The sequence below is a fragment of the Sparus aurata genome, chromosome 2, assembly GCF_900880675.1.
Source record: "Sparus aurata chromosome 2, fSpaAur1.1, whole genome shotgun sequence".
Lineage (NCBI taxonomy): Eukaryota > Metazoa > Chordata > Actinopteri > Spariformes > Sparidae > Sparus > Sparus aurata.
Genome location: NC_044188.1, coordinates 15,042,960 through 15,187,138, shown reverse-complemented (window position 1 = coordinate 15,187,138; position 144,179 = coordinate 15,042,960). Strand labels below are relative to the sequence as shown.

The window sequence follows — 144,179 nt, the reverse complement described above, 5'->3', positions numbered from 1 at the left end:
GGAAATGCTTAGCTTTTGCTCGCAATAACTGTTTCGCTGAAAGCAAACGTGATGAACAGTAAAAGAAGGCAGATATTTGAAATACAAAACAGGAAGCAAGAGAGAAACTAAACTTCAAACCAGAGATTCAGTTCGAAACAAACTGTACAAAAGTTCAGAGAACTGAAAAAAAAACGCCTTTCTATTTGGTTTCATGCACAGACATGAATGTGATAAATATTAATTATAATAAATAATACACACATCCATCTGTAAGGTTTCATAGGTGACTGGTATTTACTCAAACCCAGAATGGCTGAGAACTTCTGACCTAAAGACTGATCAGATTTATAATGTGTCCTCTGAACTGCCACAGTATACTCTCTTTTTCTGAAGCCAGATAAAATCGTGAAAACTGGCAGGTTCTTTACAGCTAAAACACTGCGTTTGTGCGCTGAATGAGAATGAAGTTGCTCCGCTGAAATACTGCCAAAAATAAACAAGCCAACATCGGACATAAACATATTGAAATTTGATTTTAACATATCTGAATGTACAAACCCCGAACAAGAAAAAAGTGCTGCCAGCATTTAGAAATACTTTTTCTTTTGGATAACACTGTTTCTTTGGATAACATTCAACATGCAGGAGTGAATGTTAAAGAAATGATCAACCACATGACTGCTGTACGTTCTCATCATCTAAAGTTCAAGCAGGGCAATTTTCCCCAATCTTATTCTAACTCTTGAATAATTAAGAGATAATTCTTGATAGTCAACTGGAAACTGGAGTATTTTCAGAGCAGCAACCTCAAAAGGGAAGAACAAATAATTTCCCACATCAAAATCTAATTAGTAGTCTTGGGAAGCCACAATCAAATTGCATTATGTGATGTGTATGATCTGGTCAAGCTGCTGAATAATGAGAAGGAAACCTAACTTGATACAAATGTGTTTAAAAAATACCATTATCATCCTCATTAATAACAAATTATTAATGATATTGGTATGTAGCAGTCATTTCTGCAACACTGAACATAATTTATTTTTTATCTGGCATCTTTTTACTGACAAGAAATTAAATACTTTAGCTGTCGGTGTAGTATTTAAGACTGTAAGAACAAAACATTTTCTTCACCTTCCCCTCAGCCGTTCACACGGATGATAAGTATAAAAGGGGTGTTTAAAGATAACTGCAATAGAGCAGATAATATTCCAAATCTATCAGACAATAATTCTTTGAGGGCATGTGGCCATTAAGGAGCCATTTCGCCTTTTGTTGAGTATGCTCCTCCATATTTCATTGAGATGCATATCTGCCTTTCACACTGTCTGCCTGCTCCGCTATTCTCTATTCAACAGTGACCCATTGCTCCCTGCCATACAATCCTTCACCTTTCTGGGCTTAAAAGTAATTACCACTTTAATTTGCTGTCCGCTTTTGTGCATGCCTGAGTGTATCTGTGGCTGACTGAAGTGCTTGCTGTGTGTGTGTGTGTGTGTCTGAGTGTGCGTTTGGGGGGGTACATATATGCATACAAAAGGCATTGAGGTCGAAACAATGAGTTGATCATTGAAATTGGATAGAAAAATGAACTGACAGTTAATTTTTGATTCATTGTCGGTTATCAAGTCTGTCAAGCGGCATCTCAAATGTGAGGATTACCTCCTTTTATTACTTATATATGACTATAAATTAAATATATTTGAGTTTTTGGACTGAACAGCCTAGACGTTACCTTGCGATTGGCATTTTTAATTGGGGAATTAATTGACGAATGAGCCCAAAATGAAAATTATCATTAGTTGCAGCCCAAAAATGTGAGTTAAAGAATGTATACGCAATTAGTGTCTGCATATGTGTAGGAATTAATGGAAGGAAGGTGTGTGTGCATGTTTGTTATTCTCCTACATAACAATTTGTAATATAGATGTTTTTGTGACTGTGTGCATAGAAAAAGTGCGTGTGAGTTTTCCTATTTTTTAATGTGTGTGCAACGTTTATGTTTAGCCTCCCATTGGCCCAATTACTCCAGAACCAAACCCCCTCTGCATCCCTGCTTCCCCCTAAAATCCCTCACCCCTCTCACCTCCCAGTCCCAGCGGTGGACCCCTCAAACACCCCAACCTTCCACAGCCCCGCCCCGCAGCCCTTCACGGCCAGATTGTCCATCACAATACACCCGACCCCTCACAGGACCTCCACCACCTCCACTGTACCTTCTGCTCCCCCTCGTCCCGCTAAATTGCTCCTAATTCTGCCCCCCTCCTCCCACATCCCCCCGCCCCCCCACCCCGCCCAACATCACTCCTCCATTCATTCTTCCCCCCTCTGCCCTCCCCAGTCCCAGGTGAGCTGACGACACAAGGAGAGCAGAAACACTCGCCGAATATTAATGGTTTGATCTGAATATTAATAAACCATGCATCTTAATGATCTTTAAAAAAAAAAAAAAAACAAAGAGCCACAGTTGAGCGCTATACTGCCAGGATACACACACACACACACAGAGGCCTATGCAAACGCACACACTGAGCTGAACTATCTGTCCTGCGCCGTGCAGATTAGTTAAAACAGGGCCTTATCCTCCAACCTGCTGTTTAAATGCTGAGCATCACGTTCAAGACAAATGTGTTGTCTTTTTTTCCCCTCTCAGTAAATGAAGACACCTCTCCTTTCCCACGTCCTTCTCCTCTATCTCCTCCTGTTGCTCTCTTCATTTTCTTTTTATCTTCTTCCACTCTTTTAGTTCAGGCAGCCCCCACCCCCCCTCCTCTTCCTCTCACTGTTGCCCCATTTCACCCCGCCCCCTCCCCTTCCTCTTTACCTTCTCCCTCCCTGCCGCCCCCCCCCCCCCCACTATCTCACCCTCTCTCTCATTCTATCACTTTCTCACTAGATTACCCCATCTCTCCCTCGCTCCCTCTCCCAGCCTCACCTACTCGATATTCCAGCCTTGTTCTCCTGCAGTCTCCAGCACAACTTTCTGACCCACTTCCTCTCTCCTCCCTGGCCCCCTGATCAAAGCCTGCAGGACGGCATCGCCTTGGGCAGAGGAGAGGGAGAGCGCGAGATGGGGGGATGAAGGGATCGGAGCTTGAGAGAAGAGAGGAAGAGACAGATAGAGAGGGGATAGAGCGGCACGAGAGAGGGGGAACAGAGAGATCACAAGGACGGGAAAAGGAGCCAGGTGCCCTCTCAGCCCAAGGACAAAAGCTCTTCCTGGCTGATCACACACACACACAGCGAGTCCTGTCAGCGCCGTCATTCCTGGTCATGTACATCATGTGTAAAGATGGCGTTGACATTAATGTGGTGTGATACAAAAATATCTTTTTTTTTTGTTGTTGTTGCCGCGGCTCGAATCCCCCAAACAACTCAACTTTACAATGATGGCCATTAAAATTCAACAGGATGTTTAATAAATTACACTTTCAGATTACATGATGTCCCATCTTGTTATTCTGTTTTGCATGCAGGCGTCGCACAGGTGAGCGCACTGACAATGTGTATCTGTATCTCAGCAGGTGTCAGTCAGGGCGTAAACTCGCCTTATTATTAAGTTGTTGTTGTTGTCTTAAAGTCTTACTCTCTTCAAAAAAAAATCTGCAGGTGAAGGAGGAATTTTGAGTGTTTTCCATAATGAAGTTGCACTTTCTCCTTCCGAGATGCTCATTTCGATAAAAATGATAACAAAAATTCATTACAAAAGAATTTGCGCCAACTTGTTCTGACAAACTAAGTGCTTTAGGACTCAGTTCTACTCGATAAGATGGAGAATTTCGCAGTGCACAGCCTGTCTTCTCCGAGGAGTCGTTATAATTTTAAAGGTCTCGCGTCTGGGCTCGGGATATAAGCTCTGTCCATCCCAGTGGCCGTGTCGGTTGGGCAGTCGGGGCGGGCGGAAAAAAGGATGGAGGAACACCAGCCCATTTGTACCCAGAGCGAGGTGGCGTGTACTTTAACATTCCCCGCACATCCCGACAAAGAGCACTAATTATAAATAAATTAGGGACACGACACGGTGTGCCACAGGGGGACCAGCCAGAGCAGTCACAGAATAGAGAGACTGATAGAGAGAGAAGAGGGTGTGTAAAAGAAACAGAGAGAGGTAGGAGGGAGGGAGAGGAGAAGACAGAGAAGAGCAGACAGGAGAGATTTGGCAATGACATAGAGGAGCAAGTAGGAGAAGAAAGTAGATAAGAAAATAGAGGAATGGAGCGCGGGGAGGCCTGGGGATAGAGGGAGCGAGGGGAGGGAGTGTAAGCGAGCGGGTATACAAGGCCTGAATCCTCAAAATATAGCGTGAACATACATCTGCTGCCAAAAAACTGACAAGATTCTCTCTAGATGACAGAGGCAGTGCAATATGTTTGAAGAGAGATAGAAAAAGGTGGCAGGGAAATTAACAACCAAAATGAAACAGAGGGAGGCAGCGTCTTCACAGGAAAAGAAATACCCAATACAAGATGAACTCTGCAAAAAGAAAAGAAAAAAAAGGCAATCTGACCGGTATCTGTTAGGAATGGATTGCTGTTATTTAAGAAGTAAATAATACAAATCTGATTAAGCAAATACTACACAATAATCACAGGGTGGCGATATCTGGCAGAGAGTTCTGCACACACTAGTAGTCAACACTCCCAACCTGTCACTCAAGCTTATCTGAGATGACTTGTCAACCAAGCAAGTGCATGTCAAGAGACTGCCGTGTGTGTGTGTGTGTGTGTGTGTGTCTGTGTGTGAGGGATCTGTTTCTGTTTCTTTGCGTCCATGTGCACACAGGAGTTGTGTGTTTGCAAGCGTTTGTTCGTCACGCGCGGCGTGTGCGTTTGGCGGGAGCGTGCGCGCATGTGCGTGTGTGCGCAAGGGAGAGAACCTCGCCGCTATCTAAATGGATCACACTTCAGAGTGTGCCGCCATTTCTCAGAAGCTGCCATCTCCACGCAGACAGACACACAGACACACAGACAGGCAGACAGACTGGGTGGGTGGATGGGTGGGAGACCGGGCTCAGCCGGCTTGCTCCACTCAAGGTTATGTCCTGCCTGAAGTTGAGAACTGATGACTGTCGCCACAGCAGGAAGACGCGCCGGAGTCCGAGAGGAAAAATAACGGTGGTCTTTCACTCGCGGGCGTTTCTCCGTGTGATGTGAATGTCTTAAATGATGGAAGTTAACAACCTGCCAGGGCGATAGAGCCCGGAGACGTATATCGTCCCCAGAACAATTGCTTTGTGTCTCTCTGTTGGGGCTGGGGGTCAGAGGTCAGCCGACTGCGACACAGACAGAGAAAGGTCGACTGACTGACCTGCGATTGGCCCCCCCTGACACGGCGACCCCCCACTGACACAGCGGTAGCTATGGCTACTGAGCTGCAGACAAACATGATGTCAGTATGAGACCTGACGGGGGGGGTGAGGTGCAGGAGAGAGGTCATATAATAACTCATCTCAGATTCCCCTCGACACACACGCACACACATGCATTCACACACAAGTAATCTCCCATTAAAAATCATTATTTTTCCGATGAGACGGCAGCAGACGCTTCTGCAAAGTGCAAAACGGTACAAAAGCGGCCGGGGTCTCCATTATCAAAGTCTAAGCTTTTGTCTACCGTCTCTAAACTTTCTGCATAGAGGAGAGTTAAAGAAGAAGAAAGGTAAAGAAGGGAGGGAAGACAAGGGAGGAGCAGCTTGTTGCATTAGCATTCCACCAGCAGAGAAGCTGTCTGTTTGCCTCTGGCAGCAGCCGAGAGAGGGGGACACTCTCTGCATCCTCACACAGCTCGTCTATCTCTCCCTCTGTCACTGTCTATCTCTCGCTCTGTCTGTCTCTGCCTGTCTCTCTCTCGCCGTGTCTGTCTGTTACATTTCTGCCTCCACTCTGCCACTGCCTGTCACTGTTTTTCTCCACTCTGGACAATTTTTTTTTTCTCCGCAGTCTTCTCGCATCTCCCTATCACTCTATCTCAACGCTGTCATCTTTATGTTTATCTGGCCTCCCCACTAATTTTCTATCTCGGCCCCCCTTCCCTTCTCTCTTCACCTTATTTTTATTCGAGACCTCGCGTGCCCCCCAAACAGTCTCCCCTAGAAATCATACTCTTTGCGCCTGAGCAAAACCGAACCGCTTTGAGCCGTGATGGCCAAGAGGTGTGTCGTGAAGCCACGCGCCGTATCACGATGATGTTGGCAGCTATGTGTCTGCATCTGAAATAACCGTTTTATCCATCAGTAATGCGGCGTGAATAAATACATATGCAGACAAGCAAGACTTGTGACGCGTGTTTGCACAGACACCGTATCACAATCCATTTCACCTCATCAGATCGTCCCATTTAAATCGGTAAATATAATTGTGAGGGTTAATCTGCATTTGAATTTAAAACGCAACTCTACGCTATCGAGTCGCACGCACTTAAACACGGTCACGCGCGGGTCATGTGCTGCAGGATGGGCAGAAGGCACACTCCCTCCGTGTTGCCATGGGGATTTTAATAAACACAAGCTCTGACCACTCCACGCATGCAGATACATAAAAAGCAATCCATTAAAATAGTATCGTGTTCATTCTCAATAATTCATTGAATGTATTAAAAGGTTGCATTTTTTTGCATCAATTATTAAGTGGAATTCCTTCTGTAAATGAACACAAGATGGAAAATTGAAGGGCGCAGCCAAAACACAAGACTGTACCTTTCAGACGCTTATAAAAGAGCGCCTTATCTTTATTGGAAAATGGCAAGTGGACAAATTTACCGTGTAAGTGTGTGAATAGAAGGACGACTGTTACATTGTTTAGGTTGCCGACCTTCAGCTTTGAGCTTTCAAGGGTGTTCGCGTCCATATTAAGCGACTAGTTGAGGAATCTCCACCATTTTTATACACACAGTGCAGCATAAAGAAGGAGCTTTTTTGGGCAAATACTGGAATATTATCGACCGACTGATGACATGTTTGATTTGCTGAAGAGCCAAAAAAAAGCACTGACACAAACACAGAGTGCTGTTGGGATCATACCAAGTTTCTGCTTGGTTGTTAGTTACTGTAAAGGCTCTGACACCAATATGATGATTTCATTTGTCACGTAGTCATCAACGATGTAAAGATGGTGACAGATACAAACGTAAACACTTGAATTAAAGTTGAAAGGGGCATTAATTAGATTGTTATTTAGTTCCTGCGCAATAATCAATTTTTCAAACTCATCGGCTATAGTCGATTTAGACAACGATTTAGCCTGAGCAGAAGCCAATGTTTCGGGTCTTACAGTGAGACTAGGTGGGAAATGACATTTTAGCTAATCTCTTTAAACAGATGTATGCATTTAAATACAGATAACATTTTTTAAAAGAGCTAATAAAGAGCTAAATCATCATCACACAATAGCTGCTGGGTCCTGAGTCGAGGTATTAGGGCCCATTATCGGGCTGCTGTTTAGCAAAACTGCGATTATCAGTATCAGTGATTTTTTTGTCAGATTGCTGATAAAGAAACTCATTTAAAAATGTGCTGCTTTGGCTCTGATACAGCATCCCCTTACACTATGTGATATATGAATCTGTAAAGTAACTAGTCACTAAACTTAACAAACAAATGTAGTGGAAAGGAAGTGTAAAGTGGCAAAAAAAGGAAAAACACTTGAGTAATGTGCCTCAAAACTATGCGTAAGAACAGTACTCTTTTGCTCTCCACAGACACCGTTTACCTGCATGCACCTAAAGCCTGCTCGAATGGGAACCAGAACACTTCCAATACCAAACTCTTGTCCCTTGCGTACAGATTCTGCAATAATATGCGGATATCTGTGTGTAGGTAAAAGTGACAGACGTAGAGCCCAGACACAGCGTAAGAATGAAAATATAAACATAAAAAATAAAACAGACCCAAAACTACAAAAACGTGTCACTGTCCCACTGCTGTTTGTGCAGGTGTTTGCACCTATTTGACTTGAATTGTCAAGAGAGGAAAAAGTGCTTTTTGACCTGTCAAGATCCAGTCTGTCTTCTCTGCCATGAAAGAAGTCAAACATTTAGAGAATTCAACTTTTGTCAGCGTTTCTTTTTTTCTTTATTTCTTTTTTTCCCTCCACCTGCATGCGTGGAAGGTGGCGCCTTGTGACTATCCAGCACTGTTTCCTGTACGTCTCTTCCCGGAAAAAACAACAAACATCAGCTCTGCCATCGACCACATGCTGCAACAAAGTGAATGCGGCTTAAAACACAGGAAAAAAAAAAAAAAACCTTAATGAAAACATTCAATCACGATAGACCAGAATTACCATATCAGTACGATGAGTACTCGCCATAATACTCCGATGATTACTCTGCTTTATCATATTTAATTAGATTATAAAGGCTTAGCCGCAAAATAGCTGTGGGTAAGTAAATCATGTGCCGTTTCAGGATGCTGAGCAAAAGCCGAGCCAACTCTGTACTGTAGCCACAGAGACAAAATGCATTCAAACAAATTAATAGTCCATTAAATAAAAGCAAAACTCCACCAGCTAATAGTGCCTTAAAAGCATATTAGCATTAGAAGAGGATAGACACTCATTTGTCTGGTAGGAGAGTGTTTTAGCAGCGCAAGGCCTCGTGATTCTTTCTTTACATACATGTGACATCTGGTGGAGGTCTTTATCGCTACAGTGCTGTGAGTGATGCTTCGACCTAACCCCGACATGATCAATTCTTTCCCTTTTTTTTTTTCCTGCCGTCCCTTTCTTTCCTTTTTCCACACTGTCACTGAAACTCATCCTTCTCATTTAAAAGCTACTGTATCTCCGTTGTCTCAATTAATCTCACTCTCTCCCTATGTTTGCCCTTCCGCTTTTCCACTCCCCCGCATGCCTGCATCCATCTTGTTGCCGCCCTCTCCCCTTCCCCCCCTTGGTCACCCCCCCAATCCCGGCTACCACTCTTGTATTCCCAAAGTCATCTGCAATCAGACATCTTCAATGGATTAATTACACTGTCCTCACATGGCTTGATTGAGCATCTAACATCTGCACCCCACCTCCTCAGACCCCTGACGCTCCCTTTTCACCTCCGCCCACTTACACAGACCTCGGACGCTTTCTTCTCCACCGCTTCTCATCTCTCGTTCATGCCTCCTCGCCTCTCCTCTCCTCTCCTCTCCTCTCCTCTAAACCTCTTCCTTCAACTCCAGACCCCAAGCCCGACTTCCTGTTCTCTAAAATGACCACAGCCGCTGCCTCCCCCCCTGCCTCCCTCCCCGCTCTTCTCTTGGCTGGGGAGCCTCGCTAATTGGACATCGATTTGCAGGATCCTCTCCATGATCTCTCTGGAATATCGGGATCACGCTAATTGAAGAATTAACTTAGGTGAGACTTGAACCTGGGAAGAAGGGAAGACGGAGACGGGCAGAGACAAAATGCTTGAGCTTAAAGAAATACAATAACGTACACATGGGGGTGCATCCAGGCGCACGCACAGCGACGTCCGAGAAATCAGAGTCCTCTCAAAGATAAATGGGTATAGACATTTTGCCACATGGTCGGATTCACAAAGTGTTAAATGGATCATTATTATCTGATTTGGAGTAACTTTAATCAGAGGGAGCTCCCATTAGCGTCCTTAACAACACAGGCGAGAGAAAATTAAACAAACTTCTCCAGGGGAAGAGTTTAACTACTCCTGTTTAGCGCACGGCCTCTTTCCGCTCCTCCCTCCGACGCACACATGCACCTCAAATCAATCATGGATTCCCAGACCATAACCCCAAAAGCAGAGTGCTGCTTTGAGTCATTCTAAAATCATGATGGATGACAACTTCCCAAAGCAATCCCTCTGCGTGCCAGCATCATTTAACTAAAGGCATCAACCTGCCCCAGCCAATACCACTCCTCCATTTTCGCCGGCCTGAGAGCGCCGGACCCCGCCGTCCAAACCCCTGACATGATTGTGGAAAAACACATCCTCCCGAGGAGACATATGAAGGCTGCCACAGAAAGAATGAGCCTCACACAAGTTTCTGAACGTGAATGTGTCTTGCCCCCCCCCCCCCCCTTCTCACGAGTGGTATAGATGACGAGAGCCGAGATTGCGAGGAGGTTAAGCTGACCTCAGGCTCGCGCTTTGGAGCTGGCTCACCCTGGAGTGTGAGATGACAAAACATTTAGCCCGATCTCGCTTGCAGCTCACTGACAGGCAGAAACAAAAGAACAGCCTCGGAGGAATTTCAAAATCATTGAATGAATGTCAATTAATTTCACAGGACGGAGTTGAATTGATTAGAATATAAAACAATCTTTCTTGAAAGCAAAGGGGAATTGATGTCCAAGGCCTTCAAACAAACGCGAGTGGGGAAGACAGAAAAACGACAAAATGAAAGAAAGACGGCGGATCTTTGTGTGTGTGTCTGTGTGTGTCTGTGTGTGTGTGTGCCCAGGTGCATGTGTGAGCATGTGTGTGTGTGAGCTCAGCAGTTGTGTTACACGCTTGGCTGGCGGGGTGTGTGTAAAGTAATTAACATGATAGCCTCCCTCTCAGCCTGATAGCCTGTTCCCTGCAGCGAGGTCGTTCAACAGACACCAACAGACACCTGAGCGGCGTCTCAGACACAGCCCCGGAACGCATCTCTATGCAAACACACACAAACATGTTCGACCCGCATATGCCTGGTACCAACAAATACAGGCAACACACAGCTATCAGCAGAAATGACACGGTACATGTATGCCTGTCAGCCGCATACTGCACGATAGCTGACAAACGTTTTCTTTTTTTCTTTCGTTCTTTCAAAATAAACTCACATTCATTAATTCAACTTGACAATCATGCGGACAGAATGCAAAATACATGTTTAGGAGACGAAGTGGAAGAAGGGAATAGAGACCGACGGAAAAAGCAGAGCTCACACCTCGTGCCCGGACACGCTCTAAATAACAGAAAATGTGAAGATGTTTTTAAATCGGGTCTAAATCGGCTTTAATCTATATTTTCGTAACAATGAGACAAAGGATGTGAAAACGATGTGCCGCTCACAGTGAACAGTGAACATGCAGATCTGCAGCGCCCTTCAAGATGTACAGTGAGTTGTATCCTCATCGTTCGGCTGTTTGTCCTGCAACTTGACTATTTTGGGTTTATTCCCTGTTCGATACCTGCTCAGCACAGGTTGAACAGGTGTCCCACTGTACATGGCATTGCACAGCTTATTAATCCCTTGTCCAACATATTCAGATGAGGACCCGTATTTTGTCAAACCACTGCAGGATAGACGGATGACACGCTTCCCGAAAATCTGGCTTTCATCCCCCGTCTGCCAAGAGAACCCAGGCTGTCATCACTGGAACGTGTTTTGTTTTATGTCAATCAAACCACGCAGACATAAAGTACAGGTGGATTGATAAAAAATACAGGTTAACCTATCACTGTCTCTGCTGAGCAACGGCATTTAGGCTCAATATGAAAGAAAAAAGGACAGTTAACTGCAGCTGGAGTAACTAGTATGTAACACGCTGTGCAGCACTCCAGGTCAGAACCATGTGAGAGTAAATCAGCACTCGTGATTTTTCCACAACCAGAGATACAAAAAAACGCAAAAGATTTCATGTGGTGGCACAAAAGCAGCATACCACTGAACAAACCAAAGGGCAAAGCACCTGGTCAAAGCAAAGGTGAAAGACAGAAATGTTAATTTGAACAATATATTGATGTTTTAGACTCTTTGTCCCACATTTGTCTTGTTGGGTTTTTGTCACCATAGCTCTGCACCAAACAGCAGAAAGACACAGTTAGCAATTAGCTGGTTAACTTAACGACTAAACAGATTCCCTCTGTAAGTGTTGGGTGTGTGTATAAGCAACTCGTTGCCATCAAGTTCACAATATCGACTTAAAAAGTGAGCATATGTCAGCGTTGGCAACTTTTTTCCGCTGCTCCACAGTGACAACAAAAATTGCGTCTATTTTTGGTCATTACCCAAATCCTAAATGAGAATGATTTGGATCAGACTCACAATCAGTCATTTGAGTCCAATTACAAATATCATTTCCTGAGGAGCCACATAAAGATGATACAAAAATGTTCACATTTTTATCTGTGGTTGAGAATTACGGCAGAGAACTTAACACAAGCCATGTCTAAAAGAATTTGGATACAATTCGGCAATACAGAATAAAGAAAATGTTTTTGGCGTCATCCAAAAGTACTGATTGGATGAAATGTATAGGTATTCTGTTCAGGCAAATATGGGCGAAAAAGATTCGTCTCGAGGAATCTAGAAATTTCTTATGTTGATTAAATGGTTCTGAAGTGACGAGTAAAAAAGAGGTTTATTCTAACTTTGTACCAATGTAACTGAAATCAGTCGTACAGATTTTGATCCTAAAAAAACAAACACATGAGGGGACACAAGACATGGTGGAGGCAGCAGGACCCACATGACCACAGATTACCAGCACAATGCTAAGAATATCCTTCCCTCGCCTTGCAGTACAATCTATTGTTTCCCTCGTCTTCATCCCTCATAACCCCAGGACCTTCACTCTGGTCCTCTAATCCTAAAACTCTGTCTTGGCGCAGACCCCCAAAGACCCCCTTCAGCCCCACACAGCCCTCATTTGCTAAAGGATTAGAGTGAGGGCACCGAGGTCAAAGTGAGGCCAGTGCCAGAGCGCCCTAAAAAAGAAGAAATGCACACACACCAGGGACCGCAGTGCCACGAACACACACGCAAACACACACACACAGTAGCATTGCGTGAACTGTGCGCACATGACACTGCTTTAGAGTGCACACACACAGTCTGAGGAGCATAACTGCATTATGTATTCACATACTGTAGGTCTATAGGCAGGACCCTCATCCCCAGACGGGAACTGAAACAGAAACACAAATTTGCATGAGCATGTGCAGAACTAAATAAATTGACCTTAGCTCTCTAAGTCAAAAAAACACTAATACATATTTGTGCGACTTTAAAAAACCAGGGTCAAATAACAACTTCAGAGAGAGGAGGGCCCCGGTGATAAATCGCAGCAGCTTTAAGGCGGCATGAGACACACCTTCGAAAAGAAGTCCAAGTGAGAGAGAAAGACAGGCGGGAGAGTCAGCAAGAGAAGAAAAGTGATTGTCAGGGAGAGAAGAAACATCACTCTGAAAACTTCTAAAGAAGGCCCTGCTCTGGGTTTTAAATGCTCTCCTCCCTCTATCACTCCCTCTCTCTTCCCACTTTCCTCTCATCCCTTTCATGAATTAAAAGCACGGCCGGTCTGTGGGGAGAAGCATAGTTAATTCCGATCAGATCTCCTCCTCCCCCCTCTCCGCCTTCCCCCACCCTCCCCCTCTCCTCCCTGGGCGATGGTTGCCGTGCAGTCTGACAGACGGAGATGGGATCTGACAGTAAACAGGCGTGTGGATGCCCGGCGCGTGATTGACACGTAGGCAGGTCGGCGGGGGCCCGCCCCCCTCCTAATCCTGCCCTGTCAGCTCTAATTGGGGAGGTGGGGCTCTATGTCACCAAGGTGACTGATTGACAGGACCTCAGCTTTGCATAGATATGAGGGAAAGGTGGGGAGGTTCACGCATGGCATAACACTGTTAACACTACTATACTGCTAATAGAGATGTGTGTGCGTGCGCGTGTGGTGTGCGTGTGTGCGCGTGCTTGTGTTTGCACTCATGCACATTCAGAGACACTCCGATGCAGGTGAACACACTCAAGAACATGGCTGAGCGCACAAATAAACCCACAACAATAACTATGAACAAAATCGACACGCATAGAGAATGTCTGAACGCAGAGTGCATCTACAAATATACACACACACGCTCACTCACTCACACACACTCACACACACACCAAATCTCTTGACATGCTGTGATGAAGAGCAGAGGTTGTAAATGCTACAAGTGCTGAGATAGGGGACGCAGGGAGGAGTGATCCTCAGGTCTTCACCATGTCGAGGCCAATGAGCAACATGGCAGGGGTTAGACACTTTGCTATAACACTTCAAGCTGTGGACGCGGAAAGGCATATGTTAATGTGCTAAATGAAAGATTGTCTGGCGCGTTTATTGTGTGTGTGTATGCGTGTTGGGGTGATGCCTCTCGCACACATTAGATGTTCTCTATGGCAGTGGTTCCCATCTTGGGAGTCAGGAAGCACTAAAGGGTCTTAATATGATTGACAAGACCAAGAAAACATTACTAAGGAGTTTAAGAAACACTGTTTTAGCACTTAAGCATGTGAGCATGCTCACAACTGCTAATTAACACCAAACGCTAGAGCTGGGACGATACGCGTATGTGTTGGTGCGATACGATCAAGATACTTGAGGGGCGATTTGATGCGTACTGCGGTATTTACATCCAGTGATCCAATTTAATGCGATGTCTTTTCTAAAGACATATTCTAGTAAGTCTTTCTGACTTTTATTTCAGTTTTGACCCTCTGAGGTTCCTGTAGCTGCTCAGGCTTGAAGCAGCAGAGTAACAGACCAAGTTCAGAGTGTAAAATCAGCAGTTCATATGAAATACTGTATATTCCTGCAAATATGAGCAGACATGTTGTTTTATGTAGTATGAAAAGATAGTTTATCGCAATGGTTACTTTTGTAAGCATGAAAATGGGAGTTCCCATTATGTGTTAGCATCGAGCTTACAGATTTGACTTAGGATAGATACCTAAGTAAATACAAAAAAATCCCCTATCCCTACTTAATACAAAGTACAGCTGAGCCTATTGGGAATGTCAGTTTTGCGGGTAGGTAAAACCAAATTATTGGGCATATTGAAATATCAAAACTTCTTGGTGGCACTTTAGGAAAGGTCAGGGGACCACTAAAGTCTGCAATATTCATTCTCTGTGCACCGTGACGGTCTGTGCAAAACACACCAACATTACGTAACACCCTCAGTTACCATTTCACAAAAAAAAACCAGTCCAACACAACGGCTCTGCGATAAATCCTACATTCGTGAAGGGTCTGATGTTTCAGCAATGTGTTGATGCAACTTCCTGCCCATTTTTAAATGCTGCACTTTGTGGTGTTGTTGAACAGTACAGTAAATATATGGCTCGTTCTATGTGTTATAGCATGCCATGCTGTCTCACTGTCCACCCTATATACGTACACACCAAAGAGAGTAAATAAAGGCAATTCTTAATTTATTTCCTCCACTCAAATAGCTTTTTGTTTAACTTTTCTCTAATCTTTGCTTTTTTGCTTGTGAGATTCTGGACAATTTTACACCCTTTAAAAATCCAACGGGGAAAAGTCGCCGTGGTTAAGCTGCTCACAATCTCACAGACATGCAAAAGCTATTATGGGGGTCAGACGTTACCACCGCATGCTTCATTACAAGAAAAAAGGTTGGGAGCCACCGCTTTCAGTGTGCCCCGAAGCATCTGAATTGGTGCGGCTAATTATAACTTGTTAATTGTAATACAAAATAGCTCACATCATTGTGTGTGAAATCCTTTTTGTGGTACAGTGGTGAGTGTGGGTGCATGTGTGTACGTGTTCGTGTGTGTGTGTGTTTTGATTGACAGCTGCCACTGACCTGTGCCAGTCAGAGTGCCATGCTGCGGGGCGGTGGGGTCGATCGCTACGGAGACGACCTTCGCCCTCATCTGCATCCTGCCTTCATTAGCAGAGCCAGGCAAGGAGAATAACAACCCAATAAATTAATAAAGAGAAAGAGGGAGGGAGGGAGGGAAGGAGGGAGGGAGGGAGGGAGCGGACAAGAGGAGAGCAGGCAGAGCAAGGGTAAAATGGGAAGAGAGAGCGAGGGGAGGAAGGAAGCAGGCGTGAGGTAAGGGCAGGGAAGGGGAGGTATGAGAGGAGAGAGCGACGCACTGAAGTATGGAGAGCTGGGAGGGAGGAGATGGAGGGAAAAGCTGCAAAAATGGAGTGTGTACGTGTGTGTGTGTATGTGTGTGTGTGTGTGTGTGTGTGCGTGTGTGCGTGTGTGTGTGAAGGCTAAGGGTGTGTGGTCAGCTCAGGTAGAAAAAAAAGCTAATGAATGAGAAGTATAGAGAGGCTGAAGAAGATGGGCCGAGAGAGTAAAAGGTGCATGAGTATTGAATTCATCCGTAGCAGTAAAATCCAAATGCATATAAAAAATGCATCCCACAGTATATCGTGATGATACAACAAGCCACAAGTCAAGCAAATTTGTAAAATTCACCCGATGAAGGATTGGAAACAGATTTTGCCAGAAATATCTCTGGGGCTGATTTAGAAATGTGGCTCCGAGCCCTGTTTAAACAGAGAGTATTGATACATTACCATCTGTACTGGCTCTTAAAATGCCAGTATAGACAGAGACGCTCTAACTGGTCCACAGAGCAGCATTCTGACAGGGCCAAATGTTCCCAGTCTCATTCATGACTAGGGTGAACTTAGCATGCCAACCACACAGCCAATGTGTTAATAAAGTATGAGGTTTAATCATCTACCATTGTACTGGATACAGAGCTTTGCTGGTCTTGTTCGAAAGCAGACAGAGATCGAGGAAAATACCTCTCGAATACCTCCACACTCGCAGTAAAACACACAGCCGAGTCCAGGGGACGCTTGCCGCGTTAATAAATTATGAACAAGTATGTTACACGGGATAGACTGTTGGTCGGGAGCTTTCCCAGGAGGACTCTAGTAATGATGCTTTCTCATCCTCCAGCAGAGCTGTATAGCATACACCACCTTCCATTAATCCGTCTTCATCAGTATGATGGATGAAAATGTAGCCCATCCTCATACCAGCAGATCTGTGTTTTAGATCTCTCAGAGGGTGGCTGTTTTCAACAATGAACTGTATATTTCAAACTTATCTGGTGTTCTAAACAGTAGATCATGGGGTACCCAATCTTTTTTGTCTGATACACAACAACCCTGCTAGATAAGCCGAAGTGCCCCTTTAATGACCCCACCAGTTTGAACTGACATAATAGATGTTATTTAACTGTATTGATTATATAAAAGTGGATAATGTAACAGTTCTTCCTGCAACAGAACCGTCAGTGTTTAGGCTACATTCCTCAAGTTTAAATCTTAAATGGCAGAAGCCAGGATATTCAACCTTGATCCATCACTTAAAGCTAACTTTTTTAAACATGTATCCATTACTTTCACAGATTTATAGCAGAGATGGATCCTAGACACAAAGATGGCGTCTATTTGGTTTAATTAAAATTGCTTGTCTAGCACGTATACTAACAAAGTTTCCAGCTTGGCCCGCAGACTTTACATCATGACGACATCACAGAATTGTACACCGCTTTTCTCTTTAAGCCTTTATTAAACATTTATTTTCAACCATTTAGGCTAGCCATCCTTTTAGCTGACTCTTTTAAATGTTTACTTTACATTTAGCACCATATACATTACATTTAGCTAACTATTTAAACCATTTCTATATTACCTTTAGCTTTTATTTTTCACTTCTATTATCCACCACTTCCCGATAATGTTTAAAGGTACTTTTAGCTAACTACAAAGCTTTTCATTAATTTTAGCTAACGATATGAATTATCCATTACTTTAAGAAATTTCAGCCACTTTTTCATTACTTCTTGCTAACTATTTCAAACATTTATCTTTACTTTTTGCTTTTATTTCTAGCTAACTATTTCAGCCATTTGAATCACTTATCAATGGCTAACTATTCAAACCATTTATCCGTTACCTTTACCTTAAGTGTTTAGACTTCCCAGCTTGCTTGCTAACGATTTAACCCACACTCTTAATTACAACCCAACAATTAGTCGCGCTGCTCCCACCGCCTTTCCAAGTGGCAGTTGCATAAGTACATCCCAGGATAAGTACAGCTTGTTTGTGGAGGAATACAATGGCAAACTGATCTAGACCGGTTTTCTGACCGCAGCTTACGTTAAGAAAAAGGCTGAACAGATAGCTCAGTTTGAAACATTGAGAGACGTTCATCGAGCCCATCGCGGCCCAGCCTGACTGAATTTGGCGAGGCAACAGCACCGACACTCTCAGGAGCAACACGCCGCCTGCTATGACCACATAATAACACACATCACATCAACTGGACCCATCTGTTGAGATGACACAGGTAATGTGCCTGACCCTGTTTTTTCTCTGTCTCTCTAACTGAGAAGTGCTGGCTGTTCAGGGTTGAGGAGTGTGAGCGCCGAGCGGGACCTGCTGTGCTGGGGAGGAAATTCTCAGGGCGATCGATGCGGAGGATTAGGGCCGGCTTTGGGGCTCAGAGGCCTGGATCTGAGCAGTATTCTCAGTGGGGGCCCCTGGGAGAGCTGGAGAGGAAAGCTGGAGGAGAGAGAAGAGTAGGGCCAGGGGAGAGAGGAGAGAAGGCTAACCTGGAACTGTCAGGAGGCTGAGAGAGGGCTGGCCGGGCTGGGAATAGCAGAGCAGTCATGGTCCCACTTGACATTATGAATGGCGCTGAAACTCTGCCACCCACTCGGATAAACACACACTGGCCAGTCTGATTGGATAATCTGCAGGGCAAAGAGGAGGGAAGAGGAGGTTTAATGTAACTAGAAAGAGAAAAAACAGATAAACACAGATGAAGTTGGTTATTTTGTCTCCTTATACTCCATCTTTTCATTTTTTCCTCAGGCCAAATCGGTAGTTGTCTCCTAACTTGATGAGTGCAGCGCACAACAAAAGGCTCCCTCCGTCTGTGTGTCTGCCTCCGATGCTCATGATTGGTCAGCCCATTCGCCAGCTCGCCGCTCTCCCCCGGGTACAGACGGTTGGATCCATGATTCATTTTGCAATGAGGAAGAGAAAAAAAAAAGGAGAGAGCGCATGTGAGAGAAGAAACAGCCAAGACCACTGGGAAATTATACGGTGGAGCGGCGTGGTGGATCTGGAATTAAACGGCATAATTAATCAAGCAAAAAAACAAGCACGTTGCTCATACATTTATTATTTGCATGTTTTCCACTTCAGGAGATGTAATCAGCAGATATACGTTTGGGCCCCTGATCCCTGTCGCTGGGACCTGGAGGCCAAGAGCCCATTTCGACCACTGACCCTAAAAGTGTAAAGTGGGATCAGTTCCGCTCGACGCTTTTTTTTTTTTCCTCCCCGACTATCATCTCCACACAATGCCCTCTGCCTCCAAAGTAATCTCCACAACAAGCAGAACAAGTCCCACAGAATCATGTTGTTGTCTCCCTGTCCTTTAAATTAGGGTGTCTGCAAAATTGGGTTCACAACTCCGGGCTCTCTGTGGAGTTGTTCTGCATTATGCAGCGTGTGCACTTGACCCGACGAGGGGGGAAAAAAAAAAACAGCCACGTTCAGAGAGACGGCGTGGAAGTAACACAGCAATATGATCGCATAGTTGTAAGGAGCTGAGAAAAAAAAAACATACAAACACATCATAAAATCAGTGTTACAAACACAGCTACAAAGGTTATAAGTCATTTTGTGTAACCCTGAGCACTGAAATATCATCATACTGCATCTTTAGGAAAGCGAGTCCTCTTTTTGTTTTTCTGGTTTTGCAATGGTTTTCAGGACTGGTAGTTATTAAACATGTTCTTTATTAATGCACCTGCAAGTCGAGCACACACGACTTGGCTCATTTGTAGCTATGTTAGGGGTGTTACATTGCTTTAAAGCTCATATATATATCAGTTTTGTGCAGTCTTGTTCTGTAGCTGTGAAAATTATGATTTGGTCACTTTCCTCTCACGTGGGGTTTGTGTGATCCTGAAGGCCCTTGTGGCCATTCTCATTTATATTTTCAAGGTATTTATTTTACAAAAACCTCACAAGGTTGGCAAACTGAACACTGGTTGCCAAATCTTTTGGCTTGTGATCCTTTGAACCCCTTTTGTAGACGATGATATGATGAGAAGTTCAACAGAAGATTAATGTTTCTCCTCTCCGGCTGGTTTCTATTAGCTGCTTTTTGAAGTCCTGCAGGTGAAATTTAAACTTACTTAAAGATATTGTGTTAAAATATTACTTCGGTGAAAGTGAAAGTCATGCAGACCAATAGTATTTGACTAAATGTGCTTGACAGTAAATGTACTTAAATATAAAACGTTAAAGTAAATTATATCCATATTTGGCTCTGATGCAGCATGTAATCTGCAAAGTAAATAGTAACTAAAGTAATCAAATAATATTAAAGCAGCAGGAAATGAAAAAAAAACCTGTAAGCAAGTAAATTAATTGAATAAATGTACATTTCATCAGTGGAAATAGCGCAAGATCTTTGTGTAACTGAGATAATTACCCTGTATTCTATTTTTCTTCCTTCACTACATCATCATCATTAATCAGTGTTTTTCAACTACAAAGTAACTAAGTACATGACTAACAATTAAGTACAAATTCAAGGTGCTTTGCTTTATGGAATGTTATACTTCTACTCCACTACATTATTCTGACAGCTTTAGTTACTAGTTACTTCTCAGATTACCTTCCTGGCCGGTGAAACGTGTACGTATCTCTCCAGATGTTGAATGTTTGTGATAAACTGACAGTGTTGTAAAAAAAGAAAAATCCCAAAAGTCAAACTCAAGTAAAAGACTTAAATTATCTGATGTTAAATGTAATTGAGTATCAAAAGTACAAGACAAAGTAAATGACACATATATGTATATGTAAGTCTATACTGCATACTGTGGCTCGACTGATAATCAAAAATAGTTTATTTTAACCTGATTGTTGATAAAATACAATCATTCAAAATGTTCTTCGTTGGCTCTGATGCAGCATGTAATCTGCAAAGTAACTAGTAACTACAGTTATCAAATACATGTCGTGTAAATGTACAATATTTGCCCCCAACATGTACTGGCTGCTACTCCACTACATGTTGGAGGCAAATATTACTTTTACCTGAGTAAAAATCTTAAAGTATCCGATGTTAAATGTAATTAAGTATCAAAAGTGTGAGTAAAAGTAAATGATCCATATATTTACATGACTGATTATCAGAATTAGGTTTCACCAATAAATTCATTTACAAATTCTCTACTTGATGCATCATTTCATCTACAAAGTAACTAGTAAGTAGTGGAGTGATAAGTACAATATTTGCCTCTATCATGTAGTGGGAGTGGAAGAATAAAGCAGCAGGAGATGGAAATACTAAATTACAATTAAGCGCATTTGAGTACATTTACTTAGTTACATTCCATCGCTGCTTTTTAAAACCGTATTTTCCCTCCGGATGATCAATAAATATGTCAATAAATGTAATCTCATCTCCTAATAATCACACTATATGTTGTTAATACACACCATCAGTAGTAATAGTAGCTTTAATAACAGGTTGTTGTTGTTGTTGTCCCTGTAGGATGATTGATACTCCGTCTCTCACCTCCACCACCTCCTCCTCCACCTGCCTGCCTGCCTGCCTCCACGTGTATCTATAACCCTCATTATGCCCATTATGCGTAAATACATCCGCCCAACACTTTGAAACGTATCACTTTCCTGAGCCGGTCAATACAGCTGTTCCTGGGGCGCCGTCATCAATCGAGGTATCAATATGGAAATACCGGTGTGACCCAGACATTAATCAATGGGGCTCCTCGGGGAGGAGAGAGGAGGGCAGGGGCACCTAAAATCATCAATGAGACGGATCGGGCCGCGGTCAGGCTCGGACAGTGCGTATTGATAAGAGCATCTCCACCTGTAGCGGCCCCGGAGCGCGCAGACAGGGCCCGCATCTGAATTCAATACCCGCCGCCGCAGCTGCGAGCTCGAAGCCCAGAAAGACACGGTTGAGTGGAGATACGTGCCTCGACTCATCATAAGACCGGTCTCTTCTTCTACATACATGTCCCCTCCTCCTCCTCCTCCTCCTCCTCTGTCTACCTCCAACTTTTTTTTTTCTTCCCGGTCATGCCTCTCAGTAAAGAAGCACCTCTAACACGCAGCAGCAATGACTTCAAATTAACTTCTTTGTCTTTATTCCGCGGTTTATGCTTCCTCCTCCTCCACCTCCTCCTCCTCCTCCATCCCCCCTCCCTCCGCACCATCTCTGGAGTTTAGTCAAACCTATTTCCTCCTTCAACTTCAAACTGTGAGAGGGGAAGTGCAGCTCCCACATCAATGAGAAGAGTCTTCAGATGCTCGTCTCAGGCATTCATCTCGCTGTGAGCGCCGGATTAAAACGTCGTCTCGCTGTTGACATCCCAAACCTTGACCCAATCAATTAGGTCCGTGCTCTGCGTTCGCCTCCTTTACCCGGATACAGCAGAGCGGTGCTTCGCGGGTAGTGTGCGGGGCTAGTGCGGGGCAAGTCGGCCTCCTAGTGGCGCGTTCGCGTACGCACACGCAGCGAAGTGCCCTGTGGAGAAAAAACGTTTCATTTAAGACAGAAATCGGAATATTAGATGGTATGGGTGTGTTTAAAAAAGGCTCACTGCAGCTGCAGTCATTTGTTTCACTTTGCAAAATGTGCAAAAATCGCTCATCCTCGCGCTCATCTCCATATTCGGTCGAGCGATGTTGACGCTGCTCATATTTGACTTCCAATCAAACCCCACGCCGCTCTCTCCCTCCTGACACTCATTAAAGGTTAGAGTTCAAGGGTCGTGTGTCCTGTGTGCACACAGTCCTGCCCTTTTCATTCCCAATAAGCCGCCCCTCTCTCCTCCCTCTCACTTTTTCTTCTTCCTGTGCCAGAGTGGAGAGATGCACCACAAAGGTCATGGACATGGATTTCCTTTGGTTTGACTCCATGAAAAGGTCAGATGAGGGCACCATGAAATGGCAGTGAGGCCTTCACATCGCCTCACAGGGACCGAAGTCCTTGCATCACCCTGAAAATGGCACAGGCCGAGCCCCTCTGGGGCCGCCCTCACCAGAACCACGAGGGTCCCCTGAGCCCCCATGACCTGGTTTGGTCCCCCTGTGGCTTCACAGCCCCTCAGCAGCGTGCAGAAAAGAACAGAGGAACAATCTGCGCTGCAAAGTCTGTCATATGTTGTGTGGAACAAAACTTTTTTTAGAGCACTGTGGAGGAAATTCATGTGCGCTTGTCCCCCTATTTCATTGGAAATTGCTGTTTCCCATTTTTTCTTATAGTATGTGTTTGAAGAGTGTGTGTTGTAGTGTTGCTCTCTGTGAAAATAGATCAGGATTGCTGTGGCGTTTTGCTCCTCCACCCAGAATCTGCATGTAGGCCAGCTGTGTCTCTGCTGGTAGAGCAGATTGGCGATCAATCGTGAGGTTTGTAAGGATCCCAGCTTCCTCCTACACATGTCCAAGTGTCCTTGAGCAAGACATAGAGCCCCAAATATCTGCAAAATTAATGTAATATACCTTACAAGGTGAGTCAACGAGTTCAGGTGAATATGCGATGAAAAACTGGTCTGTGGTCTCTGAAGGGTTGACTCAAAATCCACCAAATACCATGCGTGTTATATTCACATCTATTTTATGTCATTTTGCGCCTACTTTTACACATAAAATTCCCTCATGTTCAGCTTCATTTTTCCTATTGTACAAACACCAGTGGTTCTTAAATCTGGGGGAGTCGGTACCCAGTAAGGTGTTGCAGGGGCAAGGGATAGACAGGAAATTTAATTGGTAATCATCCAACAAATTTTTATCACATCTTTAATTTCTAGCAACCGGTTAAACTGATCTCTTTAAGCATCTAAAATATATATATATATATTTTTTTTTAAAAGGCAAAACAAGGATGTACTCTGTTGATGAGTGGTTCAAATAGACATCTCTTCATTTTCTGGTGCCACATGTTTAAAGGGTTTGGAAACACCGATATAGACCTGCATTACCTGTCTGGATGTATTATCGAACAGGTCGACTGGGCACAGGGCCCAGATGTGTCCGGGGGCACTTGGGCCAGAGTGTCCGATTGAAGTTTCTTTATAGTCAATCATATGACTAATAGAGACTCAAAATGAACACAAAGACACAGAAAACAACAACCGAGACACAAAACTACTGTAAGATTATATATATTAAAAAAAACTGTTCTGAGATACACAACAACTAAAAAGGGACGTTGATGAAGGTTCAATCATCCAGGTCAAGGCAACTTCTAAGTGCTGTATCGTAGGCACCTGGACTCATTTCAGTTTCTTTTCAAGACATTTCATCTGATAGGCCTCTTCAGTTGAAAGTAACGAGAGGGGGAGTTGGAGGGGGACTAAGAAGCGACACACACCTGCCACAAAGACATGAAACAACTACAAAAAAAGACACAGCTATTACGAAGAGAGATAAAATTACTACAAACAGACCCTGTGTCTTTCAATTTTGGTGCGCTCCTATAAAGGAGAAGTGAAGCCGTTTATGAATGTTCCCAGCGGCATGTTGTCACATAATCTGTCCATGATTTTTCGATTTTAAAAATGTGTTTTGTTAATCTGGATAAGGGCTTGCTCGTACTTAATGTCCTTTTTTTATGTGGTGCTGATAAACAGCTATGTATGAGTTACTTCTTGATAGCAGCAGATTGACTTATAAGCCTTCCCAGAGCTTTATGTGACTGTGAAGTTGAAGTCTGAAGTTGATGAAGGATTCGTTACACTGACTGCAGACCGTGTCCCAGGACGTTCACCTCGCTCCTCCGACTCAATGAGGATTTCCTTTATCCGTTCCACGTGTCGCTGCTTACTCATGTGTAACAAAGAGACTCGAAGCAGATGTTTTACAAGATTTGATTTATTAACTATGATACAGATCACATAAGGCCTTGCTGTATACACCATTCCCATTGAGACAAATTACCATACTCAGCAAATAATGACAGGTTTTTTGTTTGATGTTATCTTTTCTCTTTACAGTACTTCATTTCTTTTTTTCTTTTTTTATCATTTTCTTTTCCCCCCATTATTTCTTAATATTTTTTTTATCATCTCTTAAATAGTGAGAGTGGTGGAGCCCTCTTCCTTGGTTTGGAAGAAATCATGCACTATACTGGGCTGGTCTCTCAATCGTTCACAAAGAAATTGTTAAAAAAAAATCCTTTGTATTTTTTTTTAATTATTAAAATAAAACATAAAAAGAAACTTTATTTTTTTTCTATCACCACTGACTAAAGGGCAAAGTGTTAGACCCCCTAACATACCAATAAACAACCATTTGAATATAGTTTTGCTTGTTTCTCATTTTAACTTAACAGACATCTGTCACCATTGTTGCAAAAATAAAACAAAAAAGAAAAAAGAAAAAGAAAAGCAATGCAGCCACATGTTATCGCTGAACCAAAGTCACATTTTTTTTTTTTTATTCAATTGTTCTTCTAAACTGTCGCTTTGCTTCCCATCTCTCCCTCGACCCTTTTTTCCACAGTCTTTGGCTGCCTCACAGTCAGTTCAGTATTAACACATTGATATACACAGGGAACGCCACTGGCCGGCGTTCACACACAAGTACCAGTGGTCACCCCTCCTTCCTCCCTCCGTATCCCAAATAATGATCCCATTCACCAGCTCGCTGTCCGTCTTCCCTCCCCTCTCGCTCTCCCCGATCTCTCCCCCATCTCTCTCACACTTTCTCTGAGGATCAGTGTGTGTAATCTGGACGAGCTAACAGGGTTACACAGCAGGGTAATGACCGCGAGGAGAACTGCATTCCTCTCCTTCACGTTTGTTTGGATCACGCTGGTGTCTGGCCGTATGCCAAGCACAGCGTGCTAGCATGTTAGCTCAAACCCACCCACCCAAACACACACTTAATTCCTCCATCACACACACAGACACACACATACATCCACGCACAAGGTAAATAGGTAGTGTAGACTGATAAAAGCTCCTGTAAGAGTTCAGTGATTGGTTAAAAGGCTTGGGTTGTTTTTTTTGTTTGTTTTTTTACTCCTTTTGGGGGGAGAGGACAGTCTGGGGAGACATGCAGAGATGCAATTCAGTGTCAAACAGAATAAGTGACCTTGCTGAGCATCTGCTTAACATTAACACACGTAAGTTCACATCCGCACACTCTTTGTCGAGACACACATGTGCACACACACACACACACACACACACTGCAAAAAGCTGCTTCGATCAGGGCTCAGCAGTTACTCTCGAGCCCCATCTCGCCGGTTTCTACGGTAACAGCAGACTGGGCCGAGGAATTCTGGGATGCTCCACTCCAGTCATGCAGACGGATGAATGGACTGTCTGTTCCGTCTCTCCCGGACCCAAATGTCTCTCATGGACAGGGGATGACTCGGGGATGTGGTGGCATGACAGTGACAGCAGGGGGAATCTGGTGCAGTGGTTACACTCTCGCAAATCATATTTCGAGTCCAGAGAGAGCAGGTTTGGGTCGTCTTTCCAGAGAAAATGACGCTGTGCCGTTCGAGGACAGCGTGCTGAGGCCCGGAGCAGTGGTTACCAATTATTTCTAACGATAAAAAGCCTCCCACCTATCTAAGCTCTTACTCTCTGGCCTGTGATGCTACATTGTGCCTCAATCTCCTAAATCTCCATTTCCTTCCACTTAAATATGGCGTCTGGGAGGTGGCACGCACTCCTCTACAAAGGGCTGAGTGCTCTGGTGAAGTGGAAACTAACAGAAGACAGCGAGGCAATTTTATTCACTGCATGTCTAATCAACTGCAACATAGCCGCTTGCTTTTTTGGCCACAGAGCCCGAATCTGAATAATCTCAATTGATTTGTACCAGAGTGAAAACTGTCGTTGTAACTTTATTTGTCCTCTGACACTTCATGAGCTCCACAGTTAAATTCACCTGACATACAATGATGAAAAAAAATCATAACAATTGCACCTATAAGAGAATCTGACACACACAAAAAAAAAAAAACAGTAGGAAAATGGTGCTACGCCCATGCAGTAGTGGAGGCGAGGTTATGGCTGCAACACCCAGTTTTTCCTCTAGATGTCAGTGGTGTGCTCCCAGAGAAAAGAGAGGAGAGGGTGGACTGACAATAAAGTGAAAAGGTGGCTGTCATGTCACAGCAGCTCCAATTTAAAATGTGCCTTCAAAGTGCTCAGAAAAGTGCTTTTTTGAACGAGGTCCTCACTGTGGAAACTGCAGCGTTGACTCGCTCGTAAAACCACCGGAGCGTGAAAAGAAGCAACATGACAGGTGAAGGTCCAACCCCGGAATTATTCCCACTATCTGCCTAATACAGGGAAATTCAGGTTACACAAAATGGCATGGATACATGCGCACACAGTCACACGGACACTTGCACACGAGGCCACTCATTGAGCAATCGGCCAGGAGATCTCTGTGTGTTTTTGTGAGAAGAAAAACAGAATTAAAAAAGGAAGTGGGATTGTGACCGTAGAATCAAGATTTGGACCAATTTAAAATAGCCACTTTTTAAGCTATTGTCTTCACCTGTTTACAAAGGCGAGGTCGAAGTTCAAACCGAGAGAGAGTGAGAGAGCGCGAGAGAGAGAGAGCAAACAGGAGACTGGGAGGAGGAGCCTTCCCAGAATACCAAGGGTGCGAGAGCCCCCATAATCCTTTGCTCCAATTTGCTGCCTAGCTAGATCCGGTTGGTTGAGATTGTTTTGTTTTTCTCTGTGCTTGGCATACTGCCTCGACTGAAACAGATTTTTTTTGAGTGTGCGTGCGTGTGTGTGTGGGGGGGGGGGTTGACTGATAGGAATACGTAAGTCGTGGAGGACAGAACATTCTGTCGGGTGAACAGTAAGACATGTTTCTTGCTCCAGTCCTCTGCACAGTGGTGAAATAAACAAATGTTCAGGACTTTGCTCTCTGCTCTCCAGGTAGGTACAGCGGTTGGGCCGCTTTGCAAAAAGCCGGCCACCATAAATTCCCAGCACAGTTAGAAGCTACTACGGGATCAAGGAGGATGGTTGTCGGAGGCACACTGGCCACTGGGTGTTTGTGTCAAGCGTGTGGCTGTTTGTGTGCTTGTGTGGTGAAGCAATCCCAACATAACAGATCATAATCGCCCTTGCGCTTTACTTTCCGAGGCCCTTCCCTGAGTCCCTTTAACAGTTACTGGCAACATCTCACTCTTCTTCATTAGTGTGTTTGTGTCTAGGTTCTCTATAAGGCGGAGGGCAGGGCAGGTCTAGATGAAGCGAGACTGAGAGACAAGTGGCGAGGAGGGAGAAAGATCATACTGCCAGTTCAGAGGCTCTTCAGTGTTCCCCTTTTTCTGCGTTGCGTGTGTGTCCATTTTTTCTAAAAAAGCAAACGGAGGCTCAAGCGCCCCCTTCTTCTCCCAAACATGTAGGTTTCTCCCTGTACATACTGCATCTCACTCAATCTCTCCCAACTTCTCTTCCTACCTCCTGTTCTCAATTTATCTTCTTTAATTCCTTCCCAAAACTTCAAAATCTCTTATTCTGAACCCTTAAATCTCTCTGAATCTTGTTATCCGTCTTTTTTTCTCCTTCTTTCCCTTGATCCCTGGTTCACAGCGTGTGTTGTTCCGTAGGGGGGTGATGGGGGTGCAGGGAGGGCGGCAGCAGGGCTGGGATCGGGGATTGAGGGGTGGCAGGAGGGGAGTGGGGCGGGGACTGATGTTGATGTTGATGGTGGAGATGGTGATGGTGGTGGTGGTGATGGTGGTGGATAGGGGGGCCGTAGTGGGGGATGACAGGTGGGGTGGCGGGAAGGACGTAGGGAGCCGGGGACGGAGTCGGCGAGGATGAGTAGCCTCCAGCCATGCAGGAGTAAGCCGAGGTTCCTCCCCCAGAGGAGAGCGTGGAGTTGGGGGAGCCGGGCAGGCCGTCAGCCAGTGGCTGATTGTAGAAGAAGTACGAGCACTGGTGGATGAAGCTCTCGATGATTGTCTGGTAGGTGCGGGTGGCAGTCAGGGCGTCCATGGTGGTGAAGTCTGGTCTCATCAGTGTGGGCCAGAAACAGATGGACAGGTTCTCACTGGTCATCAGGTTCAGCTTGTTGTTCTGGCTCACCCTGGGATACACAGAGATTCTCATTTTAACAGAAACTTTCACAAAAGGGATGCTTCACATGATCTGAGGCTGATCAAAACCTCATGGTGTCCTCTACATATCCTGATCACACAAGCTAATGCCATTATGGAAGGCTTTTGCTCATAACATGGCATGAAATAGGCTAGTGAAACAATGACAGTCATTTTCCCAGAGTTCTAGATTATGTCACCAAATGTCATCTTTTGTTGGGCAAACAGTCCAAAACTTAAAGATTATCAGTTTATGGTGATATCCCTGCTGGAAAAAACAGCATATGTTGTGCTTTGGTGCTGGTCTATGCTGGTTTTTCCATCAGTGATATAGCAGAGAAGAACAGAGAATCAAAGACTAGAGAAACTGGAACCAGGAAGTGTTTAAGATTATTGCTTGAAATTGCTTTCAGTAACAATTGATTATCAGTATAGCCAGTGATTAATTTCCTGGTAGTCGATATTTACAACTTATCTAATATTTTGTATTTTTTATTAATTTTGGAGATCTATGCCACCAACTCTGAGAGGTACAGTGGAGTTGTAAGCTCAATGCTAATGCTAACATACTCACAATATCCGCACGCTGATGTTTATGTGGAATGCCAATCATGATCATTGTATCATCTTCAGCTTAGTGTGTTAGCATGCTGACATTTGCAACTTGGCACTAAACAAGGTCAGGATGATGACAAAGAAGTTGTGCAGCTATTTGGTAACTCACAAAGTCAGGAGGCTGCATCATCTGGGGGCAACTAGTTGAAACCAATACAACTAGTCCTCAAAAAAAGTACTAGTGAGGCTGAACATTTGCACTGCTTAAGATACCAAGCGCTAGTTGAACTTGGTGTCCACACAGGCCTAGTTCAAACTTCTGTCCAGAAGATGAAACTATATTATAGTTCACCTGTAGCAGTGGTTCACTGACTTTTTTAACCAGAGAGTGAGTGATACTTCTTTGATGGTTTCATTTGAAGGTGGTAAAAGTCTGATTTTAAAAAAATGCTGAAAATAACCCTACATTTGTGTGGCTGTTCTTATTTTTTCAATAAAGTCACTCACTCTACCAATTTTACACAATAAAGTGTGTTTGCAGTGTTTTACATGTGAAGATAGTAATATAAAGCCCTTTTGTGGCTCCAGAGAAAGCTGCATTCAATCTGATAATTTGTCTCCAGTGGTTCACTCCATGGACAAGTTGCATTGTGGGTAATGTAAGTGGCAGGTTGTAAAAACGAAGACAAATGCGTGGAATAAGAAGGACGATATCTGTGGTTCTAGGCAATTTGTTTGTAAGATGCCCCTAATGACTTCATGGGAGTGCAGTGCTGCAGAAATGCACAAGTATTCCCCAACACCTTTATCACACACTTTAATGTGTAAAATTGGTGGAGTTACCCTTTAATCATCTTGTGACCCTTTCAGATTTATCATAGCGCCTCTCTGGTGTCCTGACACAGAGGCTGGGACCCATCTGATCCCATATTTATAATACAATTTGGATTTAGACTACAAACTCTTCCTGGCATTTTTGGAGCATATGCAGGAATAAATTTGTCTTACCTAAGCTGACAGAGCAACTAATACATAAATAAACTACAACATCTATTACCTTCCACACACAAATAGAGATTAAATAAACTCAGCGTTAGCACAGATCATGACTCAACCTGAGTAAAACCTCTATTCTGTCAGTTTAGGTGATGTCACCGTGAGGTCACTTGACTGGCAGTGTAGTCAGCACGGCTGTCAGAGGCCATCTATGACCCCGTCACTCACTCACTTGTTCAAGTGGCTGATGACATATTTGAAGACCTCATAATTCTCCTTGGGGAAGCGGCGCAGAATGTCCTTCATCGTCTGGAAGCGCTGCTCCCTATCGTTGATCTCTGAACGGTGGCAGAGAGAGAGAGAAGAAAGGTTAGAGGAGGGAGGAAAGTGGCTGAAAGAAAAGATTAGGGGAATCTGAGGAAAAGATGTCAGGGTAGTGTGAGAGTACAGAAAGATGAGGAGGGACAGGAGAGGGGGGGGTGTATAATAGAGGAGAGGAGAGCTTGAAGAGCACAGTGAAAGCAATTGGATTCAGCTCTCAAAGAATCCGTGCAGGACACAGTGATTTCATCCTACAACAGCACGAGTTTCACACATCCAAGTGACGAAAACACACACGCACGCGATTCAAAAGGACTCCAGAACTACACTTCACCAGACAAAGACCACACACATTCCAGAGGAGAAACATACTGCGCATACACCCATCACATCGTCTATAAACATACACACACACACACACACACACACACACACACACACACACACACACACACACACACACGTACACTGGGTGTGTTGAGCCTGATGGCAGCAAAGGAGTGAGTCAGAAAAAGCTGACGTCACCGGCTAACACAGTCCATCCTGTGTGAATGTGAGCGAGGCGAGGGAGCAGCAGATGTTCTCATCCACATCACAAATGTGATTTACAATCAGAGAATCTGAGTTTGTATTCCCTCAATGAGGTCAGCGTGGATCAAAAACAGATTCTGAGGCATAGTGGCCTCACACAGCCTCGGTGCACATCCATCGCCGGCAGTCAAAACTTAACAAGAACTTCCTACAGCTTATTTAAGGCAAACGTCACCATGACAATATCCACCAGCATCCATCTGCCGCTGCTTTTTCTACGTCTCTCTTCTCCTCCGCCTCTCTGCAAAAGAGTTCTGAAAATGCCAAGCATAATTTGCTGTTTTCTTTCCTCTCCACCTCACTTTTTCTCTTTCACTCGCTCCCTCTCTCCTCTTCTTTCCTCTATTGTGGCACAGACTGCAGGAGCTTTATCAGGTCTCTGTCACGGCTGAAGGGTCTCGCTGGGGCCGTTAAAACACACACACACACACGCACGCACGCACGCACGCACACACACAGAGCCCAGTGAGTGACAGCAGCCTCGCGGCCCTGGGGTAAATCTCTCCGCGCGATGCAAGACTAAGCTACGCCTTAAATCTCCATTCCGACAGATTACAGGACACAAAGAGAAAAAGAGGGGCTGCGGAGAGCGCAGGAGAACCCTCGTTTATCTAACATATGACTGTTTTCTCATGACTTCATCCGGACCCTGTTATCCACAGCGCTCCTGCATCCCTCCATCATGTGCAATCATCCCCACATCCTCCCTCCCCCCGAAGCTTTAAATATTCTCTCCTCCATCCATTTTTCCTCCGCTGCCCGGCTCCTCACCGAGGAGGCAAATCCAATTCTCCCCATGGATGGATTTGGATTGCAAGAGTTTTGCTTGTTAGGTTAAAGAAAAGTTACAATGACGGGGAAGGATTTAAGGCAAAATCCAATACACTCCGGAATTTTTTTTTTGTGGAGAAGTCGCCCGACATCCCTCTGCCCCCCACGTGTCCCCTCACACCCAGACCCGCCCCGGGACTTACTGAAGGCCTCCACCAGCTCTCCCTGCATGCTGTAGGGCACCAGCGGCTCAGGCAGCTCAGAGAAGAAGGCCTTCATGGCTCCGGCTACTGTGTTGATGGTGAAGTCTTTCTCAACCAGGTCCAGGTTGTGGTCTGGAAAAGGGTGAAATGGAAAGAGGACATTTTGAGCAAAAAACACACATCACGTACATACAGTAAATAAGGGATGTGGGCAATATGAACAGATGATAAACTCAGTTCTGAAATGCCCTGTAGACTGTCACCTCGCTGGCTTAGCCTATGAATTTATACGTTTGCACCATTAAGACACAATGTTACATTACTCCTCATCGGCCATGTTGCCAGCTATAACTTATTTACAATACTCCACCCAAGGAAGAGCCATGTGATGTAATCTGTCCAATCAGCAGAGCCATCTGGTTGCTGACATCACTCTCCTGGTGTGTTATCGTAGTGCTCATCAGCTCGTCAGTGACGTTTGAGTTTGGACTCATATAAGGACATTAAATACTGCAATCTCTACAGTCTACCTGAAGACTAGTCTGCAGATCCCTTTGAGATCAATCATGATCAAATTTCACCAGATCACCCATCCCCTCACGGTGCCTTGACGAATGAATGAACAGGAGGGTTTTGTGGAAATGATGGACTTGTATATGAGTTTTCTATTAATGTGACAAAGTGCCTTTATTTGTCAAGTTTTACATTTTCTGGATCAAAAACGGACATTCCTGTCAAATGATTGATTTTACACAAAAATGTATTAAATCATAAAAAATATAATAAATAGTGTCCCTGACTTCTCAATTTCTCCCAGCCTCTAGTGATGTAACACAACATTGTTTTGGTTTATAAACACACTTTAATAAAAGCAGAATTAACTGTAGACAATTATAAAGTCGATTTGAGCAGAGCGAGACAGCTCAGACAGTAAAACCACCAGAGTGGTGCTCTAGTGCTCTAGGGAGAGCGTGTGTGTGTGAGAGGCTTAATTAAAAAAAAAGCCATTTTCTGATAACTTTTCTACTTACTACAAAAGGGTAGCATGTGTGGAAGTGAGAGTGGCAAGAAAAAAAGGAACACAGATACGCTGAGCGGCTTCTTGAAACAGTCTCCCATTTTGAGGGTTTTTCAGCACGTGGCGTTTCTGATGCGGTAATGAGTTATCTGAATCTTCAGGGAGCTGATGAAGTGCCATCTTCAGTACGGCTGCGAGACACCTTCGCCATAGTTTTCGGCTGTAATTGTCTCTGTCGGCTCCGAGGCTCCGAATAATTCAACGCAGGGGCTTCAACTCCGATTACCTGTGTTGGATTTTTAACCTCGACCAGGCGTGGACGCTCCGCGTACACACATGCGTGCACAGGCCATCCTGCTCTGCTATCTATCTCGGCAGCGACACGCTTCATTAACCAAACCAATCTGGAGGTAATTAACTGCTTGCGCCAGATAGACACACACGTGGAAAGACACACGTTGAGAGCACTTGTACAGTACACACACGCAGGAGCAGGTAGGAGATTGAGGAGGCAGCTCCGCAGTCTAAGGAGGAAGCCAAGGCCAATTCCCCTCAGTAGAATTAATACTCCTTGGTTAATTAAGGGGATCCAGGCTTGTTATAGATAGAGGCGCGTGCACACACACACACACGCGCACGCACACACACAAACACACACACACACACACCTTCATGGCCTTTTCTTCAAACGAAGCAAGTGTACAGCTGAATGTAGAATTAAGCACGTGTGAGTCAGAACAAGCACTGTACCTTGGTCGAACTGCCGCTGCATGCTCTCCATCTCCGCCTTGTTCCCGCTCACCCTGTAGATGCCCTCCGTGCTCAACCCTGTTGGAGAGGGAGAGAGAGAAAGAGGAGTTTTATTAGCCCAGCGTTGGTTTCATGTGTTTAATTTGCACCGAGTTTTTACAGCAGCTGATCAATCACCTCCTCAGATATATATCACTACTATGGCCGGGTACAGATGCACTCCGAAGGGCTGGGAAAAAAAAGGCAGAGCTAATGCAGGCGTCTCTAATGGCCTCGCCCCGTGTCCTGTTCCATCTAAACACACTATTAGCACTATTTATTAAACCCATAAAGAACTCCTGCAGGCCTGCTCAGAGCCCACTTGTGCCCTGTGACAAGCCGCGGTTACTTCAGTACCACACGCTTTTCAAAAGACTTGAGGGACTGCAGACGCCATGTGCTTCGTGTCTCACATCCAACGTCCCACTTAGGAAGATGTTTACTGAGGATTTGCGGCATTTTGTTTGACACTTAACAGTCGCATTGTGTGACTTAAAGTGGCAACAGACAACTTTTTGCTTCTTTATCATGCTGAAGTAAATACTTAATGCACAGTGTTAACAGATGCAGAACAAGGCCGCCATCTGCTTATAGTTTGGTTCCCTAAAAAAACGTCTCTTTCACTTTGTCATCAAGCCTGCCCACCGGGAAGGCCCATCTCTGTCCCGCAAAGTTAAAGGCAGCAGGTTTGGGCCGATGTTAGATATAATCGAATATCGCAGTAGATGCCGTCAGATGATATATTTTTCACAATATCGAATAGATATATTTGCTGTATTTCGCAATAATTGTCCAGGTGGGGAACCAGTGACGGACTAGCTTCACTTAATATTGTTCACAGGTAGCTTGTTAGCCTTAGCTAGCTCGGTGCCCTTCAGACAGGTGGGCCTGTTTAACTATGCTCACTTCAGCTCCACCCACACTCCGCCTATTTCTGATCAGCCGAGAGTTGGCCAGGGCCAATACCACCTACTTTGAGCTTCGCTCTGGCCCTACAGAAACCTATGGGTGTCGTCACGTTGGCTCTGTCCACCATTTTATACATTCAATGGTTCCCCCTCACCAACGGGGCTTGAGTTTGTTCACACCAGCATTTTTTTCCTACTACATTAGGAACAAGAGCTTCCTACTTACTAATACAAACCAGGTGTTTTAATCTGCCTTTTCATAGCACTGAGATCAGGGTTTCTAGGTCACATTGGGATCTTGCGGTAGTTTTTTGCTTTGGACATTAGCCAGGCTGCCAGTGATGCAGCCATGTTGCAAACACTGCGACAGTTGAAGCACTAGGACAGGGGGAAGAGTTGAAAAGTTGTCCACTTCTCCTTTAATATCTGGAAGAATCCCTGTTACGTTGAACACACGTCGAGAAGGTTTTATATAGCATATACTTTGGTGCATTTGATAATTCAGTCGACTGAAGTGGCAGCAATGTAGAACACTGCAGGTGAATACATTAGGTGCCTTCACAAGAGCGCTCCATTCATTATTTCAACAATACAAAACAAAACTAAACAGCGGGGATGCAATTTTTCACACAATTCTGCCTGTCTGTGTTTTTTTTTTCCCTCAACTTCTGCTTGAATATGTACTTTCCCAGACTTTTAATGGCTCACAGCAGGTGCAGTCTGAAGAGGCCAATTGAATACTCATTAAGGAGGCCTGTTTGGATTTTTTTAAAGCCATTTACAGCAATAATCCTTTAAAATCTAATCAAGTCTTCTATAAGTTTTAAGACACAAAATTCTGACTGATTTGTGCGTAACTCTGCCAGGCCTTTTTAATTAAATCACTGATCTTTCTCATCGAGCTGACAACTGCCGACTAAATAAGCAAATATTTCCTCACATGCTGTCTAACTTTCGTCCTGGGGGAAACTGTCAGCCTTTCAAAATATTTTAAGTTCAGAGAGAGAGAGAGAGAGAGAGAGAGAGAGAGAGAGAGAGAGAGAGAGAGAGAGAGAGAGAGAGAGAGAGAGAGAGAGAGAGAGAGAGAGAGAGAGAGAGAGAGAGAGAGAGAGAGAGAGCGAGAGAGAGAGAGAGAGAGAGAGAGAGAGAGAGAGAGCTTGTGCTTAGCTCGGCTGCTTTGCAGGCATGCTCAAAGCATGTCCTCAGCAGCTCAGCGTCAGTTCTTAATTAGCATATCACATCAGGCGTATGTACTCTGAGTAAATACCGCCTGAAATTGGGGGAATTCATTATTTATTATATTTATTACAGTATTTTAGAAATGAATCCACCTCAAAAAGAGGACACTTACAGAAAGCTCATTAATATTTTTTTTCCCTATCCTAACAAGATAAGGGTTCCACCTCCCACCCTTGAAATTCTGTGTTCATCGACACTTTCGAGGCAATACAGGGAGACAAAGAGCAATCCAGAGGGAGTGAGGGAGATAGGGAGTGGCAGAAAAAGAAGGCGAGATAGAGAGAGGCAGGGAGGAAATGAGAGAGCTCTCAGTCAAGGCATACAGCATCGATCTCCTCCTTCTACCAATCAATTATCCACAAAAGCTTTTCTAGCCAGACACTAGGAAAACAGGGATGGGAGGACAGATAGGGAGAGGGGGGGAGAGGTGCATCAGCGGTGGGGAGAGAGAGAGCGAGAGATAGGGGCAAAATAGGACGAGCACCCATGTATGGGAGAGATAGCGGGGGAGTGTGAGGACATCTAGGAGTGAGGGTCAGACTGATGAGAGAGAGAGAGAGACGGAGGAAAAATAAAGGGATTAAGATAAGGAGGGATATATAGAGGGATAGGAAACGTGTTAGAAACAACAAAACACATAAAAGATGGAGGCTACAGGAGAATGAACACCACAAGGCAGAGGGGAGAGGAAGAAGAGTCAGTGGATGAAGAAGAGTCTGCACAAGAGTTTTACAGTGTTCGCTCTGAAAGGTGAGCGCTCCAGAACAGACGGCAGCATCCTCTTCCTCCGTGGTCAAACAAAGCACCAGCACTTCCTGGGGTCAACGTAAATACGAGCTCTTCCTGCGGCAAACCGCATCCCGAAACAATGTGTGCTTCCAGCCCTATAGAAAGTCTAACGTCTTCTTTTAAAAAGGGACAGTTCACCCCGAATGAAAAAATACATCTTTGTCTCACCTGCAGCACTATTAATCCATGTAGGTTGTTTTGGTGTGAGTTTTTGAGACGTCTGCCTTCTCTCGAATGAAATGGAGCGATATCAGATTTCCACTCTACAATTATTCATTAAAAACATACTTCAGCGCACTCATGCATAGAGCAGGAGCAAAAACAAAATTCCTTTCATCAACTAAAAAAAACTAACAGAAATTTGTTCGCCAAGTTTAAGAGATGTTTGCTGATCTTTTGTCCTCCCATTTTGTATACTGACGACAGACCTTCAAGGTCGAAATCAGTCATTGTTTCATTGTTCTGTGAGTAGCAACGCTCTGAATAAAGGCTTTTAAACATCATTCAAGTTGTTTTGTTCCTGCTCCACTTGCGAGTGCCTGGTGTTTGTTTTTTTCCTCTCATTTGCTGAACCTTTTCTTTCAGAGCATCTACGTTTTTCTTGAAGTTAGCTAGTTAGCTATCCTCTCGTCCATGAGTGGATGCAAAACTTCCTGCGCAGTGATACAGCTAGCTGGTGTAGTTTGGTAGAAAGAAAAGCAGCTCCTCCATGAAAACTGCTCATAACAAGGTGTGTGGATTATCTTGAGTAACCAGGTCATGATTTCTGCAAAGAGACATATCTGTTAAGGTTTTCAAATGTATTTTTGTTGCACTTTGAGCACCACAAGCCGAGTGCAAACTAGTTCCTTTGTGTTTGAGAGAAGGCAGACATATCTACAGCTGATATATCCAGGATAAATAGAACTACAGTTAAGAGGAAAAAAACGTATTTTAGATTGTGGGGTGAACTGTCCCTTTAAGCGATTGTCAATCCATACTACAGCGCATATAGCACGGACAAATCAATACTTTTATTAGCTGCCTCTGACCTCGTGCAATGCACACAACATCAACAACAGAAAACCTCTACGGTGACTTTGCAGCTTCTATCAGCACTGAAGTGGCCAAAATCCCCCTGTGAGCCTCCAATCACTCAAACTCTGAGAGCACGATGAGTGCTCCTGCAGCATGCGACTGTCTGACAACGCTCAAGCTGATCCCACATCAGCCCCGGACCGAAGAGTCTCTCCGGGTTCAGCAGCCCAGAGGCCGATTTCATAGTTCACCACGGAAAAAAACACAGCCTGTCGCTGGGTGCTGCCCTTTACGTCGCTATGGAGGCTCCCACGGCCAGCAGATATGCCCGCGAACGCTAACACACATTCATCACCTCGGCACCCGTGAGCCGACCACACTGCGGCTACACCACGCTGGGAGAAAAGGCAGCACCGAGGAGAGATAACAGCAGACCCTCCGGATTGATTTTTATATAGCTGCTTTTCTACAAGAATGCACAAAAAAAAAAAAAAAAACCCACAATAACACATCTGCCCAAATTATTCTGGGGGACAAAGGGAGAGAGGTATGAAGCACAATTAAAAAGCAACAAAGAAATGAGACTTTTGAATACAAAATGTACACAGAGGTTTGGTTCAGTGTATTGCCAAAAAGTATTAATTCAAAATGTGAAACAATAAAAAAAATGTTTTATTTTCTCACCTGTAAATCATATTTTCTACCTTTTATCACATAGACTGAGGTCAGTTTTTTCCAGATTCACACTATAAGATGATTATCGATGACATTTTAACAGATTAGTTGGGTTTAGGTTTAACTTAGCTGGGACTATTTTTGTCAGAAGAAAGAGGGAAAAGGGAAGGATGTAGGTCAAAGCTGCAGGTCCGAGGTCAGCCTCACAACGTCACTCATTATCAGCTTACTCTATAGTGACAAACACAGTGTCAGCACTGTGTGGCAATTTCCTGCGAGCGCCATTATACCCACAGATTGTGGAGGGCGATACGGGATAAGTGAAGTCAGACTTACAGCGGCTACAATCACAACCAAGTAGCACATTGTAACTCATTTCCCCTACAGCGGCAGTCGTTCTGTGTGGGTGTGCGCCACTCTGTGCTGCATGTGTTAGTGTGTAAACAAACTATTCTTATTGGTTGTGATGGCGAAGTGTGTGGAACAACCAGTGATGGAATGTAACTAAGTACATTTATTAGTACTTACACGTTTTGCTGTTATTCTTCCACTCCACTACATTTTGAAGGCAAATATTGTACTTCTGAATCCAATACATTTATTTAATTACTTTAGTTACTAGTTACTTTGCAGATTACATGCTGCATCAGAGCCAAAGTATAACATTTTCAAATCATTTCAATCTTATTAACAATTAGATAACAAAATACTAACTCTGATAATCAGTAGAGCCATGGTATGCACATATATATGTATATGTATCGTTTACTTTTACTTGTACTTTTGATACTTGGGTGCATTAAACATCAGGCACTTTATGACCTTTAGTCAAGTTTGACTTTTGGGAACCTTTTGCAGCACTGTCGGTTTATCACAACAACATTTAACATAACCACATCTGGAGATACGTGGTTTTCACTGGGCAGCAATGTAATCTGAAAAGTAACTAGTGACTAAAGATGTCAGACAAATGTAATGGCATAAAGAGTACAATATTTACCTCTGAGATGTAGTGGAGCAGAAGAATAACGTTCCATAAAATGGAAATACTCAGCTAAAGTACCTGTACAGTATTTATGTAAATGTACTTAGTTACTTTTCTGGTTAGAAAACGCTGATAAATAATGATAATGTAGTGGAGAAGGAAAAAATACGGGTGAAGTGTTTTGTAATCATGTCAGTTGAGAACTTGTTTGCTGAGTTTTTTGTTGCTCATGAAATGTAACCGGGTACATTTATTCAAGTAATGAACAATTAGTACAATTTTGAAGTAGTTTTACTTTCCCTCTCTCTGCTGCTTTATATATACTTCATTTAACATTTAACAGAATATCTTTACTCAAGTATGATTTTTGCGTCGTCTTTACAACTCTGCAAATAACACAGGAGGTAACTAAACATTTACTGAAAAGAGCTGAGCCCAAACCTTCGTCCAATTTCCTACCCCGCGTTATTGATCGGACAGAGGGAGCGATGGGGCAGAACATTACCTGGTAACCCCCCTGGCTAAAACACACACACACACACACACACACACACACACACACTCTGACAAGAGGAAGGAGAGAAAAGCAGCGAAGGAGGGAAAAAAGGAGACGGAGGTACAAAATGTGGTGAATTGAGAGAGGTGACGGTACGACGGGGAGAAATAGAAATATGGGTTAGCAGGAAGATGAAACAAATCAAATGTGACAAGTGAAGGTACAGCGGGAGGAAGATGACTGGATCAGAATAAAGAAGTCGGGAAACAAGGGCACGGGAGGAGAGGAGGAAACAGAGGATTGGGCGAAATACTAAAGGAGTGAGTGAGAGGGCGAGAGGTGGAAAACACCTCGGGAGGAGCGCTACATGCACACAACCAGTCTGCACATATATTCAACCAGTTCCTCTCCTTCATCCAGAAGTAAATGCTGTGACTGCTCCAGTTAACACGTGAACGGGGAGAGGTGATATCTAATGTGAAGCTTTGTTATCTAGAGCTTTTTTGCGCCTGTACTCCTGCACGGAGGAGGGCGGTGGATGTTTGGCGAGGCCGCAGTAATCCAGGCTTTAATCAGGACAAAGATTACACTGGAATGATTTGTGTTCGTAAGCAACAGACAAAAAACTCACTCGGACAAATGCAACTTAACCTATGCGAGGTAACGTTCAACCTGCATGAGTGTGGACATTTTAATCCTAAATTTATGACAATGCTGTGTAAATAATACACATCTCTTCAAACCACATTCATTTCTTTGCATTCGAGGTTCTGTCAAAGTAGGTGGCGATAATGCACCTTAGATGATAAGCAGATGGTAAGTCAGGTTGAAGTTTCAGTGGAGCTTCACAGCAGGACAGTGTTGTAACCAAAGTCTCTGGAAGCCATGGAGTCCCAAATTGTTTTGCAGAGACGTTATTGACATCTTATTTAATGCCGTTTAAATCTTCACTGTAGCTGCTGAGCTAGAAGTGTTAGCATGAACGCCATCTGAAGTGGGTCCGTGAGCTCAACTGCGCATCGAGGTTGTGAATAAAACCTATTCATGTCAGTTTTTTAAACAAGTCCCCAGCTTCTCCAGGTTTTTACGCAAATGCTGCAATGCTGTGTTCTGTCAATTTTACTACTCCACAACTTCAATACTGTATAACTGGCAGCATGGAGAGAGCTTTGGAACAGCATTTAGAGCGTTTTACTGAAAAATATAACTATCACTCTTCATTTTATTAATCCAATTCCCTGATAATTCTGAGGGGAAATGTCCTTGTTAAATATAAAAGGTGTCTTTGGAAGTACTTTTAGCTACATATTAGTTAGTCCAGTTGACTTAACTGAATGATAATATGCAAAAAAAAGCTAAATAATCTAAAATGTTAGACGTTTTGAGGAGACTGATGACTTCCGTATCTAAAATCCTGGTTGCTGCCCAGCCAAGAATAGAGACGCGTGCCAGTATCTATACATCGACCCTGCACTAATCTGCCCTCGGTTTACTGTAACAGCTGGTGTCAGACTGAAAGGCAGGCTGGCGGTCCTACAGGCCAGTGGGGCACCAGATCAGCCTGGCAGGGGGTCTGACATCTGGGCACCAGTGTAGCAAGGTTAGAGGAGGCTATCCAATCACATCTGTGCTCCCAGTACTCCCAGAAAGGAGACACGAGGAGAACCTTTGCTTTCTCTGAGGCTCTGGTGACTCATTTTATATAAGATAAGCAACCTGCTTCCCCCATGGATGTTATCACACTTCATTCAACTTTAATTTTTACGAGACAGCTATCTAGGTTATCAAAAAAGTGCGTTTACATCCCCTCTCGGTTCACATCCCTGGAGGCGCCCGCGTATAAAGCCTACAGCTCAGCCAAACACCACCATTTATCAAACAAAGAATAAGGGAGACACAATAGACAGCACCATTGCACACGCACACAGACACAAAGGCTGCGTGTGATTTAAGGAGGACGACAGAATCACAGCCTGAGAGGCGAAGACCACAGTACGCAACAATCCCAGCGGGGAGGAGGATTAAGATAAGGGAAGAAATGCAGGGAAAAGGGAGAGATCAAAGGAGGCAGGTATAGCATTCGCAGAGGCAGAATGGAGCCTTTGAAATCATTTTAAAAAGAGTTAATACTTAAATGACTGGAAACAACAGCCTGCGCTGCTCCTATTGAGCATCTGTACTCATTATTATGTAAATCAAAGCAGAGTCTTACCTGTTGTTTCAATGAAGCGGATGCACTTCTCAATGAAGACTGGGATCGGCCTCTCGGGACTGACCACCGTGGACAGTGGCATACCAAAGTAGTTGCTTTCGATGGGTTTGGAAATGGAATGCCGGGGTTTGGGTCGTGGTTTCTAGGGATAAATATGGAGAAGGAAGACGAGATTGGTGAGAGAGATGGTTTGACATAGGACAACATTTCAAAACTGACACTGGGCCTAGTGGCATTGTTCCTGTGATGACTTGATTTCAGTAGAAAAGAAGATGACCTGTTTCAAAGTGTTTTGTGTTTGTGTCGGCTGGAGCAAAAAGGTGAACACACCCATCCCGCACATTCCTTCAAACCTCAAACTGATAAGTAATCAGACATTCTTGTCTTGAACCCTGTCCTGTGCAAAGTCAGATATACATCAGCTCCTTCATCGCTCTGGTCCCATCATCCTCGACCTCCTTTCTTTCGCATTCAGTATTTCTCGCCACTGCACTGCAGCTCTCAGATAATCAAACTAACTTATTCATTGTTTAATTACTTTCTAACTCCCGTTATTCTCTGTTAAGAGACCTCTAATACACTCTAATGCAACATCCTCCGCCTGGCTCCGTATGGACGAGGCATCAGCAGTAATTGTACTGCGCTTTAATGGTGTTCGGTGGGAATGTTTTGAAGGCCCCTGAGGCCTGGATCTCTAGTAAGTCTGTCAGCCCCCCGAGGCTCTGCCCTGGCAGGCAGGGTGGTGAGGCAGGGATGCATGGTTGGCTGGGCACATACAGACTGTGGGAGCAGTGCAGGCCTGACAGATAGACACAGGGAAGGAAGGAGTGCTCATTAGAGAGAGGGAGCCCAGCGCGCCCTCTGCTACAGATAACGGCCTCGCTGCACTCCACCAAACATTTTCGATACCATGTATATACACGCTCACTCACAGCGGTGGGCTGAAACACTAATTAAGACTGAGCAGATCAACAAAGGGTCACCTGGACTTCGTCTGCACTGCCTCTTGTTTGAACATGATGTGAATTTATTCAGTTGTTAGGCTGTCGTTTTCGGCTCAATAGTGCTGCAAAGTTAATCTAATACTGAAGTCTGTAAATCTCCTACACAAGCAAACAAGGCCATCAGCAAGAAAATGACTGTTTCTTCATAGTTATTATAGTTATTCTTAATAATTTATTCAGGTTAGATGTATCAAACTAGAACATACTTCAGCCAAGGCCAAACAGTCCCCTTTAACTGCATACAACTCAGATACCAGCCACCTAAATATGCCAAAATATATTTCTTTTCATTACGATCGATGCATTACTCCCTGGGAAATTACCAAAGATGTTGAATAATTCCCTGTCTCACAATGTTAAAGAAAGTGAGAAAAATTCTTAGATGTTTCATTTCAAATGTGCACCAAAAGTTTATGGGGTCTACCCTGGGCTGTGACTCATCCTCCATCAAACTTTCATCGAAATGTCTCCCGTAGTTTTTGACTTATCCTGCTGAAAAACCAACAGCCAACCTAGAAACAGACACAGGTGAAAATATAATCTCCTTGGCAGTGCCGAGGATGAGCTGAAGGGTCTCACAGCGTAAGGAAAGAAGTTTGGTACGGCATTAAAATGAACTTCGTTTCACCATTGTCACATTACAGTTATTGACCTTACATGGCCGCAAATAGATGGATCACCTAATAGCTGTGCATCCTGCAAACAGCAGTGTTTAAAAAAAAAGGGAAAATTGTAATAAAAATACATTGCTTCTTGCTTTCCTCAATCTGTTTCATAACAAACACACACTAGCCAGATCAAGATCTTTACAACAGGAAGTGGTACTGCTCATACGGCTTTTGCCTGCAGGGGCCGCCAGGAAACAACAACACCAAATGAAAGTTCCTTGCAGCAGCTGTAATGTGTCTTTCTTTATAGTTAAAAATTCAAAACAGTTGCAATGAGCCTCGTGTCAGATCTCATTCTTCAACTGCAATATATTTTCACTCATGTCTTTTCTCTGAAAGTGTTTATGTAAAAAAATACTGATCAGTACTGGCTTCAAAGCTCCGGCACCATTCAGGCTCTTCTATCTCGGGTGTTCTTATATGATAAATTGTAGAAAAAGGGCACTGTCGCCACGTCATCTGTCAACTGGGTGCTCAAGTGTCAGGAAAACAAAATGTCAAAGATAACTCTGCGGTACTGACTGCCTTTACTGGAAGAGTCGGCACTTTATTCAGTAAAGCCCCCCCCCCCCTCCCCGAGATGCTGATGCCAGCTCTGTGCTGACACACAACTGCAGACTTTTACCAGCAAGACAGTAACTTCTGCCCAGTTATCTTTCAATCTTTCAAACTGGAATTCCCTCACTTATCACTCCAGCTACCTCCCACGCTGCCCTTCTTGATCCTAATCCCTCTGTGACACTCAACATAGAGTCATCCTTATACTTGTGGCTATGTCACATATGAATACATCTACACGAAACACCCACATGAGGCTCTAACTGAACTAAAAGGATAAGTAATAACAGACGTGACGCGACAGGACAACAGTCTAGGTGGCAGCGGAGAGCTCGGCTGTCATAACTCACTGCCAGCTTGAGTTTTGTAGCTCCAAGTAGCAGCTCATAATTTATTTGTGTCCTATCACACTGACTGTGTTGTATATCTGTGCCCTATCTCAGTTTAGCAGACTGTCTCCATGCTCTCTCCCTCCTCTCTTCCACCCACTTTTTCTCTCTCACTGTCTTCTCCCCCTGCAGTTTTGCCTTCTGGCCACTCCTTTTAGTTGCTGACTGAGACAGGATATGTTGCCAGCGCTGAGAAGACAAAACAGACCTCTACCACAAAAGACAAACAAAACACATCCTTAATAATAACATACAGACATCATGGCGAGCGTTTACATACACAGCACGCTGACACACACAAAGCCGCAACGCAAAAAAAAAAAAGTGCAATCATAAATCCCTTTTCTCTCTGACTTGGTTTCATTTTCTTTCTGAGGTTGTGTTTGCTCCTGTTCTTTGATTGTCTCCCTGCCTCTTGTTTCTTGTGAGAGGACACTAGACTGGAACTAGGTGACTGAGGAATTTGAAGCATTCCTCTTGCTGGCTGAGGAGGTTTGAAAAAAAAAAAAAAGCTGCAGGAGAGAGAGAGAGAGAGAGAGAGTGAGAGAGAGAGAGAGGGGGGAAACGTTTCCGGCCACTTGCTGAGGGAGGGCGGGCGGGACAGAGACACAGTTGGTCATTGCCTGAGGTAGAGGGGGTTTTAAAATGGGCTAAGACTGTACTTTCAATTATTTGTTCCTACCCGTCATGACTCAGAGTGGTAGACAATACCCCTAAGGCCATGACCAGGAAAGTGTTTACACTGCATAAACCCAAAATTGGACTTTGTGTTAACCCTGACAAGCCACTAACAGGAACGGCTGCTTCTGTACCAACTCTGAGTCGCTGCTTTACAATACATCTCGCTGAAATGACCAAATAACTCGATAATGCGTCTGTTATCCAGAGGTGAATTTCAGGCTGCAGCACATTGAAAATGACTCTTATCTCTGAGACAGCTGCTTCAAAAACAGCTGATGGAATTTGATCACTTTGTTACAACCACAATTAAGCCATAACGGCCTTTAATGTAGACATCCAGACCCCAGACTACTGGAGGGCGCAAATCAGAGGCCCTAATTAGAGTGATGATGACGACATTGATCTCAGTTCTCCTGGCTTGGGGATATGTTTTGAAACATGTAGATTTATAATGTGCTATCTGATACCTTATTGATCCAGCTTGCCTCCCTCTGTTGGCAGGGTCAGAGCTTAGGGGCGGGTTAAAGTCAGAGATATTGGAGCTTGTATACTCAAAGGGTAACTCGACCATTTTTACACATCAAAGAGTGTTTACAGGTCTTCGGGAGTGATATTGCATCTGGAGCCTACATTACCCACAATGCAACTTAGCCACCGAGTGACATCAGTGGAGGCAATTTATCAAATTACACACAGCCTCCTCTGGAGCCACAGATGTTTCATACTCCTGTTTTCACATACTGCATTAGTACTCAATTTGATGTGTTAAATTGGTGGGATTACCCTTTAATAACCTGGGGCATGAACTGGACTGACCGCACACACTTTTTCAGAGGGACAAATGGCATTGGGTTCATGATGAGCTTATGGAGTCAGCTGGTGCACAAAGGAAAGAACGTAGTACTAGCAGTTAGAAACTATGCAAGAAGACAGCCTTCACATAGGTACTTGGACATCACAGCTGAGTGTGTAAAAACATTAATCATCTCCCTCCTGCTCCACCTTACTGACAGCCATGGTAATTATCACAGATGCACAAGCACAACATAAGCAGCTGTAACTTCTATTCAGCTGGCACTTCTGTACCACACTGTGTGTGTGTGAACGAACAGCATACCAGGCAGATAAGCCTGACGGTGTCAGGTCAAAAGTGTCGTAACAACACGTGTGAGAGACAAGCACAGAAAGAACAGGAGAGGGGGAGACAGAGGTTTAGGGAGGCCGCCAACACTTAATTTCATTATCAATTAATCTGCTCATTAGAACTTCCCAGAGTCAGAAAATTATATCTTTAAATTGCTTCTTTAGTCCAGACAACAGTATAAAGCCCCAAATCTCCAATAACTAAATCATACCTGACAATAAAACAGCAATTCTAACATTTAAGAAGCTGAAACCATCAATTGTTTGACATTCTCGCTTGAAAAATGAAACGATTAATCAATTTTCAAAATACTAAATCCATAATATATGGATTTACTAATACTAATTTTCCTTAAAATTACTGATCCTTTAATCAAATAATCGCTACAGCTCTATAGAGGAAACAAATGAGACAAGGTTCCTACGTGGACGAAAAAACTCAAGCAAAAAGAAAAATACAAAGGCAGATATGAGGAGAACATTTTGGGGAGTGAGAGAGAAAAAGTGTGGCAGAAATGTAAGACACAGAAAGCATGAATCAGCAAGAAGAGCAGACAAATAATGTGAATAAGAGAGAATGAAAGGAGGAAGCAAAGAAAGCTAAGCCGACAGTGAAGAATTCAGAGTCTCAGGGAACAACTTGACCAGCCTAGGCACATTCTGTACTTTACTGCAGCAGCACAACAGTAAACAACACTGCCTTAACTAGATGACGCTGATGTCAATCACTAGGTCAGTAATGGCACATGCAGTGTACCCTTTGGCAGCTAAGCTGTAAACAACGTGTGGCCATATTACATGTGGTGCTGACAGCAAGTCAGACTGTACAATCTGCTTTTGTAAATAGTAATTAAAGTGTAGGTTTAATGTTTGGACAAAAGACTCCAGTGCTTAGATTCTCACAGTTTTGCGTTGCTTGTTAGTACTATTGTTTCTTGAATAGCAGGGATGTTTACAGCTAATTTGCTGAGATGAAACATTAGTTTTAATTCTTCATCATACACTACTATAGCGAGAATTGTAAGCTGGATGTTTTTCCTTTAAAATCTTTCTAAATAAATTGCAAACATTATTATGCCAGTTCTAATATAATTGGAAACCTGATGCAACTAAGCAGACATACACATGTGGACAAACAGATAAAGTAGTGCAGTATATACTGTGGCTCTGTCCCTATTCATTAAGAGTTTCTGCCTTCTGGTACAGAAGTTCAGTGACTGGAGTTTGACTCTTCTTCCTCTGATGATCTGGCTTGTTTAGTGAGCTCTCACGGTCAGGGAAAAAGTCTGCAGACATGCCTTCCAAGGGAACTTCTATAGTATCTGATGCTTTTACTGAGCTGAGCGGCAGAATGTAGCAAGATTATACTTAAATAATTCGTCATTCTTCAATTTGATGAATCGGATGTTGAATCTTAGCCAAGAACTTATTATACTGGAAATGTTATCCAATCTGTGCTTAAGCACATACATGTGCATATGTACTGCAGACAAAGTGATATACGTGCACAACATCTTGTATTGCTGAGTTGGTCATTAGATACAATTTACAGGAAGTGTTCTGCTCCAAATTCTAATTTCCACTATTCAAACAAGTGACACTTTCCCTGGCAAAATGCTTAGGAGAAATGGTGCTTTACAGTTAGGAGGTTACTGTTTTTTCAGCTTTGGTTAAGAAAACTCTGAAAAGTCAGTAAGTGATGTACTTTGGCAATGGATGTGCTCCAAAAGTAAATATGCAACATTTTGGAATAATATCTGCTGTGTTTGGGAGTAGTAAAATCAACTAATTAAATTCAAATGTTCTCGGTTAGGATTTAACACTATTTTTAGGCACCAACATAGATACATTTGCATATTTAACCCATATGTCAGTAATATTTAACCAAAACAGGCAGTTGCACAAACACTAACCTTTGTATTTCTGCGCAGGCTCTTGAGAATATTCCTCCTTTTGGGGTCCTCACTCTCCTCAATAGAGTTGTCTTTTTGGGCTCCCACCTCGTCCTGGCCAGCCTTCGGTGGTCCCCCCATCTCATCATCACTGCCTATAGAGAAGCTCGTCCTAAAACTGCTGAACTTGCCGAGCCGTTTGGATCTGTCTCTGTAAAGCTTAGGCTTTACGCCGATGGCAGACAACTTTCTCCTGCGCTCCAGTGAACTGCTATCAGCCTCGCTATCTGACCCATTCCCCCCAGCACTCCCGTTGGAGTGACCTTTGTTGGCATTGCGGATGGTGATAATCTTGCCCTGTGTGCTGTCATGAGGGACAGAGTAAATATTCTCTTCTTCTGTGGGTCGAGGTTTGCTCACAGCATCCATGGGCTCCGCATAGTCTGAGGGGTCATAGCCACCATCGCTACCTGGTGCCCAGGTGACAGCTTGGGGCAGGGAACGGCGGTTGGTGCCACCCTGCTGGTCCATGTAGGGGCCGAGGTTAACCTTACGGACAGGCTTGGGCTTCACTTGTGGAGGAACCTTGTTGTTCAGCTTGCTCTCAAAGGTGCTCAGCTCAGAAATGACAGAGAAGGTGTCACTTGAATCCAGATCTGGCAGCTTGAAGGTTCCCAGGTGAGAACCGAGACTGCCATCCTCCCTCAGGGTGGGGTAAGGCGATGATGGGTCGATATCGTCCTCTGAATCCATAAGAATGTTAACTGGACTGGGGGAGCCACAGCGGGGGCTGATGCTCTCATTGGTACAGGCCTCAGCCACATTATCATACATGTGTGTGGCCTCAACAATAGTGCGCTTTTCTACCACCTCTTTGAGGAAAGACTGGAAAAGGTCGATCTTATGAAGCCCTCCCACCACCCCACCATGTCCACATATTACTGTGTTAAATCTGGCCTCTATTTCATGGGCCAGTTCCTCTCCCTGACTGACCTGCTCCTTGGCTGACTCTGAGTCTGACAGCTCCATCTGACTCTCTCCTACTGCTAGCAACTGAACTGGGATGATGTCTTGGACCTCACACAGGAAAGCACATAATGTCTCCATAGAGGCCTTGCGGCGGGCAGAGTAAACTGCAATGTAGCCATGGACAAGCCTGGTCTTGCGGAGGGAGAATGAGGAATGGAAGGAGAGCAGGGATAGCTCAATGATCTGCCTCTGACCTCCTATACTCATTTCCAACAAAACAGAGGTGCCACTGCTGAGGCTGGAGGCAGGACGACAATGCTGGGGCAGCAGGAAGGGAGCAAGGAGCTGGTCTAGGTCATACGTGTCTCCACACATGAGGCACATGACTATCCTCAGGTCTGCCTCTAGCATTGGCTGGGACTGAGAGTCTCTAAAGGCAGAGGATGGAGGGTGTAAGGGAGGGGAACTACTCCCTATGCTTCTCCGTGATTCTAAGAGGCCCTTCAGCATCTGGTTGATCTGCTTCTCATTGACATTACGCCCGTAGCCCATGCCTGGAGATGCAGGGTCTAGGTAAGCACACTGCAGCTTTCCAGCCACCTGCTGCCCTTGTTGGATAAGAGTCTGAGCTGTCTCCCCCCCAATATCCCCTATGGACCCCACCCCGCGCTTGGTGACCAGAAGGAGGGACAGCGGGAGTTGGGATAAGCTGTTTTCCCTTTCCCTTCTGCTTATAGTTGACTCTCTAAGCTTTTCTAAACTTTCTACAACATAAGAGAGGGATTCCTTTGAGTTGTACAAACACAGACAACCATGGGGTGTGAAGGTTGGTGTGTGGAATGAATTGACTGGCAGACGTACGTTGCCTTCTATGGGACGAAGGGCTAACTCATACATCCTGCCATCTAACACGTACCGGTCGTCACTGGTGCACATGGCCCTTATTTCATTTGCCATCTCTCTGGCTAGTCCATCTTTCCCCAAGATGACAAGATTTATCCGTTCAGCCCTCCCCCCATCCGGCCTTGAACTGTCTGATGATGGGTAACGGGTAGGGAATCTGGAGGACAGTATTTGCTCTAACTTACTGTCCACACAGTGGGGGCTGTTAGGACAGGTGTCCTTTGTGGGGTGGTAGACAAAGTGGATATGTTTCAATACCAGAGCATCCCTTTCTGCCTGCAGCTTCTGCAGGGCTTTAAACCTTTGCTCCTCACCCAACACCTCCTGAATGGCTCCCATTTTCTCTTTACTTGGCTTTGCATCCACTTCCAGCTCATAGAAGAGCTCAGAGTATTCAAGAAGCAGTTCCTGAAAGTCCTCTTTGGCTCGGTCAATGATTTCCTTCTGGTGTTTGTTGTAGATATCCAGATATTCAGCCTCGTCCAGCCACTGGTAGAAGTCTTCGTTCATGATGAAGCTTCGGGCCTCCTCCCAGGGTTTCCCTGGTGTGATGAAAGGAGAGACACTTAGCTTCTCCTTGAACTCCCATCTCATCTCAGCCCGTTTGCGCTCATTCCTTAGTTGCTCCAGGTGGGTCTCATAGATAGTTTCAGCTGCAGGAGTCTCCAGGAGGTCCTGGGGGATGCGATCATCCTCCATGTTGTCGATGTGTGGTGTGGTCTCCCAAGGGGTGTCATCCAGCACTACGAACCATTGGGAGAAATCTCGCTTTGTCTCTAGAACCTTCTGAACTCCAGACCAGCTCAGGTGGTCAATCTCATCCAACTCTGGCAACAGTACAGACAGGGCCTGTGGTAGTGTACTTAGATAGGCCTTCCTACGTTTCTCTATATGATCTTGTTTAAGTCTATGCACATGCTGCTGGAAGAGCTTCTTGGCTTTAGCTGTCCCCTCAAGGAAAACATAGTCCTTGTACTCAGGAGCAGTCTGCATACGGCGACTGACAATAGGCCAGGTCTCATTGTGGTTCTTCACAATTCGGTTGACCAGCCACTCATAGCGGTCTTTGGCTGAGGCAATCTGTTGACTCTGCTGTTTCAGTGCCTCAAAGTAAGGGATAATTTTGGGCTTTCCCCTACTCTTGTCTATTAGCTGAACCAGTGTAAGAAAGGCTAGATCAACATTGACATTAGACCGTGCTGATGTTTCTACCACCTGTAGGTTCTTCTTGGCAAGAGCAAAGGTGTGTGAGTCTTTAATGTAGCGCTCAACTCCTTCATCACATTTGGTGAGAACCAGTACCACAGGTTTCTTCGTTTTGGCCAGCTGGTTGTACAGGTTAGTCACAAACTTCATCTGGTCCTCAAAGCTACGGTTCATACCCCTGCTAACATCCACACAGAGTAAGAAGCCATCCACCATCAGCTTGCCTTCGGGCATCTGTTTCTGCTCAAAGTCCTGCTCCAGCCCCAGCTGATCTGTGCAAAAATACATCAGCTTCTCAGCCGAAGCCAGCTTGGTGGAAGCTGCCCTCTTGATGTAAGGCTGGAGTGCTGTGCTTCGGTGTGGCTGGAACGTCTGATCATCGATGAACTCTGTCTGCTCCACCACATTCATACGGCATTCTGGCCCCTCCTCCACCATCCGCCCAGCTTCTCCCCAGAAAAGGAAGTGGTCATTGTTCACCACACGGCCTCCGAAGTCACTGGTACTGAGAACGGAGGTGTGGTCCAGGTAGAAGTCATCTGCACTTGGCCGGACAAAGCGGTTACACAGGCAGGACTTGCCCACACCACATTGGCCTTTCTCCTTCTCCGTGCCTGATAGGCCAACCACGACCAGGTTGTAGGTGGGTGCCCGGACATCTTGCTTTTTGGCCATCATCATCGCTGGCAGAGGCTCATCCTGCCATGCTGGCCGCTAGCTCTAGGGAGAGGAGAAGGCTGCCAAGGAAGGAGGGTTTCCATGCAAGAGGAGCTCACTGGACTTGGGTCTGGCCCTGCAGGATAGACAGAGAGAAAAAAAGGGGGGGGGATATAATCAATCTAGAGAAAAAAAATACAACAAAAAAAATAACATTCCAACGGCAGGATTTATTATTAGAGAGCTATTGTGTCTCTCATCTAAATTCCTATTGTGTGCCTATGTGGTGTTAATTATGTTTAATCTGTGATCCTATTTCTCCACTGAATGTTTCCTTAAAAGATTGAGGTCAGTGGCAAAGCTGCTGGAATGCTGCACATTACTTAACCCAGCTGTAGCTCAGTAAAAGGCAATTTTTCCGATTTAACACATTTAATTTGGATACTGCCAGGACCGCACTGCTAACGGGTGCCTTCAACATTTCACTCCTATATTTGCCGAGACCCACAGTATGTGTTTTGGCTTATTATCTGACATCTAACAGTATGGCTGGTCGTCTAACTGCCGACAGCAGTAGAATAAAGTTATGTGGGGTTTACAATCGCGAATCGTGCACACAAACACATGCACTACCACATACTAGCGAAAACAGGCTCACTAAGCTCCATGCACCCCAAACGACAGACACACACACACACACAAAGATGAAAGCAGATAAGTGTTCCAGAGCTAAAGTTACTAATTGGCCAACTAGGGAAAGCCATCTGCATTTTAAAAGGCTGCACTGCCTGTTGGCTGACTCGTCTCCATCAAAAACATGTTTTTCTATGTTTCTCACCGAACAGCACTCTGCAAACGGATGAGAGTTGGCTGATGTACCGTCACTAATGTCTCGACATATTTACCTACAGTGGATGCAACAAATTGGTGTAGGGATGTCTAGAAAACAGCACATACACCTACAGTACATTGAGGTGTATTTGAGTGGCCAATCTGAGTATAATTTATTCCATCAGAAGATCAGACATAAAAATAATGAGAGGGAGGACAGAGGGTCGGGGATGCTCTTTATGGAATAGCCCTGTTTGACAGCACAATTTGTAAGGAACAAAAATCTTCCAAGACAGCCGGCACACAGACTCGCAGTGTAAGACCACCCCCTCTATGTCATAACTGAGGAGTTAATGTAGTAAAACAGACATTAAAACCACTATTAATCATGAATAGCTCTTTTGACGGCGCGCACAAAAGCAGACAAAGCCTTCATTGCTGCTGAATTGAGTTTGTCAGACAACAGAGAACTGGGGATGCGCAAAGATGAACTTCAAAGTCCAACACGCCGACAATGAAAAGGAAACAGTGGGAGGAGTAAGAAACTCAATACATTAGAACACACGGTAGATAAAAAACAGCCTCACACCTGCCAGCATATACTGAATATTGCTGGGTTTTATTCAAAAAAGTTGAGTGCCACTAATCGAAGTTCAAAGCTGACAGTTATGGCAAAGCCGTGAAACCCCGAGTTTCACGAGAGCAAATTCCAATCAGCGGTGAATTAACATTACAGAGGCAAGATCTACCAAGTGCTTCACCAGGTGCTTCAGTGAGTGCCAGAAGAAAAGGGAATCAATATCAAAAAGAATGTCTTGTGTTTTGATATTTATACAGGAAACATGCATGAAAAATGTATCAAGGCACCCAGAGACAGACTCAGTCCATGTAATAATAAGGTGTGGTGTGTGTTGTGCTCAACCAAGCCTGCTGGTCGATACCCTTGTATAGGCGGATGACCTAGGGTTTGTGGATAATTCATGGTCTTCTCTTTCCAGAACTCTCTTGTCTAAGTGTTTACTGCATATGTCTGTGCTTGCATCGGTTTATATAAGATCTCTATTGTGTGTACACCCAGTTTGTGGAATGTTCAGTAGGGAATGTGCTGTACCTGCAGCCTTGACTCGATGAGAAGAACTGCAGGTGTGGTGTCTATGGAACTTGAATCAGCAGGTTGAAAGTGCACCTGTGTCCTGACCTAATCATGTTCACATTACAGAGCAGACAGCCTCAACTGCTATCACTCCAAAAGAACATGACCTGCTGCCCCTGGATATGTTCCACTGGCCCCAACATGCATCCAGGCTGCTAATCATCATCTTTTGTATACTGTGTCTAAATTTTTCCCCGTCTGTGCTACACACTGAAATAAAAACGTATGGTGAAATGTGAGATACGTTCAATAATTTGAAGTCTTTGCTAATTGCTTTGAGCTAAATTTAATGCTACAGTCATGTGTGGCGGACGCCATTTACATGTCTTTTCAGAGGTCAACCACAAAGGATTTCAAGTAGCTTTCTGGGCTCTGCTGTGGCAAACTTTGCTGTGAGCTGCATCTCTTCACACAGACTGAACTGTTGTGACGGGCTTGAAGTCGCAGCCGACTGAGCTGACAGAGGGTGTTACATACAGATAGGTTTGGAAGCCCTGGCATAGATCAACATTAGCACAAATAGAGACCTGTATGAGCTTACACAAAAAAAAATGCACACACATACACAGACTGTATCCTACGCAACATCCTGGTGGTCATCGTGTCATGTGTGAAATAGGTCATGATTGTGACCGGTTGTGAGAGTGTCTGGATTAAATAAAGTCAAGGGCTCCTAGAGTCCCTATGGAGCTGGAGGCTAGCCAGGCTCAACACTCTCACAGATGCATTCGCGAACATCTGCTTCCCTGACCCCACCTATTTTTTTCTAAGAATGTTCCTATGCGTGCACAACTTATGTGAATCTGGACATTTTTTTGTGACAGTCAACTAACACACTCACTGCAGCAGAGTAAAGTCTGAGCACCATAGCAGTGGCATTTTTGAAATGACGTCAAAAGGAATGCAAACAAAGGGGACCTGATGCCGTTCTCTTTCATTCGTCTCTGTTCTGTCAGGCCGACATGTCAGCGCGAGATGCAAACAGACGGCTAAGAATTCAGTCTTAAGTGATGTGCGGATGCAATAGTTTAGAAGATAGCAGCAGCTCATAATGGAAGAAAATAAAACGCCTCATGAGACTTGACTGCCGTGCTCAAGCTGAACTGACAGAAACAGAATATATATGACTTTACAACTGCACAATTCAGCTCATTTTAGAGTTTCTTCAGCCTCTCGGCTGGCAGCCTCAGTGCAGCATTTCATACACAATAGATCCAGTCATTTAGGGAATACATTTCCTCTTTCCGCAGACCTATAAAGACACCACTGCCAGAGCTCAACTAGTGCAGCAGCCCAGTAGTCGAGCAGCAAGGCAGCCAGTCTCCCAGTTCACCCTGAGGCCTGGTGTCTGGTGCGCATGTCCAGCCACATACCACTGTCTCGAGGCTGAGGGCTGTTTAGGGCTGAGGGAGAGATAGGTTAGGGCCTGTGTTGCATCTGCCTCTGACCCTGAAACACTAGGGTAAGCAGAAAAGGAGAGGGAGGAGAGAGTAGGAGGGGACACAGGAAGGAGTTTGGGGGAGGAGGCAGAGGGTGAGAAGTTTGTGCAAATGGAGAGGATGGGGGTATAAAGAAGAATGAGGATGAGGGGAAGGGGAGAGAGGTCAGTGGCCTGGGTCATGTGAGCCGCACATTGGAATCCCCTCAGGGAAGAGGGGCCGGGGCGGGGCGAGGCCTGGATGAGTTCAGGGCCAGGGTCTGACCTGTCACATCACTCTCCCCCTGACTAATCACAAACAGCATTACAAGCAGGACATACCCAAATACCACATCTCAATTTCCCCCGTTGCCTTTTCCCCTTCCTTTCTCTTACAAACCATCTCGTGTAATAGTCAAAACACATCTCGCCTTGACTGAACCACCATCTTTCTAGGTCACCGACTGTCTCAAGGACAAGAGAAGCCAAGGAAGAAGGGATGCATCTGTAGGGTATTGGGAGTGCAGCCTGAAGCTAATGCTAGGGCGGCAGGGCGTGAAGTTCATCATAACACGTGCTACAAAGGGCAGGCTGTGTTCACTGCCCATGAGGAGAGACCACGTAGCCTTCACAGGAGGGCTGCATTCCTTTCATTACAAAGGGAAGAAGAGTCAGGGCCAGGGAATGAAGACATTGTCAGTCAGGCTTGTTTTGACAGACAGAAAAATCCTCATCGCTTTGACGCGTTGGCTTAAATGGAGAGTGCACGTCTGAGGCAAATTCAAGTATAGAGAGTGAGGAATGTCGTGGGGAAACGTTTCGAGTATTAAGTGGACGTTAAGAATATTGTGTGCTGACAACAGGAAGGACAGATTGTTCCATTTTTCAAACCTGATTGCTGTTTTTATTATAGTTGCAGCGCAGTGAAGTCCTCTCTCCTTACGTGCTACAGGACCAGGCTGCAAACCAACCACCAAAACTAGCTATAGTCAGTTTTCTTTTAGGAAACAGAGGGCTGGATGTCCCGACAGGCCAAGTTTGTGCAATCTGCACAGGGTGAATAATTCACCACGATGGAAAATAGTGAAATCTAATGTAAGACTATTAAAAAAAGGCCCAAGGCAGAATCAAGGACACCGACTCGGCAACATCATACGACGCAGGAAAAAGGTGTTCTACATTTTCATATAGTCAATTTAAAGACAAGGTTATGTATAAATTATGTATACATAAAAATGTAACCTGCAAGTTGCTCCTCATACAAATAAGGGGCCAAAATAATTCTAAGATAAGTGGAGGTCCTCAGAGATTACTCAGTAATCTTCTTCAAGATATTCCCTCGCACAGCGACAAAACTTGCTGATACTAATTCCAGGGCTTTCTCTGCCCCGAGCCATTATGGGCACCACAAATAAGCCAGATGAATGTAAAAATCAATGTGGAGAAAATCAAAACTAACAACATTACTTTAACGGTTCTTGTAATTCAGCAGTGGAATTTTTTGCATTAGTTTTCTAACTTTCTGTACACACATATAATAGTGATCCAATTGCATATTTTTTTACAAAACATTTTTTTAAATGATCTTGTGGGAGGACCCCTGAACCCTCTGCCGAATACGTGCATCTAAGTCTTCCACAAACCAAAGGAAAACACTGTCGAACACAGTTCGTATTGAAAACGAGGATAAACGAGGAGGCCAGCTTGCGTGGTTTCCCAGCATGCCCCGTGGTTGTACAGTGTTATACACTCAGGAAGGCTGGGAGTTGACAGAAACAAAGGTCATGAAATAGTCATGAAGCGGTGTGGTGGTGCTGGTGATGATGATGACAGAGAGGCAGCAGGGAAAAACTCCTTCTCTCCCTTATTCTCCAAGATACGAGTCTGGCTCGCCCTCCCTCTGCTTCCGTCCAAAATATGTTTTCCCTCTCCTCCTCGCTCCTTCTGCATGATGTAAGTCTGCAACCAGTTGTACTTCCGCTCTCCACTCCATTTTTATTATTTTTTTTCTCTCTCCCTCCCTCTCTCTGTCTCTCCCTCCCCTCTTGTGCTCTTACCCACAACATTAGCCTCATCATATAGATTTCCCATCTCCATCTGTCAAGAATTTTTTCCTTCTCTGTCTCCATCACTCTCTCCCACACTCCTCACCTCACCCTTTATTCTCCCCCCCTCCCCTCTCTGGAGACTTGTTGTCCATTAGTAAGAAACTAGGGCTGTGGGCGGGTGGGGGCAGTCCTCACACTGATGCTACTTCCTGCTCAGGCTGTGCTCTCATTACACCAGGGGTACAAACACACAGATGAATCTGCAGAATAAAGGGGGCGGGGGTGATAAATATGATATGAATGCAGATGAAGACAGGGGCCAAAACAACATAATGCAAATACACAGCACATAATCACTGGCGCGCAGGCATGAGTGTTATATAATTACTCTAAGAATATATATAAATATATAATAATCTGCCTCCACACACCACATTTAACACACTTTAGAAGTAGTGCTCAGTGGTGCAGCGTATCCACTCACACAGAAGTCATTTGTCTCTCGCCGCAAAATGCGACACGTCCATCTATCACTCGCCAAACAGGAAGTACAGTAAGACGGAAAAGAGGGAGGGAAATTTCAAGAAAACATAAACACGAGCAATCGCACCATTCGCTAATGCATTTCACATGTGGCCACGAGCTCAAAACACAACAACCGAACCGCACCAGCAAATCCAACCGTCATAAATTATTCCTAAAAGAAGAAAACACTTACCACAACAGCTAAGCACAGCCTGAACCAGTCGACCTATGTTATAACAAAATACATATCTGCTGCTGCTGCTGCTGCTGCTGCTGCTGCACACAAACACACGGCTATATTAATCCAGCACCCAAACAGCCCATCACATATCCAGGTCCTGATCCAGGAGAGCTGGTCAATTGTGACTGGGATTATGGACACTCTGGATTAGCTACGGCCATTTGCATCTTTCCATTTGCGGGATCACAAGTTGGCGCTGCCCTGTGCATTAGCATGATCCGATGGCACGGTGATATAACCACATGAAAAAATAAAAAGACAGACCACAGACACAGATAACAAAATCCCCCTGCTGCTGCTCCCTCACACCGCACATTTGCATGCTGACAAGAGCGCCAGAAAAACACATGTGCGTGAATAAATTCATATTTATTCCACACCGGTCTGTTATGTCGGAGGTTATCTGTGTGTTATAGTCGTTAGTAACCTAAACGGCCATGTAGCCCGGCTCTGAGCTGTAAGTTCATTTCCACTTCCTCCCCGCGCCTGGCACTGCCGAGATAGAGGCCCAGTTACTGATCGACCCCCTGAGGAGAGAGGTGGACGTACAGCGAGGGGGAGGAAGGACGCAGGATAAGAGCTGAAGAAAAGAAGGATGAGAGAGACAAAGACTGTAAGCAAACATCAGTCGACGATTGGGAATGCAGGATATCGGGAGTAAGACAGAAGGGAGAGGGCAGAGGAGACCATATTTAAGACTACAACTGAGCAGTTCAAGGAGCGGAGACAGAGGAAAGAGCAAGGTTTAAGTCAGATAAAGAAGGGATCTTGAAAGAGTGGACAGACTATTTAGAGAGTGGAGGGAGCGAGCGAGAAGGGCAGGAGAAGGAGTGTGTCACTGTGGTTTAACCTCTTCAACTGCGCCAGAAGGCCTCGCAGATAGCACGGCTAAATATAATGTGCTGGAAACACGGACAATGACAGCTATAAATTTGAACTACCACCGCATACAATAAATCCGCCGCGCTTACAAACATGCACGAGCACTCACAGTGTGGCATCTTCTTCACTGATAAGGTTATTTTTTCTACAAGCTGACAGCAAGCTAAAAGTGAGAGGCTGAAGTGTTTCTGGAGCCACAACTTAGCAAACTGCAACAGCAGTTCTGTGACCTTCACACACATCTGCTGTGAAGTTATCTCTGATTTTAGTCACTGAAATGTATAATACAAAGATCTGCATTTTGCTCACTTAAGCAGGGATCAGACCGCCGGTGTTTTGGGCTGATTTATCCTTGATTTCCAGAGATTCGGAGGACAAATCTGCTCTGGGACTTTTGGGCAGTACTGATGTTCAGCCCAGATTATCTGCTAATGTGAGGGGTTTACAGATCTAGTCTTAAACCTCCCGAACTAACTCATCAGAGCGGCCCCGTTAATTTCAAATATGTTTAATATGTAGGAGTCAATACTTTACAAGTGGAAGAGAGAGACGTTTAGACCAAATCACCGTGATGTGGCGCCTACAACAATCACTTCCCGGGTAGAAAACTAGCATTTGATTTGTATTGTGGTGATATGAGAAACAGTCACACTTGTTTATTTCTGTAGTTATTTTCAACATGTAAAAATATATAGTTAAAAGTGACCTACCTGACCTTTCTGCTGTGTTGCCTCGCTATCGTCTTTGATATCAACGCAAGAGCGACACTTTGGATTAAGTGCAAGTTTTTTGGTAAAACGCAAACTGTCACTTTCTTGAACAAATCACATGATCGCCATTTTGTTTACATCTACATCGTCATGAGCTCACGTGAGATCATGTGATGCATTGCTCCCTCAGCACAACAACTTTAAGAATATCCTGCAGTGTGGGATGTGCCATTATTTTTCTCTTTGTGTCAAGACGCAAGCCTGATTTCAAAACTGGAGTTTCCTGTAAACTCCTGTACATCTGACGTCATGATGCATTTCTCAGTGGTACTGGAAGAATTGTGACTTTTCTATCGACCAACAAAACAGTCAATTGATCAGTATTTCAAACAGAAAACCAGGCGGTTCGGGGCTGAATGTTTCTGCTTCTCGTTCCTTCCCTCTATTTCATGTAATTGGGGGACTGAATATCTTTGGGTTTAGGACTGTTGGTCACACAAAACAAGCAATTTTAACATGTCATCTTGTGCTAGTGATAATTAATTTGGTTTGTTTTGTTTACATTTTATGGACCGAACAATTAAGAGAAAATAAACGAATAACAGACAGAACCCTCAGTAATAAAAAATAATCATTAGTTGCACTTGGGAAGCGCAGCGTGACTGCCTGGGATTTGGGGACCCGAACACTGAAAGCTTTGCACTTTTGACATGCACTTTGGTACACGGAGACATTTGCTCCACAAATTCCCTGTCCAACAGGCTCCACAACGTAAACAACAACAGCAACTGTTGCTTTATATGCACGGCCGGCAAGACAGACGAGCCTGTGTTTTCCTTTGGCACAAAAGCTCATCTGTGGGCCTCTACTCTCCCTCCCACTTAATTCCCTCTGCCAGACATGAACTGCCTCGCTCCTCATTTCTTTCGCTGCCCCCTGGCCCTTGTCTAATTCTCCTTATATTTCCTGCTCCTATATTCCTTCGTCTTAGCGTGTCTCTGCTCTCTGGGCTCTGTCTTCGTACCTAACCTCGCAGCCCAGCCCCTGTCAGACTAGCAGACAGTCTGCCGTTGATATTAGCATACATCTGATCCCTGCTCCCCTGCTAGAGGGCTTTTCAGCATCAGCGCAACTGTATACACACTCTCAGACATCCAATACAGCTGTCCCGTCCTCCCAGCCAAACCCGACGCAACAGCACAAACAAACAGCTGCAACACAGACAGATATAGAGCGTAGGCAAATATGTCCAGAAGACTCGACGGGAGAAAGAGGGATGCTCGTATGCTTTACAAACAAACGCGCGCCGTTTTTTGTTTTTGTTTTTGCGGTAGGATATGACGGCATTTTTGTTCTCTTCATACAGGAGGGGGATTGGACAGCGGGACTTCAAACCCAGCTGCTAATCTTCCACCTGAATGAGCCTCTAATTCCAAATGCAAGTGTAATTGGTTCGACAGCAGCGGCGTCTGCATGTGTGTGTTTGTCTCATTTCAGAGCTGGGGGCGCCATCCGTCTTTCAATACCGAGGGCTGGCAATCATTTGAGGGAATATTTTCAGACCTGTGCCCGCTTTTCAAACAAAACGAATATTTGTCAGTGTTAATATACGTCTCGGTGCATTAGTGTAAACCGAAAATTGCTTCCAGCACATCCTCTCCTCTGTTTACAAATAAAATCAGACTGTGCATAATAGATTTCCTCAATAAAAAGAGCCCATAAAGCAGGAAAAGGAGTCGTGTTCTCATACTGTAGCAACATTACGGCCCAACAGTGTTCGACCAGACCTCGCTCCTCTTTATTTCCTGACAGTAGACGGATCTGCTCTCTGACCTCCTGGTCGTGCAGTCAGAGAGTATCTTAATAAAAAGCAAATAGATTCAACATTTCTGAAGATTTCCAATAAATCGACTCAGCGACTCGCACTTGTTCAAAGCCACAATCCCACTCCCCGGGCGGAGAAAAGCCATCCATATAAAATACTATGATTTGTGAGCGACACATCAACTGCTGACATTACCTCCAATTTAATTGTCATTATTAACCCATTTTCAGCAGAGCGCTCATCCTTAGCTAGAGTGGGGGCCTAATAGATGTGCTGGGTGTGTTTTCCAGATGGTGCCTGAGACGGGGGAAGGCTGTGCGCGTTCTCAGAGCGACGCGGCTGCTGCCACCAGAGTTTAATTTTTATCACTTTATCTACCGCTGCGAAGATTGTGACGGGCCAGAATTAACGCACGGCACAAGTCCTGATTGCAACAATTATGTGATTGCGGCCACAGAGCTCCCATTGTTTTTGCCTCTTACTATGACAGAAACTTTCCATCACACAGCATATGGACTGCATTCACCTGTGTGCTCAGCATCCTCTGCATCCTGCTTTACACGGTGGAAGAATGAGGGAGAAGGTAGAGTGAGAGATGTTTGCTGCCGGCTGATTTGACTTTTTCAAACCACTGACGAAAAATATTCAGCCGTATTACGCAGATTTAGATGTGGTAGTGACACAACAGTAGGGCTAGATGACAAAGTTAATTTGAAATAAGATTTTGGTTTCCATCAATTCTGAAAACACTTTTAACGCCGGACATTTTAACAGAAATATGTTACATTTTTAAAAACAGGCTTGTTAGTTTGATTTTCATGCATTTGAGGGGAATGATCGATTATGTATTATTTACGACACTCTACCAACCCCAAAATGTCAGTATTTGACATCCTGGGAATGAGTCTCGTCTTTTCTGGTGCATTCCCAAACAGCTGGGACAAATCCTTCTGATTCAATACTCAATACTGATGATGATTTTTGTCATAATCCTCCCGTCGCTAACAAAGTTCTCTGTATGTTGCTTAACTTATGCTTCCTCTCTACACTCCCCAGACAAATTACATTATTATACATCAAACAGAGAGCAATTAATAAACTGCAGCACCTGCTGAGACTCGTCAGCCCACATATATTACACTAAATACAACGGAGTCAGAAAAATCACAGCTGTATTTAAGTCACATTTGAATATTTATGACTCTGAAGTTAAAGCAACAAAATAATCTGCCTCCCGATCGTCACTCAGAAGTGAAGGATGATGTTGCTAAAGTCTTCCCATCTGGACTCTTAACCTGCTTTGTATATAATCAGGTCTCATGATCCCTGCAGGGAGATCTTACATCATCCAGAGATCACCCGAACTGTTACTAGGTGACAGATGGTCATCACACAAGCAGCCACCCAACACCTACACCATATGCTCCGACGTAGATACGGCACGTTCTCCTCTCACACGTTCACATGGCCTCTCACTCGCCTGCTCTCTGCTTAAATAACAAATGGTTTTAATAAACAGCGTGTTAGAAGTTGTTGTTTTTTTTACTCTCAGCAAAGAAATATTCAGGCGCTGCTGATTCGTGAGACCAATTAAATCTGAAAGTGCCAGAATGAAGGAACAAGGATGGGCTAAGAGGGAAGTGGAAGGAAGTATAAACCCAATTTCTGCAGAACGCCGGGTGTAAGTGTTAGCAGCTACGGTGCATCACTGTGAGGCCGCGAATGCCACGCCGCATGCGGTCTGTTCTTGTCATGTTCTTGTGTGTGGAGCCTAGGTGCTAATGGGCCGGCCTGAGCAGCAGAATCCTTATAGCATCATCGCACCCTGTCAGTAGCACAAGACAAACTAGTCAATAGGTGCCACTTCCACTCGCATCTCCAGTCAATCCCCTCAATCCTTCCCCGCTCGGCGGAAGGCTAATAAAGCAGCCAGCAGTAATAAAAGCTACGGTCTGGACACTGCTCTGCCAACTGCTTTTGACAGGCTCAAGGCACAAACCAGATTCAAACAAGCGTCAGAGACAGAACGTCCCAATCCTGGCTTTTGTTTGTGTAATTACTTTTTCATCGAACTGGACACTTTTTGTACCCACAAACTAATCGACTGAGCGGCGCGATGGCGACGAGAAAACTGCTCGTTACGGCAAAATGGATTTGAGAACTACAAATGGTTTTTGAAAGGGCTCGTATTGTTTGAAGACACCGGAGCAAAATTGTGTGTGGTTTTTTTTTCTTTTTCATTTCGAGTGGCTCAAAGAAAAAAAGAAATTATTTTCCATCATTATATGCAACCCTTTCAAGAACCTGTGTGTCCCGCGGTATGAAAAGAGAGAGATGAAATGAGGCAAAGAAAAAAAAAAGTTTGTTGGATGTGGATGTAATGCGAGGGGGAGGACGGGAGTGTCTGAAATCATAAATGAGGTAATGAAAAATATTATGAGAGAACAAGAAGAGTTTCCTGCTAAGTGAGGAAAGAAGGGGAGAATGAGAGAGTTGACGTTGGGGGAGGAGAGGAGGAGGTTAACACAAGCAGCTTCTGGTAAGTGCTTAGCACTTGCGGTTGGCTAATGGTACACAGACAGGGCTACTTTACGATCGCTCATCTGCACTCCTTGCCGCTGCCGCCCTGACAAGCCTCGATGTGAAAGATATAAGCCCCCGCTGAGAGGGATAGACAACCACTTTCTCTACTTCTTTGCCCTCCACCTTCTTTACAGTTGTCTCCGCTGCCATTCAATTTTTTATGCCCCTGTCAGACTCCCTCTTTAAATTGTTCTCTCGTCACTTTTTTCGCTCCATCTGTCATCGTGTCATCCGTCAATACTGCTCCTCGCCATCTGAAAAGCACAGTGGCACCGCACCGCACGCCCAAAGTGCAGGGTAACCTTACAGACGGAGACAAGTGCTTGAGATACACACACACCTTTAATCGCCTGAAAGAAAGCTACACAGCACAGTAAAAGAAAGGATGACACAGGGGGAGAAAAAAAGAAAACCAAGAGCCCCAGAATGAAGCAAAGGACCGCTGCCAAAGACGGGTGAGTCACTGCGGGGAGAAAAAAGCTAATGATACAATTGAAAACACCTGAACCTGCCACAGTGTAAATTAAAGATAATGACTTTTTACTGGTTGCCACAGTAACCAACTGTTGGCACAAAGGCAGATGGCTACAGAGGCGTCTCCCCCCCCCCCTTAACGTTCCTCCCCTCCCTCCCCTTCCCTTCCCCTCTTCCTCTATCACTTTCATTTTTTCCAAGAGCTCCACTCTCTCTTTCTGCCCTCCCGCGAGCTCCGCCAAAGTGCAATTCATGCAGGGGCAGTAGAAAGCCAAACAAACAAACCATTTCCATGCTTTAATAGCTCCAAGCTAAAAAAGCCGCTGCTCGGTGTCTTTGGCGAGCCAGATTCAGGTTCAGAGAGAGAATGAACGAGATCGGAGCTGTGAGTTGGCTTAAACATGATATATCTCCTGCAAGCTTTAACGGAGAATGCATATGTAAACACGTCACCTTTGCACACTCTTAACGTGCGTGGGAGTGTCACCCCTGAGCTCCTTCTGCAGTCCGAGTGGAGGGAGCTGACAGGCTCTGGGGCAACTCGTCCAGAGGTTACAGGGGTTATGTTTGGTCATCCATTTTAAATCAGCCTCCAGACAACCACTGGAGTGCCATTACAGCTCGAAAACTTTGCTGCTCTGCACTCAAACTGCCTGCAGCCGCAGCAGCAGCAGCAGCAGCAGCAACGCCGGAGCCCAAGGCCAATCACCGCCTGCCGAGGCTCACTTTAGCGGTGTCCACTGGCCAGTTGATCCTGTCTACAGCAAAGTCAGAGGAATGCAGTCTTTCAGGGTAGTAAGGGAGTCAGCTTTCGCCACAGATAGATAAACACTTTGCAGGGTGCAGGATGTTTTGTAAGTGCGTCCTTGTGCATATACAGCTAGAGAACAGCTTCTTTTATCTCCATCTATTTAATATTCTTGTGGTCATCCTCTGAATATACTAGTTTCTCACGACTTGTACTTTTTGGTATTCTTGTAAATACAAGTGAAAAGACATGTTACATAAAAAATGTCTATCACACAACCAATGGACTTATGTTGTCCCCATAAGTCTAGATATACTAGCATGGTAAGTGTCTGTATGCTAGTCATGGAGCCAAAGACATGGGGGCAGTTAGCTTAGCTTAGCATAAAGAATGGTAGCAGGGCTTCACTCCAATAGCCACAGCTACCAGTCTCTATGCTAATTTGAGCTAACTTCCCCCCGACTCCAGCTCAGTCATTGGCACACACATTTGAATGCAGAACCAATCTTCATGTCGAACTCTGAAGACAGCAAAATAAGGGTATTTTTCCCCAAATGTCAAACCATTCATTGAATAGCTAGCTAACAGTTACATGTAAATGCTCTTTGGGCCTGTCCCCTCCTATAAAACTAAACAGTACCAGCGGTCAAACTAGTATTCTGGAGTAGAAGTCTCAATCTGTGGAGCAGATTTGAGCCCGAAATATAAACTTTGATTTTGACTGATTTTGACAAAAAAAAGTGTCGTTAGGTTTCACACATTTTAATCGGCACTACTACATTTGTATTCAGACATATCGGCAATATAAGTGAGGGCATGCACAGAAATAAACACTACAGGCAAGCAGAAGAGAGTACTAAACAGCTATTCTCCGTGCAATGCTCATCATTGCCATTAACAAGGAGACTTGCTCACAGTGAATTCGCTGTACAATAAAATGGGCTAAATCTGACATTACGCACACTTTGTGAGAAGGGAGCTGGACGGGTAAAGTCTATTTAATGTCCGGGGAAACTCATTCAGACATTTGGATTCAGATCCTCTGGGTAATGTCCAGAACAGGATGTGGTGCATGCGTGAACTAGGCTTAGAAGAAAAGTCTGAAGCTCCATCCTGCAATAATGTGCCATTGTTGAAATGTGAGAAATATAACGGTAGGGCACGGACACAGACGGAACCTTATAGAGAGATGGAAAAAAAAATCGATCTTGACTTTTTCTGACCTCATACTCCTCCTCCTCCTCATTTCTAAAAGTTACATGTGTAGTGTATGATTTATTCTCCCTAAAACTAGTTTTCTATGCCGTGCTGGCCCTGTTGCCTCTCCAGGCCCGGAGGAGGGAAATGTCTCAGGAAAAGGCAGGGGGGGCGAGAATTAGACCATTCTCTCTGCTGAAACAGGAAAGCAACCAGGTTGGATTTTAAAGCAGTTCTCCTGGCTCCTATCCAAGTGTTAACCCCCTACCTCCCACCCCAGGAACACACACACACACACACACACACACACACACACACACACACACACACACACACACACACACACACACACACACACACACACTATTAAATTCCACTACTTAGCAATGATGCCAAGACTCCTTTCCACGATTCCCTTCCTCTCTCCACCCATCCCTTCTTCCCCCTCTGATTGGCACTGTTGCTCCTCACTACCTCATATCCCAGGGTTCTCGTATGAGCGCACTGGCCAATCAGGTTAGCTGATGTGGGTCCAAAATTTCTGACATCACAGGCCCTAGAAAGACAAAACAACGACCTCTGGCTTAGGAGGAAAACCGTGTGCAATCCTTCATGCTGATTTTCGTTCCAATAGCCTTTCTCTCTTTTTCATACGGGCTAAACTGAACTTTTAGAGTATTTCAGAATATATTCTTATCGTGTTTTTCAAAAGATAACTCTCTTACAACAAATACACTTGTAAGTATTTACAAAATTCTTACATATTGCACTTTCAACAGTTTATGGATGATTCATAGGTGATGTAACTGTTGATGAATACATTAAATAACACTGCCCTTACATCTACTGAAAACCTACATGTTAATGTGCTATAAACAAGTACTCGTGTGTTGCTCATTAAAGCTCAATGGGGGGAGATTTAAATGGGACAAAAAATAGGGACAAAAACAATCTTGTCTTTATAGTTGTGACGACCCCATGAGACTGTCAGCACCAAAGAAAAGGTTTCTATTTCTAAAACATCCAATTTATGGTCAATATAAACAGAAGTCTTCGTATTTTAGAGTTTTATATGCACCAACAGTCTCTTTGGGTGCTGCTGACGTCATCGTAGATAACGCTGAACCTCACAAAGACACACAAATGCGCACACCCGGCTCGCCGTACCATCTTTTAAGCCTTTCTAATCCTTGATCTCAGACAAAGGAGGAGGCCACTCTCGCAGACACACACCATCTCACGCGCCCCACCTGTCCCCCTGAAGACGGAGGTCCGTCTATCGATGAGCGCAGGCTAAGGTCATTACAGTGATTGTCGTGTGAAGGTAAAGAGGGATTATTTTGCCAGCGTCCACTCAACACACATCAGGGGACTTAAGGCTCTTTCTTTTGTCTTTATCTCTCCCTCTCTCTCCCTTTCTCCTGCAATCTCTCCGGCTCACTTTGCTCCGTTTTCTCTCGCTCCCGTCTCCATGGGGATTTGAGCCGAGAGAGTGGGGAGGAGGGGGAGGAGGTGTGAGCCAGTCAACAAGTTTCAATTTTTTATTTTCCATTTCATGACAGGAGATAAAGGAAGTATGTGCGAGCTGCGTGTGCAAAGCCCTCGACAGGCACAGTGACCAAATGACCTTGAAGGGGGCCCATTCATAAAGCCAAACTATATAGCAGGGGGGCGCAACCAAACATCCAAATGTGATACAATCTATTGGGGAAGGAGGGGGGGAGGGTAAAAAAGGCCGGAAAGAACGGAATAAACGAATTAAGCCAGATAAAGCCTTGTTCCTATTGCACTCTGGAGACTTGCTGCCATGGAAAGTCGAAAGCGGAGATAGGAAGAGAAAGCTTTAAAAGGCCCTTGGAAGTGAAAGAAAGGAAAAGTGGCGACCGGAGTCACACACCGAAACCTGTTACAATAGCAATTTGTAACTTTATCAAAGAGAAAAGGGCTCTGCTATGCAAGCAGCCAGAAACATGTCCCCCACTTTTCATTTTATTAACAACATTCATTTGAAACAACCTACATATCGGTTTCTATAGCCTACAATAACCTCTAAAATCCTTTGGTGGCAGCAGCAGGAGCACCAGCAGCAGCTCCTGGCTCCCGTCCCACAATCCACTCTGATGTTTAGGTTTTCAAGTGAGGCTCTTGCCTGAGTAGAAACAACTCATGATAGAGGCTAAATCAAACTCTTGGCACAATCAGGGGAATATGGTAATGAACGAGCAGAATTAAATAATAGGAATTCAGAGACAAACGGTGCGGCGAGGCCAATTTAAACACAATCTGACACAGTCCAGACTGGTAAATATTGCCCTGTTTAAATAAATTTACTATTCTTTTTCCCAGCTGCCTATTAAAACCCTATCCTTTCATCTCCCCATTAACCGCCCTGTCAGGTTTGTCTGTTTGCTGGGCTGCTCTACACAATGACATGTTTACCTCCAGTCAGATTCCCATTTAGATCCCTGAAGGAGCACAGCGAGGTGAGAAGCTCGTCTGTGTGTCCAACAATAACTTAAAGCCTCGTTGCGATTTCGCTATTATCGCCTGTGTCGAAAAAAACAAGCTTTGTAGAATAAACAGAATCAGAATGAGTTAAGTACAGTCAGACTTCTTGTCATTTAACAAGGCGGGGCGTAGCGGAGTAAAATGAATGTGTCAGGTAGGTTTTTTTAAGCATTCAAACCAATTACAAAATCCATATACAAAAAGCAAATTAGCTGACTCCACATCTTTCAAACTACCCTCCACCTACAACGATGACACTAAAGGAAAAGTTCATAAAGAAATTTTAAACTTGTAGTCCACAAATTCACAAAAAAGTCCACAAAAAACACAGTTCTGGCTCTTTAGCAAAACAGCGTTGCCTGAACAGGCTATTGCTAGCTGGTTAGCATGTTAACATGGATGTCATAACATCAGAGTTATTTCTTCTCCTTCTGTTGATAACTTTTTGTAAATGTTCTGAATGTTGGCAACTAAAATTCTTACCTTTTGCACCTTTAACGGCCATCTTATTTGCAGAAAAAGCTGATGGAAAACTTTTCTGTACATAACGCACCGTGTGACCAAGGAGCAGAACGCTTTGCATCACAGCACCAAACGTGAAAGCTGTATTTGTCTGCAGTTTTTTTAAAAGGTCTACACTGCTCACTTACATCTTCGTCACAACAAGAAAGAAAAGTGGCTGGCAAACTCCTCCTCCCTCCATCCTCCTATATAGGGTATGAATCTACAGCGAGAAAGAGTTTTACTGAACGGGACCTGCGTGTAAGTGATGCTTTCCAGACCATAAACCCAGCCATTTATGCCCAGTCATGCTTTGCAATCATTTTCTCTCCTACAAACCAGAAAAACATCGCCGCAAGAGTTTCATTCAGCGCTGTCCGTATAGGGGTAAGCCTCCATAGAAAATACTGTCATTGAGTTACAGACAACTGTATTTATTTTCCTCAGATGGTTCTGAGCACATCACCTTACTACTGAGTAGGGGGTGGGAATACAATGTAATCTGTAACCCACTGCAACAATTGTCAGTCATACAGCAGATCTATCAGAATCAATACGCTGCAAGATAATCACCAAACTTCTAACTGAAGAATACAAATAGAAATTAACTGGCAAGTATTCTGGAGTTTAAGTGTTTAAAGGAAACACACAACTACTGTATGCCCGAATAAAGTTGCGTGTAATTTTGCCTCTACAGGGAAGTAGTGACACCGGGAAGTCAAACTGTCAGGGGAATCTGTTACAGCGTCTGCGTGTTGTGATTAAAATATCGATATTTGGTGCAGTAAGGTCTGGACAGTGTAGCCTTAAAGTTCTATCACAATATTTTAAGGCTGTATCGCAATATACGATGTACAGTATACCTCAATATTTAAAAAATCTTCTCAGAAACACTTCCTGAATGTTGGATTCAAAGGAAGCCACTATTGGTACTGACCCAAAATACTAACATAATGAGATAATGTATGAGATAATGAGATAATAATCGGTAATGTGCTTATAACAACTAAGCGGCTAAAGGCAAGTATTAGAACAAGTAGAACAGTCTGGTAAGTTCAGAAAATATCTTCACTTTACTGTAATGCAGCCTTTAAAACCAGGAAAACACACTTATGCCATATCACAATATAACTATATCCAAAATCTAAGTCGATATATAGTCTCATATCACTATAAGGATATATATCATATATATTGCCTAGCCTTAGTACCAGTATATCAATAATCGTAGCGATACAATATATTGCCATATCCATATTGTGTCCCACCAAGACTGCTGAGACAGAGACATATAATAAGCCAAGTCCACTTTGACCAATCAGTCAAAGCCAATCAAACAGGCTTTGGGGACTTAAACAGCTGGACGCACACAAAAAGAAAACATGGCTGACAAACAGAGGCATGAACAAAGGATTGATTTGGAAGGATGTTCTTGAGGGGTTTTGTAGTTTAAAAATACACTGGGAAGAATCAAGAAGAGACTACACATTACTACACAGTCAAGGAGTCAAATTTACATTTAGCCTTTATAGAGTATCCCTGAAGCTTCTTCTTTAAGAGAACACCTCAAGTATAAGACTGACTTCAATGTGTGTCACACTGGGCATGGCGAATGCATCAACTTATCAAATAGTCACACCTGCCGTTTGTAATTGCTGCGTGGTGTAATCCCACAAGGCTTTACGGTAACTTCCCATCCCAGCACTACCTGCTTCCACACCCACAGAACACAAATCACAGCCTGATTCATCTGCATAAAGCTTACAGGCATAATGTGGTGTGTGTGTTTGAGTATGTGGTGCGCACACTCTCCTCGTCTTCTAAAAAGAGATCCCAGTGGGACCAGTATCCATCTATAAAACAGGAGGGAAAAAAGACCTCCCCGCGTAAGTATGGGTTTTTCTGATATCACACACTTAAACCATATAGCCTGTCTACTGGAAGGAAAATTTATGCGCACACGTCACCGTATCATGAATGTGTCTGGAGGAAAATTATTCAGCTCCTGCTTTGACAGCATTTTCTCAGAGCCCGGCGCTCGCACACCGACATATCTACATGCAGGCACAGGAGCCAAAAAAACACACACACACTCTCGTAATTACCCGTGCAAATGGAGAGAACACGGCTCTTTACTCTGATGCAAGAGACGTTGGCCTGTTGCAATCGGACGTCCGCACAGGTGCAATGCCCACATGTGCGCATGGCTCATGAACGCCATCCAAATGTCGTCCATGTTAACACCTTGTTTGCGCACATGCGGGTGTGTGAACATCTTAACACCCTCTCATGTTAAGAATTGTTTCATTCAAGCCACATTATCACACAACCCACCCACGCCCGCCCGCTCGCTTGCTTGCACGCTGCGCGGACACACCGAACATGCGGCGGTTGTGGTATAATAGGAGAACACGCAGCGTAAAAGACAGCACAAAGGCAGCTGGACCTGACTAGCGACAACACTCCCATTCATCACCATGCCCCTGGAGACTCTACATCCCTCCACAGTGACAACAGTCAGCAGAGCGCACGCACACACACACACGCAGTTGTGTTACAGCATACAAGGGCCCGTGTCAGCATCACCACCAATCGGTTGCTTGTATGCATGTGTGCGACTGTGTGTGCACGCTTGTATCCACATATATTATTCATCTGCATGGGAGCACATGAGCGAAGTGTCTCTGGTGGGAGAGATAAGGGGCTTCTTTATTTCAGTCCTTTCGCTTGTGCGTGAATGAATGTGTGCGAGTGTGTGTGTTTCCAATCGTCTATCAAACAGACCATTTGTTGAAAAGGGAGGAGTGGAAACATATAGAGTCACCAAAAAAAAAGGGAAGAAGGAGGGTTTTCTAGGACGGGGAAAAAAAAGGGGAGGTAGAAAAAGAGGAATCACTGTTTGGACGAGAAAAAGTGCGGCGAGGAAAGCAATGAAAGTGGAGGTGAGGCTCAGGGATGGTAAAGAAGGAGCTCAACAGGGCTTATCGTTGTCATATTTTCATTTTACTGTACAACCTTGAATTTATCAAGAGAGATTTGCAGAATTCAGACACACGCGGTACAAGAAAACGCTGCAGATCTGCCTCCCCATTCAAGCCTGCCGCACTCAGCATTCATCCACCCCATCAGTGCTAACAAGCCAATACTGTCAACACTCACAGCCGGCTTTATTCCATCTACGTTGCAGGCTGCCATCATAAAAAACGTAACATACACAACGGCACAGGAGCACAAAACTACACACAAACACTCTCACACAAAAACATCTCTGGGGGAAAGGCATCAGCACCGAAAATCCTTCTTTTTCATACTCAAAAGGAAAAAATAACCCAAATTCTCTGGGCTACATCTCATCATGCTCCATCTGTCCACGCCCAGATAAACACGGAGTCGCGTCATCAGATGGCTGGCGGAGAGGGGATTTAGATGAGCTAGCGAGGATTTTTTGTTGAAAGACATAACATGTAAAAGTCTAAATCCACCTTTGTTGGACTTTGCATTGTGTACTTACAATTTTCCAAATGTTTTTAACAACATTCAAACTAGGAGAAATCCATAATTTGACTCGAAGTTCGTCGTGAATGAAACTTTAAAACATCACCTCGTCTGTGAACATATCTCATCGAGTCCTTGGGTATTGAAATTTGGTATCGAATGCCAAGACATTTTTCGATACTCGACAGTATTGAGGCAATTAGGAATTCAATACCCGGTCCTAGTTAAAAGTAGCATTACATGTAGTGTTACATCACGAAGACTACAAACTCATGCCTTAAGATTAATCAATAGGAAATAACCACATTTATTTTTCATCACAATAATCAGACATCACAATTAGACATCTTTGTCAAATCTTTTCAGCCCCACAAAATGGTCATTGCTGTTACCACATTAGCGACCACGCCCACGAGCATCAGCAGCCAGTTTGGCTAAAAGACTTGCGTTCCTGTTGCTGCACAGTTTCTGTTACTGTATGTATGTGCAGACACTGAGGGGGAAGCCACAGCACAGACCTCCTTCCATATTTTACAAGAAAAGCTATTAAAGCATGCATGTATTAAAGTGCTGCAGTGCAGGGATTCTGGGATTTGTCGTGTCTGAGTATTAACATGTTGCCGGCACAAAATCTCAGGCTGCTATCTTATGGGCTGAAACAGAAATGGTATACTTACTGTATGCATAATAATGTGTACGCACGGACGCACACACACGCACACACGCAAATACCCACAATAGAAAGTCGGTCAATGAATGGGAGGGGGCAGGCAGACTAGCAGGTGCTGTGTTGGTGGAAGATATGGCTTCTGTCCACCTCAGCATTTCTAAACACTCAGTTATCTTCCCTCTCCACAGGAGGAGAGGTCAGTTCTTTTTTCTCTTCTCTCGCCTGCATCACCGTTCCCCTCTCCTCTCCTCGTTTCTGCTCCAGCCTCTTTCTCCCGTCTCATTTATCTACCACCCCACCTCTCCCTTTTATATATTCTGCCCCCCTTGGCTTTCATCTTTCTGCCTTTCTTTTTTTTCTTCTCCAGCATTCTCCCGCTTTTTCCTTTTTCCACTCCACCCTTCTCCTCGCCATCCCTTCCTTCCTCCTCTGCTCCTCGCCATCTCCTGTGCTCTCAGTGGAACAGCCCATTCAGCAACAAAACAAAGCTGCCTGCAGCATCACACACTGGCTAATCAAGCAAGACCAGAATTCAGCAGCCCCTCAGATCCACTCAACGGCACCATGATACCGGTGCCGCACTGGAGGGGAGAGGTTTCTCACACGAGGAGGTGGAGAAAGCGTAGAATTTGATCGGGCTGAGGGGAATAAATATGCACAGGACAAAATTACCTGTTAAGGTCTTGCGGCAGATAAGCACTAAGGGTAATAATTGCAAAGGTTGGGTGGGTGTTTAGATTCACCTCATCTGAATGAATGTAAATACACAGGAATGCAGGGCGAAGAGAATGAGTTTGACAGCACAAAGGGCCATAACAGCTACAGGTAAAGGCGAGGCGAAAAGGAGGGCTAAAGGAGGCCATGAAGGAGAGGCAGAGAGATAATGGGGTGAAGAAAATTCTCTGACAGGCCATCACCGAGTGAGGCAGTGCATTCATGATGATGATGAAACCCAACAATGGTCAGCTGCAATCTCCTCCTGGACAGAAGATGAGCGTTTACATGCGAGCGTGCCAGCCGCTCCTCTGTGAAGGAGAAAGAACCGCTGTTTGGCTTCGGGGGGGAAAAAAAAAAACTCAAAACACAACAAAGAAGCTCGTCCTGCAAGATGCAGAGATTGGAGAGATATGTAAACACGGCAGAGCAACAACAGGGGGGCCACATCAAGAAGAGCTGGTGCATGAACAAAGAGTATTGTGAGGCGGGCTGCAGCTAACGATTATTTTCATTATCGCCTAGCGCATGACAATTATTTCCTTGATTCATTGAGCAATTGTAATTTCCCAGAGCCCAAAGCTTTGAAATGCATCTTTTGTCCAAACAAACAGAACCAAAGACGTTTTTCTTGAAAAAGCGACTCAAACATACAATATGTAAGTAGTCAGACGCAGAGCCAGGCCCCCTCTGGATCTAGGGTCAATTACAGACAGGAGGAGAGCTCAGGGATTACTTTTTAACTTTAGGGATTCAAATGTAGATTCATCTTTACTCCTGTTTACCAACCTGACTGCAGCAGCGATTCGTGGAGGTTACCTCCATTGTACAGTAATGTTGACGGTGAAAATGATTACTACTCATTACACTATGCCAGGGCCAAACATTTGTCCCACTGTGGGATTACGAGAAGTGCGTTAGTGACACGAGAAACACATCCTCTTCTTACTAGAAGATGCAGAAGGAAGGCTTAAGGACAAGGGCAGGGAAGAGAGTGGAAGCAGAACTGCTGCAGATATGGAAATGTGCTAAAAGAAAAGCAGGCTCTGCCAAGTTACTTGTAATAACACTGTACCACTGTAATATTAATCTTTGGGTAGTGGACAAAACAAAACATTTGGACATAGTCTTGGGCTTTGGAAAACACTTTTTTTTTTAAACCATAAAACTAATCGATTGTACGCCACAGTAGGTTTTATCCACGCCATGTTTATTCTCTGCATCGGGATGTTTTCCCGAAAAGTAAGCGACAAGTGACTAAATGAGACACAGCGTTACCTCAAGTGTTTGAGCATTGTTGTAAACACGACAAAGTTCTATACATTTTTAGACATCTTAATCCAGAAACGTTATACATGAAATCTTTAATCAAGAAATCGACAATGAAAACGACCGTTAGCTGCAGCCCTGACAACATTAAACATTTGTAACACTCAGGCGGGAACTGCTTTTATAAGTATTGTAGAAATTATTAACTGGCGATGATACGCGGTAGTTCAGGACGTCAGGGTGTGATGGCAGGCATTAACATTGCTACAAGGACAGAGTGGGATGGTGAGGAGCAACAGAGGGCAGAGTGTGTGCTGCGAGGAGGAGAGAGGAGAGCGTGGTGACAAAACCGAGAGGCACGAGTGATGGTGTGGAGGAGAGGAGAGTGCGATGGTAGGATGGGATTTGAGTCTTTTAACTTCATTAGTTCCGCCTCAGTCTGGGGTCTGTAGATTATGTCTAATTAAGCAGCTTAACATGGCTTAAAAAGCACCACACAGAAAGCACAAGAGCCTTATCTGTCAACCTGCTCAAACGATTCCCCGCTTCCCCTTTTCTTCCTGTGGCAGGCTAACATAAATTCCCTTTGCATGGCCTTTATGCTGGAGAGATTAGAGGCTCTGACATCGGCACGAGCTGGATAGCTAGCAGCCGCGGCGAAAGCAGTGTGGGCTGCAAGGAGAGAGAAGGAGAGAGCATGTGTGGCGAGCGGTGGGGAGGCAGAGGAGCAGGCAGATGCTTCCTTTCAGACTGCAGGGGGAGAGAGTCGATGGAGAAGGGTGGGGCTCACCAAACACCAGTCCTCCCGTTGTTTGAATCAGAATCAGTACACCAGCCTGAATTAGGCTGCGCAGTCTGCTCATTATCTGTGTAACAATACATCACCAAGCAGGCCGCGGGCCATCACCAAACAGTGTGGTCCAGGTAAGAAATGTTAATTACAGGTGGTTTGTTGAACAGCTGTGTAAGGAGTGATGCTCCCCACAAAATATTGAGAGGGCTGACAAGCACACTAGCATCGCAAAACATGATCAGGTTTTGGGAGTATTGTGGGAATATGTTTAGAAATCAAGTTACCGTTATAGGGAGTTTCTGATCACTGTATGCATGTGTTATTTAGTTATAATAAACGATTCTAAGATATGAAGGTTTGAAGATATGAAAATGAAGATTTGCTGTTGTCTAATAACCTGACGTGCCAGATGGTTTGTTACACACAATCAGTTGGAGGAAAAGGTCAGGCACTTCAAAAAATGGGATGAAGGACAAACTGTCTATCAAGGGATACCCAGCCGGTCTGTAAATCAAACTCTAACCAAAGAATGAAATCACGTTTTCCATTGTGAAAGGCCTTCAGTGTCGTTCTTTGCTCTTTTTTCGATTAAATATTCTCTCCAGTTCTGATACAATGACGCTATAGCAGCTACGCTAACCTCTTGAGGAGCCACCACACTGTTGTTTTCAAATGAAACGGTCAATTCTCTCACTGGTCGTCACACCTAAACCACGCCCTTATCTGACGTCTCTAGCAACCTGTAGTTCATCGGCCTGTGTGTCCATAAGCTTGAAGCATGGAAAGATGCTGCCTTATTGGCCTGACATTTATAATTTACCAAAAAGATCAAGAAACTAATCCTCAGATTAATTGATGCCAACAATCGTACAGCAAGGGAGTCTGTGCAAGATGTATCGGCCAATGTACTCACATTTTTGCGGTGATGCCTCAAATGTCATTATGAATCACTGGTGTCACAGATGTGCAAGGAAGGTACGTAATTTAATGGATTAACAATTAACTTTTATCGTCTACAATGAGAGCAGTGCACTCAAACAGTAAACTTCACAGGTAATTTAATCCACATAAATCAGCCCCAGTGTCCGTTTCTGCACAGTGTTCTTTAACACCAACGTGTTTTCATGTCGGCTGATACTGACGACATACACGCCTATTTGATATATCTGTGGTATCGGCTGATAATATTGGCCACCGAATACAGAGAATGATTTATACACTGAGATGAAGTCTGATGTCTGTAATGTGAAGGCTAAATTGTGTTGTTTTTCTCGTCCTCCATTAACTGCTGATCCAGCCGACTGGTAAATGCAGCAACACTGTCCAGACAGCCAGAAACCAAAGTGACTCCGTCCTTAGCCGCTGATGTGTCTCACTTGGAAGGGTTACAACCATCAGAGTCCAAGACAAATAGCCCCGCCTCAGACGATTAGAAACCCATCATGTCATAATCTGTAACCAGGTATCACATGTCCCTCGTAAACGTCTTATCGAGCATGATATGAACCGGCATGAGCCTCAAAACTGGGATGTGCATGTAAACACACTGATTACAAAATAGTTAGAACAACAACCCCTAACAAACAGATGTTCCTGCCGGGCTGGGATACTGTAAATCTTGTTTGGTGAGACACCTCATCACAACAGCGCAGCAATAAAATGCTCTCAATGATAAGTGTGTGTGTGTGTGGCCTCTCCACCTCTTCCTCCACACAAACTGTTAATTACAGAGCCGGAGCGACGTATGCGATACATGTCAGCGCGGAGCAACAGTGTGGTTTTTACACAATTGCAATTGCAGAGGAGTCGGAGGAAAACTGTTACGAGAATGCAGGTCACCGGGAGCTTTCCATGACACACACACATGCACGCACAGGTAGACAAAAACACTTCCTTCTTCTTCAGTAAGCTATCTTCCTCTCTAATCTTTATTCATCACGTGGTTAGGTTCTATCTTTTGGGACACAGGTATGCAAAACTAAAAAAATGCACAAAAAAAAAAAAAAAGCAATTCCCTCTAATCCTCCAGGTTGTACAGCATTATCTCTCATGTGGTTTCAGACTGGGCAAGGCAAGATGGCCGCCCTCAAAACTGGTCCATCTTGTTAACATGCACAAACACAGCAGGGGATCAAGGGAACACACACACACACACGCGCTGTAATGTGCTGATGTCGATGAGTAGCCTTCTAGCAAAAATCCACAGAGCGTCTCTCTCTCTGACACCAACTCATCTCATTCACTCCAGGTGTGTGTAAGGCCCCTGGGCGGAGGGAGCCGGCTCTACTGCAGACACCCAAATAGGTGCACGACGTGAGGTATTCAGATAATATAAAAAAGAGACACGGTAGTAAAGAACAACAGCGACACAGGAGAGAAGGGGAGAGCAAGGTAGCAACAAAGAGATAGAGCCAAAGCCTGAGTGATATAGCGAAGAAGAGAAAGGGACTTGGAACGGAGGGAGAGATGAGGAGAGAGCTGCTATCTGATGGAAGGGATTTGCCCTTCCCTGGAACAGTAATTTACTAAAGCCATTCTACAGAGGCCCATCAGTGGCGATCGGCTGGCAGATTAGACGACAAAACCCCATCCCTCGCTTTTCCCTCCAGCCAATCAGCGCCAGGCAGTGAGCACAGGGCAGAGGATGAAGGGAGGACGCGGGAGGGGAGGGGCAAAATTTCCTGTCTCCGTCTGCTGAATTTAGGGAGGCCGCATACACAAACACAATCGCGCACACACAAACGCACATGAGCGCAGACTACGTACAGGAGATTGGATTGGAGTCGGAGCTATTACTGTTGCATTTTCCCACCCTCAGGATACGGCAGCTAACGCTGTTTGGTTGCAAGAGCTGGGGATTTGTCATTTATAATCAGTTTTCTGCTCTTGTTTCCTCTGCACTCGCTTGTCCTTTTTTTTTTGCAGTTTGTATCCTGCCCTGAAGGCCTTCACAGCATTCCTCTGTCTGTACCATCCGTCCAGTCTCCCTCTTTCTACGTCTGCCTCCTCTCCTCTCTCCATGCACTGCAGAGGCCCGTCAAGTGTGCCCCAGCTGTGCAAGCAGTGGGAGCTGTTTACCATGGTACATCATCAGGGAGCCCCGGGAGCACCGCCCCAACACCCTCGCCGAGCTCCAACAACTTTCGCACAAGTGTTTCTCGCACATGATGTTGAAAATTACAGCACGTATGAACGAGGCGATGACCCAGCTTGGGCTAAATCAACATTTTTTTCACTTTTAGAGCGGCGCAGAATCAAATGCAAAAATCTCAACTCGTCTTTGCAAAAAAAACAACAAATCTCTGAAGAAGAAAACAGAATGGTTCCAAAATCTTAAAGTCACACACACTTCTTGGTCATAGAGCCCAAACCATCGACATCCTGCATCTCCCTCTTCAGCACTGACATGTGAAAAAACAAACAAAGCTAAACAACGGCGAGCTGTTCCTTCCCGTCATCCCCTTTGGAGCTGCTGCCCAACCTCACAAGACCCCCGAGGACCCCCTCCCCGGATCCCCTGAGGAAAGGCCCGACACCACCCACCCATGTCTCCTGTCAACTCTGACCTCTGGAGGGAGCAAGGAAAGGAAGAGAGAAAGGAAACGGCAAGGCCCTAAGATGTAAACCCTGCTTTGTGGTTGAAAATCTGCACGTGGAAACTCTCAGAGTTGCACAATTTCCTAGAATCTGATCCACTATGGCCAAACACTGAGCGACTGAGGGCAAAGAGAGAGAACATATTTACATAGTTGTGAAGCAAAATCTGAAATATTGTGGATGGGAGCCTCTGTAATATACGAGTATGTCGAAAGAGGGTTTGCTTAAGGTCTGACAGTAAGTGTGCTCACATGTAATACCTTGAGTTGTGGTTCAAGGGCAGGTTGAACTAGTCTCAGGGACTTGTTTGGTTTGTTCTACCGAATAGCACACAAACAAGAAGTGCCCTGCAATCAAGCTAGCATGACTCAAATGATCTGACATGTTTATGGCAACACCTAAACTGAAGGCTCTGATACACTCTTCTCTTACAAGTTTTCTCTTGCTGTTCAGAACAACCTCTGCCTGACTCGCGATCCTGCTGACAAGCACATACATATATTTCACCATACATTCGCAGCAGGTGGTGGAAATAATGTACGCCTTAACGTCCCTATAATGATAGCTTTATGTCAGTTCTGGCAGAAGCTCATAAAGGCAAGGTAATTGCCAATTACTGCTAAACTGCTTTCGTTTTTAACGTTTATTAGGCATCACAGCTTTTCAATCACATGTTCCAGACAAGATCAGACTCATGCCGAGCTTTGTTTAAAATCATTACTATCGTTTACGTGAATATCACCCTAACCCAAATCAAGATCACACGTCTGCTTTCTATCACAAAAAGGATGTTTTTTTACGATTTTATCACCATATTTTTGAACCAATGTAAGGACTGAAACTTGTTAACAATGAATTAGCATTCTGAAAATGTAAGCCAATGTCATGTTAAAACATGAATGGTACCCAGTAGAGCGCATACTTCCACTAAGCACCAACAGCCCACTTTTATACTCACTCATAGAGACCTGAGAGATTAATGGAAATGTCTAAAAACGCCCCGAGAAAGTGAGAAAAAAAATCCTGGATGCATCCGTCCTGTCCGCACAAACAGTTAATGGGGTCTATTTTCGGCTGAGACCCACCCTCCATCCAAGTTTTGTGGAAATCCATTAGGTAGTTTTTGTGTAATCCAAGTAACAAACCAACCAACTCATCAACCAACAAACGGACATGGGTGAAAACCTCCTTGCCGTAGGTAACTGTGCAGTGACAGCAGAACTGGATTGAGTTGTTTATAATTTAAGAGGCATGTCTATAAGTCATGCACATTATTCACATGGCATGACACACAATGTACAATAAAGGATGGGACAATCAGGATAATATGATGAATTGTTTTAGATAATTGCGACATGAAATACTCACATCATCCCATGCCTTATGTAAAATGCTATATCGAGGCTGTTAGATGCTGCCACTCCTGTTTGTTTAACGTAACTGTAGTCGTGTCTCAGAATTGACACACTCAATCCATATATGGTTAAAATAAAGCATTACTGTTAGTACTCTCAGACAACACTTAAGCAGAGAAGTACAACTGATTTCCACTTAGCAACCCCATTGTTCTCAAGTAACTTTATCGGAATAAAATGTGTTGCCTTGACTGTGGACTAGAGCCTGAATAAACCCCGGGATCACATGTTCCAGAAGAGGTAAAGCTGTATTTTGGATGCAAGCAGCTCTAGACTGGGGATTCAAGTACCAACTGAGCTAAAGTTCAAGCATTTTCTGATTAATTTATTTTGCATAAAAGCTTAAATTTGATTTCAGGAGTGGAGCCAAACACTTCACAATCTATGATAAATGTGATTAAGTGAATGCCAAATTCCACTTACAGTACCGAAATGTGTCTGAGCTTATTCAATGTCTTTCTTGATTGTTCAAAGATATATGTGGATCGAAGTCTTCTCATTGACCAGACGTGATCAACAACTGAGAACAAAAAGACATTCTTAATCAGCATTTACCACAATCACTGTGGGGCGAATACGCCATTACTCATCCAGAGTCATTAGTGATTAACTACTTTGCCTTTTCAGAGTAACTGCATGACTGAAACCACAACAGCCTGAATGAACAAACACTGACAGAGTGCCAGTAGATTCACGCTGGTATGAGGGACAGTTTATCTCCATTGATCAAATGCCCAAGTTCATAAACTTATACAACATGCAATATTTTATCTAATTTACCGGGGAAAAAATGAAGACACAGTTGACTTTACTAATACAGCTAATGTTTCTGTTTTGTTCTTGAAATATCCTTTCCAAAAATATATTGGTAGATCCATCAAAAGTGTGCTACATAGTTTTGCAGAAGTAGTAATAATGGTAATAACACAAACTCTTAATAACAACTGAGTAAACAAGCTGTTCTCAGAGGAAAATCAGGTCCCCAGAACACTGTTTGAAGCTACAAAAGGGTGGCAGGGTCCGCCACACACACAAAGTAAAACCATATGAGTTTGTGTTGTCCTTTAAGATCAGTTTGTGTCCTCAGTTTAGCCATAAAAATAAAAATAAATCAGTCAATAAAGATCTTTCTCCCTTCCAATTAAAATGTCTTCCCTAAAATTACATTGCTCACCTTTAAATGTGATCAACATGTGTTTTTAAAAGGGGCAGTCCACCTATTTTACATACAAGTCAATTTACTAGCCATGTTAATGACTACACAGCCTGTAAACACAAGCTGTCTAATGTCTTCTACTGGGTTGCATTATGGGAAATGTAGCATCCAGTGTTTTTGAGGGGACAAAACTTTTTTTTTTTTTTTTAAATCCTCTGTTGCACAAATTTGGAGCTTTTATCTCTGAAAACCTTCCGGACTATGAAAATGAATTCATATAGAGCTGAAGTACCCATTAAGTGGATATGAATAATTTTGTCACAAAATGGTAAAGCAGACATTTGACATTTAATTTTAAAATATCTCGCACACTTATACAAATGGAAAAATTCAAATGTCATTCCGAATGTACAGAGTGAAATTCTGCCTCCCCTCTCTGCGTTATAGATCCTGTGCTTGTCACTAAAGTGATCCCAACCAGACATGGTCTGTAACTGAAAATAAAAAAAAAACATCCAATAAGTCACACGCTAATGGACTGCTAGTGTTTTGATATTAGTGTCCAGTTGAGTTTTCGGCTCTCTCGACTTCATTTTCTCTCTAGCAGTCACATGGATTTAAGCTACAAACAGGCCCGGCTCGTCCTGACCTGACAAACTGCATTCCCAACGACCTTTTCCCTCATTGGGCAAAAAGGTCTGCATTCTCTTCTCTCCGACGACTGTGACTAATACGAGCCGTGGTGCGGTGCGGTGAGGCTGTCCTCTCCCTGAACAACCCTCAGACCGAAAAACAACTCAGAGAAATGTTTACATTCTTCACCCATGTTTCCCTTACTTTTATCCTCACAATGTGGGACATACACGGGAGTCAGCACAGCAACAAAGGGGGAGGCAGGACTCAGGTTTGTGGTTTGAGGTGATTTACGACCAATGATGATGCATTAAAAGTACTATTTGAATATTATTATGCTATAAGAATTAGAACATCATCAGCAAAAACTACTTGAAGTAGTGTGTGTAACCTCAACTATGCCTACTGTTTATTACTGTAAAACTGCAACGCGATGAGTCTACATTATCCACCATTTTCTTCATCCTGTACAACACTGGTTAGGTCAGCTGTTAAAAACGCCACACATGGTCTGCGAATCGAGACACATTTCCCCAGTCCTCATCAGGAATGCTACAAAATGGTGGATCTTCAGGAGCTGGTGGAGCACTGCAACAGGAAATGAACTCTGACATAAGAGCTATGGACCTTGGGGCCCCCACTGCATCCTGGGAAATTATGGCACTGAGAAGAGAAATGACCCATGTCACTCCCACGAAAACCCAACTCAGAGCTAAATCCATTCACAGTCCTCTGAAATGTCACACGTGGATATAGATCTTCGCAGCATTCATAGCAGCCTTTTCTAATTGCCTCGAGATTTCAGGTGATTCATCCGTAAGAGTATTCATTTTGCCAAAACAATGTGCTGTTGTGCCTGACGACAGCAACAACGGGGGTAACAAGGTCAAAACCAGGCCAACACGCGGACTGGCAGACTGGCAGAAATCACGGCCTGTATTTCTTTGATGCAGACAGGCCATCCGGCACCACAATAATGACAGCCAACAACTGAAAGAAGACAGAAAGAGTATACACAGTAATAATAATAACAATGACAGTACTCCCATCCCAAGATAGCACGACACTGTACCAGTTGGCTCGGGCTGATTTGGGTGTGCCTCCTCTATCGGTAAGATCCATCTTTCCCTCTGACGCCGCCACGAGTCGCCGCTCTCTGTTTTATGGCCGTTTTCCCAGCCGTGAGACAATAGCATGGACATCATTAGCTAAGTGGTGGCTGGATGACAGGCTGTGGCGCTGCGATCGATAACGGCAGGCGCAGCCATCCACAGGCTGAGCAGTGCTTACTCATCAGCCCTGGGCTTGCATGAGCCCTAGCCTGGGCTGGGAAACTGGGGCTAGGCCAGATAAGGGATGCAGAGGTGTCGGAGGCTCGCCGCCTGTGATAACAAATGGCTATGAAGAGCCACCTTATCTTCTCACCTTAAAGAGGATATGATGTCCGCTGTCACACCGCTGCCTAACGGCCAGAGCCACTCTGGCAGTTATGTTATGAGGGTGAGGAGAAGTCAGTCACTATTAGTCACAGTGTATGTGTGTAGAATTGTGTATTTTTTTTCAGGCTGTTTATGTGTCCTTAGACGGAAAACAACAGTTACCTAACTTTCAAAGCTGAGTCGCATCAACCATGAATACTAAACGATAAGAGCCAAGTAATGATTTGCAAATGTTAAAATGCCTGGAGCAAGCCCCGAGTTAAGAATACCTAATCATAACATTGTAAAAAATGTCCCCTGTCAAAAAACAGGGGTTTTGTGTGTCCTTGTTGTGTGTGGGAGAGAGACAGCGCTGGCACATGTTGACTCGGGAGATGCCAAAGGCCACCACAGCAGTGGCCAGATCCCCCTGAAGTGGCATCTGAGACAAACGTCTAGTGACAAGGTGGTGCCCTTCCTGTGTCCTTAAACACAGCTGACAATAACATTGCACTGTGCTCCAAGGGCAGAAAAACTGAGGGACGGCGGGAGCGGGGGGGAACAGAAATAAACTGAAAAACAGAAACAATGTGAAAAAGTCAAGAAAGAGAGCAAAGAAGTGGAGGGGAAACACGATCAATAGGGCTTTAAAGGAGTTTGGGAAATGTAAGAAAAACTTCGGGTCAAGCGGAGTACTTTCTGGTCGTCTGCGGGCCTTCTTCAATTCTTTCTCCTCTCTGCTTCCTTCCCTCTCTTTTTATTTCTCTCTGATGCTTATCAGTCTGTGATTAAACCTGCCGGCTTTAATTAGAATACGTCAGAAGCATAACACCTCTCTGCCTCCAACTCTCCACCTCTCTCTTCTCTTCTGTCTGAGTGCTGCAGGTGTGCCAAGACACTTTCAATAAAGTTGTCAGTGCGCTGGGCAGAAGCCATCACGAGAGATGGACGACACGGCAGGATAAGACACACACACACACACACACACACACACACACGACATCATGTTCCAGCAGTGCCAACGTGCATCAACCGCGAGAACAAACATACACTTACCTAAAGTGGTTATACTTTTCACTAGACACCTAATCTTATTATGGCTAATGTGTAGAAATGAAATGAAAATAACTTTAGTTAGCAACTCAACTTAAGCTTTCTATTACAATGTTTACAAAACAGTGGAGTGGAGGAGGGCAGAGGAGAGGAGCTGAGATGAGGGTGCTCGTTTTACTTGATTTCATTGGTAATATTATACCTGAAAGGAGCAGCTTACATGTGCAGCCAGTCTTCACAGATAAACACCCAAACCTCTGAGTCTCTCCGTCACACACAAGTTGCTGTTACAGAACCATTTTTCCCTTCTCTTTCCCCTCCCGAGTGAAATTAATCCCACTGATGGTGCCCAAGGAAGTATAAATAAAATGTCTGCACAAGGTGGATTATTGACATGTTCTACAGAAGCTAATAAGGGAGAAAACGTTCTCGTACGCAATAAATCCACTGCCCTGCACCTCTCTCCTTTTCTAAAAGGATGGGCAAGGTTTGACGTGCACTGAGCTTCATACTGAACCGACAAGTTGTATCAGAATACGGAACGACTGCTCTGCTATGAAGCGGAAGGTGTGTCAGCCTCCATACCTGCCACTATTCAGAAAGAGGAAGCACGATCAATGGAGACAGCATTTACGTGACAACCTATTATACGCATAGAGGAAGTGGTTCCAACGGGAGCTGACTAGTTGAGCATGGTTTAGTGATTATTCTGACTATTGAAGGAATCTTAAGCAATCAGGAGGACAAGGCCATCGCTAAAGAGAGTTGAACAGCTGGTGGAGGGTGATATTGATGTCAGTATTTGGAAGTTTATTATGAAAATAGGATAATCTTATATCAACTGAATTATTAACTGTAGAAAAAATAAACTCCTGAACCATGGCTGCAACTGATGAGTATTTTCATTATCCATTAATCCGTCGATCATTTTGCTACTGGGGATGAGACTCAAAAACAACTTTTCTTAAAAATGGGACCTTTAAAAGGTTTATCTTTAAGAAATTGAGATTATAGAAATTTCTTGTTGCATGTGATTTAAGTGAAGAAAAATGTGTATTTACATTTTTTTTTACAATCATTAGCATATGCCGTTAAGAAAGTAAGTTATCGTGTATTATTCGGTCACTTTCAAACTATGTGCTGGTGCACCTACATGAAAAAGTTAGGCGCACCAGCGCAACCAGTGAGATATAAATGAGTCTTGAGCCCTGGAGTATCAAAAGAATTGCCAAATGTCGACCAATTCAATAGTTGACAAGTAATCTATTAATTGACTAATTGTTGCAGCTCTATCAAGAACCAACCACAGCATCTGCAGAAATACATGTGATTATGAAGAAATATGATAAAGTATAATTTGCAATCGTTACAACAGCATCTGATAGTTAATGCTCATCAAAGTGGCTGCATTACTCTGATTTGACTGTGATCCTGAATATTTGTGAAATAAAAAAACATTGCCGCTCTCCTCTGAATCATCTCCTCACCTTTGACCCTCAGCTCTCCTCGTCTCCTCCGCCCTTATCCACTACTCCTGGCCTCCCCCATACACACACATACACAACCAGGCATCGTAGGTGGACTTCCTTCAGGAAACCCAGGGGCGCCACGAGGGAGAATCTCCAGAGAGACAGTCAAACAATGACACACGGGGACCTCTCCTACTGACTCCAGCCCAATTTAGGCAATGAAGCCTGGAGACTTGGGACACGGGGGCAGGTCAGCACGACAGGTTAAGACAAAAATGAAGTGTGTGGTTAGTTGTGGGAAGTGTGTCTGCAGACTGCAAACTGGCTCGACGTTATCCTTTAATACGTGTGTAGGTGGATTTCAGGGCAGTCTCTTTGTCTCTGAGGGTGAGAGGTTTTCCCAAGTAACAGACAGCGTAAACACTGACTCACCCTAAACAAGTGAGACTATTAAACCCATAACATGATAATATAATGGACTATCTATTAATGCATGAGAGCCCTCTCCGTTCAGGCTCCACTAAACTTGGTAAAACATTCAAACCTGTGCATGTAGGTGGTGCAAACTTTCTGTGTCCAACCTTTTGAACTCCGGGCAGTGGCCTCATTTCATTGGCAGTGACTCAATCATAACATCTTATCTGCGGACATGCCGAGTCATGGAATTCAGCCGTGGCCAATAGCCAAGCAGCAGGGTTACTTATGGCTGTCATTGATTGGTTGATCCCGGAGCACAAAGCTGAAAGGGCACATACCAGGAACACAGCCTGAAGCACAAACTGGCAGCCGTTTGCTCGAGCTTTACTTTACTCTCTCGCTCAATCTTGTAGCTTTTCTCTCTTCCGACTGACTACCAACTTTGTCGTGTCACTCTCTCTCTCTGTCTCTCCCACTGATCCCCTCATGTTCCCTCTCTACGGCCCTTTCAAATTACCATAGCCCCATTACCCTTGTCCCTCTGTTGCGTAATTGTATCTGGAATAGCAAAGCGGGGCTGCTCACGTCCAGAGGTCACCATTCCTCTGTGGCTTACATCCGTGTCCTTCATCTCCATGGCCACCGGGCCTCCAAACAGTGTCACCGTCTCAAAATATAAAGGCTAGTTAAAGCTAGAGCCCCACAGAGTCACCATTCAAACCATTAATCATATCTAAAGCCCCTGCTTTCCACTAGCATTATCCATTAATAATACATTTGTATTGGAAAAGCAATACCATAATAACATGGGCTTGGGATATAGAGCAAATGCGATCTTTATTACCAATTGATTTCTTTAAAAATGTGTTTAAAAGTTCTTGGGTGAATCATGCACAGGACTACTGTTGATATGTTTTTTTTTTTATAATTTGTTCCCTCATTGCTGATTTGGGATCACTTCCCTCAAACATAATTCGTCCATTCAGGATTCAGAGTAGAACTGGCTCTGGAACAGAATAGGGCCACACTACAGAGGCCTTTATATCAAGCTGTCCCCATCTGCAAAATCTGTAATGAGCAAGGGAGCTGCAACAGTGGGGAGAGAAGAGAACCTCAGTTCAACTGAGGCAGGCACACTTTCTAATGGAAATTCAGATACAATCATCCCAGAATGCACTTCTCTCTGCCTAATAATCGGCCACTAGAACAAGGCGGCCATTGAGAGCAGAGTGACTGTAATCTGGTCCACCAAACTCCAAAGCTGCCCGCTATAATTAGCTCTTTTCTCCATCAAACACAGGCTTACACTGACTCACAAGCAAACCTCTCCTGTAATACAAGAGACAGGGAGAGATTTAGTGACGTTTTTACATCCTTGGCATATGGAGTGGCCCCGTGTTGACAGGTAGGCTAGCTGTGAAATCGGCAAATGAGCAGGTGAGAGGGGCTGCCGTTTCATTCAGCGCCACGGCGGTTTGTGGAAATAAAAGCCTGGGTTGACATGGAAATTATATGGTGCGGGCAAGTTTTCAAATAGAGCGGTATTACAAGCCAGTAACACATCGTTCCTTATTTAAATAACCTACTCTACACTGATTTAGGCCATGTTTCACACTAAAAGGGCTTAAGTACTTTCCCAATTACCTTTCTCATTTTATTACTGGTCCAGAACTGAGAAGTGAAAGAGAGAATTTAGGGATGCACCGATTCATCGGACGATATTCGCCTTGTTGACCGCTATCGGCAAAGAAGATGACATTCGAATAAGGTCATGGCTGATGTTTATCTGTTGCGTCGTATCAATTTTACGCCGGCACATTCATGAGCTACTGGGTGTGACATCCCTGACATCAGCTTGTGAGGCTGTGTAAGTAGTGGAACATTCTCATCAATCAGTTGGAAGTGTAGAGAAGACAGAAAAGACTTTGAAGCGATTAATTTTCATGTAAAAGAGTGTTATTTAAAAGGAGCACTATGTAGTTTTGAAGTATTATATATTCAATATTCATGAAGTAATAATACAAGCTCAGAAATGCATATCTTCCATAACTGGGTAAACAAGCTGCTCTCAGAGGAAAATAAGGTCCCAGGAACACTGTTTGAAGCTAGAAAGGTGACAGGGTCCGCCACATAAACAAGGTAAAACAGTATGAGACTGGGTCATCCTTTAATGTCAGTTTGTTTCTTCAGTTTATTGTTTAATTGGTTTGTTTAGGCATAAAATAAGAATTAGTCAATGAAGGGAATCTTTCTTGTAAGATTAAAATTTCTTCCCCTAAACTACACAGTGCACCTTTAAAAGGGTTGTTTCATAACTTTGCGTGATCAATATGTGCTTTTCCAAAAGGTAGAGTAACGAAGGGCAGAATGACTTTTCATATTACTTTTCATAATAAAGATTTCTTTGTTTCTCTGGCAAAAAGGGGGGAATAGATAACACGATAAACAAAAGAAACAACAACAACAACAAAAACATCTTTATCAGTATCGGTGCCTCCCGTGATATGAGGAGTAGATATCCCCTCCTGTGTCTGTTATTAAGCACGCCAAACCCTGTGTTTATCCGTCCACATAACGCGGGACAGAATTTCTCTTCCACTGCCCTCATCAAAGGATGTATCCGCATCTCTGGCCTACATCCTGACGAACAAAGCCTGCCCGCCTCTAATCCCAGGAACATGTTCTAGCCCAGGGACTCACGACACAATCCGCAGCACAGAGGCACAACGGACTGACAGGGGTGAGTGAGCGAGCGAGCGAGCGAGTGGGTATATGCTGGTAGCTGCAGCCTGCTGCCTGGGCAAATGGCACGGCTATTAGGGGGGAAAAGGGGCTTCCTGGAGAGGTGTGACTGCACTGCAAAGGGCCCAATCAAGCAGAGAACAGAAGTGCTGACAGCTGCTAATGCATTTACCTGAGAGCAAAGAGACTGTCCTACCAAGTAAAGTGTGTGTGTGTGTGTGTGTGTGTGTGTGTGTGTGTGTGTGTGTGTTTTCTGCCTCCATAGCATGGTCTTCTCAATAAGGTTGATTGAGATCAAAGAGAGAAAAACTCAAGTCAAAGCACAGCCAGCAAATCCTCAACATGCCACCGTTCTCGGATGACAGAGTCCCTCTATCTGGTGGTGACACAGCAGTGCAGGCCACAGCCCCTGCTACAGCACGCACCTCTGTGTTATCACCAAACCTCCGCTGACAATTCACCCACTCATCTCCCTCCCTGAAGTCCTTCGGGTCAATCTTGAAGCATTGCTCCACATGCAGGCAGGCACATCACTTTTTAAAATGAAAGTCCAGTGGAAGGACTCTGACGTAAAAGGGAGTGGCTGGCAGGGCAATGACCACTTCGCACTGGCACTGAGATTAAGCTGTGACACACGGGCACTGACTGGCCCTGGCACATAAATAGATTAATGGTTGTGCTGTCATCGGGTCACCCTAAAAAAATCTGCACCCTTATTTGACAACACGGGGGGGGGGGGGGGGGGGGGCACGACATGCAGCTTCCAGAGAGGACGGTTAAATACCCCCCACCTGAGACGTTTAATTGATGGTGTTGAAAAAAAAAAAAAAAAAAACAAGCCAGACATTGAGTGTGTATCCTGTCAGAGCAGAGTTACCTCCCGGCAGGGCGTACGCACATTAGCTAAGTGTGTCACCAGGAAGCCCTGTACATGCAGCTTTGATGTTTGCCAAAGTTAGTGGGGCATTTAATAAGGGAGAGAAAATAATCACCCACGACAAAAGTTTCTCCTGTTCGGGAGCTTACGTCATGACCCAAATCTGACGCAACGTGCCAAATAACAGCGGTTTACACCCCATTTATAATTCAACTAATTGCTTTGAGTCGATCCAGGAGACGATCGGGACACACAGAAAACGCAGACACAGCTCCACACAGTTGACTTGACAGCCAAACATCCTATTTCCCCCTCCAACCAATTGAAAGTCCTTATTTTCTCCTTGTATTCAAGGCAACACCAGGAGGGAGGAGGAGGAGAAGGAGGGAGGGAGGGAGGGAGGGAGGAGGAGGTGGGGGGGGTGTTTCTCCAGGCCTGACATGACCAATGCATTCCAGGTGTTGTTGTACAAACAATTTTTTAATGTTTGGACAAGGTCCATTTTTTTTTTTATGACCTCTCTCCTTTCTTCCTCTGTGAACTTCCCATTTAAACACGCACAGCACCAAACTAAACCACAACAGGGTTATCATTATGTTTTTTATATATATATATATAAAAACACACATAGAGGCCATTAGAATAATCATTATCATCACTGTGAAGGGCTTCAGATCACACCAGCCCTCAGGGGGACTGGGGTTGACTCCCAGTTTCTTGTTATTCGCAGCACTTCAAGATTTAACCCAGGCTGTAGCTCGGAGAGAAGTAAACGCCTTTAAATAAATAAATAAATAAATAAAAATGCCTCTCTAACATTGCTCAGCTCTTCAGCACCGTGTGTTGTGTGGTGTGATAAAAAAACAGAAGATTATCTAGTGTAGTCTACATACCATAGCATTCCTCCCTCTCTCCAGCTCTGGTCCGCTCCTTTTCTTTTTCTCCTTTGCGACTCACAGCCGGTTAAAGACTTTCAGCAGGGCAACACACACACACAAAAAACACTTCTTCCAAAAAACAAAAAACTATTATAATTACAATAAATTGTAATTATTATAGCAGCAGCGCTTCCCCACGTTAAGTGCTCTTTCTCATCAGCCTGAAGTTTTCAGAGAGATTGTACATCTCTCTCTCTTTCAGTAGAGAGAGAGAGAGAGAGAGAGTGTGTGTGTGTGTGTGTGTGGAGAGAGAGAGAGAGAAAAAAACCAACTAAATTCTCGTCGGGAAGAAAATGTTGCTGTTCAAACTCCAGTCTTCTGTCCACGGCTGGAAAAAACGTCTTTCGAGGAGGAGAATTTAAAAAAAAAAAAAAAAAAGAAAGAAAGAAAAGAAAAGGTGGTGGAGGAGGTGGGGGGAGGAAGCGATGGGAAAGCGAGCACTGTTTCGGCGTGTTTTTTCCTTCTTGGTGCAAGCACCACGTTGTTTTGACCAATTATTATTTCCTTTGTTGTGTCAAAAAAATAAAAAAACAAGAGTCCGGAGAAGACGCGACCACGAGCCGTGCCTTCTTCTTCTGCTGCTGCTGCTTCTTCTTCTTATTCTTCTTCTTCTTCTGCTTCACGAGGCGAAGACCGCTTTCCAGAGAACAACAGCTCGTCCCCGACCGCCTCTGTTTTCCTTTCTGTCGGTAAGCCCCTTACAGGCTAAATGTGTGACGGTGTGTAGAAGTCTATTTTTTTCAGCTTCCCCAATAATGGCGGACCGTTCTCCCGAATCCAGCATCTCCCCTCCCATTCACAGCCCAGAGGGAGAGAGACACTAAGAGAGAGTGGGGGAGAGCGAGAGAGAGAGGGAGAGAGGCTCGCCCAGCGGTTCATGGACACAATTACAACACACACACACACACACACACGGTGTTTAGGAATATTATTATTCAGTCAGGATTTATAATCTAAAACTATTAAAGGCGCGCTGTGTAGTTCTGGAGAAGAAAACTCAAATCGTATTTTTAATGTTTATAGTAATGAGGGGAAAATAATACAAACCTAGAAATATAAAAAAAATTTCCCCTGTAATTGAATGAACAAGCTGTTCTCAGAGGAAAATAAAAGCGACGAAGCCACGCCCCTTCCGGTTTCCCTCATGGGACCTTATTTTGGAGAAAGTTTGCATGGTAGTGAATAAAGACTTGTCAGTTTGAAACATAATTTTAAAGTAAAGTAAAATATTATCTAGTTTTGTGTTAAACCTGCCAGTGAATTACATCGCCAATCGCCAACCCCGACATGGCCGCCACCTCGGCACATAAAAAGGTACTGAAAAAGTAGAAAATCACAATAAGTATGGTACATATTGACAAATGCAGTTATGTGAAAGAAGTGTTCGTCTGTTTTGTGAGCTGCTAATATAAAGGAGCAGCTCTACAATGTTTACGTTACGGGTTTTGGTGAGTGTCTCCAATCACTACCACACAAAGTTTTTCTGAAAGAAGGTCCCTTGAGGGAACTTCGGCTCTCTATAAGGTCTCCAGAACACTCTTTGAAGCTAGAGAGGTGGCAGGGTCCGCCACATATAAACAAAGTAAAACAGTGTCAACTTGAGTTGTCCTTTAAGGTCAGTTTGTTTATGACTTATTATGACTTTTTTCCACCTCCTGATTATAACACTCACGCACATTGTTTGATTTGTCTCATGGTTCATGTTTATAGTTTCAAGTCATCCTCCTCGAAGCCCTTGTTTAGTTGTCTGTCTTGGTGGTTGTTTACTTGCTTTTTATGTGCTTCTACGTGATATCAGATCATTCTTGTCTGTTTCAGTCTGTCCTGTGGCAACACTGTTTATGAGCTGTAGAAACGAGGAATGTCTTCATGTCACCGTGATTGTAATTCATTGACTTTATTTTGGTCCATTTGCCCTCTTGGCCCCATGCCTCACACATCACTTCCTTTCACAGCTGATCCCCGTTTCCATGTACAAAGTCAAACATTTGTCATCCTCTAACAGATTTTTAATGCTCCGTGGCTACATGAGAGGTAATAGATTTGTTCTGCCTTCACCCGAGGATTTCTAAAACCTTTTCCAGCAGCGCAGAGGAAAAATATCTAATACATTTCCTGAGCAAATCAATCATTTCAAAGGTCACTTGTAATTATACGTATGGTGCCCTGAGTCATCCGCTTGGTAAGAGAGCTGCAGTGACGTCGTCTTTCCTTTGATGGCTTCAGCTACTACATGATAAAATATTGAAGCTCCCGAAAGTAGACTCAGGCTTGTTGTCCCCGGAAAGACAATGCGACTACTTCCCCGTACTCGGAGAAATGTCTGCAATGTTGTACAAGACAACTGCCTGTACTAACAGCTCCAACAGATGTTTAGTGTCTTGCGCTGGGGCTTTCTCCTGGAATCCTCCTCTCTCTCCCTGTTGGTCCTTCCATGAACTTCCTCAAACATGCAGTTCCAATCTGGTAATCTAAACTGTGTGTGATATGAAAACAAATACGTCATACGGCGGTGAAACTTATTTATTGGTTTTGAAATTGAGTTTGACACGTTTGGAGATATTTAAGGCTGTGGAAATAGCACAGGCATGTCAGGCGTTACGGTCAAGGGTGACACACAAACAATATTCTTTTAAACATAAGACACAATCATTTGTATGCACAGTTGTTCTATCATTCCTTCATGAGATGTGAAATTATAATGTACAAAGTGCACTTTGTGTGCGCCGACAGTTTGAAATGTGACCCGCCATTAAATACACAGCCGGGGAGGGTTCAAGGTGCACTGCCCTCCCTTTGAATAAGTCTACAAGCTTCTGTCCAATCATATTAGTCACTGCGATCTCAGCAATATTTGCATGACCCCAATCACACAGAGCATGATTAGCAGGGGTCAAAGTTTCTCTTGAATAATCTGCCCATGTTTTACATCCTTTTCTCTTTCCACCGGTTCCCCAACAAGGGCCGGGCCCTATCGTAAAACTTTTGTTCATTTGACACATGCATCTATTTGAGCTATTTAGTTTTCACACACAGATGACCACATCTCCTGTGCTGTTATTACCCTGGACACAGCAGTATCAAAACACAGCTGCAAATACTATATGGAAGAACAACACTACATTTATTGTTTACTCACGGGTTGGTTTTCCCTTTCGTTTTATTTCATTTCCCCATCCCACCTCAACCCGCTCTGTATTTGCAGCCAAAATATTTCTGGGTCCCAAGGGCAGGCACATTCCTTCACTCACAGTTGTGCAATCCCTGACAATCACAGTTCCCCCCCATCCCCCATCTGACTCCCTAAACGCCCAGAACAGAGAGGCAAGCTGTCCAGGCGGTCTGGGCAATGTTCTGTGGTGAATGGCCGCCCAACCAGGCCAGTAAACAAAACGCTGAGCCCTGACTCTGCAGAAAACAACCACAAATGATGTAACCTCAAGAGGCCGGATATATATATATATATATGGGTACCTTTTCATTCTGTTTTGTGTATGCAAGTGATACTGAGGTGTTTCACAAGTGTGGGGTCATAACCGCATGTGTACACACTCAAAGTGGCTAAACTACTATTTTTAAAGATGGAAAACGAATGTGGTTTTTTTTTATTCTCACAGTTTGTTTCTTTAAAAAACCCTAATGATAGTCAAACTCGACAGTCTTGCAGAGGCCTATATCCAATTCAATTTAAATTAAACAGTTTGTTCATTGAAAAATATATGTCATAATGTATGATTGAGTGACGATTACAATCACATTAAAATGGCTGTACATTTTATCATCCATATCTTTCTTCGGTTTCTTTTAATCTATTCATTATTCAGTTTCTGCTTAAGAGAAGAAAAAAAAGTAATCGCCCTTTTGCCTCTCATGTGATCCAAAGTACGACTTAACGTCACACACTACGAAAGAACGCTGGTCCTTGTAGTTCTATACCACACGTCACGCATTCTAAATGGGGCGACAAAAACTACATTCCCCACCATGCAACGCAACTGGCGTAGTCTTTCACTTCCTGTTAGCTCTGTGAAGATAGCGGACGAGCGGTCGAAGACATTACTGATGTATTTATGTAAAATCGGAGCATAATTGTTCAGGAACGCTATTCTGGAGCCCCCGGGGTCCATATTTAGGAGACGACAATGGTAAATATGTCTCAGATGAACAATGTTTTATATTTTTCTCATAGTAGTAGCGTCTTACGGTTAGCTTGTTAGCATTTGAGAGTTCGCTGGATGGCTTCTTCATTCAGTCGGTAGAAAACGGTAGCTAGCTAGTAAGCTAACTTACTACAGCAGTCTAAGGCCACAGATTTGAAGTCACGATGTTTTACCGCGGACTCAAATTAGCGCTTAACTCTAATAGATCGCACGGTGATAATTTTGACATTGTCAAGGGTTTTGCACAATCATGTTATCAATTTAATTGGGTGTGGTCTAGTTTACACGCTAGCTTAACCTAACGCTGTCAGTGTTTAGCAAGCTAACGTTACAGTTGGCTACATGATGGTATCTCTGGACAAATACTGCTGTTAGATGTAAGTATGTGAATACTGCTGGATATTCAAGGACATCTGATGCTGAATATAAGCTAGTGACAGCTATAAGCTAACATCAGATAATCATCCTAACCATGACAAGTATTTCCGAAGTCTGTTCTTATCTCATTTTTGTCTATCTTTAATTTGTCACATAGATCCGCTTCATCCTCATCCAGAACCGAGCAGGGAAGACACGACTGGCCAAATGGTACATGCAGTTTGATGATGATGAGAAGCAAAAGTTGATTGAGGAAGTGCATGCTGTGGTAACTGTCAGGGATGCCAAGCACACCAACTTTGTGGAGGTAAGGGATAAATCAGTATTATACATATGCATTGGTTGGAAACTTCTTCCCTTCTGGATGGTTCACTGGTATTGCCAATTATGTTGCTTTGTTCAGTTAAACCAGCACTTTTTTTTCCAATGCCTAACAAGGACCACAGTATAATGACTCAAGCCAAACTGTTCTTAAACATTTCCTCTGTGGCTTCATTTTAGTAAAATAATTGGGTGACTCATATGTGTCCCACGTTACAGGCATTTTCCACCAGCTACTTAAAGAAATCATAAGTCTTTTTTAAAAACTAATTTGAAAAAAGAGCATTGCAAGGATTATGTGGTATTCTAGAGAAATAAAAAATCCTGATCTGCACATCTCTTTTTATTATGTTTTCTGTTTAAGAGTTCTTAGAAATGCGCTGGGTGGGTTTTATCTGAAAGATGGAAGGATTAGGTCCAAGTAAAGCTGCTGTTGTTGTCAAAATATGAGAGACCGGGTTCTCAAGAAGCTTAATCTGTGTTGTTCTCACAGTTCAGGAACTTCAAGATCATTTACCGGCGTTATGCTGGTCTGTACTTCTGCATTTGTGTGGACGTGACTGATAACAACCTGGCATACCTCGAGGGAATCCACAACTTTGTAGAGGTAACTGACACAACACATTATATATAGACTCAGTAAGTGAACTATGATGATTCAATTCTTATGGTCTGACTGCTTCAAGGAATGTCTGTTAATGATTTCCTACTAAATTTCCCCTCCTGTACAGTCTCACAGCTCCTTAATCTCAAACCTGCATTCATGCAGGGAGTATGGACTGCAGTCAAATGACATTTAGTGGAAGACATTAGTTGTTTATTATTCAGTGTTCAAGTTTCTGGGTGATTCATCTTACAGTAAGAGAAATGTAAGGCGTTGTCCACACTAACTGTATGATATCGCAGTGGTATCTAAATAACTCTGATAATAATTACAGAAGTTCTGTCTTCAATGGAATATCGATTATCAGATTGGTACACGAGACAACAGATTAGTCACCGTTCAACCATTTAGCATGACAGTCTAAGTCAGTACAAATTCCAAAACACACTCCTACAAGTTTCCAAATTCATTTAACACTCTTGTGTTCAGGGACTGCCGTTATTGACTTTGCTCAGGGTTAGATAATACCAGGTCAAGAGATGCTGGAAACAAGCCTTCAGCAATAGAATAACAAATTGATCACTAATTATAAACCAGGTCTGATAGTAACTGACAGCACGGACAGTGCACAATGAAATAATAACCCTTGCTTTAAACAGCCTGGCCAAAAAGATGTTGCTAATAGCAACAAAACAGTAATCTCAGATTTTATTTATTTATAATGTGCAAGCATTTTGGTCGGATCAAAACTTGGAAGTTTCATAATAAGATCTGTGTCCGCTACTGTATGACCTATTTCTGCGGAGTCGCCTCCTCTCAGTGCTCATGTTGGCCCCTAAAGCGCCACTGCAGCAAAATCAGAAAAGTCAAGTAAATGCATTTCAGTATCTTTTGCTGCGCATCATTTCAGATGTTGGTTCACAGCAGATCTACCAATAATGTTATGTTTCTATTTTACTAGTAGTATATGTATTGCATACACCTGCTTTGAAGAAGTCAATCAGCGTATGCCTGATGCCTATAAAGTAAAAATAGTCAGAGTGACAAGTGTATTAAATTGTGAAAACTAAATGTATTTCACTTCATAAAAAAGTTACCCTCAAACAGTAACATGGATATAGATTTTAGCAAAGGGAAAACATATCACTAAGGAGAGCCGAGACAGCTGATATTCACCAAAAATGCTGGCTGGTTATCACATCAGTGCTGTTTTGGGTCTGACTGCCAGTATTTTAGATACATTATAAAATGTGCTACTTTGGCTCTAGTGCAGCATCTATCCTATCTGTTTTTACCACACTGTGGTCTTGCTCAATGTCCTGCCCACAACACTATCTGAAATGTGATGTGACACAAGAAATAGGCTGTCAACACTGGATAATTGGAATCAGCAAAGTTACTAGTAACAAAAGTTGAGGGGATTAAGTTGCAGGAAATGGAAATACTCAAGTAAAGTACCTCAAAACTGTACTTTTACGTCCAGTACTTGAATAAATCATGGTTACATTCCATCCCTTGTTGTCATCAAGACTTTTATTTTTACAGTAAATATCTGTTTCCTTGATTACTAGTAATGAATTTCGGCCCTGAGAAAACCATATCGATCCTAAATTAAAACATGAAAATAAATAAAATTTAAGTGACTTGTTACAAAGCTTCTGGCCATATTTCGCTCCACAACATTTCGCTAGTTAATCCTTCATTAAATTCAGCACATATTGGCCTACATTGATCACTGCGTGAATCATAATTTGTCCTTCACATATCTGCAGTGTATCATTACTTCCCACCGTAGTGTACTGTATGTGGGATGTGATATCGTCATTCTGGCATTTGTGTTTGTAGCAGAGTTTTTTAAACACCATAAATCCAAAATAGAAATTTCCTACTTACGCAACAGGTTTCCCCTGTGGAGGTGATACTCTAATGAGTTTCTGCAGCTCCTTGCTGTGCACAATTTGTATGTACAGTGAGACAGAAATGTCTGACATATTTCAAGGTAGAGTCTATATTTTGGAGTAATATAGTCATTAGTGTAAGTGTAACATACAGTGTCACACAATTTATATTGTCTTCAGAAAACTTGATGCCAACAGTCCATATGGAGTAGTTGGTGTCTTAATTTAAATGGTGGATATCTCATTTGAAATAGAACATACAAATAGGAGTTGCTATGGTTATAATATATCTTACTCTTAAAATGTGTTTTAAATAATGATGTTGAATCATTACGCAGCTCAAGTGCATCTTGTTCTTAGTGTTTGATATTGCCTGGAAACGGCTTTTACTTTTTCTAATCACATTCAGTTTTTTAAATCAAATAGAACCAAGTGAAATTGTGAGCTTAATGTACAATCTGCTGTTTGTTTTTGGCTAAGACAAACAGTAGAGCATTTTCTGTCCAGAGCTGTCTGGAGTGAAGGTCATTCCATGTAATGTTTGACTATGAAGGAATGCATGTAAGTGCATTCTGAAATCCACAGCATGGTCTTAAGTTGTACTCTCTAGTCTGGTTGTTGCATATAGCCACATGTTCAAGGAAAAACAACCCATTTAAATTCACTACAGTAGAAGTTTTTTACTACCCTTTTAGTCACTGCACCCAAACTCTAAGCAGGGGTTGTGTCATTGAGAACTGCGAATGATACTGTGTCACTTAAAATGATCTCTTGTGGAAACCAGATGAGACGAGAGCCACATACATTTTCATGCAGCGTATTTTGGATGGATGTCCTTGTAGTGGAAATCAGCTTATTACATGGTTGTTAAGTGGATTCTGCTGCTGCTTCGACATCAGTTTATTTCTGCAGTAATGCATCACACCAAGACACACAATTACCATACATCTGTATGTCTTTTTAGAGTAGACTATTTGGTTATCTCCTGGTTGCTATCTGACTAAATTGACTTTTTTTTTTTACTGTTCCTTTCTTTCTTTTAAGGTGCTGAATGAGTATTTCCACAACGTGTGTGAATTGGACCTTGTGTTCAACTTCTACAAGGTAAGGACGTTGCAAGATTGTTCTTGCCTCTTAGATTTCATATTATTTTTCCAAACGCCTCGATCAGATGAAGGAGCAGAGGAGAAACAGATGAGAAAACGATTCTTTCATTACGGTGCCATGGCAACTGATAAAATATACACAACTTGAGCATTCATTCAGAGATTCATCTAAATCATTTTTAGTGGAGGATGGATATACATTTCTGATAAACAACAAACATCTCTGAACTTGATCCCAAAGACTGCTGCTGGTGTTTATTCTAATTTTCAGCTTCAACTTTTAAAGATTAAATATGTAAGAATTCAGTATTAAAATGTTGAAAGAAAAATAGCCCAAATGTTTCCAACAACTTCAAAATGTTGCCTTTTCTGTGAACATTTGTGCCTGAGTCACGTCAGAGTATCATCAGTAATGGTGGTTGTGCAGTGGTGTGTTTGCCAAGCGTTAGTCATGTGAGTTTGACAATGGGACCGTTGTTTATTCGGGTTACTCACGCATTGCCCCAAACAGCAAGGTATCTCAACTGTACATTAGCTAGCCAACAACTAATGTGTGTGTCTTTGTGGTTGAGCCTCTTACTGAACCCAGCACTCACCAGAGACTCCAGTTCTATCTCTTTTCCCCCCTCTTCTCCCTGTAGCGTTCATGAAGTAAAGCACATTTCCCCTCCAGCTCCAGTTGACTTTGATGCTGCAGTCAAGTTGAAAAATAAAGATAAATCTACTTTATAATCCCAAAAGTAAAAAGTAATCTCTGAACTCTCTTGCTGTCAGTAATCATCACTGGATCAGATCAGAATTTGATGGTACCATGGTTGTGTATTCCTCATAAAGGTCCGGCTCGGCACCTAACTCTGACCCCATGCACAAACCGCCCTTGCGCTGCCTGGATATCCCAAAACAAAATTTGGCAACCACCACAAATTTGACACATAAGATTTATCAATCATTTTGCACAATGTCAGGAACCGTCCACTTTCACCAGAACCTCCCTGTCCTTCCCATCCCACAACGTTCCGCTGCTCCCCAGCCAAAACTATTTCACACACTCAGTCGCCCTCTTTTCTCAGGTGTGTGGCAAGAAAGGCTGATTCATCCCATTATACATTTCACGTGTGGTCATGTTTGCCAGAGTATTTAGTCATCCGGCGGTTATTTTTACATTTTGATGACACAGAGGTGGGGTTGGGTAGTGATGACCACAGGCTGGATGATGTCTTGTTATAGGACAATTTTCCTGGAAACCCAACCCCTTAAGAAGATAATGTCACTTTGCTTTCAACAATGTTGCATGTGGTTTGTGGTATTTGTACATTTCCTGCTCACTAATGCACTTCTTGTGTCCACACTTTAAGGTGTACACGGTGGTGGATGAGATGTTCTTGGCTGGAGAGATCAGGGAGACCAGTCAAACCAAGGTCCTCAAACAGCTCCTCATGCTCCAGTCGCTTGAGTAGAAACCAGACCCCCATCCTTACTGCCCGCCTCGGCACCGAAATCAACCTCCCCTTAACTCTGGAAAAAGGACCCCCTATCATTGGCCTGCCTCTACAGAGCAGACTTCACTCCTTTGAGAACTTCAGGAGCGGGGTGTTTTTAGAGATAGAAATACAGAATATTGTTTACATATGGATATATAATATGGAAGTTCAATTAACCTGTTTGTCATAGCAGTCTATCTGTTGTACTTCTAATGAAGTCGTGCAGCATGAAAGCTGTACATTTCAACATGTTAACATCTCATAAAGCCTTGTTACCACCCAAAGTACCAGGAACTTTTTGTGTCAGGAACTGCTTTTTGATAAAACCAAAAGGTTCCTTCAACCTGTTTATTGCGTTTACACCACGAAGCTTTAGGGAAATTTGTCCCTGGAACGTAATTTAGACCCTGTTCCTGCAATGGAAACGCACTGAGTTCCTCAAGGTTCCTAGTCCCTGGGGTGGAAATGCGGCTTTAGTTACAATCAACTTTATATTCTGTTCACTTTCCCCAAAGCTGCAGAAAAGGACTTATTTCATGTGGTAACCAGTTAGTATTTGCATTTATATCGCTGTGCAGTGTGGAAACACTGATGTAGATCTGTCTCCTGCGTTCCTCCTCTCCTCCCCTCATTACTCTCAACATTCATTCAATGGCACTACTGTAACTAACAAGCACCATGTATAAAGAGAGACCGCCTGTAATGATACGTGTGCGTTCATTGAGCACTTACAACAGCCCTGCAGCCAGGTCTATAAATCCACCAGAAGACAGACCTCGCCTATGATGTGGCAGCAGACTCGTCACGCCTTCTGCTTGTTTTGTATCTGGATCACAGTACAAGCAAACTACAACTAGAAAGCCCTTTAGAGCAATTGACCCGCTACGGCAGGTTCATTATTGAATGGAGTGTACTCAGGATGAGTGCCATTCTGACAGTGTGTTATTGCGACCTGTGCGCCGTGTCAGACACCCTCGTGGCTGATGATGATAAACACTGTAGGTTATGTTAGCAGCTCTCTGGATGTTGTAATCGTTCTCATTACATTTCAGACTGTCGAGATCATTCGATGCAACTCAGTACGTTAAATGGTGCTTGTTGGTCACACTTAAAAACACTTAGGACAAACGCACTCAGATAGACTCAGACCCGGACTTGGAGAGTGTGTTTTACATAGGGCAGTACTGTGAAGTTTGCTTCGTATGGTATGTACATACAGTGTATCTTGTTGAATATTGTGAAATTAACACACTCATTCCAAAACGAGTGCTTCTTGCTCACTGTATGATCTGAGCAGTTGAAATAAATTTAAAACTTTTAAATTCCTCCTACAAGCTTCATGAACTTTGGCCAAAAAAAAAAAAAAATGTCCCTTTGCTGGACTTTTATGTTTATGAGGTCGCTCGTCATACTCTAATTTTAACCATATCCAGTCACCGAGGTGTCAAAGGTGGTTTCACAATGTTACTGTTGTTCAACTTTTGTATTTTCTTTTTTTTTTAATGATTAGGCAATTGTGAAATATGTACTGCTTCCCTTATTGTCCACCTGTGTGAGTCTGTTGATGGAAGACGTGTGTGTGTGTGTGTATGTGTTTCTGTCTACGACTCGGCTTCCAGCATCAATACGTCCCATTATATGTAAATAATAAAATAAACAGATAAAGTGATACATGAACATCAACCGTCTCTGCTTCTTATTCCTAATTGATATCTATGAAAAGGACATTTTATTGTTAAATGAAATCTTTGATATTTTCTTAGCTGGGGAGTAAGAATATAAAAACTATAATATTTAATGGAGTATTAGGCATTGTAAGTCAAATAGTCTTAAATTTGAATTTGTCACTAAAAAGCATTAGATTCAACCGTCTGATATGTGTAGACACTATGATATAGACTCTATGTCTTAACACATGTAGGTTACAGCCTTCCTTTATGTATTTGTTGGTTTGACAAGTATTCAGTCTGCATCAGAAAGACACCCAGAAAACAACTGACTCGACTGGACCTCATAAAATGACCAGCAAGCATCTTTAAAAAGAGCAAATCCACATTTTCCTGTCCAGTATTTTAGCACCATCTAGTGGTAACACCTCAGCTCCTCACTTTATTATGAGGTCATCCCGACAGCCTGCCTCGGATCAATAAATCAGTCAATATATCCACTTCAGCTACATTAAACCACTCTAGCCGTTGCTCCATCGACCCGAGAACATAAATCCAGACAATTGGACACAGAGGGCATTTACTCTTCATCATATGAGTCCTCTGATATCCTAACCTCACCCTGACTGCCTCAGAGAAATGAGTCGACTGAAGAATGGAAGATGGTCCAAATGAATCATGTGCATGGATTCCATTGTTGAATTGCAGGGTCTGTTAAGTCAGCTGCCTATAAAGCTGATGTGTTATATGACTTGCTGCTCACAGGGGAGAGGGAAGTGAGATTTACCTATGTTCAGGATCATACATACTTCAACTGTAGCCACGTTTCCATGGCAGGGATTTTCACCAGGGACTAGGAACCTTTAGAGGGCCTCAGTGCAGTCCCATCGCAGGGACTGGGGTCTACATAAGGGAGAGGGAGGAGGCAGAGCCCAGACAGTTTTCATGGGGGGCCACAAGGGGCCACTGAACATCTTGGGGGTGGGCATGGCACCTTCTGGCCAATGCAGACGCCATATGCAAGTTGCAGGTAATTTTACACCTGCCTCCCAATGCTTCAGTTCCCACTGTATGCCCATTGGTAGTATTTTCCAAAAGTAGAGGAACTTTTGAGTTGGTTGAATGTTGCAGCAATTTATTTCAGCCACCATTTCTAAAACCATCTGCAGTCGCAAACCACTTTGCTTTTTATTCATTGTGCTTCGGCACATCAACATTGGAAGCGTACAGCAGATGGGAAACCATCATAGTTGCTGTAGAGTAGAGCTGCAACGATTAGTCGATTAAAACGATTAGTTTGTTGAAAAGTCTAATTTTGATAATCAATTAATTGCTTCAATCATTTTTCAAGCAAAAATGTCAAACATTTCCTGGTTCTTAAATAGAGGGATCTGCTGATTTTCTTTGTAATTAATTAATTTAAATCAAGAGTGGGTATTTGAGAAAATACGCAGCTGAGTAATCGATAATGAAATGAACGTTAGTTGCAGCTAGCTATGTTGTAATGTCACGTAAAAATGACTTAAAAACAGCTGTCACTTTATTTGTCAGTCAATCAGTTTCCCTCATCTTCACGCCTCCTTACACCGCGATGGAAACACAGATAATAAGGCCGAATAAACCTTAGTTCCTGAGACTCAAAGTTCCAGAGGACCTTAGGTGGAGAAGCTGAGCACCTTAACAGCAACCTACAGCAGTCAAGGATTTACATTCACATCCAGGAGACAGGCAAGAGTTATTAACTGAAAAAACAAGCAGTTTACTGGGAATTGCATAATCATTACAATCAATGAGCAACACTCACCCTCAACTGACAATAGACAAATCTTATTTACAGCATAGGTTACTTGAGATGTACAGTAGGATTTAGGGTGATTATATAACATTAGTTACTAAACAACAACTGAGTCAGATTGTGTTCATCACGATTTAATCTAGATTTAAATAATGTTTTTTTTAATGGCTATTTTGAGTTGTATTATGAACTGTACAATGAATACACACAGGTAAATGTAAGCCAACTACTGCTTCCACCATTTCGATGATTTTGACAGTTGAACGTATACGACTGCTTGTGAATGAGTGATCAGAGCTGCTGCCGCTGACGGCCTCCGACAGCTCAGGAAGTCGACACCCTTTCATCGTTACCTCCACGTCAGCAGGAGGCATCAAAACAAGTCAAACCTCAGACGCAGCAGGCGTTTGCCACCACTACAGTCACAAACAAGGAAATCAAATCGAGAGCCTCAGTTGTTATTTAGTAAGAAATCAAAACACCTACAATTAAAATTTTTATTACAGGATACTGTTCAAGTAAAATAAAATGTACATTTCTATAGTTGCAGCATATAAACAAAAAAACAAACATGAAAATTCAAAAGTAAAAGTGCACTTGCAGAAGGAGACAAACTATCACACGATGCCAATATATTTTGAAAACGACTTTTTTTTTGTTGACCATCTGTCTCTTGGTATCCTATACCATCTCATGTTTGCTCACAATCTCTTTTCCCTTCAGTGTGCTGGCTCGCTCAAGCTTAAAACGCATATGGTTTGTCTGGGAGGACATATGCTTACACTTGAGGAGACATGAGAGTTAGGTTTGTTTTTTAATATCCTCTGGGCTGGGTCAGTGTGACCTGCTCTCAGTGGTTCAGACAGAAGCAGTGCCTTTGACTCAACAGTAGGGAGGGATGTTTTTAAGTTAACTCACAACCTCATTCTCCTTCTGCCGCACCATGAACCACGCTGTGTGTTTTACGCGGAAAAAGGAAACCATGTTTCAGTGGAAATTCCCTGTTTCTCTCCAGGGGCAACGCAGGGTCTGTTCTGAGGAGCAAACATCTGGGTCGGCTCAGCAAACTCAATGACACAGAGCAGAGGTGTTTCTGAGCTTGACGAGGAGGACTGAAATCTACTCAATAAACAGAATTCTGATTCTTATCAAGGCGCACTGACACCCTCGCAGGATTAAACAGTGTCGTGCCTCTATGAGGGAACTGAGTGGGCAGTTTGAAAAGTCTCCCAAACATGGCACCGAAGCAAAACCAACTGTGGTTTCCTGTGACGTCCCTTGTACAGTATGTGCAGCATGAAATAAAGGGAGGTCAAGAAAATGCGGCAGGAGGAGTCAGAGACATTGTTTTGCGAAGATTGATGACCCTTTCCTAATGTTGCACTGTGACACTTGGGGCTAAATCTGATAATGCAAAATTTACAGACTTTGGAAACTTTGGAGTAAAATAAAGAGCAACATCTCTTTTGTTGTGCTTTAAACCTGACCCACAGGCTCCTCTATGTGGATGTAGAGTGGAGTGACTGGACTATTCCTTTGATAGAGACAGGTTCACAAAGAAAATAATATACCGCAGATCGACAATAACAAATATATTACTAAGGCCAACACTCTATGGCATAATAGTGCATTTTAATGCAAGCCAAAAATGGCAAATGGTTCAACATACACACATCTCAGAGTGAGAAAATGAACATTTTGGACCTGTTTGACTTTTAAAATCTTAAACACACTTTTAAAAAGGTGTAATGTGTATTAATTTTAGTTGAAAACATTCAGAAATTAACTCAAATGATCAACAGAATCTGAAGAAAAAACAGATTTGATGTTAGGAAGTCTACATTGTGTTGGAGATATCTACTGAATTTAGCATGCAAACCAGTAAGCCATCCCCATCCAAAGCTCCTGTGCTGCCGGTGTAAACACCAACACTCCCCTGGTGCTCTGAGCTCTAAGTCTGCACCAGACTGCAGTTAGATGCTACTCTGGTCCCATGCTGCTCCTTGTTTGTTTTGAGTATAATTTTGACAGTTGTAATTCTTATATATTGCACCTTTAACTCACTAATTAGCTGCTTCAATTTGGATCGGGAATATTTACTGGATCACAACTGCAGAAACCGTTACAAAGACTTGCGTTGCATCTGGTTCTCAATGTATATACAGTTATTTCAAAAACAAAATCTGTTTTCTCCATCTGGATTACTGGAGGACACTTTTATCACCATGACTGACGGGCTGAATTTGTGGAAAAAACACTGGATTAAAATAACCGATAATAAAAAGCAAGATATCAACAGATGCCTTTATGAAAGTAACTCAAAAGCTCTGACCAAAATAATCATGAATCATATCCAGATAGGTTGAGCGATGAATACGCGGAAATAGCTTACCAATAATAATTTATAAACAGTGATGTGCAAACATAGAAAGCAGGATTGTGTTACTAAAACCAGAATGAAAAAGCACAGCGATAAAATAACAGTAGGGCAGCCCATACACACAACCCTTGACGCGTCATTGTCTGGAAAGTAGCCGAGAAACCGCTTTTTCTTTTTTAAAAGAAGAGGAGTCCTCTTCTTTGTGATCCCAGCATGTTCACACCGAGGGGTTTCCCTGGCTAGACGCAGGGCCAAAGGGGTTGCAGTGATCTTCATGACCACTCTTCCAGGTGATCCAAGGTGTGTGAGACTGAAGAGAGAAGGGTCCCACACACCAAAAAACACCTGGAGCTGAGACGTGGGAAGAGAAAGGAGACGAGAAAAGACGATCACTGACTTGTCAACACTAAAGCAAGTTAGAGGTGGACTTCATGTTAAGTTGTGATGTTACAGCCTGAGTTGATGACATGTCACTGACCTGTAGTGGGCGTCCGGTCTGTGTGGGCCTGTGGGCTGAGGTGAGGGTGGTGCCCCCCGATCCCTAGCAATTACACTGCTGTTTATTCTGTGTGGTGGTGCCTCTGGGCTGTCGCAGCTGCCTCAACGAAGCATCTCCATACTGGATACCTGAACCCATCCTCTCCGGGTCCAACTCGCCTTTGGAACAAAGAACAAGAAGTGTCAGACACACTAGATTAAAGGAGGGTCCACAGGGCTGCATGTACTCAAGAACATGAATAAAACCAAGCAAAAGTGTGCATACTCTGACAAGGAACGCCCAATTTAAAACAAACAATGAAATGTGTACCTGAGTCTATCTTGTTGAGGATGGTGCGAGCACACTTCAGGAAACCCTCCTCCACATTCTCCCCAGTCAGAGCACTAGTCTCCAGAAACATCAGCTCTAATGTGCACATAAAGAGCACACATTCAAGGTGGAGTAAAAAAAAGAAAAGAGTGTAAAAGACTGGAGGACAGGATGGGGTGGCATTAATCATGAAGAGCAAGGATACAGAATAAACCAGACTAAAGGAATTGAAATGCAGGATAATGTAGATTCAACATCAGTCACCGTTCTCCTGAGCAAAGCGCGACGCCTCCAGGAAGGTCACCTCTCTGTCTGCATCCAGGTCTTTCTTGTTGCCACACAGGATAATAACAATATTGGGGCTTGCCAGAGTCCGTGCATCTGTCAGCCAGTTGGTAAGGGCGTTATACGTCTCCCGACTGTAAGACAGGATGAGGCAGATGGACACTTAGTAGAACATGATGGCTAGTTTATCGTCTGGCTGTAAAGGATCAACACGAAACATGTTAAGCTCAAATGGTTTTGCATAGCCTCAAGGTGCAAGTGACATACAAATTCTGTCTAATGTCTTTGTCAGCAAGGACCACAAGTGTATGTGTGTGAACATGTTCACCTATACAGATATATTTACGAGCACATCTGTTGTCTGCGTCTGTTTAGGAGTGTATATGACCCTTAAAGTGCTCTTGACTTGTTTGATAATAAATGCATTTTGATTGCCATGTGTTGAATTCATCTATTAAATGATTGTGAATAAATTCTCAAACCTGAATCGCTCTTATATAAACAGATAAAAACTTACATGCAGCAAATTATTTCAATTCAAGGACTAAATTAATACTATAACCTTTGGACTGTATTTCAGTATCTAAGGACAAAGTCTTCAAATGTTTACTTTTTTCTAAAAAGAAAACAGTAGGTCTACATTTTGAATCGCCAAAACGAAACACATTTTTCATGTTTGGTTGGTGGCTAACACAGAGGAACTCTCATGTGTGTAGATGACTAATAAATAAACCGATAAAATAAACTTTGTGCTGCTTTGGCTCTGATGCAAATTCCTCTCACATGATGTGCCGCCCACAACAATATCTGATTGGTGGAACATCACAATGAATACCCTATAAACAATAAAATAGTATGAATCTGCAAAATAGATGGTAACCAAATTGATCAATAAATGTAGTGGAGAGAAGGTATAAAGTCGCAGAAAAAGGAAACACTCAAGTAATTTTTACTGCAAATCAGTTCCAAATACCAGTTATCAGTCTCCTGGATTTCTAATATCACTCTCAGCCAAAAACAAAAAAGCTGTATCAGTCAACACCTACTAATAAATACCAACCTTCTACCATGATTATTTTAGTTACTATTGTTAGTAAAAACAGCAGTCCTTCTGAAACTTTAAGTTGGATACAATGTTTTCACCCTCAACTCACTGGATCAGATTAACTATAACACAGACATGTTCATCTGTTGGGTTACGAAGAACTTTTATAAGGAACTTCTTTGGGTTAAAGCCAAGGACACAGGACCATGGTGTCCATGGTAACAAGGGGCCAGTGAAGTGAGCAGAAGGGTGTGGGTCAGCAGAATAATTTTTAACAGCTGCTTTCACAATAAGCCAAAGAATGGCGTCATCACTCCTCATCCCCACGCTGATGAGACAGAGCGGCTCAGCTGCGATCTGATTCAGATACATTCATCCATCCTGCTAACCTTTCCACCTGTGAAACGTGATAAATGTCTCCATCTCCCCTTCTCCTTCTTGGTTTCCATCTCCCTACACTCTTCCTGTTTTTTTTTCCTCAGGTGACACTTTCTGTGATGAACTTCTGCTTTCCTGCCAGAAGATGCCTCTACATTACAGCTCCTGCCACTCTGCACTCCACCTCTTCTGCCACAAAAGCCTATACAATCTTACAAACAGAAACTATATTACATCCCTGTCTCTTTGCATTACCGCATTCACCCATCTTGATTTCACAACCCAAAGCTTATGAAATACAGCTCACACACTCATATCTCTTACAGTATGGATCCCAGAGTATGCTCATTAAATTGCACAATTTCTGGAGGTGGTATGGACACACTATAATTTTCTTATACCACAAAGACTTAAAGCAACAATAGACATGCTCATGAAAATAAACAGAGTGAAGCGAAATGCTATTTACAGATAAGCTTCATGGGTCAGTAAATTTCAATTTCAAATCCAGCCAGATCCAATTTCAGCAGTTTAAACATCATTGCTGCGAGTGCATGGTATGGTGCACCTCTAAATGCAATGTTGTGAGGGTTTTTGTTGGTACTTTGTGATGATTATTTTGTCATTTAATTGAGAAAATTCCCAGGTGTGGGAGACATTTCACACACTGGTAGGACAATGTAGGTAATGGATTTTTGTCTATGTCTCAAAATACGGAGAATGATAAATGTAAATGTTTATTTTGTCGCACAAATTGTAGAGAATCAGAGGTACAGTGAGTGTGGCGATTCCTTCACCTGGTAATATCATAGACGAGGAGCGCTCCAGCTGCTCCTCTGTAGTAGCTGCGTGTAACAGAACTGTGGAGTGAATGAAGAAATCTTTGGTTAAAATAATGGAATTACAATATCAACACAGCTGGTGAAACACGTCTGTTGAAGGTGAATGTGAAACTGTCCCTTGCTTTGAGCTATTATCATCATTCAGGCATGTGATTACTCCTGCTGCTCTGATATACAAGACCATGGCATCTCCGCATGGGACAGTCTGAAGCTGGATGTTGCCCAAAGACAGCACATGCGCCCTGTAATTCCTGTTAACCTTGTATTTCTTTTTGCCAAACCCTTAGTAGGAAAATATTGCAGGCTGTACCGGAATCGCTCTTGCCCAGCGGTGTCCCAGATCTGCAGTTTGACCGTCTTTCCACCAACATTGACCACTCGGGAACCAAATTCCACGCCGATGGTGTGGTTGGAGTCCTGTTTGACTGCAACAAGGACGCAGAGAGAAGAGTGAAGCAGAGTAACTTACTTTGGCTTAGTTCATGGCCATTTTCTATTTTTTTTCTGCAATAATAATTTTAAAGATAAGCCTTTCCAACAGATATCCACTGCCATAATGGAGACAAGACTTTCAACTCTGCTCCCAGAATCATACATCTTTGCTTTTTTGTTATCTTCCCGTGGCTCATATCCACAAAAGAGACTAGAGGGAGTCGAGATGAGATTAACACTGTCAACCTGCCCTCCCTTTCTCTCTCTCCAGTGCAGCACAGGGACCTAACACATCTTTAATCAAATTAATACAAGCGTGTGTGTGTGTGTGTGTGTGTGTGTGCATGTGGCTGAGTTTTCAGATGATTTTTCACATGATTAGACATTACCATTTGACAATTAAAAGCAAAAATTACAATGCTGATTTTTTTATTTTAGAGAAATTTAAGTTATGAGAAATCCTTCTGAAATTAATAGTTTAGCTATGAACTAGCTTACTCATCAAGTTCTTATTTATAATGTTCAATAAACTGAATAATAGGTTTATTAGGCTCAATTAAACAGCCCTGATGTATTTCCTGACTCTGTGTAGCTCATGATGCTTTATTGATTCTGTCAAAGTTTTGACGTAACAGTTAATGATTGCACCGGTGGTGGAATGTAACAAAGTACATTAACTCAAGGATTGTACTTTGATACAATTTTGAGTTACATGCACTTTAAGTATATCCATTTTATCCTACTTTATACTTCTACGTAACCATACTTAACCATACTGTACGATCATCTCGACAAATATGAAGAGTTGTTATAGATTAGAGGCGCCATACTCATAAGTCCGTTCAGCAATGTTGCTGATTACAGCAACTCAGGTTGTGCAGTGTCTTGCAAAGCAGGTCATCACGTACTTATAATAATAATAAAATAGTAAATTGCCCCGCAACAAAACTACCAGGAGATCCCTTAAAGTCCAGAAGCATTTAAAAATAATTAGGTTTGTTTACAAGACAATACAATCTTTCAGGACACAGAAGGCTTGATAAGGGCCATTTTGCACAGGAAGTGCGTCTCCATTTGAAACTGAAGCACATTTTGGTGTCAATACTACACATGGGTTTCTAATCAGCTCATTTTTAACATGCATTGCCGATGTTTTTAATCACGTTTTTAAGTTCAGCATGAAATAGGCATCTGAATCAAAGTTTTTTTAACCATTTTGTCAGAAGCATGCCTTGGATTATTTTCCTCCTTTTGTAATTTTAATACTTCTTCCACCACTGGACTGTACTACACAGAAAGCCTGCATTGTGTTAGATTTTGCTGGCTCAATAATTACCTAACATGAATGTCAGGAATCTGGACGGACACAATTTATGCAGTAATTTCAGTTTGATTCCACATGGAAGTCAATGAATAACTCTTCACCTCCACAGAGGCTCCAGGGCTGCTTTGAACCATGTGCCATGAAACAACTCAGGAAATCAGCAGCACTAATTTCATGACCATGTCGATTTCTGTGTGTCTGTGTAATGGTACAATTATGTCTTCACTTATGCAAACCCAATGTGACTAATGGCCTTTAATGGGGAGAAACTTACACTTGTTCTCAATGAATTGGTGGAGGAGGCAGGATTTCCCCGTCCCGGCGCTGCCAATCACCAGAAACTTAAACAGGAAGTCTGAAAGCAGAGAAGAGGAGGCAGAGATCAATGCAACAAACTGTCGTGAGAGGAGAATCCCCAGAAACAATCCTGAGATTCCCTCCTAATCCTGTTGAGCTCCTACTTACACAGCATCCAACAACCTCAAATTAGCCTGCTAATCACGAAGCCTGGCATGTAATCAGCATAACCTGCTACTTATGATTCTAATTTAATATGCTTGTTTGTCTGAGGTGGAAAATGACACCAGCACTTAATAGGACATGTCATTACAGCAAAGCCAAAGCTTTAGAGTTATTGAACATGGCTAAGGTTAACTGACTTGCTAAGGGATTTAATGAATACAGCCAGCTGGTTTTGCAGATGTTGTTTTTGTTGTTGTTGTTGTTGTTGTTGTTGTTGTCTCTTGCTCTGGAAAGTACAACCCAACCCACGCAGATGATCCACAGCCCAAGCGACTCGGGCCACTGACATGCAAAGCCATCCACAGTACAGGCAGCCTTTGTGTGCTGTGACCGAAGACACTGCAGCGGTCATTTACATACATAGGCTGTGCTGCACTTCCTACTAGATCCATGAGATTAAAAACTGTTATGATGACTGATTAGTCTGAGAGTGTGTGTAGATCAGGGAGGAAACAGTTTCATAATAAACATAAAATCCCCAATGGTTCATTTTACTATTTCACATTTGAATTTACATTAAAATTGTGTTTCATTACTGCAGCTTGAAAAACTCATGGTACATACTGTCCATAACAATCTCCCAGATGCAGGTGTGCAGGCACTGTAAGAAACATGGGTTTGTTTTGTCAATGAAATCATTGCAGAAGGCAGTGACCAACTCCAGAGATTTTTCAGCTTTCTAAAAGTCTGAGGTGCGGTTTTATGTTGTTTTTTTGGAGTGCTGAGAGACACTTGACTGAAGATTGTCACCTTGCCAGCAGAGCCTGCAGAAGGAAAATCTGACCGCCACCTACTTCAGTGGTTATATACCCTTTCAAGTTGCAATCAGGTTGGTGTTCACATCCCCCCCGCCCCCTCCCCCACAACATCCTGAAATGGTCAAAATGAAAAAAATATATATATATATTTTTAAAGTGTGTAACACTTTGACTCTCACCAAAACACTCAATGAAACATATCTTAAATCAAATGACATCACTGACATATGCAATGCAACGTAAAAACTATTCCTCAATCTAAGGTATTGGTATTATATTTGTTTCTCCACAAACTGGAAATTAAATTTGGAGAATCAGGTTGCAAACTGATGCAACAATTTACAGTGAATGCACAGAATGTGTGTGTCATGTGTCTGCAGAGTCTATCCACTGGCTATGTTGTTATTCTAATGTTTATGCAAACAAAACGTGCACAGAGCTGCAGGTTTTATTTGTGATTTACAATTAAAAACTTGATGAAATGATTACAGTATGTACTGGTTCTTCAAATTAAGGTCCCTATCATGTTGTCATGTCCATACCGTTTCATCTCTTGCGTTTATCTGTGACTCATAAGTGAGTGTGTGTTTGTGAGTAATACATAGAGAGGCGGTGAAAGAAAAACAGGAAATCTGAGAGTGATGGTGTTTTCCTATGACTGCAAGAGCAAGTCATGATTGCAAACTGCACCTTTCCTCCTGAGAGCCTGCTTCACTTGGAATTTGAAGACAGTGTGCAATTTTGGTTCAAGCTTAAGCGCTGGCTCTGCAGGAAGAAGTGCTGCCCTGGCAAATGATTAGTGACTACTGTTGAGATTAACAGCCAAGTAAACTTGCTGTCAGTATTCAGCTCCACGCAAGGTCAACAGAAACAGTAATTTAGAAAAAAAAAAGAAAAGAGGCACGGATGAGACTGATCTTTAGTGCCTGGGTGACATTTAGACTTATTATGATAATGCTCTTGGAGCAACCTTTATCTGCCGACACATGCCACCCGCCAGCTCAGTTTACAGTGCACCTTTGTTTGTTGAAGCGGGTGTTTTCCCAGATAACACAAGCCAGAGGTCAAAATTCATGGTAACAGAAGTGCTCAAGCAAACCAAAGGTGCCCACAAGCACTTAGTTTTCTTCAGCAACAGCAGCCAGAGTTACATCTCAACCACACGTTGTCAACGGCCATGACAGCAGAACTGACAGAATGAAAAGCTAACAGCTCCGTTCAAAAAGCTTGCCTCAGCTTTTCAAAGGCTTCCCAGACTTCATATATCCCCATGCGAGATCTGCATACAACAATCAAGCTGTCAATATGTCAAAGCAGGGAGGGAAGCAGTGCTGCCCTCTCAACAATGGCCTCTCAGGCTATTGTATTCTTTACACATCAATATTAAATAACCCGAGGGAACAGACGAACACTCTTATCTGCATTCACTTAGACTATGACAACACTTAACACACCCAGGCCAAGATCTACCTACGGTCTACGTCTGATCTGTCCTCTGATCTACTGACAAAGTACATGGGGCTTTTGCACTTGAAGTTACATGAGATGTTTGCTCTATTGCATACATATCTGTGTACTCCTGGAATGCAACGCAATAAGATAGGAAAAAAAATATGGAAGGAGAGATAAGATTGAATTCAAGCAGTTATAAATTATGATACAAAAAGACGTGTGTAGGAAAGGCCAAAATCAATGCCAAGCAAAGGGTCATTCATTTTTCTTTTTCTCCCCAACTAAAGGTAGCCTAATTTTTCACAATCTGATGACATTTTATAGACTAATCAATTAACCACAAAATTGAGGCTGTAATTAATGATTACATTAATTGTTGATTATTTTCAAGGTTAATGGTTTAGTCTATGAAATGTCAAAAGATTGCGAAAATGCTCACTGCAATTCCCCCAAAGTGACATCTTCATTTGCGTTTTTGGTCCAATATCAAAAGACTCTTCATTTACCATCATAGATGACATGAAAAATAACAAAGAAAAGCACCAAATCTTCTAATTTAAGAAAGGTGGAACCAGCAAATTAACATTTTTGCTGGAAAAATTACTGCAAGGACTATAGCCTAATCATTTTCTTTCAACTGACTGATTGATCAATTGATGCAGTTTGTAGAGAAATACTGACTGATTTATCAATAATGACAATTAAGGAAAAAATGAAAAATCAATGATTTCAATTTAATGGTTCATTGCAGCTCCAGTACCTATTCACATTTTGCCTACATGAAGCAATATAGACTACATAAATAGGTAAGCTCAGCTATCCATTAACACCAAACAAAGTAACAAGTACATTTTGACTTTCAGAAATAGTATCAGTCAAATTTAGAATTACGCAGAAAAATCCCTCCCAGTCCATTGCTACTGAAAAACTACCATTTTGTATTTCATCTTTTATTATCTTACCTAAACAACATTCTATAGCTATACAAATAAATGGATGAAAGACTGCCCTATACTGAACCAAGGAATGAATTAAACATTTCATGAATTCCATCTGGGACCATTCAACCTGGCCGTGTGCTTATTGTATTCATAATGCTTCTTGCCAGTTCCACTACTGGCGCTCCAGGAGGGGAGACAGCACCGGAGACTGAGACAGAAATCAATAAAAGGCTATTACAGCTACCATTAGCGCTGGCACTTTATATAAATACTGCCCACTGAGATGAAGTTTCATACAAGGAATGAAGGAGAGAGGGTACAAGTAGAAATAGATGGAGAGTGTGTGTGTGAAAGAGAGAGAGTGTGCAACAGGAGAAGATGATGGTGTGCCATTTCAAAACAACTGGGTCTACAGTGTCAGGCCCATTGTACCACTGATACTATCAGGCAGAGTCATGTTGAAGGAATTCATGCAGAATAGTAATGACTTTCTGTCTGTCAGTTGATTATGTCAGTGACCACAGACAGCTGCGACCATGTCTTCGTGTCAGAATTACCTGAGATGGAGATTATCTAAAGTACAAACAGAAGTCAAGATACTTGGATTGGGGATGGGAGCAGATGTGGAAGAAACCACAAAGACACCTGACAGCTGCTTCTCTACAGGTGACCAACAGATAAGCCACAGCTATCCCACTTCCTCATTACAGGCCTAGTGGCTGATTGTTACCTTCAGAGTGGAAACACACAGCACCTAGGGCTGAATCTGGTTGCAAGGTCACTCAATCTGCCTGAATTCATAGCTCAGGTTACCTCGGCGTCTGGGGGGAAGTTTCATCATGTACCGACACGCTCCTGCTCGCTTTGTGTCTCAAGTTTGGCCAACTTTTTTTTACCTGGAAATGTTTCTCCATCTGTTTTCATGTTACTGACCGTTTGAGGAAGCAACGCTCTCCGCCATTGTAGAACAGAGGTGTCACTTTAAACACACAAAGTCATCAACTACGACAGCCTATCCGAGTGAATCGTCAGCAGCAAAACCTCAATTATCACCATCAAGACCCGCTGACACGCTGAGTCGGCTACTAAACTAAGCTAACCATGTAGCCAGTTAGCTGACTAGCAGCGTCTGTCACATCACACTACAGAGCAGTATGTATGTCCCAGCTAGCGAGCATGAAATTAGTCAAACATACCGTATGTCTCTGACATGTTGACCCTCGCTGTATGAAGGGACTCAGTCGGGCCTTTTTTACCGCTCCCTCGGTATTGTGACAGTCGTGTACTCGCTGGGTTAACACCTCTTGAGGGTGTTTATCTAACGATGCTAGAGGTTTTCTCGATCCCTTCCTAGCTTACTCGCTCCGACCACAACCAAACCCGGTAGCTGCGTGCTACGTCATCCATCGTCGTGTTGCCTTCGAAAACCAATGGCTCTGTGGGAATTTTGACGAGCCCAAGCACGAACGACCCACAAAGCGGTCGAAAATATTGTGTTTCGTTTGGATTTATGAGTTGTTGTTTGTAAATGCCTTATATTTTGATTATGAGTTGGAAAAAGCTGAATATTCCAGAGGTATATTATGTTATAGTTTCCGTTTTGCTTTGTCGTTAATTTGCATACATTTTCTTTCAGTTCTGTGAAGAAACTTTACACGTACAGAACATGAAGGCAGCATTAGATCACCAGTCTCATTTAAACTTGCTCTTTTTTTTTTTGAAGCACTTTTTTTCTTATAATGCTGGCCTTGTCCAGATAGTTTGATGTGTTTATTTTTTTTATAACATTATAATAGTTAAATCAAACATTAATGATACTGTATTTATGTTGTTATATATCTCTGCAGGTGCAACAACTAGCCACAAGGTGGCAGGCAAAGATAAAGGTACTTCAGGACTGAATCTTCTAGAGACAGTCAGGTGCAGTCTAACCTGGTTTGATAGAGAAGCATGACATGATATAACATGATCTGGCATTTTTGGTTCATTTCATGTCCAATCTGACTGTTTTTACCTCCATATCTTTGCCGCAAAAAAAAAAAAAAAGAATCAATGCATGAACATGTTATGTCAAAATCTGTGGTAAAGGGCGTTATGCATGACTGTGGTGTCTTTGGCAAACAGATGACTACTTTCCCCTAGAAATAATTGCTCATAGAAATGTCTTTTGAGGTTTTAGAGGAATGAGGAATGTCTGTTTTCTTGTTCTTTGCTTATTCATTCATCACCTTTCCATACCTGCACTGCACACACATTTAATTACACACACACACACACACACACACACACACACACACACACACACACACACACACTTGCACACACTCAAGCAGAGCCCAGGGCGTGGAGTGCAGGGCCGCCCAAGGGCAACAGGTGATAAATTACAGAGCCCTCCACTCTGCTACTATCTCCCCTAGTTCCTCCCTGCCTTTGTTCTGCTTTGGCAGATCCACTCATCCTCCCCAGCCTTGTTAAAAGCTCTTTTCACTAAGATTAAAGACAGAAGGAAACACAAGGCTCAGCGTCGTGTGGGGGCACGGATGTTTTCCTAAGGTGGGCTACAAGAAAGGCTGGCCTCAAAGGTGTGCAGCAGGCAGAAAGAAAAGAAGGAGGTTTTTGCTTCCGTTGGGCGCCCTGCTTACCTTTGAGGGTTTCTCATTGTGTCTTTGTCTCTCTTGTCCTCTTTCTCGTCCTCCATTAGAGTAGATATTTGTTCGAACTGCGGGAGCAAAGAAGCTGTTTGTGTGTGTCTGTGTGCAGGCTGATTGGGGATTTTGACCTTGGACTCTCCCCCCGTCACTCACTGCTCAGACAAACAGCAGAGAGGCACACTGCATTCACGTGCTTTTAGAAAGACATATCAAGCAGAAAATAGCCATGACATAGAAAGAGACCCTTTCATATGCCACAGGCAGTTTCAGTACAAGATCAAAACAAATGCGCTCATGATCAGCACAACGGGGAAGCCCCTCATAAAAACCCCAACAACATTATGTTTTACAACAAACAATGAGTCATTTTCCAGAGGATAATTTGAGTGAATCAATCTCGTGACAGGTGAGCTCTGCGGCCGGCTGGCATCACTGTAAACACAAAAAGGTGTCTGTCACATCATGAGTCATAGGCCATACAGTAAAGCGGAGTGATGCCTGATGACCAGCTGTTTTATATACAGACGTAAAAGGCATTCTGTGAAGTAAGGGCTATTAAAACACAGGGGTGGTGTAATCATAGCCGAAAGGTGCGAATGCAATAATGAGTTGAAACAAGTACAAGAATTCTGTTAAGGCAGAGCAGACGTCTCCTCTGGAGGCTCTGTGGTTGCAGCAACTGAGGTTTGAAAACTGGTCAAACCAAACCAAACTGGTCTGAAACTGTCACAGACTCTCAGACAGGCGGTTATGTGTGTGTTGGAGTGGAGAACGAACAGTACAGCTCTGATTCAGACTGCAGGCATATATTTATGAGCATACCTAGTCTGCACAGTTGTGCTTGAGGAGCTGTTTGTTTGCACAAATCCACCTCAGTACTGTACCTCACTCTGCACTGACGAAATCAGTAAACCCCTCGTAGGTTGCCCTACATTAGAGCTGAAACCTCAGGCTATTTGTCATATTGTTAGTAAAGGGAGCCACACGTTAACAAAGGGCGACTGCAGTCTCTGAAAAGTATGGGAGGAAAAAGAGAGCATCTCTTATAGTCACACATAAAAGAGAAAGGTCTGTCATATCAACTTTCTTTTAGCAATTCATAGCTCAAGTCACGTTCATCTTCCCATTATCAACAGAGATGTAATGCTGTAGATATCCTGCAGTCAACTATAAATAGACTACAGCCTGCATGTTATCTATGAAAATGACAAAGTGAGATAATGGGATGGCTATCTTATCCGTCATGCCCACATTATGCTGGCAATATAGTTTCATTGTGGTATTTAATTTCCACCCAACCATTTGGCACATCTGCTTGAGTGTCACAAATGAGCTTGGAGCTAATCCCAGCTGACAGTGCATTACTTATTTTAATTAACGTATTATGTTTGTTTTACTTGAGTTTTCCATTTTCTACCACTTTATGCGTCCACGCCACTGGACTTTGGAGGCAAATATTGCACTTTATGCTCCACAACATTCAATTTTATAACTTTAGTGACTAGTTACTCTGCAGAAAACATGCTGCATCACAGAGGAATGGTCAACATTGGATCAAATAATGAGTCACCCCATTCAGTATATAGGTACATATGTACATGGGAATATATGTATTTATAATTTACTTTAACTTCTACATTTGCTAGAAAACACAATTATTGTTTTTTTCTATTTTTCTGGATCACTTTCACTTTAACAAAGTATTATCTTAAAGGTCCTATATTATACTGTTTCTCATCAATTTCACACAGCTGTCAGAGGTCCAGCAACACTGTATTCGAAATGCATTGCCCCAAACCCATCCGTGGTCCTGAATTTCAGCTGTCTAAGGGGCCTTCCAGACGAGAACGCTCTTTTGCGAAAACGCACATGTATTGCATCGTTTTGGCCGACCGTCCACACGGATCCTGAAAATGCAGCGCCTGAAAACGCACTTTTTTGAAAACATTACCCCACCCCTCGACCTCTTGCCTTCGACCTCTGAACCCTGCGACGTCTCATAACAACAACAACAACGGCGGACTACACCCTTGTCTTCGTGCCGCAGAAGATATTGAGCCTTTCTTGCAACTTACTCACCTTGTAGTTGAGTGTGAGTCGCAGCAGCAGTTCGGCCTCATTATTGGTCCACACAAACGATTCCGGTTTCCTTGCAGTAGCCATTTTAATCTTCTTCTTGTGTTCGGTTTCTCTGTCTACTGTCTATTTGTTTACAGCGTGCAAGCTTTATGCGCATGCTCCGTCTCTTCTCCATTTTTGGTGACTTTCAAGTGCCACCTACAGGCCTGGAATATAAACTACAGCGTTTTCGGTCGTTTTCAGTGGATCCGTATGGACGCAAATATTCTTGAAATGATGCCGAGAAAGACGGAGGAAAAAAAGATCATTTTCGTCTGTGTGGACGGCCCCTAAAAGTCGCTCAAGTGAGCTCTACTGACAGCAGGCTGTTCCTGTACCTGCACCTTTAAATGCTAATGAGCTCTGTCTGTCAACGCCTGCCTTGCCTGCTACACGTCACTCTCAGGGAGAGATGCCTCTTATGCTAGTGGTAGCATGCGCTAATGTTTTTACAGTGGATGTAACACTATGGCTTACCGAGATGCTGTCGTTTAACCATACCAGTTTGAGCCAGAATCGGACCCAGAAGGAGAGGCTCCTGAAGAAGTACAGACTCTGCAGCTGCAGCAGGACGTTTCAGAATGGTCAGTGTGTCTGAATTAGGGCTGAACGATATGGACAAAATTTCATATCTCGATATTTATGCGAGATATCTCGATATCGATACGATACGATATGACTACGGGTTCGGTGAAAACCAAGCATTTTTCAGAAAAATAAAGAGATTATTTTAAGCCATATACAAATGGTTGATAGAGAAATCTTTACCAAATAATCACAAACTCACTACAGAGACAAATATATTTGAAGTAACAACAGTAAAGGGAGGGAGAAGATCAAAGACCTATGTGCATTTTTACAAGATGATTGATGACATCCTAATCTGGAGAGAAAGAGTGAGAGTGAAGATCGAGACTCAGCAGCTTCAGGTTATCGCTGGTAAAGTACCAGTGGAATTTAGAAAGACTAAGAAGTCAGAGAATTAACGGATCAAAACAGAGTAGACGGCAGCTATACGGTCTCAAATCCACAGAGCGAGCGGCCGCAGTGTCCGCTCCTGCTGCCCCAGCCTGCCCCCCCACGTACACACCTGCCACCTGCAGCCGTGTGAGAGGAGAGAGAGCCGGCGCTGCTGCAGGGGAGCCGCAGACTGTGATGACTCTCAGCAGCAGGAGAATTACAATATAATATATTTCTCGCCTTTCCCCTGATGATCTGAATAAGTCGCTAAATTTGTTGCTAGTTGCTTTTCAGAAATAAAGTCGCTAAGAGGGTCTGAAAAGTCGCTAAACTAGCTAGAAAGTCGGCAAGTTGTGTGTGCGTCTCAGTCTCCGTCTCCCTCACGCCCGCCCTCGTTTGTTTGTCATTGGTTGGCTTCAGCTGTCGATCCACAGCAAGCATGAAATAAGGTTTGTGGTTGGCTGGCCTTAGCGGTGCATTCAAGGGCAATCGTAAAAAGGATGTTTGTTGTGACTGCCAGAGCTGTACGTGCAGGGCGAGCGGGGTAATCTATATCGTTTATATCGTTGCTTTTTCGATATGAATATCTTGAATGTTCATATCTAGATATAGATACGATAACGATATATTGTTCAGCCATAGTCGGAATAATGCTAGTTTGTTCTATGTGTTGTTACAGTTACTACCATGTAGCTAATGGCTAACAACTAGTGAAAGCTGTGTTTGTCTCCAACACAGTCTCCAAACTCTTGGACACTGTTCGCATCATCTCTGTCTCCAGTCTGCACATGTTTCCAGACTTTTTACTGTGACAACCTTCACACCCTCAAAACGCCATTGCATAACGGACCGAAGTGGAGCTAACTAGTTAGCCAATTTCCAGTGGACTTCACTATACTCGTAGGCAACTGTAAATACTATCAAAACGTGGAGAGACTTACCTGTGGCTCAGGTGCAGTTGCTGGGTCCGGTATGGTTGAGACTGATCCTTTTACGAGGGTCAGCGTCGAGGCAAAGCCAGCTTTGTACTGACCCTCGTTACTGAAACAGTCCGATGTAAGTGGTTAGCATACACATACAAGCAATCACGAACCGCAGCCGGCAAGTTGTCATTAAAAATCTTCTGTTGTTGTTGTTCTGTAGCTGGGACAGAATATAGGCACTGATGTTGATTTATACAACCAACAGCAGAGCAATTTGCGTGTCAAACTCGGAACGACGACATCGTGAAACACTGCTATCTTACCGCTGGACAAACTGGGATGAATGCCCCCCTCTCGGATATCTCCTATCATTGCGCAGAGGAGGCCAGCCTATGAAAACGACTCCTTTCGTTACGTAACGAAAGGAGCTGAATCTGAACAGCCTGTAGGAGCGCCGTGTAACCAGTCGGTGGGCTGCAGAGACCATGCAGGAATCATTTCCTTTCCTCATTCTGGGAGTTGGTAGGCTCAGGGAGGACCAGTTTATATATGTAGAGACCAGAGAAAACTTCTTTTTCATAATATGGGACCTTTAACATAATATCTTTGCTTTACTGAAGTGATTTTCTACACAAATTAAACACCACCTTGAATGGAGGACCACTCAGGGAAATAGTAATAAGACTTTTTTAAATTGATTCCTAGATAAAATAGAATAAATTACAAAGTTATCCATTATTGATGGATAAATGTTTCATTTGTAAATTAATTCTTTACATCCTCTTTTTATTTCCCAATAAAATATCAAACTGTGAATTACTTAAATTACTTGTTGTCTTTTTATCTTGTGTTTTTATGTATGAAATCTTTTAATTTTATTGTGAATGATTTTGTCATGTATGGTGTTAATTTTGACGTATTGAGTATAGGCCTCTTTTATAGAATGTGCTATATAAATAAACTTGACTTAAAAAAAAATTCATCCCTGCTTCCATCTTCAGAAGTCTACCATTTACCCCAAAACGAGACATTTTAACATGAATGTTTGGTGCTAAAAATGGACTTAGTCTAAGGCCACAGCAGACACGGAGCTGTGGATGGATGATCTAAAATAGAACGAAGGCATCACAGTCTACCCGGAGACCCACAGACCTATTGGTTTTCACTTGACATTCATTTAGCTTTTACTTCACTTATGAAACATACATTAAGACTTACGAGACTTAACACTGAACACAACTACAGACTCAATGGAAGATCCAGAGAAGCATTCAGCCTATCTGGTTGTCCACTTATTGCAAGTTGACTCTGTGGGTGACCATGAAGGGGTACTGACGTGAGACCAAGTTCCAGAGAAACAAAGAATGCCGATGAGTTCAAGGGTCCAAGCAAACCCAAAACAGCAACAACCCAGGCATCTCATGACAACCACAGCTCTGTAAACTGAGGTGATGCTGAAAGGTTAAAATCTAATAGAGCAAAGCATGCAAACGGGATCAGGCAGGCAAGTCGCACTACTACCTTCACACAGGGCAGGCTGCGTGCTGCGACACATATTCAACACACCCGTTGCAACAAGGCGATCATTTTCAATTTTCAAAACTTTGCCCACTCCTCAGACCACCAGGAAGCACTGGATGGAGATTCAGTCAGTCTTGTTGGCAGCTAGTATCTGTGTTGACTTGCTGCACAAATGTTCAGCGGTTGACGGTTCAACCAAATGTCAAAAATACATGTTTATTTCTGACCTACAATGCTATTGATCCGTCTGTTTTGGTGTACGTTCAAGTTTTAGAGATATCAGCGATAGAGATGTCTGCCTTCTCTCTAATATAATGGAACTAGATGACACTCAACTTTCAATTCATTCACTTTCAAAACAAAATTCATTTGAAAAACCCAACATGACCTGGTTACTGAAGATAATCCACAGACCTTGCTGTGAGCAGTTTCATGTGGGAAACTACATCCAGCACTGTCATGAGCAAAAGCCATCTAGTTCCATGAAGATGAGGCAGACATATTTGCAAAAATATCTCCAAATATTTGTTCGCCCTGCCCCTCAAACATCCTGAGTCCGCCACTGGGTAAGAAGAAACATATGTATTTTTGAACTGGGGTTGAACCGTCCCCTTCAAGGGGAGTCAACAAGCCCAGTTTTTGTTACTTGGGTTATGAGTTGATCTCTTGGCCCGGTTTAGTACGTGTTTTTGCGCTTGGCAAAATCATTAATTACCGTCCCTCCAAATCTCCCTTGAGTTCGCCGTGTTCATGAGGGAAGTGACGAGATCAGAGCCTCGACGCCAAAAGTCAACTCTGTGCATACTCCATATAAATCCATTCCACATGAGCTGGCTGACTGAACTAAGGATTTACGACCATATTTTTCCTTATTTACTCCGTTCTACTGGCAAAATGACAGTGAAGCTAAAACCATAAAACTCCCATCACTTCATTTAAGGAATGCAAACGAATGTGGCAGAAAAACAGAACATCGAAAGCAGATATAACTATCCTGCTAATTAAGAAACCTCAACTAAAACTAATATAATTAGTATAATACATTAGCCCTGCAGCAACTCCTACAGTCTTGAACAGTATAATGTTCAGCTTTTTGTTTTTAACTTTAAAGTCATTTTTGAGGCTTGCTTTGTGTCCACGCTACTTATATCAAGGTTAGACCAAATCTATGTTTATCAGGCTCTTTAACAAGTTGTATTTTCAGTGAGAAAGAGGTCATTTAAGATGTGATCAGGAGGAGATCAGAGGTTAAGAGTGTGGACTGAAGCGTCTATGTTAGTGGAAAGAATCCTGCTGACCTCTCCAGTGAGCAGATCTCTATCTAAAGCCCAGCAGCCTCCTCCCATATATCTTCTCCAATCAGTGCTCAGACTCACCTCTAGTCACCTCCACAACACCAACTCTGCTCCCCTTCCGCCTTTCACACTGTCACACCACAGCCTGGAGGAGGAAAGGGGAGTGGCAGCCAAATGTTGTTTGTGGTCAGGTGCTTTGGAGCCGGAAAGAAGGTTTCATGGTTGTTTGTTTTTGTGCCGCACTAAGTTTTTTTTTCTTTCACTTGGAAGTCAAATATGTCTACGAGACGACTAAAACAATAGGCCTTTTCTTCGCAGAAAATATTTTGATGTGTCACAGAAGAAAAAGCTCAGGTGTAAATAATAATGTGATCGGTGGCTTGATTCCATTTAGCTGCTTCACTGTTAATACTTGAATCCTGGTGTTGTACATGCTGGCTCACTGTCACACACTCATGAATTACTACCAGACGAGAACAGAGACATTATTAATGTTCTTGAATAACACCTGCTGTTACAAGTCAAAGTATGTGCTGTGAAAATGGCCTAAACTTTGGAAAGACAGTTCTTAGATTTGGGACCAGCTTGGGATGTTCTGTTAAAGGATAAGTTCACCAAAACTAATATTTAAGTCATTATCTACTCACTGCAGTGTTGAAGGAAAGTCACTTGATGTTTTGAAGTTGACATATCTGGACCTTCACAGCAAAACAGTGCTGCAGCATTCTCCTTAACAACTGAAATAGACTTCATTGTTCCTTTAAAGAATCTGACATCTTTTTTATATGTTCTCTCATTAAAATGTTTCATTCTATGTCTGGAGAATGCATCTTTGTTTTGTTTTTCATGTCAAAATAAAACCTAAAAAAATAAAAGAAGAACAATAGATGACTTTCGTTGGGGTGAGAGAATTATTTGCCGGAGGAGGGAAAGAGAAGAATGAAGAAAAGTGTATGTAGCATACATCCTGAAAGAAGACAATACAACATTGTTGCTCCTCAGGATGTTACTGCTGGAAGTTCCTGTTGTTCAAAACATCAGGTTTCAGCCAACACTAAATTGTCTTCTTTTACATGTTGCATCAGTCCATTGCGTGAAAAGCTTGGACTCAGATTATTGCTGAAATCATAGGAGGAAATAAAAACATTACCACATAACGTTTCAATCAGCAACGTGCCCTGATGTGTTCCTGCCTTCTTCTTGGCCCCATTAAGATAATCAATCACAGTCTTTTTGCCTCATATGACACATATCGACATATGGAAGGTCTTATCGTCTGCTTTCACTGCATGCTGGATGTAACTTGTTAAGGAATCTTTGCATGATGTCATCCGCAATCTGTGGAATTCATACAGATCTACCGTAAAGATCGTCCTGCAGGTCCCCAAGGGGTAGAAAAAGTGAAGTAGTAGCCAGAGGCACCACATCTCTCCTCTCTCCTGCTGCTCTCTGTCAGTGCTTGTTTTCCCTCTTTTCAGGCTCCGGCCCTACAAATAAGGAGAACTCATATTTCTTCATTTAGGGGTATTCTGCAAATGTGAGTGTCAGTCGATCTTTCAGCACATGCTTAGCTGAAAAGTCCCCTCCAGAAGACATCAAGGGGCACGCCAGACTGCACGTATACAAAGGCCGCGAAGAAAAGGCTCTTTGCTTTACATTGTATCTGCGTGTGTGTGCAGAGGAGGGAGGAAATCCTTGTTGCCCTGCAATCTCTCCTGAATACATATAAAGGATCTATGCAGAACAAACACACACTTAAAAACATCACAGCCTCATTATGATCTTCTCAGTCTGTGCTTTTGGTGTTTTCTCCCTCTTTCCTGAATTGCCTTCTTTGCCACTAACTCTCCCATCTCAGAGGTTATCTCTCACGTTCTCTCAGCAGGCTCATATATCTCCCTCAGGCACAAACATTATGCCAAACCCCCTTCTCTACCTTTCCCATTCCTCTCACACCTGTCAGAAAGCCTGAGAATGTATCATCTCCTCACAGATATAATCTCATAAGTATTTGATTTCCTCACTTTGTTATGTAAAGACAACTTGCATCGCTTATTTTAGTCTTAGGATAATTACGTAGAGAGGTTTCGTTGCCATCACGTTGCTAAAACAGAGCCCAAACTCGTAGCTGATGGAAAAATGATAAATCCCAGGACAACAGGCACAATCAGGTCAGTGGAACTTGTCTGTAATGAAGTCCGAATTGTGAACGAGAGTGGAGCCATCTCTCCAGGTTGTGTGCAAGTTCATGCATGCCCTTGGCTGGCCTTGCTGCAAATTGTCTAGTGAGAGAAAACAGTCATCCCCCTAAGGATGAAGTCAGGGGCCATGATGGATGACATCACTGACCACAACACCCATGTATCCACAAATCAAAGAGATGTCTGTACACATCCACTTTGTGTTTCAAAAGGTGGGAATTGTTCTGGAGTTGCTCACCATAGAAGTATTCTGTCCAATTTAAACTAAACCAGTGAACAAATAATAGTAGATACAGCTGTGTGGTTTAGTAATATTTTTAAATAATCATATAAAACACACAACTAAACATGCAAAGTCAGTTTTGATAATCCTTCAAACATGTAATTAGTGTGACTAGATTAGTTGATCAGTGAGATAAAAAACAGACTAAATGCTGGTTGTGAGTATTTGCTGCTTTCAACCGTTTTGTTTGATTCTGAATAGATTATTTTTGGCTTTTGGATGGATTCATGATTACATAAGAGTTCTTCAGACAAAAAACAATTTAGAAACACCACCCTGGGTCTGTGACATTTTGATGGACAATTTTCACATTTAATACAACTTGCAGACTAAATGAAAATTTTATAAAAAATTATATCACATTATTTAGTAATACTAAATGAAAAAAGGTAGAAAGAGAATTGTTATATTTTTTACAGACTAAGCAACACATTTCCAAAGAAATGAAAACAATAGTGATAAAAATAAATTAAAAAGATTATACTCATACATCTTACAGACTAAATAACAAATATATAAAAAAAAGAATAATGGAGAATAATAAATAAAAAAGACAATGTCCATTCATTTGACAGACTAAACCACAAATAGATTATTAAATAAATGTTTTTTTTTAAAGTCAGACTAGTTGTCAATAGTTTCATCATGTGTCTGTAAACTTAGAAGAGGTGCTGTCAATGGCCTGAACCTGCTAATGTGTCCTAATTCCACCTCACAAAAGCCCCTGTCTACTTGTAACAGGAGAGACAGTCATTGACCTCAGTTAGGTGGGTTAATCTATTTGGCTAATGGGGATACCCAAAGGCCCAGGTGTGCAACACCTGTGCTTTGGTCAGACCGCTTTTGCAGGTGAGTGTGGCTCACCCTCATCCCCTCCCCACCGCTCTTCTCCTCTCGCTGCCCTCCCTTAAGCTCCTCTAATTGAGTTCTCATCCCACATCCCCTCAAAAAGCCTTCAAACACAACCTCAGCCCCGCCTCACCCTGCCGGTCTGTTGTTTTTTTCTACTCTTTTCCTTTCTTCTCACAGAGAGGAATGTTTACTGTGTCTGGTATATGACAGACTGTATAATATTCTTGCCAATAGACCCATCAGATGAATAGATGTTGAAGTACGATAGAGTGCGGGTCTATATGCTTTACGTTTTCTATTATAAATGATGTGCTTGGCTCTTATGTACACATCTATCTCCTTTGATAGGTAGGAACAATCTCACATGAAAGAACCTAGGGAAACATAATCAGCCTTTTCATATAGACCAGTAAAGGAATCAAACAAAGTTATAGATATCAGATACAGAGCAAGATTAGCATTTAATTTGATATGTGTTTTGCCACCTGATGAATGAAATTTGTACATTCACTCTCTTTTAGCTCTGTTTTTGGTCTCCACCAACTCCTAATGAAAGTATTTGGTTGTTTAGCTGATAAATGCTCCACTGTGTTCACCAGCTAATCATTAACTGGTACTTGGTACTGGGCATGCTAGTGTACAGTGGGGTTTTTTTGGTCATATTTTGCTGAAAACATGCTGCATGCTGAAAAATTAAGCTGTGAGGGCAGTGAGAAGTTGTGGGCTGGAAAACCAAAATAATAGGCAAAAGGTTTTAAAATGTGCAATATGGAAGAATTCTAGATGAAAATTTTAAAAGATTAACTAAAATAATCACTAAATCATGACTTTTATGTATTTTGCTGCATGAATATTTAATGAGGTTAGCATGCTAGCTAACTAGCCCCAGATCATCCCGGTCAAAAGCTCCCTTACTTGCCATGTAAACACCAACACTCCCCTGGTGTTGCGAGTTCACAATACAGACCTCTAGTTGCATTGCTAACTGTCTGAGCTAACTTGCTAAAGGTTATAGTTAGCAGCAGTTGGCGGTTACTGTGGTCCTATGCTGTCCCCTATTGAATGATTTCAACTGGTTGTCAATTTTTACATACTGCATTTTCAAGTGTAACTGTGGAGTTGGGTGATAACTCTTCTGCAGACAAGTGGTGAAATGTTTAATTGGTTTTAGGGAAATATTGATTGAAGCTGCTTTCAGTCTGAAAGTCAGTTCAGTCAACATTTGACCTAAATATGGTGATCAAAAGAAATCTGAAAATGAATCAATCGAACAGTGAAACAGTGCACTGAGACTAAAGTTTTTATTACATGGTAGTGACTTCTGCAGATTTCGCTGTGTTTTGTAACAGTGAATGGGACTTCTAACTGGGACTGACAGAAGACGGTCTAAGGAATAAAAAACAGACTAAACAAAATGATATAATAGCATGGATCACGTCTCCAAGGTCGGCTGAGGATACAAACACCTCATTATGGTGAGGTGGAGATGATGAGTCCAGCTGCAGCTCTGTCCTTACGTCCTCTCACTTCCAGTGGCTGCTCACCTCAAATGACAGGGTCTCTGCAAACAAAATGGTCTCTTATTTCCACCAGGAGTGTGCCTCTGTGTGTTTGCCCAACCTCCTCTCTTTAACCACCTTTAATTGTCTCTCTTTCTGCCTCATTCTGCACTGCAAACATTACCCACTCACTTGTCATCTTGGCTTAATTAAAAGGCCAAACTTAACCCCTCTGTCAGCATTTTCCTGAATCATTTCATCGTTTCCTTGGAGGGTCAGCGCTGACTTGACCGCCTCGAGGGACTCTCAGTTAATAAAGTCAAATCCCAGTCCAACACCAGGCCTTTAGAAGCCAGGGGTTAGATTAGCTGGCCGCACTGCTCTGAGTGGCTTGCCTCTGCTGGCCTTAACGGTGACTGAGCAGGACACAATGGAGAGCAGGGATTATAAAAGGTTTGAGGCTGAGTTGGGGGGTCAGGAGTCCTTCGGAGCTCACATGGGAAAGTGGCAATTTAGTCGATCCCCTCTTTAGTTACTATGGCAACAGTGTCTCTGTCTCACACACACACACACGCACACACGAGTGTAAACATGCATCATGTTATAATCCTCTCAATCCTGTCATGATTTTACCACTCTGCTCTACTTTCATCCTCGTCTCCTCCAGACTTTCACACACTTTATTTTTTAATAACCTGCTCATCACTTGAGACAAAAGCAGACCCTCAGGCTATGACAGCCCCTCCACAGGGAACTCCCCTTCTCTCTCTCACACACACACACACACACACACACGCACACACACACACACACACACACAGTCGCCCCTCAAGGCAGAAACAAATAACCTCCACTGGGATTTCTCAGCAGGAGGCTTCAGCGGTGCAGAGCTGCTGATCACGTTCCCGTGTCCAGCAGCTGAAGAGATGAGAACCTTTTAGTGTTTCTCCGCTCTAACGTGTGATTATACCTTACAGTAAACACGTATGAGAACATATGGACAACATGTGGAAGTCTACCTCACAGGAAGCCTGCTTTCTTTGCCTCACATGTAAAAGAATTCAATTACTTTCCCTTGCAAATGTGGCATTGATTAGCCAAGCCAAATATCACCCTCGTGTTGTGATTGCAGTGCAAACCGTGTAAGCTCTTCTCTTTGATCACAACACATGTAACTAATAGCAACTGGGTACACAACATATGAAAGCTAATTTATCTTCAGACAATGGAGCATAGTCACCCAGGTGGAAAATGTCAGATCTGGGTGGAGATCTCATGTGATTTTCAGCTGTCAAGGATGAATAATTACATAAAAGTCTTTGGGGAGTCAGGTGGAGACGGCATCTTTCTTGGCATGTGGATGAATGGAGGTAGGAGGAGGCTTATTTAGGGTTTGTTTCCGTGTAGCCATGCTGAATCAGCTCCCTCCATTCTTGAGTCAGAGCTGCGAGTGGCTACCAGCCAGGGCAGGCAACCCCTGTGACCTCACTTCCTTTACCTGCTTGACACACACTGACTCATGCAGACTCACGCACACACACACACACACACACACACACACACACACACACACACACACACACACACACACACACACACTTCCATGACTTTCTATACATCCACACACACTTAAGGCTTAGATTAGTTATTGCATGTGCACTTGGGTATGCATGTGTGTGTGAGTGTGCAGCTCTTTCATTTCCTCTGTAATCTCTTAATCATACACCCCTCCTGGGGGCTGTAGCCTCTGTTTGCACAGCAATCACTTTCCATGATGTCACTTCCCCTCTCAGAAAGCCCCCCCCCACCGACACACACACACATACACACACTCACCTAAAACCTATTTCTCACATAAACAGAGAAATCTTCATGAAAAAGGTCCACTCAAAGGTCCTCCTTCCACATTAAAAATGTCTTGTCTTTGTGCTTGGTGATTATTCAATGCACTTCATTTCCCAGTAATCAGTAGGTAAGGATGTTATAACATGTGTTTACATGTAGTGTGAAAAAGTAAAGGGAATAACTATATACACTTTGCTGACATGACTAAGGTTCAAGCCCCCAAGACAACAATGCACACGAGACTGAGGACGGCTGCCAGGGTTTCAGTAACATGTCTCTATTTTTAGATGTTTGTTGTTGTGACTTTCAGCAACTCAGGAAGTTTACTCCGGGCTTCCACACATTGTGTTCATCTCTAAGGCTTTGGACAATTGGTCATTTGAACTGGAGAACTATGGAAGGCCTAAGGGCCATAAACATGTTAGAAATCCATTCATTAATTGATATTTATTGGGACAAAAGTGTGGGCAACACTGTGATTGGGTATAGCATGAGAAGACTTATTGGTATGAAACCATGTGGCTTTATGGTTGCTCCTATACAGATTCATTTCAGAGACCAAACTGCTGAAGTGAATCATTCAATGCTTCCCTCATAATGTTAATTCATAGGTAAAATGCTCAGAAAGTCTATTTTCATTCTCACTGCGACACCTATTTTACTTTATCCATCCATCTCTTCAACATCTTGGATACTTTGATGGAAACATCAGATCATCGACAGAACATTGTTCCATTAAGAGGTTACACAGCTCTCTCCTCAACATGATGCATATTCCATACACGTTGAGATGAAGTGATGAAATTCAATAAGAGAAAGGTTTCACTGGAGGGCTGTAAACAAACCTGGAGAACGGGAGGAGAGCAGCTTCACAGCCATAAATGCTCCTTTTTGTGTGTGTGTGTGTGTGTGTGTGTGTGCGTGTGTGTGAGAGAGAGAACCGAAACACAAATCTATCAGCACATATGGATTGTGAATGAGGGTGTGTGTTTTGCAATAATAAGTATGTTTATAGGTATACTTTGTGTGTGTAGTTCAGGAAGCGTGCGCACACACACACACAAACACACACCGACACAGAGAAACAGTGTCCTGAAGTTTCATCAGCTGCTGGAGGACAGAAAGGCGACTCCCACACAAACACAATAGTGTTCCTACATACACAGCCTATCACATTTTATAGGTGATATGCTGGTTAAAAACCTGCACGTCGCTGCTTGTTTGTTAGTGTCAGAGTTCTCCTTCTTACTTTGTGCCAAAAACAAGTTTGTTATTCGCTCTGGTTAAAGCTGCATTTGGTCCATATATACTCCCAGAGTATCTGAGATTAATTGTATTGTAAAGATGTAAAATAGTTCTAAGCTCAGTTTCCTCAGTGGACTGACTTACTGTGTCTGTGTCCATCTGTCTGCTGTGTTCAAAGTATGAAAAATAGTTAATGATTAGCCTACATATTTAAAGTTGTGTTTTTTTCTCTTTCACAGGAAACATCTGGTGGGCCAAAAATAATCTTCCATCAGTCCACTTTGGCCAAGTAACTCAGTTAAACCAACTTTACGGACCAAAAAACCAAAGTGATGATCTAAAAAGGGCTGAGGGCAGCATGGACCTTTAAAAGGGTTTTCACAGGGATGGGAGGTACAATAAACCCCCTGATGTTAAGAAATTCATACTTCGAATCTGCATATTTGACTCTTTATTTATTAATATAAATCTTTCTGTACAGTGTGTTGCAAGTGTATATAATAGGCCTTTGTTTAGATCAGCGCTGGAATGCAAACATACCGTACTTGAAAGTCACAGCATAAATACACAGCAGGCAGAAGACCATTTTTAACACAATCCTGGTCGAAGTCACAGCATTATAGATTTATCACAGGATCTCACAGACTTCTCCTCTTGCACAGTTTCTTGTTTACTGCTTATGTGTAAAATGTTTCCACTCTATCATAGCAAGGGGGGCCTTTTTTATGATGAAAAGTGACAGGGACATAAATGGTCTTCAACTTGTATTAATATCAATATTAAAACTGCCAAATAATATGTTATATTAAGAGCTTTGAAAGTTCATTCTTAATTTCTTTCTACTTAATTAAAGCTTAAAGCAGCAACAAGTAATTTTCGTTTTTTGGTTGATCTGGCGGCCTCTGTGGACAAAAGCAGTTTGAGCACCACCAGGTTGTGTCTAAAGCTCTCGACCTGCACGTGTGTGCATCTGCTTTGAGCACGAGTGAACGAAGGAGGTATCTTTGATACTGTTTTTCTGTTTTAAACAACAGCTGTTTGCAGGATGCATACCAATGAGGTGACGTGTTTGTGGTTATGTGACATTAATAACTGTAATTTGGCGTTGGGGAAACTAAGCTGTTGTAGTGCCATTTTTACCACCAGGTTAGCCCACAGCTAACAGGTGTAAAAGTAATTTTCTGGAGAAAAAGCTGAGGTTTTCAACATTACCTCGTAATTTTATGATTTTGTTTGTATTAAGTCACAAATTACGGACATGCTAGTTCATACTGTTGGATCAGTAGTAAATTGAGACTGTTTTATGACGAATTAAAATTCCCTTACGTATTATGTGTTTAATATTAATGTAAACAAAAAAAAAAAGACTCTAAAACAACAGATTTGAGACCTACATCTTGGATATGAGATATTAATGTGTATTTGTGTGTGTGGGTGGGGGATACACATACACCTTATATTCGTGCCTGCAGCTTGACAGCTTGAAAGCTTGATTTGTGTTTTTTAGAAATATTTAAAGGTAACCTCATATCATCCCAGTCAGCCGTCTGAAGCTGTTATTATCACAGATTTTCCCGTGCAGCCCAGGTATCGCCTGCCAGCCGGGCTTGTTATCCTCCACTGGACAGAATCAAGGCCATCATTTCTAAAATACACAGCAATTTGCCAGTAAAATAACCAGCTTCTGCTCACTATTCAAATAAATCACTTTAAGCTCCTCTGACACGGCACTGGCTAGACGGTCCCTAATAAATGCCTCAGAGTAACACACACTCAGCGAGGGATCTAGGTTGCCACACACATATATACACACATCAGACACATTTCTACACATACGCGCATGAGCTGAGACGAGTACACACACAGTCTTCCCCCGTCATCCTGCACGGCGTCGCTCTTGATCCCCTCAGCCTAAGCCAGTCTGCTCTGCCTCCCTCTCAACCAAAACAAGCTCACGTTTGGAGAAGAAATTGGTCCAATAAATCAAAACTGTAACCAACACCAGCACCACGCCTGCGTCTCTCTGACCTCAGGAGCCCCATTAACCAGCTAGCGAGGTCCAGAGAGGAAGCGGGACAGCTCGAGCTCCTTCCTCTCTTCCCCCTGCCTGGCTCAGCACAGCACACGGCACAGCACGTTTCCCACACACTGTCGGGGTTCACCTCTGACTTCTGACCCTGCAGAGGGAGGGGGGGTTGGATTGTGCGAGGGGTGGGGACCACCCACTCAGGCTCTTAGGGGGCCCCCTGGGGATGGGACGGCTGAGGAGTGTGGGGGAAGACTTCAGGGGACAGCATTAAGGGGGGGGCGAGGGAAGCAGAAGTAGATCAGAGACATGTATTTGCTGAGGATGGGAAAGGACAGTGAAGGAGGGGTTAAAGGGGCTTTAAAGTTTGTGAATGGGTGTCGGGGTCACTAAGTACTTAACTGAATGACCAGAGGACAGACAGAGAAACACCAAACACTCACATCTGTGAAAAAGCTTGTCAGATGCTTGTATCTCTCTTTCCTCACGTCTCTTACCTCGCCTCACCGCACTAGTGTCTGATCAGCGGTGGAAAGTTACTCTGTACCTTTTACTCGTGTTTTACTTGAGTATTCCTACTCCACTAAATGTATTGATAACTTTCATTACTAGCTATGTTGCAGATTTAGTTTCATAAAACAAAATTATAGTCAACAAATACATTATGATGTCATATTAAACTTTATTGATAATTCCCAAGGGAAATTTACAAGCTACCTGGTGGATAAACTGCACAAAATGGTTAAACCACCTTTACCAGCTTTAAAATTAATGTGATGAACACATTATTGCATCAGCTATTATAATCCAATATGCATTATGCTGTATTAAGTCTGTCTGCTTTGTGAATATTTTTACTTTAAGTACTTTATATATATCTTGATGCTGATTTGACTACTGCGAATACTTGTAAAACGCACCCCAAGACAAACTTTTTTGTGTCATTTTGCCGATCTGTATCATACTGATAAAGAACCTCACTGATTGAAGTCAATCAAGCTTGGTGCTGGAGGGTGAAATGATAACATTAGAGCGGGAGTGAGTGGGATTGATGGAGTGAAGATAGACTGATTCTGTCCCTCGGTTGTAAATCTCTCTTTATCACCTCCTAAATAATAGTCCCCGGGCATTCACTCGCGCAGGAAAGGCGCCTCAATAAAGCTGCCAGATTATACCGACACATCATCAGGCTGTGAAGCCTCGCTGGTGTGACTGAACGGTTACTGTAGCCGCCGTCAGCCACACGTCACCTTTCCTTTTTTATGTCAGGGGTGTGTTGATGTTGTGATCATCTCTTTGTGACTACAGGCAGCAAGAATGAATAATAAGAACAACAATGTGACTTTGAGAAATAGACCCTTTTTATTCATTTTCTAAAAATCATCATGCCCTACGAAAATAAAAGGGGGCCTGGAATGTAGAAAATGTACATTGTAACATACATGCTTTGGAAATGTCTTGATGTAAATGTAAAGGAACACAATTTGTAAAATATTCAAACAAAACCCAGTCACCAGAGATGAAGTTGGCAATGCATGTCTCTGTGAACTGTGGACATGTTGACACTTTAGGACTCATTATACTGTCGCTTTTATTTTCTTCAATTTAAAAAAAAATATTTCTTTGAAGGGATGACAGGAAATGGGGTGAGAGAGAGCTTAAAGTGAAACTCTCGCCAAAAAGCAACCGAGGCTTTATTTGTGAGTGATTGCACTCCATTGAAAATTAGCTTGCCCAAAAATGAAACTACGGTCGATCTTAAAATGCCTCTTTCATCATAATTATGCTTTTACACGAAAGTTTGACTCATATATTTAATCACAAATAAAGCCTCGGTTGCTTTTTGGCGAGAGTTTCACTTTAAGGTTGGATGCAAACCTGGGGCTGCTGATCTGAGGACACAGTCTCTGTACAGCTAAGCTAACAGGGCACCCCTCATGGCACTTGGTAAGGTTCAGAAAATGATCATGTTTTGGCTTAAAATGCCTTGTTTTGTTCCACAAACAAGGCTGGACATGTCCCGACGTCTCGTTAAAGAATATCCAGTGGTTGCATTCTTACTTATGTTGAAAGCCGCCTCTATCCCCTCCAGCTAACGACATGAAAGTCACCTTACACATGTAATGTTTCCATGATATGACGCACATTGTACAAATGTCAGTGTTGTACTTATGATGTGTAACAACTTGAACATACTGTTTCCCTTGTAGAAACATAACTGACAAAACACCAACAACAGCTTTTGGCACTCAAAGAACGAGGCTACAGTTTCTCTCATTGTGAACAAATCTCGTGAAAAGACCAACAATGTGTTTGTCTGTCTCTCGATTCTTTCTGACTTCTGTACTCCATCTGCTGCTCTCAGCCAGCCCTAAGCCTATTGGCTCATACTGCAGAAGTAAATCTTTTAAATGGGTCACAGAAATAAGGTTTCATTTTTCTAAAAGGCTCATTTCCCAGAGAAGCTGGGCACAGTAGTGTTCAGCAAATGTTATTCCAAAAGGCATAAAAAGTGTATTCGTTGGAGACTATTTTTCAGCTGTAGATTAACACAGATTTGGTGCTTTAGTGAGTTTAGAGCAGCAGTAACTTTTATGGTAATACGATGATGTGACTAATTTAACACTATTAGCTGTATGACACAGAGGAATAGACTGAGACTCTGCTATGGAGACTGTATCTGTAAGAAAATCATACTTTTCCAAACAAAATCATTTGTTTGTCTTATTTAGTTGAAAATGAAAGAAAGTATATAAAGAGTATTTCTGCAGAAAGTGAAGTATTTGTCAAAGCTACACACGGATGAGTTATAATCGTACGATGCACTGCAGTGATCCTATTTGACCAGAGCCTGCCACAAAGCTGCCGTCACGTTGCCCTGACCGTGTGTCATGTTGTGCTTGGTGCAGCGTGGCGGGTCAGCGGTGGACAGGAGCATTACGGATAACACACACAGACACACACATACAGAGGAAGAAGGGTAATAAAGAAAGAGTGACAGTGGAAACAGAGCAACAAAGAGCGCGAATACAAAGAGATTTGACAGGGCCGCGGCAGGAATGTGCCGGCAGGTAGTGCAGGGGCCCAGGAAGCAGGAAGACATGGGAAAACATGGAGGAGGGAACAATAGCGGCCGTGTGTATGTGTGTGTGTGTGTGTGTGTGTGTGGTTGGGGGGCAGTGCAGCCCAGGGGGAGATCGGTTTACCCACCACCACTTACCTGCTCGGCACAGCACTCGCACTGGGAGCAGGCCTCAAAGGGAAACGCATCAATGGCCACTATTCATATCAGCCCATGAATGTGTGCGAGCGTGTGTGTCGATGTGTGCGCGAGTGTCTGCAATAGACGTGAGCTGTTGATTAATTGATGCAAAGATAAGGCGGGGAGGAAATCTTTCAGACTTCTGTCAGCTGCATTCTAAAATAAACACCAGTGTTTGAATTACCTGTGTGGTTTCTATGAACTCTGGGTTAAAAAAAAACAACAAAAAACGAGGTTTCAGCTGCCCTTTAATTACACCAAATCACAGAGTGGATTAGCACATTTTCTGGCACTGATACAGAGAGAAGATTAGGAGGCGGCGTATGGGAGTTTTTTTTTTATTACATTACACACAAGCATCTCATTTAGACGTGCAGGTAATGGTGACTGTGTGCGATGCTAAAAGGCTTGTATCACATGAATCCCCGTGAGCCAAACATTTGCTTTTTCAGCAGATAAAGAGGAGGAGTCGGGGGTTGTCTCAGGGAATCAACACGACGGGGATTCCTTGAATAAACATGGGGGGATTTTGGTGAAGAAGTCTGACAGCGGTGGGAGATACTGTGTTTGTAATATTTGTCCCTCTAGAGTTTAAGGCAGAGTTGATATAGATTTTCCCATATAAGGACGGCTCGTGCTGTATAAACACACCAAGTCTGAAAAATCCCCCTAAACAAACAGTTTGGCCCTTTGTGTCTTTTGCTCTCAAAGTCTCAAACTTGCAAAAGAAAAAGAGAGACGGAGAGCAATGATTTCATCCTCACGACCACACTGAGACAGTACCAAAGCCAAAAACTTTATCCAAAAGTCAGACTTGAGTAAAAGTAAAGATATCATGTTCAAACATTACTTTGGTAAAAGTGAAAGACATCGGTAGGAATAGAACGTAATGAATCATACACTTAAAAGTGTTCATACTGTTACATTAGAGGTTTGAATACTACATTGGATTGGATATTGGATCTAATAATAAGCATTTTTCACATTACTGGAATCTGTCTCTTTTTTTATGTGATGGCCCGGTAACATAAATCAACTTAAAATGTGCTGCTTTGGCTTCGATGCAGCCTGTAACTTACAAAGTGGCATGCAACTAGTAAAAGTACAATATTTGTCGCCAAAGTTTAAATACTCAGATAACATCAAAGTACTGGGTAAATGTACTTAGTTGCCCTCCATCACATGAACAATTCCATGTTAGGCAACTTTATTTCTCTATTCCGCTACAAACATTTTTTAGTTGTGTTTTGTCAACACTTTGGCAGTTAAGGCTACTTTCCAAATCACTTGGTCGATCATCTCATAAACTATGAAAGGACCCAACAGTATATAAATTCATTACAAAACTGTAAAACAGCCATTAAAATGCTGCTTACACATTATAAATGCATCAATAATAAAATGTTGGTCCAATGCAGCATATCCTATTCCTGAAAGCAAAAGTTTGATAACGTTGGTTTTAAGTTGTTTTCTGAGATTGGAGTGGAAGAACTTCACTGGCCCTGCACAAAGCCCTGACCTTACCCTCAGCCTGGATATTAGGTATGGATCAGGCAGCTTTTATGGCCCAACGTCAGTGAGTGACCTCGCTAATGCTTTGGTGGCTAAATGGGAGCGAATCCATGCAACCAGGTTATGAAATCTAATGAAAGGCCTTCCAGAGAAGGAGAAAAGCAGCGTAACTATGACCTCGATTTTGGAATAGGATGTTCACTAATCAGATGAGGGTATAATGCTTGGGTTTCCAGATACTTTTGGACATATTTTCTTGTGTACCTAGGGGTGATAAACCAGAGGGGGCATAAGGGACATTTGATCAACTCTACATGACAATCAATGACCACATTTGTATGTGACTTTGTTTATTCAATCAACCCTTAGTAAAACATCTTGAACAATATTTTGATGAGTTGATTCACCGAAAAAATATTATTATATACATAAGTGCACTATGAGAACTTCAGATCTGAGCAGATTTTTGCCCACTGATTGGATCAAATTGGCAGTATGTGTGTGTGTGCGTGTGTGTGTGTGTGTGTGCGTGTGTGTGTGTGTGTGTGTGGGTGTGCGAGGGAAAGATGTGCGTCAAAAGTGGCAGATGTTGGTGCGTAACCAGAGACGAGCTCAGGTTTTCTCCCAAGCGACAGAAGACATGGGTCACAGTGACCAAAACAAGTGACCCACAGCAGCTGGGGGGACATAGTGTGTGTGTGTGTGTGTGTGTGTGTGTGTGTGTGTGTGTGTGTGTGTGTGTTGTTTCACATATGTGCATATGTTATGTTTGTTGCATACATGTGTGACACATGATAGTGCACAGGGCAGATGCCTGAAACAGAGATAGCCAGTTGTCAGGGATTCCCACGCTAGATCTGTGACGATGATGGAGTTTAAGACTTCACTTCCCTTGAATCAGTTGCCAGTCAACACATGTGAGCGACAGCCTCACAAATGGCTAATTAAGGGTCTGGTCTTGTCATGAGCACAGATCAGTTGTCAGGATATTTGAACTTAAAGCTGGATGATCATTTCAGGATGATGTGGAGACTTCTTGCAGCACACACTGACGCTGCTGTAGGTGGTCTCCAAGCACAGCCACAAAAACGCTGATTCATGCTTCCCTGAGCTCACTGCTTGACTACAAACATGAAATTACACCCCTGCATCTGCCTCTCCCTGCCTCCTTGTTTGTGTGTGCAGCCGTCAACACGTGCCTGTGTGTTTGTGTGTTTCCACGAATGCAAAGTCCTGTAAGAGGAGGTCACGTTGCAGACAGGAAGGAGCTGATGAAATCTTCATTTTCCAAACAGTGCACTGACAAAGCAAATAATTGTTGTTGAGAGTATTTGTTCCCAGAAGATGTAGTGGAGACAGTGGGACTAAGACCAAACAAGAAAATAAATAGTCAAAATGTTTTAAGAACTAGAAGTCTTAGAGTCGTGGTGCTGGTATCTGAAATGCAGTGGAAAAAAGTCCTCTGGAAAAAGCATCTATTGACACATATTGAAAAATATTATGTAATATTTAAAAAAAAGACCATGTTAATAGTCCACTACTTATCTCGCAATGTTAAAGAAAGTGAGAAACAATCTTGGATCCGTCCCTTTATCCGGATCTGCACCAAAGTTAATGGGGTCTATTCTGGGCTGAGACCCATCCTCCATCCAAGTTTGTGGAAATCCCTCACGTAGTGTTTGTATTATCCTGCTGTAAACCAACCAACCAACCAACAAACGGACACAGATGAAAACATAACCTCCTCGCAAGTTGGGAGAAATATATCACAACTTTCTGCGCACTCGTGCACTTTTCAACTTTTTTTCACCCCTGCCCCTCAAACATCCTGAGTCCTGCTCGTCATATCCTTGTAACATGTAATTACCAGGTGAAAATATTGTTATAATACTGTTCAAATGGCACAAGCAGTAAAAAAAAAAAAAAAAGATGCTAATATATAAGATCTACATTTATGTAAAATATATCTCTGTTGCTTCAGGGAAGACAAAGATACCTTGAAAACATTAAAGGCTGCATGTGTTTCTCATGAGAATGACACCATGTTTGATGAACTTTCTTCTATTGATTTTTACTGAACTCCAACCATATTTGAACAGAGACACTGTTTTGGCTCATATCAGGCACGTGTTAGTGTTTATGCCAAACACCAGACTGAAGGCCATGTGAGGATAGGGGCATATTACAGTGCTATTATTTAGTAAACGCCAACTATCGTGACACATGTCCCACGCTGAGCTCTTATCGCTCAGGACAGAAGGTGATATAAAACCTTCCAAAGAACCAGAACTTGTTGCTATGACCACTCCCAGCTGTGACATTTAGACTTTCAAGCGATAAGAACGCAGAGCCAAACATAAGAATAATGTGCTCAGGAATATGTACGCCCTATATAGCCTTAAGTCTTATATTTGGCACGCAGACTGATATGTGGTTTAAAGCCCTGAGCTGTGAGATAAACCCCTGAGATTGGGCTTAAAAGGGCTCTGCTCTCAGTGGTGTGACATGCCCCTTGTTTGCCCTCATTGGCCCGGCAGGGGTGTGTAATCTCTCTCCAGCCCTCCTTCCCAATACTTCCCCATGGGAGTCGGGGGACCAATCTGAAAGGGGGATGTCCATCAAATGTTTTTTTTTTTTTTTTTTTATGTCTTA

General features: G+C 43.1%; 3 protein-coding genes across 4 annotated transcripts; 1 reads left to right on the top strand and 2 right to left on the bottom strand.

Moving 5' to 3' along the window:
• Positions 1 to 24,591: 24,591 nt before the first annotated feature.
• On the bottom strand, positions 24,592 to 93,581 carry arhgap35a (Rho GTPase activating protein 35a). Of its 2 annotated transcripts, none has more exons than XM_030442199.1 (7): positions 92,713 to 93,581; positions 48,745 to 52,594; positions 42,389 to 42,530; positions 34,029 to 34,106; positions 32,261 to 32,392; positions 30,607 to 30,712; positions 24,592 to 28,813 (listed from the first exon to the last, which is right to left on the bottom strand). In XM_030442199.1, exons 2-7 carry the CDS (start codon positions 52,480 to 52,482, stop codon positions 28,309 to 28,311), a joined length of 4,701 nt encoding a protein of 1,566 aa, XP_030298059.1. In that variant the 5' UTR covers positions 52,483 to 52,594; positions 92,713 to 93,581; the 3' UTR covers positions 24,592 to 28,308. The 2 variants fall into 2 exon arrangements, with proteins under 2 accessions (XP_030298059.1, XP_030298067.1); XM_030442207.1 differs by lacking the exon at positions 92,713 to 93,581 and adding an exon at positions 67,567 to 67,648.
• A 3,154-nt stretch (positions 93,582 to 96,735) lies between these two features.
• On the top strand, positions 96,736 to 104,382 carry ap2s1 (adaptor related protein complex 2 subunit sigma 1). Its single transcript, XM_030399412.1, has 5 exons — positions 96,736 to 96,902; positions 97,453 to 97,602; positions 98,110 to 98,223; positions 101,163 to 101,222; positions 102,580 to 104,382. Exons 1-5 carry the CDS (start codon positions 96,900 to 96,902, stop codon positions 102,679 to 102,681), a joined length of 429 nt encoding a protein of 142 aa, XP_030255272.1. The 5' UTR covers positions 96,736 to 96,899; the 3' UTR covers positions 102,682 to 104,382.
• Positions 104,383 to 106,110: 1,728 nt separating this feature from the next.
• On the bottom strand, positions 106,111 to 118,740 carry rab4b (RAB4B, member RAS oncogene family). The gene is made up of 8 exons (XM_030401388.1): positions 118,531 to 118,740; positions 113,936 to 114,016; positions 112,216 to 112,330; positions 111,861 to 111,923; positions 109,620 to 109,774; positions 109,356 to 109,451; positions 109,026 to 109,204; positions 106,111 to 108,898 (listed from the first exon to the last, which is right to left on the bottom strand). Exons 1-7 carry the CDS (start codon positions 118,544 to 118,546, stop codon positions 109,089 to 109,091), a joined length of 642 nt encoding a protein of 213 aa, XP_030257248.1. The 5' UTR covers positions 118,547 to 118,740; the 3' UTR covers positions 106,111 to 108,898; positions 109,026 to 109,088.
• Between the last annotated feature and the right edge of the window lie 25,439 nt (positions 118,741 to 144,179).

What these genes read in the sequence shown, in the direction of transcription:
- arhgap35a (XM_030442199.1), bottom strand. Translation starts at nt 52,482, where the DNA reads ATGATGATGGCCAAAAAGCAAGATGTCCGGGCACCCACCTACAACCTG. An exon ending in GCCTGCGCAGAAATACAAAG is followed by an intron (nt 42,531 to 48,744) that starts GTTAGTGTTTGT and finishes ATTTATCCCTAG; the next exon opens with AAACCACGACCCAAACCCCG. An exon ending in GCAGCGGCAGTTCGACCAAG is followed by an intron (nt 32,393 to 34,028) that starts GTACAGTGCTTG and finishes ACCCTTTTCCAG; the next exon opens with ACCACAACCTGGACCTGGTT.
- rab4b (XM_030401388.1), bottom strand. An exon ending in CCAATTCATTGAGAACAAGT is followed by an intron (nt 112,331 to 113,935) that starts GTAAGTTTCTCC and finishes TCCTTGTTGCAG; the next exon opens with TCAAACAGGACTCCAACCAC. An exon ending in GCGCTTTGCTCAGGAGAACG is followed by an intron (nt 109,452 to 109,619) that starts GTGACTGATGTT and finishes TGTGCACATTAG; the next exon opens with AGCTGATGTTTCTGGAGACT.
- ap2s1 (XM_030399412.1), top strand. An exon ending in GAATCCACAACTTTGTAGAG is followed by an intron (nt 98,224 to 101,162) that starts GTAACTGACACA and finishes CTTTCTTTTAAG; the next exon opens with GTGCTGAATGAGTATTTCCA. An exon ending in TTGTGTTCAACTTCTACAAG is followed by an intron (nt 101,223 to 102,579) that starts GTAAGGACGTTG and finishes CCACACTTTAAG; the next exon opens with GTGTACACGGTGGTGGATGA.